At 36.0% G+C, this 144,179-nt stretch overlaps 4 protein-coding genes across 6 annotated transcripts in view; 2 read left to right on the forward strand and 2 right to left on the reverse strand.

The window, feature by feature from the left end:
• Positions 1–24,346: 24,346 nt before the first annotated feature.
• Positions 24,347–70,864, forward strand: SPHKAP (SPHK1 interactor, AKAP domain containing; the record flags this gene model as incomplete). Its single annotated transcript, XM_083364942.1, has 11 exons — positions 24,347–24,415; positions 31,491–31,601; positions 49,686–49,745; positions 52,571–52,705; positions 54,084–54,333; positions 54,871–58,594; positions 63,837–64,010; positions 65,439–65,525; positions 69,216–69,265; positions 69,353–69,537; positions 70,721–70,864. The coding sequence occupies 11 exons, from the start codon at positions 24,347–24,349 to the stop codon at positions 70,862–70,864; spliced, it is 4,989 nt and encodes a 1,662-aa protein (XP_083221068.1).
• Positions 70,865–73,964: 3,100 nt separating this feature from the next.
• Positions 73,965–94,341, reverse strand: DAW1 (dynein assembly factor with WD repeats 1; the record flags this gene model as incomplete). The annotated part of the gene is made up of 13 exons (XM_083365078.1): positions 73,965–74,369; positions 75,904–76,066; positions 77,251–77,327; positions 78,207–78,321; positions 79,119–79,221; positions 79,841–79,947; positions 80,704–80,811; positions 82,988–83,087; positions 83,348–83,470; positions 86,061–86,119; positions 89,800–89,944; positions 92,138–92,210; positions 94,302–94,341. The coding sequence occupies 13 exons, from the start codon at positions 94,339–94,341 to the stop codon at positions 74,335–74,337; spliced, it is 1,248 nt and encodes a 415-aa protein (XP_083221204.1). The 3' UTR covers positions 73,965–74,334.
• A 19,449-nt stretch (positions 94,342–113,790) lies between these two features.
• On the forward strand, positions 113,791–122,363 carry SLC19A3 (solute carrier family 19 member 3). The gene is made up of 5 exons (XM_083364477.1): positions 113,791–113,949; positions 116,601–117,420; positions 119,167–119,359; positions 120,098–120,239; positions 121,763–122,363. The coding sequence occupies exons 1-5, from the start codon at positions 113,800–113,802 to the stop codon at positions 121,922–121,924; spliced, it is 1,467 nt and encodes a 488-aa protein (XP_083220603.1). The 5' UTR covers positions 113,791–113,799; the 3' UTR covers positions 121,925–122,363.
• Positions 122,364–125,910: 3,547 nt separating this feature from the next.
• AGFG1 (ArfGAP with FG repeats 1) overlaps positions 125,911–144,179 on the reverse strand; it is a 36,957-nt gene continuing 18,688 nt past the window's right edge. For 2 of the 3 annotated variants that reach the window (XM_083363704.1, XM_083363703.1), the window contains 6 exons: positions 137,465–137,645; positions 135,988–136,067; positions 132,329–132,421; positions 130,113–130,268; positions 129,040–129,131; positions 125,911–128,456 (listed from right to left, as the gene is read on the reverse strand). In XM_083363704.1, coding sequence (XP_083219830.1) covers positions 128,397–128,456; positions 129,040–129,131; positions 130,113–130,268; positions 132,329–132,421; positions 135,988–136,067; positions 137,465–137,645 — 662 coding nt within the window. In that variant the 3' untranslated portion in view covers positions 125,911–128,396. Of the gene's footprint in view, positions 128,457–129,039; positions 129,132–130,112; positions 130,269–132,328; positions 132,422–135,987; positions 136,068–137,464; positions 137,646–143,252; positions 143,454–144,179 lie in introns of all 3 variants that reach the window. The other variant, XM_083363702.1, reaches the window with a different exon arrangement.

Here is a 144,179-nt window from a genome sequence, read left to right on the forward strand (position 1 = left end):
TTGCCTGCTCTTCTCCTACGTTTGTTTTTTTTAATAAGGAAAGTAAAGGAATTACAACCTTTTAACCTGTATGGTTAGGAAACCAAACTGTTTTTTCAAGTCAATAATTAAAATTAAATGGTTTGCTGGATGAAAACAAAAGTCCCTCTATAGTCTTGTTTTATTAGTGTTTAAAATCAGATTCCTCTCAGAAACTACAATTTGTTTTTGAACAAAGCATTTCTTCACAGAACATCTAGATAAATTTTGGAATTCTCAACCACAAAATATAAAGATGGCTTAAATCCCCCAGAGGGCTTAAGAAAATTTAAAAACGTGTGAATATTATTGATGCCATTAGCCATGAAGGATATAAATTATCAGAGAAATACTCTTATTAATAACTATATGGGCAGGTTATCAGAAGGGCCCTGTTGTCTTTATGTTCTGCTTGGAAGCTTCTCATAGACTGTGACTCCAACCTTTTAAACCAAGAGCCATATTTGGAATGCTGACAGAATTATAAGTGTGCTCCCATACAACATTAATTTGCAAAACCATTGATGCCCTCTACAGCCTTGATTTGCCTGTCTTTTTCTTCTCTAGTGGACTGTAAATGCCTCTCACTTTGTTAGGCAATCAGTGGATCTATGTGGAAATCTTGCTGATGCTTGTGACTGGCACTTTACTTTGTAGCATGTCAATATCCCATTTTCTGAAAGATTAACAGGAATTTTTAATAAACAGTCTTAAAAAGCACTATATTAGAAAGTGTTTTGAGAAATACTGGAATCTGCAAATAGTTAGGATTCTAAGTTATAAAATTCTGGAATAGATCAATTTTTGGTATGTTTTGGTATGTTTTCAAATCTTCCTGTTTTCTTATATGCAGGTATTGCTGCCCAATCACACTGGAGGACTACTTCTAAACCTAGAGTGATTATAACCAATAGCTAGAGATACAGCTATTTTGTAGCTAGTGACTTACAGAGTCTAAATGTAATCATGAATATTGAGTCACATTTAATAATTAATGCTGGAGTTGGAAAATAGGTCTACAAGAGTTACTAATCACTGTATATCAGTATATAACAACTTAGCAAGGGAAGCCCTTTCTCAAGGTATAATGTTTATTGATGTAGAAAACAGGATGCTGAAACGCAGAGACCTTGACAAGAATTCATCTTATCTTGGCAAGATACATTTACTATTGTAGCTATGTTTAATGACCCAGAATTCCCAGCCAGTAAGAAAAAAAGTTTGGGAGAGCTACATTGGTACTAAGTCCTTCACAGTTTAAAAGAGGGCACCCCTTTTTTTTATAAACTATGACTGCCTGATCATCAACTTATTGTGCTTTGTACAGGAAGTAAAATATTTGCCTTACTTCTCTCCCCCATAATGTAGATTTCTGCAATGTATGGGGAAGAAAAATGCCAACTATTATACACTGTTTATGGGAGACTTATTGATTCTGAGATATTTTTTTGAGAAATAATTCAGAATAAAAAAGGAAACAGTGGACATATATTTGTGCTTCCTGTGGATTTGTCTCCCAAAATATGAGCAATCCATAACACTGTTAGATGGAATCATGTGAAGCAGGCTAAAAATGCAGAACTCTGGTAGTGTATCAGCAGTATTACAGATGGTGATAACAGGTTTCATGACAGCAGGAGGTAAAGAAATACTCTGTGAACTAAAGAAAAGACAGAGAAATGAGATGAAAACATGATCCACCAAAAAAATGTAAGCTGTCAAGAAACCTGTGTTATGTGGTGTCTATACAAAGTAATTAAATAGAATTAAGGGCAAGTTTAATAATCATACTAATATCAGTATATATAATATCAGTATATAATATATATAATATCAGTATATAATAAAGTATCAGTATATATAGTAATAATCCTATTACTATAGAGCTTAGTGTTCTTCATATGGCACTTAATATGGTTATAATAAAGAATAAAACATAGTTCGTGCATGTGAAAAAATCATCAATTAATAGATGTGATATTCCAACACCTACAGTATTATATACATAAACCTAGAGTAGTACAAAATTAGGACCAATCTCTATGAATGTATTATTTGGTCACTCAGAAGGATTAGGAATCACTTTGCAATGCTTTCTCCTAGTGGTATTTCTCCAATATTCTGTTTTGTCTCGTTGGCATGACTGTATCTTCCAACTGAAGTCACATATGCTTAAATCTAGTGACATAATTGGTGGGAATAATTTTAAAGCCTGATTGCACGAGTGGGAAAACCACCTTCTTCCTAAAGGAAGCCACACATCTTTTAAATGCCACTAAAGCACAGGTTGCTACAGAAAGGAGAACAATAAAAATAGAAGGGAGAAAAACATTCACTACCCCTGGAACCTGGAAAGGTGAATGTTTTTTAAAATGCAAGTGAACATGTTACATGCTGTTCCCCAAAGTTTCCTAAGGGAAAAATATTTGTAGGAAGGAGTTTGGCTTTTTAAAATCTATTTCCAAAATGTATATGTATATGCGTATAGAATTTTCAGGCAATTACATAACTATTTACAGATTTTGTTCCTTAGCAAATGCATGTTCACATTCAGTCAACATACTGAAAACAAACACAAGAGCAATTGGAGCCACAAACCAATTTACTATCACTGGAAAATATGATATTTCTTGTACTTCATCCACACTTATAAATCTATGCATAGAAGTGCCATGTGCTTAATTTTAAATATAGCAATTTTTGGATTGTATTTATTAGCTTCATGCATTAAGCTCACACTATGTCATTAGTGCCTCATACATAAAAGGCTCCAAAGCAGATTCATTTTATAGTCTTGATTTCCAAGGGTCTGGCTTTTAAGGCCACATACTTTATTAAAGGTTGTATCCATGCATGACGTCTTTTGATGTTGGAGGTAGAACATGTATCATGTTGCCAAGAAGGAAATGTTATTATATGATCTAGGAAGAAGTGCTGGCTCAGTGGGTTAGGACACTGAGTGTCAGAATCCATTTATATCACATTTCATAAATGTATAGGTAGAACAATGTGCTTATTCTGGGGATTTTGCCATCTCTCCGAAGGTGGGGGGGAGAGGATGGTTACTTAAGGCGATCTTCAAACAACAGGCAACATTTGAACTGAGGGAGGGAGGGGGAGAGACAGATCTGGATTGCATCTTCATTTACAACTAAAAAGGAAGGCAATAACCATAAAACCAAGGAGAGCTCCCTTTCCCATGGAGGGGCCTGACACCTAAGCAAATGATGAGAGCCTGACCAAATGGATGAGGGGAGGGGCTGAAATGGGAATGCTTTATATAGGATTTAAATGTAACTTTGTTAGATTCCGTCTTGTATTGCAACAATCGATTCCATCCTAGTAAACATTTTCCTTTTGGACTAATCTTAAATCCAAGAGTTCTTATTTCCTAAGATGTGGATTGAGGTGGGTCCTGACACTGAGCTTGTCGATCAGAAGGTCGGCAGTTTGGCGGGTTGAATCCTGAGTGCCACGTAGTAGAGTGAGCGCCTGTTACTCGTCCCAGCTTCTGCCAACCTAGCAGTTCGAAAGCACGTAAAAATGCAAGTAGAAAAATAGGGACCACTACGGTCCCTCTGGCGTCTAGTCATGCCGGCCACATGACCACGGAGACGTCCTCGGACAAACGCTGGCTCTTCGGCTGTGAAACGGAGATGAGCACCGGCCCCTAGAGTTGGAAACAACTAGCACGCATGTGCGGGGGAAACTTTACTTTACTTTACCTTATGTCATTAGTGCCTCATACATAAAAGGCTCCAAAGCAGATTCATTTTATAGTCTTGATTTCCAAGGGTCTGGCTTTTAAGGCCACATACTTTATTAAAGGTTGTATCCATGCATGACGTCTTTTGATGTTGGAGGTAGAACATGTATCATGTTGCCAAGAAGGAAATGTTATTATATGATCTAGCTCACGGTTATTACTGGAAATGCTGCTTTATAAAACACACGGCAGGTCTTCATTCCTAAAAGTAGAAAAGCTATTGTAGATTCATCCATGAAAGTACCACAGGGTCTTAGATGTGTCATTACAATCTTACATCTGTTCTATGTGTTGTTGGTTTCAGTCACAGTGAACTGATTATGGATTTGAGACTAAAACTGCTTTTCGTAATAGTTCTGTCACGATCTGAATTTTCAAGCTTTCAGAAACATCCACTGCTGTTGAGAAACTAGTAATTAAGTGCCAAGAATGGGAATCCAGCTGCAGCATAGCTTTTGGAAGAAAACAAGTTTCAAAATATTGGCAGTTTTCCACAGGGTATTAAAAAAACAACCCCTACACTTTCATATGACAATATAATAAATACACCCAGTTTTAGAAGATGCAATCATGTCTTGATCCCAACAGAAATTATAGAAAAAATGTCCCATTGACTTTGTGAAGTTGAGGGGCATCTGCAGCAAGGTAATTTTGCACAAATGATGAAATTTGTTATGTGATGTCATGATACATGTGACATCTCAATGCAAGTAGAAAAGAAATTTGCATCAGGACTGTAATTATTGACATTTGTCCTCCCCCCCCCCCAGACACTATAAAGGGTTTCTTGCAGCTACTATGTGTCTTTTTGCACTATGGTTAGGCAGCATTCATATTGCACAAGAAATAGCATATATTGTATTTAATAGATTTATAAAGGAACACTGAAGAATTATACATTCAAACAATTCTATTATAGTACCGGTAAATAAACATATTTTATGTAAATATGAACAACTATTTGGCCTTTTGCTTGATTTTTGTGTTTCTCATCTTGAAGCCATAATGGTTTGCCATTGCCAGCTTCCTAGGGCTGAGAGGAATGACCTGTCCAAGGTCACCCAGTTGATTTCATGCCTAAGGCAGAACTAGAGCTCAGAGTCTCCTGATTTCTAGCCTGGTGTCTTAACCACTAGACCAAACTGGCTGTCTCCTTTATAAAACACAAATTTTGCCTACTGTACATGAAAACACCTTATAGTAGCTTGGCCTTATTCATATTTATTTGGAAATAAAACGTGTAAGCATGGTTTCAGTTTCCCAACCCTACATAGGCACACTTATTAGGACAGAAAATCTAATGTCAGTTTATGTTTATAATATTTTTGGAAGGAATCCCCACCAAAGGACCGCTGTAAAACCAACTGAATTCAGTGAAATCAAATACACTTAACGGTATTTGGAGAAACTACAACATTGCCAGAAATCTATTGCAAAGAGACCATGTTTTGGGAGAATGTTTTCCGGAGAAAGGTCCAAAATGAAAAGTTTTGCTATTGCACCCTCATCTGTATTTGTTGATCACATTTATGTACCAATTTTCTCCAAGAAGGTAATAGTAGTGTTCTTTCCCCCTTTCATTTCATCAACACCACAACCTCCTGAAGATCAGGATCAGGAGAAATCACGATTGGCGCTCTGAGAACCCAACTAGCTTTCCCGAACCTTTTTAAACTTTGCGATCCCAAACGGGTTCGCGGTTCTTGTCCTCGCCAATAGTAGAGTCAGTGCCAACACACAAACACAGGGCGAGAGGAGGAGTGGGAGAGGAAGGGAGAGAGAGAGAGAGGCTTATGGGGCCAGCAACGAAAGGCGCTTGAAAGGTTCCTCCTCCAGGTTGGGTCGGAGGAGGAGGAGGAAGAGGAGGAGGAGGAGGAGCAGCAGCGAAGGGCAGGGCTGGAAGAAAGAGGCGTACTAAAGCTGGCGAAGGTGCGATGCCAGGAGACTTCGTGGCGCCCCGGCTTGCCTCTCTTTTCCATTTTTTTCTCCCGTCCTCCCTCCCAGCTCTCATCCGCCGCAGAAAATGACGACGGCCGCGGATTCGAGCCTCAAGGTCTCTCCGAGGTAAGGTCTGGGGCTTCGCTCGTCTTTCCCCCGTCCTTCTCTTTGCAGCGTTTTCCTTCGCGGGATTCTCCTTTATCCCCACCGCAGGACTGGGCGCCGCGAAGGCTTCCGTGGACGGGACGCCGGGCTCCAAGGCAGGTGACCGTTCCTCCCGCGAGAAGCTTGGCCGAGGGGAGCGAGGAAGCGGGGATTGTTTTCATTTCATATTATTATTATTATTATTATTATTATTATTATTATTATTATTATTATTATTATTATTATTATTATTATTATTATTATTATTATTATTATTATTATTATTATTATTATTATTATTATTATTATTTAAAAAGCTCCCTAGCCGAAGGGCTGAGGAGCCTCGCTTGCCCCGTCCTTTGAACCAAAGGAGCGGTTTGTCCCGATGTGCCTGAATACTAGCAAAGAAGGCGGCGACTTCTCGCGGGACAGCCCCACGAGCTGTGAGTGTTCTTGTCCACATCGCTGTAGTCAGCTTAAGTTGGATGGTGGTGGTGGTGGTGGTGGTGTGTGTGTGTGGGGGGGGAGGCGGATCCTATTATCTACTTGATTTAAAACGACCGCTTATAGATACCAACCTTTTTTTTTCTTCGTCCCTCGTCCCAGCAAATCGAGGACGGCCCTACAACGAGGCTAAACTATAGAATGGAATTCTTAAGAATCTTTTCCCCTCTAGACTGAGAAAGCATCGCTTTCGGGTTGGCCCGAACGCGCCTCCTCCCGCGACACCAAATGAACTGCCTCCCATCATAAGCAGGGTCCATTAATAACCGATCACGTTGGCTTAAATGAAAGGGCAGGTGGAAAGAAAGGAAGTGGTGGGGGAGGTTTGGCTTTTCACGGGACTGGTGTAAACGTGACTCTTAGCTGCAGGGCAGGTGGAAATTGAGACGTGCGGATCGGCTAAAGTGAAGCAAAGCTACAGGATGATGGTACATGTCGTGCATGGTGCGGGCATGTAGCAGCCCCGACCCCCTTAAAAGAGCAGTTTGAAAAATGATTCTTGCTTTGCCCAAATGCCATCAGAGGATTCTGTTAATGGCTTTGTGGCAAAAAAAAAAAATCTTCCAGCAAGGTTGTATTTGGGAATGGGGGTTGTCTTCCCCCCCCCATCATATAATTTCAGAATATTCTAATGAGAGAAAATGCTGTGTTACAAAAACATATATGTAAATATGTATCCACTGTAAATTTAAGCAGGCAGGACGGAGAATGTGTTTCTTTTTTCTTTAGCATGGCTTATCAGATTTTTCTTATGGGTTGCAAGTCTAAAATACAAGCTAGTGAAAATTGAAGATTTGGAATTTCCAGAATGGACTTGCTTTATCATGACCATCATTTCATTACACATATGTGTACGAGAGATATACATAGTGTCTGTTTTAATATAAAGCACTGTGTTTGTTTAAATTCAGTTGTGTTAAGTTTGCAGTAACAGAAGCCACAGCAGAAAATGTTTTCCCCAGTGCCTAAAGATTACTTGGAGTTTCATATGGCTCATGAAAAATGAAGGAAGTAGATTAAATGCTTAATGTCAAGATTACAGAATGTGTTATTAAAAAAAATCATGAACCATGACATTCTTTGTGTTTAATGTTATCATGCTTTTGTTGCATGCTACAAACGTGTATATTTTATGGCTGCCCTACATCCATTGCTCCCTGACCTAAATAACATGGATTGCTTCAAAAAGCAATAATAACTTTATGATCAGATCCTTTAGCTAATGAGTTTTCACTTTATTCCCTTGAGCAGATGCAGTTCATCAAGTAAATATAAAAAAATAATTATAGATCATTAATGGTGTCTTAGTGGAATAGTTAAAAATAAATATCCAGACATCTTCAAGCTAGTTCAGTCTTAATGGACAGCATCTGTCTCATTCATACATAAGCCAGAAAACAGAGTGCAAGCATAGATGTCTTTAACCATCTATGTGCTAGAAAACAATCATCATGTTTGAACAGCAGAGGGTGCAAAATTGAGCCCTGTTGTCTTATTAGAAAAAACTAATTAGGGAACACATTAAATATGTTTATTATATACTTTTCAATGTGATTTCCTTTTTAGATTTGGTAAAATAATAAAGCACAACAAAGCAATTAACAGATTATAGTAATGAATAATCATTCAGATTTCCTTTAATAAATATAGCTCATTAAAGAAGATTAAAATTAGCTTTAGCATCAATGTTCATAAAGACATAAAACTGATAAATCATGAAATGCCCAGAAGAATCATGCAAAGGCTGTGCTTCATGATTTGAGAGATGCTATTAATTTTTTTATGGTTATAATATAAATCCTTATTCTAGTCTGAAATATTTTGCAGTGGCAGACAAACTGGTGCCCTCTAGATATTTTGAACTTCAGCTACAATCAATTACCCACTGTAGATGTTTGCCTGTTTTATGCCTATACTTATTTTAATGTATATATCTATCTTGTTCCTCATAGTTTTAGCATGTGCACTGTGCATAAAAATAAAATGACATGTAACATATTAATATTTCTCAATAACAATGCTTAAGATTATCTTCTAAACTAAAGATCAAGTGCCCAAGAATATAACCTTCCTTTATACTTTCAGTAACTGCAAACATGAAAAGAAGCTGAGGACATCTGGTTTTTCTTTCCACTTCACTTCATCTCCACAGAGATGAAGACAACATAATTGTTCTTATTTAACTGTTGCTACAATAATTCATTCTATTAGAAAACTTGATTGTCTGTGGTTTCCAATAGAAATATAATCATATTTGAACAAAGTTCAGTTCTTCTTCATTTTTTTATCAACCCACGAAGGTCAAGGATGGAACAAGCAAAGCTGATCCTGTCCATTCTTAGAATTATTGAATGCCCAAATTGTACTTTAGAAGATATACTACTAAGATCTTTAGGACTGTCTGCAAGATATGCATTTTGAAAATAAGAAAATTTTACATGGCTATGTGTCTCAATTTCTAGGAAATAATTGGAGATTGTCCATTTCAAAATACTGATGGCCTGAGTAGTGGATTTTAATAAGCAATGACATAATAAAATTGAGACGGATCAGGCTTCTAATATTTTTCAGTTGCTTAGATGTAGCTTCTGATTAAAGTATTTTCATTCCCCTGCTTGTTCCAAATTCAAGTGAACCATACTTACCGGTACATTTATTTATGTTATGAAAGAAAGGCTAGCTACTTCCTCCTTGTCCTCCTCTCTTGGCAAATATGTCCAAACAACATAACCATAGAAAAGGAAAAAATGCATTTTGCTTAAATGCATTTGTGAAAATCTGTGCCCTTCTAATGAGCTGCCAAGAAATCTTTATTACGGTATGACTATTAAAAATAAATAGAATTAAGTGCAAAATAATCTATTAATATCAATGAGACTTTAACCTTGCTTTTGCTTGGATCTTATATAATGAAGAGTAAAACTCTTGCATGTGAAAAAAAATCATTAATTTTATGTACATAAACCTATAACACAAAATTGATTCCTGACACCAATCTGTATGAGCATTTTAACTGATCATACAGAAAGATCCTGAAAATCATCAAGTAAATCCTAAAAGTAAATTTAATGCAATTAAACTCCCCTAAAGATTGTCCACTTCAGCATGAATGCATCCCTTTTTTTAAAAAAAAAGTAGAAAGTTGTTAGCATCTTTTCATTAAAAGTGCCACAATTGCATTGGTGCAGTGAAATTAGTGGTGTTTTTCATATGTGTAAATTCAGGGTAACATATTACAGATGAAACAATGCAATTTATATGATATTGCTGAATTATGTGCAAACATTGCTAGAATTAGATGTGGGCCAGGATTGGTAAATGTAGAAATATAATCATATTCATTCTTAGTGTAAGCAAAATCAAATATTAAAACACTGATTGCTAACTTCTTTGCACAAGGGAAATCCACAGAGCCAATGGGTTTTTTTATTCACAGTATACACATGTTGTTTTTAAGTGCCTCTTGAGTGACACTTAACTAGAGTACATGAAGTTAATCAACAGATTTATAACTGCCCAGCATGATACAGAGAACTAACATTTCCCTATGAGGTTGAAAAAAAATTCAATTGTTAAAGTATTATTACTTAAGTCATTTAATCACAACCTCATGTTACTAGTTTGGGTAAATGGCTACTTTTGCAGGACATCTAATAGATCAGATATAATTATTTTGTACTGTTAAATCCCTTTGCCATAATGTGAACTATGAGAACAAATTTTGATAAAATTTATGAATTTGAGGAGATTACAAGGGACTAGAAGAGGTAAATCAAAGCACTGTATTATTTTATAGACAATAGAGGTTAAACATGAGCTGTTTCCTTGTCTGCTTATATCTGAAACATAGGCAAGTAACTATTAGATGCAAGACTGAGACTATAAGAAGAGCTCTTCTGAATAAATTATTGGTCAAGCATAGATCTATGGAAATGCATAATCTAGATCTGAATACAAGATAAGATTTAATAAATGAGTCTCAAGGCAGCTACTCCAAAAGTTAGTTGAAATGAAGTTTGCAACAGTTGCTTTATATTTTTTATTATTATTATTTTAATTCCATTTATATCCCGCCCTTCTCCGAAGACTCAGGGCGTCTTACAAGCTTAGCAGTAGCCTTCATTCTATGTATATGCCTGCTTATTAGGGCTTTCACACACACCCCAAGCGGCATTATTACAAAGTCAGCTTAATTGCCCCCAACAATCTGGGTCCTCATTTTACCTACCTCGGAAGGATGGAAGACTGAGTCAACCTTGAGCCTGGTGAGATGCGAACCTGCACTAATTGCAGGCAGCAGGTGTTACTTAAGGAGGCATTAGCCCACTGCTCCACCAAGGCTCTTATAGGGCAAGGAAGTATAAAATATAATAGAACTTTGAGCATCCCAATTATTATTTTTTATGGTTGACATGACTCCAAAATCCAAGAACATTCTGAGCATATTCACTGCAGCTAAAGGATCAAGGCACTGGATAGAAACATCAGTACCCATCTGGAGATGTTAGAGAATTGGAGAATCTTGCCCACTTCACTGAGCTTAGCCTTAGCATTGTACCCCTTTCTAAAAGTTCAACAACCTATACTACTGGGACTTTGGTCTCGGGTCTGATTTGGGCATGTTGCTGACTTGGGACTGAACTTGGTAATTCAATAGCAATTAATACTTCAGCACTCTTGAATGTAATACTGTGATAATAAGGTGAGTCGAGAGGATGGGAAAGTAGTTCTGGTCCTAGCATTTTGTGTAGAATATGACAAGCTGAATTACATTTTTGCTTAATTTTTCTTGCATGTGTATATTTTTCTTATGAATAGTGTCTTCAGTGGTGGGATTCAAATATGTGAACAACCGGTGGATGCCGCTTCTGGAAGTCCATTCTGGGCCTGGGCAGCAAAAAATTAGCTACCGGCTGCAACTCTTCCACTGAATTTAGTCTCTATGAACTTTTCCTATCTCCTCCTCCCCTCAGTTTTCTTAGTTTTCAAAGATTCAGACATCTTCCCAAACTTACTAGGCTTATAGTACTGCCTTTCTATTTGACTAAGTCTAGAAGTGACCAGATGTAGCATACAGAATTTGAGAGAATATCTATAGAAATATGGTGGGCAACCTAGGAAGAATCATTAATGGTTTTATCTAATCTATGCCATAACATTTGGAGAAACCCCTCCAGAACCCACAGATTGGAAGAGGGCAGTCTACATTCCAACACCAAAGAAAAGACACTTAATAGAATATAATGCAAACTATTACACAATATCCTTAATTTCACATGCTGGCAAATCATGGGTGGGATCATCCAAGGCATATTAGAACCTACTTGAAGATTCCAGATCTCAAGATGTTCTTGAGAAAGAAGAGACAGAGTACTAAACATAAGTTAGTATCTGCATCATTAATTAAAGAAAGGCTTTTAACTGAGTCAACCATGTCAAACTGTGGAATGTTCTTAGGAAAATAAGAAAATAAGAATCCCAGAACATGTCATTGTTTTATTCCAAATCTGTATAGAAAACCAGAGTCTGGATGAAACATGGCAAAACAGACTGGCTCCAGATTGGCAAAAAAGCAGTGCAAGATTGTATACTTTATTTATTCAACCCATATGCTTAATATATAGTCACAGTAGCTGAATTGGAAGAAGAGGAGCATGGTTTTAAAGTTTGAGGAAGAAATATAAATAAGCTGCACCAAGGTAATAATGATAATGTCATAGGTGAAATGTATTTTCATTCTTCTAATGAAAGTCAAAGAGCACATTGAAAAACTGAATCTAAAATGAAATATAAAGAAGACCAAATTCATGACAATATGTACAGCAACAAGCTATAGAATTGACAATGAAGATATTGCATAGTGGATAGGCTGAAGCACAGTTCCCCATGTTCCACTTGAAGCATAATCCTTTAAAAGAATTAACATGTAGATATCTTTTACCTACTGCTTTTTTCTCTTTTGAGTCTATAAGTCTTACATTAATATTTAAATCTCCTCATTTTAAGATATTATAAGTCATTTATTCTTAAGATTTTCTGCAAGAGCTCAATTTTTTTATCACAGAACAAAATGATACAAATGTGTACATTTCTCACTTTTAAACTTCATGCATAAATGTATTGTCTCTCTCTCTTTCTTGTTCTTTTTTACAATTTAAATAGAGGAACATATAGAAATTAAATATTCTATATTATATATCTTTTCTCTGTAACTCTTCATCTTCAAATATTTAAAGATGTTATTCTAAAAATGATCATAACAATCTTAATATATTTTGCTTTCAGAAGTCTAAGCAGTCACATTTATCCCATAGCTCAACTTTTCAGTGGAACTGCTTAGGCCAATCCACTCCTTATTTCTCCTCCCCATTGTCATTACCCAGTCCATCATCATCATAATTAAAAAGGCTCAACAAAAAATGTTCTTCCTGCATCCACTCAGGAAGTTCAGTCTGAGCTGTTGACACAGTTTTACAGAGGAATTATTGACTCTGTTATTTGCACTTCCATAACTGTCTGGTTTGGTACAGTTATCAAATAGGACAGGTACAGATTTAATGATGCAACCAGCCTGCCTTCTATAGAAGATCTGTATATTGCATAGGTCAGAACAAGGGTTGAGAAATATCTACAGACTCATCACAGCCTGGACATAAACTGTTTCAACTTCTCTCCTCTGAACAATGCTATAGGGTATTGCATGCCCAAACAACTATACACAGGGATAGTTTTCCCTTCATATATATCTCCAAGTTGTATGGCGATAGTATTAGTATTTTCTTCTTATCTTCTTTACTATCCCCTGTCATTGTATAATGACGATTATGATGATTACTCTGTTGCTTTACATATGCACTGAGAGCTTCTGCACCAGAGACAAATTCCTTGAGTGTCTAATCACACTTGGCCAAATAAAGTATTCTATTCTATTCTATTCTATTCTATTCTATTCTATTCTATTCTATTCTATTCTATTCTATTCTATTCTATTCTATTCTATTCTATTCTCTTTAATTTTTCCCATTGTCATTTAAACCAGGGCACTAAAATCACCCATATAGGTTATGTCAATCTAATATCTAAAACAAATTTGTTCTGTATCCCACTGAGTTGATTAAATTATATACAAGAAAAAATGATATATCATACAATTTAGTGCACTGCTTTTAAAAATAATTATTAAATAAATGTAAATGTTTCCTACCAGAAGATTGGAAGTGCTTTGAACAAACCAGTTTTGTTCATTTATTTAATTAAATGTCCTTTTTAACAACATCTTCTCAAAGTTGAAGTTGTTTATAAATTAAGTCATATCATTATAGGAAAAGTTCTTGCTGATGTAGAAGGCAGTTTATGTGGTTGCACTGAAGTAAGTTTGCTCTTCTGCTTTGCTTCTGTTCTTGCAACACAGTTGCATTTTCATCTACAATTTTTTATTTTTGAAATAATGATTAAAAAGTTGCTACTTCCTTGGCATTGCTGTTTTTGTTATGTATCAGTAGAATAATCACTTAATTTGCTAGGAGACTCATTTCTATTTTATTGCATCTTCTTGAAAAAGCTCTGTAAAAGGGCTGGATGGTTTCTAGTGCTAAAAAAGCCATTTATTTCCTCTATAATTCTAATGTGATGCTAGTTACCTAAATCTATTCGGCAAAAAATATGCAAGTATCAGCAATTCAAGAAAGCTGTAAAGTTCAACAATTGTTTGTGTGTGAGAGAAAAAGAGAGCTGGAAGAGAAACAAATCCCTTTTCATGAAAACATAAAGTTTCCTAGCCAGGGCTTTATCTGGACTGGCTCATTTGTTATGGCTCATTTGTTATGGTTCAAATCAAACAGTTTTTAGGGTTTCAGGATTTGTCATGGCACCTGTGATGCAATGCACTACTGTAGTTTGTCCAAACATAACTGCAGTTCTAGAGGAGTTCTTTAGGTCAAAATAGTGTTTCTCAACCTTAGCAACCTTAAGATATATGGATTTGATGGCTGGCTGGGGAATTCTGGGAATTGAAGTCCACATATGTGATAGTGGGTGATGAATAATACTCAGTAGAAACCATAAGCTTTGCATTCAGGAAGGTCCACGTTCCCCTCCAGCTAAATCCTGTCAGACATCAGGGCATGGAAAGCATCAGTGACAGGTTGAAGAGTCACTGCCGCTCAGAGTAGATAATAATGAAGAAGTTGACAGACACACAGAGCAGCTTTTGCTGGCATATGGGAGATAATGGATTCAACAAAATTATTGCTTTATATCTGTAGAATCTGACAATAATGTTCTGCCCATGCGTTTGAGCTATAGCATTCATCAGTTTTATCCCTCAGCATTTATATTCTATCTTATTATAACGGATGAAGTAGTGAGATATGCCAGAGTCTAGTTTTTATAGATTACTTGCATACTGCACCAAACCAATAATAAAACTTTATACATTAATTTGTTTCTGGAGAAGAATATTAAATCCCAGATGTGAAAACAACAGCTGTGGCTTTCAACTAAGCCAATAATGATAATGCAGCAATGTTTATTCGCAGGGACTGTCTGTTTCTTTCAACTCTTCCCAAATTTGAACCCCCAAATTTAAAAATCTTAACTAATTAACCCTAGCACTTTATAGCCCAGGCAGGGAAGATAAAAAATTTAAATACTAGGAGCTTTATGTATTGTGCTGCTGCTGTCTGCACTCCCAACCCTGTTGTCATTTCTATGCAATAAAATTTAACAATAATTTGGAACAAACTGCAGCTAGTCCAAGGAACAAAGGCTTATAGACTAGGAACACTTGATTCATCATAATGCAATTAAGGCAAGTGGTTCTATTGCTGTCGGTCTTAGTGTCAGTTACATTTTGAAATAACCTCCAGCCACTATAATAGAGTGATTGCAGAGAGCTTAAATATATTATTTGCTTCTGTATTATGAAATATGTTAGCCAGATACCCACACTTGAAACCTATGGGTTGGGTTTTTTTGTCTAAATGGGGGTAGAGGAACTATGTCAACAGAAATAATAGCATATATATTTTAGTGCTTATAAACATTAACCAAATCAAAATGGAATCCATCCAAAAGTTAATCCATACTAAAAGGTACAATGGTTGAACATATGTGAAAGATGTATGCAGACCAGTGTTTTTAACTTTAGACATTTTAAGATGTGTGGATGTCACCATGCTGGCAGGTAAAATCTGGGAATTGAAGTCTACAAATTTAAAATGCCAAGATTGAGAAATACTGATGTAAAGTTCACAGTTACAGATTGGGAAAGTAAGTGATATAATCGCTGTTTTGATAAAGGACTAAAATGTGGGTCCAGAACATGACAGGTGCATTAGTGGAAAATTGATGGAAAGCAGCACTAAAAGAAAGAATGTATTTAGAAAAGTCAATTTTGTTCGAGAAAAATTAGCATGGTTTTTGTGAAAGAAATTCTGATTTGTGATGTTCTTATATAACTTCAACATACTATACATACATCAAAAACAATTTGTTAGCGAATATCTGAAAGTATTCTTTCAATAATGAAATAAACCTTCCTCTATACAGGTGAAACTTGAAAAATTAGAATATCGTGCAAAAGTTCATTTATTTCAGTAATGCAACTTAAAAGGGGAAACTAATATATGAGATAGACTCATTACATGCAAAGCAAGATAGTTCAAGCTGTGATTTGTCATAATTGTGATGATTATGGCTTACAGCTCATGAAAACCCCAAATCCACAATCTCAGAAAATTAGAATAATGTGAAAAGGTGCAATATTCTAGGCTCAAAGTGTCCCACTCTAATCAGCTAATTAAGCCATAACACCTGCAAAGGGTTCCTGACCCTTTAAATGGTCTCTCAGTCTGGTTCAGTAAGAATACAATCATGGGAAAGACTGCTGACCTGACAGTTGTGCAGAAAACCATCATTGACACCCTCCATAAGGAGGGAAAGCCTTAAAGGGTAATGGAAAAGTGTGGAAGAAAAAGGTGCACAAGCAGCAGGGATGACTGCAGCCTGGAGAGGATTGTCAGGAAAAGGCCATTCAAAAGTGTTGGGGACTTTCACAAGGAGTGGACTGAGGCTGGAGTCAATGCATCAAGAGCCACCACACACAGACGGATCCTGGACATGGGGTTCAAATGTCGTATTCCTCTTGTCAAGCCACTCCTGAACAACAAAAAACATCAGAAGTGTCTTACCTGGGCTAAAGAAAAACAGACTGGGTCTGTTGCTCAGTGGTCCAAAGTCCTCTTTTCTGATGAGAACAACTTTTGCATCTCATTTGGAAACCAATGACCCAGAGTCTGGAGGAAGAATGGAGAGGCACACACTGCAAGATGCTTGAAGTCCAGTGTGAAGTTTCCACAGTCTGTGTTGATTTGGGGAGCCATGTCATCTGCTGGTGTTGGTCCACTGTGCTTCATTAAGTCCAGGGTCAACGCAGCCGTCTACCAGGAGATTTTGGAGCACTTCATGCTTCCTTCTGCAGACGAGCTTTATGGGATGCTGACTTCATTTTCCAGCAGGACTTGGCACCTGCCCACACTGCCAAAAGCACCAAAACCTGGTTCAGTGACCATGGGATTACTGTGCTTGATTGGCCAGCAAACTCACCTCACCTGAACCCCATAGAGAATCTATGGGGCATTGACAAGAGAAAGATGAGAGACATGAGACCGAACAATGCAGAAGAGCTGAAGGCCGCTATTGAAGCATCCTGATCTTCCATAACACCTCAGCAGTGCCACAGGCTGATAGCTTCCATGCCACACCGCATTGAGGCAGTAATTGCTGCAAAAGGGGCCCAAACCAAGTACTGAGTACATATGCATACTTATACTTTTCAGAGATTCGATATTGTTCTATGTACACTCCTTGTTTTATTGATTGCATGTAATATTCTAATTTTCTGAGATTGCGGATTTGGGGTTTTCATGAGCTGTACGCCATAATCATCACAATTACGACAAATCACAGCTTTAACTATCTTGCTTTGCATGTAATGAGTCTATCTCATATATTAGTTTCCCCTTTTAAGTTGCATTACTGAAATAAATGAACTTTTGCACAATATTCTAATTTTTCGAGTTTCACCTGTATATTATCCCAGAGAAATTAATGTGAGTTACCACAATCTGTGACTAACATGTCCATTGTCAATATTATTTGGATATGATTGCAAATTATAGTCCAATATTTGACTTTGGGAAATCATCTAAACATATTTGATGGGGAGGGGTCTTATTTATGGAATAAATGGGCATTAATTTTAAAATCATATTTGTTAATTTTTCTGTGGTGTTGTTCAGCTTTCCTACAAATCTGGGGATCAAGCATAACTAAAAGCAGAAGGCTTTTCATAAGCCACAACTTCATAAGCCACACTACAACTTACTCTATGATAAGCAGACAGACATATGTAGATAGGGAATAGTTGCCATGATAATCCAGGTGCTTCCCTTATAGCATTTTTGAATATCATACTATTGCTTATAAAGTGAAATCTCTTATATTCTAAAGAAATGAAATTAGAGATAAGTACCCTGTTTTCTATTTTTTATACTTTGCAGTGCTAACTGAATTATAATAACAAAAGAGATCTGATACAATGCTTATAATACTAATCTGAAGGAGGTACCTTCTCTTCATTGTTCTTGGCAGATCCAACATTGTTTTTGGAGATTCTAATATTCCAAAGAGAAATATTGGTTTTATTTTTTTTCCTCTCTCCCCTATCATTGCTGTTAACAAATATTAACTTTGAGTTCACACTGGATAAAGTCAACATTCCATAATGCTAGATCTGATTCACATATGCAGGTCATTACTTGAGAGGTATCCCTGACAGACTTGCAGAGAAATATCCAGATTCAAATGCAAGCTGTGCCATGAAAGAATGTATTTCAAGGAATATTTTGGAAATATAGTGTAGAAACCATAAAATGAAATTGTATATTGGGTGAAGCTGAAGCAAAGGTGAAACCAGAGCCCAGAGTTGGATGAGTTATTTGTTCTCTTACTGGGGTGAGGGGAGAATGTTTTCTGACTTTTATTTTTATATTTTTACCTCAAGCAGTAGTTGTGGGGACAGAGAAAAATCTCTTTGTGCCCTGGTCTTTTGCATAAAGCCATATGAAATGACTGATGGCTGCTTACATGAATCCAGGTCTACAGCATAGTTACTAATAAGGTGCAAAAGACATACAATGGATGTGAGAAATAGCCCAACGTGCTATTAAATGTGTAGCAGTTTTGACTATGCTTTTCCTGTAAAATGATTGTTCTCTTTTAAAATAGGCAACATGTTATGATGCCAAAGGTTTTGTAAATTTTGTTTTGGATTTTATTCCTGAATAACAGCAAGAGTCTCTTGTTTGAGATAGGTGGCCACACTAATTGAATGAATGAATGAAAACTCTCCTAAAATAAATGGTTTTATATTAAAGACAAAGTCAAGGATGAAGTGCTAGAATTTCTGTTTCTTTAGAAAGGAGACATATTTTAATGTGCAGTTATGATTATTATGCTTAGTAAGTTACTTGGCCACAACAACATTCCAGGTTGATAAACCTCACCTTATGGCAAAGTAGGTCATTTGGATGAGTTCCTACATTTAATAGAATAAGATTTTTCAGAAAGTGTAAAGCAAGGAAAGAAAACATCTGTATAAAGTTATAGAATTATGGTTCTTTTTTCCATTCAATGTTCTCCATTTGATATTTATTCCAAGATGATATCTAGTTTAATATTGGGATTCCTACAACTATTCAGTTGTGGTACATATGAAATCCCTGTTCAAAATAACATAATGTGCATTGAGTACAGGCAATGGGATACTATATTTTTTAAACCCAAAGCTGATGTTTATTTAAAATTTGGCTGATAAAGTGACAACGTGTAGTACTAGAAACAGATTCTTCTTCATTAAGTATATCCTTTATAGCCATAATCCTGAGACATAGATTATCCTAATGTGTGATCTATATAGCATGTGGAATTAGGTCACAGAGAGCATTTACAGTTTGCCTGAGGTTTTCAACTATAACAAATCCCAAAGACATTTGCTAGAGGTATTTTTAGCTGTCACTTTGACTAACCATCTGTGCTTTTGCTGAAGAATACACATGGTTAGAAGTGAACAAATAATGCTAAACAATTCTAACTTTAAAATTACAAATGCAATTACTGGGGTATATATGTCACCCAAACATATTTTGTTTATGTTTGTTGCTGAGTCAATACTCTATATTTGAAAGAATGCATGTAAAATGAGAAGATCTGGATTAAAATTTCAGTAATTTCGCTCTTTTAAATAGTTGTAAGGAGGGAGGAAAGCCATGGCAAATCTAGACAGCACACTAAAAAGCAGAGACATCACCCTGTCAACAAAAGTGCGTATAGTCAAGGCTATGGTCTTCCCAGTTGCAATGTATGGCAGTGAAAGTTGGACCATAAGAAAGGCTGAGCGCCAAAGAATTGAGGCCTTTGAACTATGGTGCTGGAGAAGACTCCTGCGAGTCCCTTGGACTGCAAGGCGATCAAACCGGTCAGTCCTAGAGGAGATCAACCCTGACTGCTCTTTAGAAGGCCAGATCCTGAAGTTGAAACTCAAATACTTTGGCCACCTAATGAGAAGGAAGGACTCACTGGAGAAGAGCCTAATGCTGGGAAAGATTGAGGGCAATAGAAGAAGGGGACGACAGAGAATGAGGTGGCTGGGTGGAATCACTGAAGCAGTAGGCGTGAGCTTAGATGGACTCCAGAAGATGGTAGAGGACAGGAAGGCCTGGAGGAATGTTGTCCATAGGGTCGCGATGGGTCGGACACGACTTCGCAGCTAACAACAACAAGGTTAAGTAATATACAGGGAATGATTCTGCTTTTACGAACCTATTTAGGGTTTCATTGCTTGCCATACAACTCATTAGTAAATAATCTGGAGTTTAGCACTATTTATCTAACTTAAACACATGGCGTTATGGTTTTATTAATGCATTATCTTGGAAAATGAATTTGGTTTTCTAAGCTGGTTTTTCCAGTCCAAACGTCATAAACACTATATTTTTGAGAACAGAGACAAGTTCTTATTTTCAAATATGCTTTATATGAGCAGAGGTGGATGGCCTGCAAACGGTGTGCCATCTTCAGTCCACTTTGAAAGCTTGCAGAATCCCTTACAATAGTGCTGAAAGTCAGAAACAAACTTGCCAAACACAGTGGTATAATTTAATATCTGAAAAAATATATAATATATAAATTAAGCCTTTAATAAGTTTTAATACTCCTGTTTTATTTTTTAATACCTTCCCACTTCCACTTTTTTAAAAAAACAACAACAGACTTAAATATTTCACTCCTACATGTCACATTTCTCAAAGGGCAAACAACTGAAAAAAGCTCCATAAAGTTGAAGGTTGCTTCCTATACTTTAGAAGGAGCTGTATCTCATCAGCATTTTGCTTGAACTGTATTAGAGCTCTAAGCTAAAATATTAGCTTTTTAAATACTGGTATTTCCATTTGCAATCTACTCTAAGTAAATGTTTTGTTTTGTGCTTACTTAATATTTCTTGAGTCTTATTATGTACAACTTATTGCAATTTAAAAATAGTTTGCTTATAAGACAATATGGAGAGATGCTTAGTATAGCCAGCCAGACATTTTCAATTTCACAATGTTCCAGCCTGCTCTTACTTCAAACGTAGGATGGGAATTCTATTGTTTGTCCATCTTAATATTATTATAATGATGGTTCTTTGCACAGTCAACCACATGTTTAGACTGGATTTGGCATTTTTGTTATTATTATTAAATTTATTTACTGCTTATCTCACCCTGTGGCTACTCTAGGCGGCTATCATATCCTTTTTTATTTTTTTTCAACTTGTTCCTAAAAGTTACATAATATCAGGGACAAAAGACTTTACAATGGGAGGTTATTGTAGAAAAGCAGACCAATCAAAGAAAACACTGCCTTCCTGAAATGGGGGGAAAAATAATGCTTCTTCTAGCAAAATGTTCAGACCAATTCCAGGGGCAGGTGAGGTTCTGCAGGTAACCTGGAGACAAGTAATATAGAGCTTTATAGGTTAAAACCAATACTTTAAACTGTGCCAGAATCCAATTGACAACCTGTGTACAGCCTGTGAAGCAGATATAATGTGTGTCCACTGGCAAATATCCATGAGGACCTGGGCCACTGGTTTTGAACCAATTGAAACTTTCAAATGGTCCTTAAAAAGAGCCCCATATAAAGTGTGCTGCAGTAGTCTAGATTTATGTCATAGTATATATAGTTATAAAGGGACGCGGTGGCTCAGTGGGTTAGGACGCTGAGCTTGTCGATCAGAAGGTCGGCAGTTTGGCGGGTCGAATCCCGAGTGCCGCGTAGCAGAGTGAGCGCCTGTTACTTGTCCCAGCTTCTGCCAACCTAGCAGTTCGAAAGCACGTAAAAATGCAAGTAGAAAAATAGGGACGACTATGGTGGGAAGGTAACAGCATTCCGTGCGCCTTTGGCGTCTAGTCATGCCGGCCACATGACCACGGAGACGTCCTCGGACAAGCGCTGGCTCTTTGGCTTTGAAACGGAGATGAGCACGGGCCCCTAGAGTCGGAAACGACTAGCACGCACGTGCGGGGGAACCTTTACCTTTACCTATATATAGTTATAAATAGCATCCAGAATATTACTAAAGTGGTGATGGCTCTTGTGAGCCATGTGATAACACAGAGTTTCCATATTTAAGGCTATCTGACAAATTTCTTATCAGAATGCCCTATTTCTGGAAAATAGCTTTAACCTAATATTTTACTATCATGAGTTTGTAATGATTGTATCAAACAGCATGCTAACTCCATATTTCGTACGTAAGCATTGACTGTGCAGATGTTCTTATCCCAGAAATGTACTTCAAGCTTCAAAAAAAGTGTGGAAGCATTACTAGCTTCAAAAAGGTCAGTCTTTATGAAGCTGGCTTTATACATTAAAGGGTTACAGCATTGGACTCTGTCCAGTGGGTCCATTTCCACTCCAGATTGCTATGCTGAATGCTTTTCTGCTTCAGTATCAGATTGCCAGCATCAGTATCAGATTACCAGCAGAATTATCTTATTTGTAATAATGCCAAGAAAGGAAATCCAGTCTTTGCATGATCCCAACTAACTTGGCATGAGAAATGTCAGTTAAAAAAATCAGTCAAGGATCTGACTACCATAAAGGCCAACTAGCCAAATTGATGAGAATATTTTCAAAACACAATAGCACAGGGTTTTGTTGTGAGGCAGCACTGCTGTTCAATCATCTGGATTTAATACACACATTACTGGCCTTGAAAGAACTGTCAGATCAGGTCTAATCAACTGATGTGAACTAACAGTGCTACAACAAAGTCCACATAAATCATCAGGACATATCCAGATTGAGATCAAATAGCCATCAGAGGGAGATCACTGCCTGGAGACTGGACAGGAGCAATTAAAAAAAAAGAGACACTAGTGAACTTTTTTAGCTTCTGTTAACTCTTTCTCTGATGATGGAGAATGAGTTAGCCTTTCCACTGTGATAATTAGAAAATGGCCTTGACAGTTACCACCATCTAAGTGTGGGAGTTCCTTAAGAAAGAGTTTAAGCAGCCAACCCAGGGTTTAAGATATGAATTACTTCACTGTGTTATGCTATCATATTCTGTTCTGGTTCCATGTTTTGTTTGAAAATTTGGTCTGTTACAAGTGTTATTACAACAAAATATGGAGGAAAGTTATTTTATATGCTCATAGTCATATGACCCAATGGAAGATATTTCCTTCTCAAAAGAGTAGGAAGGCTAAAGTCCTGCCTACTGACTAGAAGAAAACATTAAATTCTTTCTCTTTTGGGAATCAGGATGGCAATTTTTGGTACATACATTTATACAGCCTTAAGAGTCAGTCCTTGTGTCAAAGCTGAATTTATGTAAAGGTCTTTGCCTCATGACTTCCCATTACATTAATTGAGTAACAGTAGTATTTAAGACTGGTATGAGTTTTGTCTGATGATGGATTGACTGATAAAATTCTCAGATAATTTCTATGAGTCCCATTCTTCAAACCGATTAACTGTTCCATGTCTGTGCTTATAGATATGGCAGCCTGCTTTGCTTCCTAAATTTAATCAACCCCATTGTATCCTTTGCTTTGAATAGCTATAATTCACCTCTTTCCTTGGATATGAAGCAGATTACTTAGTATAAGATTTAGTGTGCAATTTCTTGCCTGCTGGCATAATGAATGGATGTAACTGCTATATAATTTGGAAGCCTCAAATTGCTTCCTTGATAGAGAAGAGAATATTTTATTGTATTGTTGAAGGTGGACAGATGCTATATCCAATGTAGTTCTGTATTCTGATTTTTATAAAAGGCAGTCAGGTCATTATTTCAGAACAGGGCTCCAATCCTGAAAAAAATATATGTCATGGTTCCGATAAATGAGACAATTCAAACAAATTGCAGGCATATTATTTATCTAAAAAGTCTTAGTAATGAAATGAAATATCAGCACTCATGGAGGGATGCCAGAATCTGACCTCTCCTCCCCTTGATACATTATACCCTGCACAATCTCCCTCCCCCAACTACACGTCACAAATCATGTTAACCAACTAGGTTTACATATGCAATTACACTTCCCCATCTGTGGCTAATCTTATCTTCTCAAGATAGTCGCTTTGAAAATTTCCCTCTCTTCAAGATTCAAAGCGAAGCAGTTTAAACAAAAGGCTGTCTCGTATATTGTCAGTGCAAAAACATGTCAACGTTTGTAGCATTGACAATACAGTATATACTTAACTAATCCCATAACTAACAGTATGATGTTTTGAGCCAGGAAAATTGCAAGAACTAGAGGGGGAAGAGGTATGAAGGATTATGACATCATGTTTGATTCATTTGTGCCAAGTCACTGAATTTTTTTCCTTTCTTCTCTCTTCAGCAACTTTGAATGTCCCTTGATGTATGAAATTTTGCACCATGGTGACACAGATAATAGTGTCAGAAGTTCGGTCACAGCATGTAAGAAGGTAATTCCTTTTTGAAGTTGTTTTAGTCAGCAATTTAGCTGTGCTGTTTACCTATTATTTCAATAGTATTTGAAATGCACATAAGCTAAACAACTAAATGAGGAAAATATTAATATCTGGATGCAATCAACTGACTATTTGCTGAAAATAGTTACATAATCTAAAAATGTATTTGTTCAGTTTTTATGGACAAACCTGATTATATAGTATGATGCTTCTTAGCCTATAAAAACAGTGGCTTATAACAATGATTGACTCAGACCAGTGATGGGATTCAGACGGTTCGCAACAGTTCAGCAGAACCAGTAGTTAATTTTTTGTTGCCCAGGGCCAGAATGGACTTCCAGAAGCAGCATCCACACAGAGAACCAGTTGTTCACATATTTGAATCCCACCCCTGACTCAGATGGGTACAAATGGGTACAGTGGGTAAAAATCTCACACAACCAGAATTATGGACTGAAAATAAGGAAGGACAGAAAGAGTTGGATCTAAATATAGTATTAAGAAATGAATTTTGAATGTTATCTGATTCAGGAACTATTAAACTAAAACTCTCCAAAATGAAATCAGGACCCTAATTTATCCCAGAAAGACTTAGGTGAGAGCACAGGGTTCATCCATCCAGGAATCACTGCCAAACATTAAAAGAAGAAAAATGTATTATTATTTTAAAATTTTAAAATGATAGGATGGAATATTCCAGTCCAGACCTAAATATATCAAGTACTGAAATTACCTGCAAAGATTATGTGATAATGGATTCCTTTTACACAATGACTGATATGGCAATTAGTTTTAAAAGTGTCTGCAAAATCTCTCAGGAAGGAATCCAACTTGGGTTTTCCAAGTTCCAGGTTCTAGATCTACTTATGTCTAAAAGGCAATTGTTACATATATATATAATTTTCCTTAATATTAATCTGAGGAGTACTAAATACTGAATACCCAAGTTCAGATTTTCTTATCACTTTGATTTATCAAGGATCATGTTTGGGTGTATTTTGCCCACAATATCTCATATATCTTCTTATGCTAACAAGAAAAGCTAATCAACTTGACATGCACCTTTGACCATAATGGTTAACTATTTTATCAAAGCAAGATCCCTGGCTTGCTTGTGTTTTGAGGGGATCCTAATTTGAATAAAATAATAAGAAAATCATAAATAAAGAAAGCTTAGTTTCTTCTGTTGCTAATAGGAGAAACCAATTAAAAACAATTTAAAGGTGAACACTAGTACATCTGCTTGTTAATGATTATACCAGGATTCTGATGAAATTTTTAAGCTTTCCAAAATAGACCTTTGACTATCCCTGAAAAATGGGTGTATTATTTTTTAACGATCCATAGATATCTTGCAAAGAGAAAAATAGCTAAGATTCTTGTTTATGCAGTATGTTACATATAACTCCTGTTTCACTATGGAAACCTTATAAGTAAGCAAAATTTTGCCCGATGAAGATCCTTGGTTTTAGAATATTGCAAATGCTTCCAAATTCCTATCAAATATATTGATACCTAGATTTGTGGTCAACAGAATTACAAAACTGATTCCCAGTTTTGTAGATTCATCAGAATGCAGTACTGCTGAAAATGAAGACTCATAGGGAGGAGCATTTCTGCACATCTTTTTTTATCTGAATTTCTCCCATTGACTGGTAGTTGAGTGCATGGCACATGATTTGAGTGCATGGGGAGTATAAAGAGGATAATAAATGAGAGAGAAGGGTGGGAGAGACAGAAAGAAGATTGTGTATGTATACTTATAGAGAGGGAGGTTGTCTATACCACACTGTCATAGTTATGTAAACCTGGCCCGATCTGCCCTCATATTTGGCTGTCAGGGCAAAAGATTTCCAACTCCTGGCCTAGGTTTTTACTGCAGATTATTTTTTTACTGACTGTGCAATCTGTAAGGCATATTTTACTCCACCAAACTATGATTCACTTCCATATTGACAATAATCTCAAATAATTCAAGACACTTATTATAAGATGAGTTAATATGGAAAACATCATTGAGCTCTGTTCATAAGCCATCAGAGACATATTATGCTAACTTAATTGATTTTTTTAAATGAAATTTTATTGTTTCCGGTGGCTGGCATAAGAAAAAAATAACGTAAGCATTCCCTTCAATTTGTTTTATGTTTGTTCAGTTATTCCTAAGATGAACAAAAACTCATAGCATATGAGATGCTAAATATTATTTCACTGACTCCATTTTAGAAAATGCATGAGCCCCCAAAGTCTCATCTTGTTTTGCATGTTCTTTGCCATCTCTTTTTGATGAGCTGTAATTAAGCACTGCAGTTATGATGATAAGGCAAGAATAAGCTGTTATCTCATGTGTAAAGAGAAACTCTGTAGGGATGTATCCAATTATACATTAGTCATTTAAGTATCTTAATGTATGAAGTGGTTGATCTGAATTTATAGTCTGTGCACTATTAGACACTGTTTCAATTCTCTGATTTACAATTGGAAATACAGGCCATAATAGGGTTAGATTAGACTATTTAAAAATTTCTGTTCAAAGTATGTCAATTAGAATTAAGACATTTTTTTATTTTATTGTCGCTGAACAATCATGAAGTTTCAGCTTTGTATATGTGGAATATGACTTATAGGTTTGTAGGTTTGCTGAGAAGATGAAGAAAATGGTATTTTAATCACAGAATTTTTTTAGTTCAAGATGTCCTTGGGTGTTGTGGGGATCATATATTAGTCACCAAATATAATATATCATATATTAGATTGGGGATCAAGGGTTACATTGTAGAATAGCCAGAGCTAAAACAGTGAAGAAGATGGAGCCAGTAAAATAATAAACATGATATAACTTTATTTGACATGTAAAATAAATTAAAATATAATCAACCAATCAAGAGGAGTTTTAAAAATCACATTGTGAGAGCAAGAAAACTGAAAGCCAATGCTTCTTAAATGATAAGCTAGTTTGAGTCAAAACAGCTCAGGTTTTGATAATTTAATTCAAATGTTGCAATGATTGAAGTTAGAATAGGGAAGAATTAAATTGTTTGGTCTGAAAAAATACTTCATCTGGATTTTTGTATTCCAAAATAATTGGTCTACCACAATGGGTTCTTTTGAAAAATACTTCATTATCTGAGACCTTTCAGAACAGGATGTAACTGTGTAGTCATGTTATCAAGAACAAATCTATGGTACATATTCAAGATATAGTCCTTCTGTATAAAATCTAAACAATTAATTCATTAATAATTTGCACAGAGATTATAATGTACATAGCACCCCACAAGAAGAACAATGTTTCCTGCTGTTATGTCCTATTCTGTTCTTTCTTAGATTTATACTCTACTTTTCCTCAAAAGTTCAAGACATGGGATTTAATTTATGCATACAGCAGGGGGTTGGACTAGAAGACCTCTATTCTATTCTATTCTATTCTATTCAATATTATAGAAGTTTTTAAAAAGTTAAGAAAAAAATGGATTGACCCACTTTTGATTTTTTTTCTTAATACATATTTTAAAGCTTATAACTTTAGGCCACATCAGTGAACTGCTTTCATTTTTACAGCATAACATTGAACATGTGAGATATGTGGTCCAAATTATTAGTATATTATGATCAACCAGGCTTTTACCATTACATATGTATTATGAAGATATGCATCACTGAAAATTTCATACAAAGGGAAGGAAAATCTACCTAGCCTTCAGTTTTGTACCTGCAGATTTAAAATAAATCCATAAGAACTTACTTCCATTTTTCTATTCATCTGTGTGCTATTTTCTTTTTCTTTTTTAATTCTGTATGATAATTTGTATGACAATAATTAGCATATTTTAATAACATGAAATGTTACCTTAGGATCTTTGGAAATAAATCCTGTTATTCTCACCAGAAACTATTGCATTACAATGAAGCTTAATTTTTTTTTCTCTCCTACTATAGCCTCAGATAGCTGATAGCAAAATTTCATTTCCACATATGAATAACTAACTACTTTTATTTTCCTCATTTCTTCTATGTGAGTGCTTGTTTTACAGAAATTTCATTTACCTGAATTAAGACAAATAGACTTATGGAGAGTCCAACTTCCCTAAAATTCAACTGATAGTCCTTTTAGTACCTTACCATACAGAGTGGTCATGCATAACATTATCTGCTATTCCTTAACTGATAACCATTTCCATAGGCTGTTTCTAAATATTGGAGGCTGTTTCCCTCTGATATTTATATTCAATTCTCAAAGTTTCCAGCCAACACTGGAAAAGAAACTGCCAATAGGTCATCGACATGGAAATAGTGTTTTACACCATAAAAATAAATGCTGACAAGTTATGATCGTATTTAAGTTACTAGATTGAACAAGCATCTTCAGAAGCATTCTATTAGCAGCAATTCCTGCTCTTTACAAACCAAGAAACCATGCTTACAGTGCTGCAACAAGCTAGGTTTTTAAAACATAGTTAAATGTAATAGTTAATTCTGAAGCAGTTAAATTATTAGTTTGAATAAAACTGGAAACTAACATTTATTTTAAAATTTCCTGATGTACTGTATATGTTTCCACTGGAACACAGGGCAATGAAAGTACTACTTGTACAGCCAAAAGGCTTGATTATATCTCGTTACTGAAACAGATATAATTATCTGAATTCTCACAAAGTTATTTAAGAAGGAGAAATTGTTTTCAGGTTTAAAAAAGGTAGGCTCTTAGGTAAAGTTCTACAATAGATAAAATTAGAAAATATATTTCAGAAAATACTTTGCTTTTCACTGTATACATGTGTCTCTAAATATAGATTTACATTTAATTTCTTTTTGAACAACTGTTCTAAATCAATTTTAGATTTTGCATTGGCACTGATTACTTGATTTCATTAGTTAATAAACTTGGTATTTTCAGAAGGCCTTTCTAGTCAATTTATCTCATGCTATTCAATTTCTGATTAAAAATATGAGTCGCTCTTCTATATTATAGATACCTTGTCTCAAAGATGATACTATTTATGCCCCAGCAGTAGAAATATTAGAAATATTCTAGTGTCATCAAGAATTTTACAGAGTTTTATTCTTGGAGTACCCCCAAAAGCAGCCGATAGATTTTGCTTACGTATTTGGCGTAGGCCTCAGATTGATATTTGGGAAGAAAAAAACCCAAATAAAATGAGGAATGGAATGCAGTGGAAGTAACATAGCTCTCTGGAATCCAGTGAATATCCACTAACTTTTTGTGAGATCAATAACTTTTTGTTATTGATCCAATTTTTTTTTATTTATGTCCAATTATCCTACATCTTTTTGGCAGACAGTATAATGACACATTTACTAATTCAGTTTCTCAATAAACTAGACCTACCATAGAATGGAACTTTAAATATCTCTTTCCTGCCATCTAGTGCTCATCCAGATTTCTGCATGTCAGACCTGGCACCTCTGCCTCATGCCTTATAGTTGTTGTTTTTTCCCCCCAAAAGGTCCTATTCCTGCAAACCCAGTGGCCATAATAGTCGATGGAAATCTGAAACAGTAATCACTGTCTTTTCTGCAAAAGAATTAGTATTTCAGGTCTTTTTATTGCTATCTAGTAATAATCTGAAGTTTTGCAACCCAGTTATATATAAGCTTAATCATGATAATAGTAAAATAATAATAGTACTGTATTATGAGGCTGCTATATTTCACATATTACTTGGAATTTATGCAAGGGCTGTAAATGTGATTTTAAAAGTTCTGGCCCATTAACTAGCATGGCCCCTAAAGGGAGAAAAAAAGTATCATAATGTGGTTTAGTCTGCATGCCTTACACAAATATTCATTTTTCATCAGTTTATAGTTATTATTATAAAACAGTTGTAGTTTATTTTTCATCATAATTTTTCTCTTTCTTTCTAGTATCTTTAATGTACTACTATGATGCATAGTTTTGATCACGACAATTTGCATCCTGTTGAAATGGGGGGATGCTGGGCACTTCCCTTCTCATCATTTGGAATCATAAACACATTTTCCTACAAGAGTTTATTTGCAAACAAATGTAATGTGGCTACTTATAATTTCAAACTAGCATTAGCATTTGAAAAATAAGGCCTCTCAATGAAAGGAGGCAAAATCATTTTTATGTAAAATGATAATGTCTCTTTCGTAAGAAAGTAAGTAATATACCAGGCTGCATTTTTAAAAGATTATTTAGTGGCATTCCAATAATTGGAAAAGGTTTTGCTTTAAGGCATTGTTCATCAACCACTAGCCCCTTCAGAGACTACAATACTAAGAATGTCAAGGCAGGAAAAGAGTTTGGAGTTTAAGAATAGAAAAATTTCTTCATTGGCTATGATTAAAGATGAGTTGGAGCATCCTCCAAGATTGGGATAAAGAAGTTGGAAAAAAGATTTTATTTCTAGTCCAATCCAGATAATTGACAATGATTTAATTAAGCCATAAATTAATTATTAGTTTTGTAGTTCATATACTTGGATTACTTTAATCTAGAGCTTTCCATTGCATTTACATTGAAATGAGTAAGTAAATTTTAACTCCAGATTACAGTATGAAATTAGAATGATTGTGATATTCTCCATTCTAGCATACTAGAATAAACCTTAATTAGTTTTCCTTGAATAGATGTAAATTGTGGATAAAGTAACCACAACACATGCACATACTATCTATTGATCTCTCCTGTACAAAATCATAATTTGTTTAATTGATTTTTTAAAATTTACTGCAGTTGATTTGTTGTAGCACCTTTAAATGGCATGGGTGAAAATAAAATTATTTTGAAAACCTTCTTTAACCAGTGCAACCTAGAACTAAGGAGAAATTTCCTGACACTGAAAACAATTTATCAGTGGAACGGCTTGCCTCTAGAAGTTGTGGGTCTCCATTACTGGAGGTTTTAAAGAAAAAATGGAATAGCTATTTGTCCAGAATGACATAGGGTCTCCTGTTTGAGCAAAGGGTTGAACTAGAAGACCTCCAAGGTCCCTTGCAACTCTCTTATTCTGCATTGTATATAATGCTGTATTCAGGCTCGTGATTTCATTTTGAGAAGGACTATGATTTTTTTCCCCAACAGGTTCTTTGCAGTAACAGCCTGCTAGAATCAACAGACTATTGGCTCCAAAATCAGAAGACACCATGTCAAATTGGCATCATGGAGGATAAGATGGATAAGAATTGCACTTCTGTAAGTCCTTTGTAGAGGAGGATATGTAGAGTCATAGCTGTGAAAGAGCATTTGTCACAATAAAATTGCATATAAATTAGTTAAAGGAAAGTAATGCCTAATGGAATTACTGATTATTACTGAACTGAATTGAAATGAAAGTTATTCAATGATATAATTATGAGTGTGTTTTTTTTGTTGGAAGTGGCGCCTATGATCTGGCAGTTGTTTTTCCCTGTAGGGAGAGTGAGAACATGGGATTCAGGATGAAAGAACTATGCATGCCAAAGAAGATAGGACAAACAATTACTGTCATTTCATTTAATATTTTAATTTATGTTCTTAGAAATGAGGCATGGATTTTATTGGGGTGGGGACAGGAGAATAAAGAAACAGAAAGGTATACACTTAACCAAAGCAACCAAGAAAAGGTCTTACTTGACATGGTGTAGATAAGTATGGTGTGACTAAGAGGGATATTTAATAATACCGTAGAATCTACAGGATAGATGGACCTGCTTGCTAAGATAAACAAAGGGAGCCCTTAAAATACAAAGTATAGAAACAAAAAAAGATCATTGGTTTAGGAGATTGCTAAGCAAATTTATAAATGCTTTTCGAAGTCTTTTCTAATTAAGGAACAGAGTATGCATCTAAACTGAAATATTACATTTATTAATTCTGTTCTTAAAATAACTCTGAATTGCCATCAGTATCAGTTTTAAATATTTTAGAACAGTCATCTCCAATCTGAACTCTTTCACATGCATGGGATCACAGTACCCGTAATTTCAAGCCGTATTGGTCAAGATTTAGACTTTTTAAAATTAGCTTTGCATCTTTTGGCTGTGTCCTCTCCCTCTGTTTGAAACCTAAGTTATTATTAGTAATTATATATATATTTAGTGCTCATCTGTTGCTTAGTGCTTAATTTTAAAACACCTTAATTACATATCACCAAGGAAAAAGAAAAAAATAGTTTCAGGAGGTTAGAGCTATAGCAATAAAATAGCCATGGCTATTTCCTGAGGATAGTTTCTCAGAACTTCACAGTTTTGCAAATAGAAAGCTAATGCTTTGCTTTAAATGATTAGATTCATAGGGTCCTAATGATAGCTAATAATATGGATTACTTCCAAGATAAATGTTCTCTGCTTCAGCTTTGCACATGTCCATTGCTGCGATTTGATCACAGTACTAGTCCATCTGCTTTATGCCTGTCTGTTAATTATTTGCTGCCTAAAAGGGGGAGTCAGGATAATTAACTTATGTAAAACCTCCCTATCTGATTTTCCCAACCTGATGCTATAGTACATAGCATAAATTATGGAATTAGTATATAATTTCCTTATTTTATATATTCATTACATTTTTCTTCTGGGAGCTCAAAATAACACACTAGGGTTTCCTCCTTATTTTGTTATCGCAATAACCCTGTGAGCTAAGTTGGCATGAAAGATGATGATTGGTCTAAACCAGTCATGTCAAACTGCCGGCCTGCGGGCCGGATGTGTCATGCTGAAACTGCGCATAAAATAAGTCAGTTGAGCATTCTATAGCATTAAAAATAAATCCCAAGTTTACTTATACAAGAAATATAAATACATTGTTCTTTCACATCATGTTTTTATCCCAATCATTTTGCAGCTGAAAGTCTATTTGTTCTCTCTATTTTAGACATTGTAGAATGGATGGAACCAATGTAGGTGGATCCCTATTCTTACTCTCTTTTGAGTATGGCTCCTACTTGATCATTACTCAGTTTTAATAAAATTATGAAGACAAACAGTTGACCTCTGTTACCCATATGCACAGCGTCATTTTGCATGTAAAAAGACATGCAACTGCAGCAGCTAAAATAGCATCTTTAGAAAGAGGTAGTCAGATACAGTTACACAGAGCATTCTGAATAATTTCATTTAATCTATATAATGGAATTGTTTCTGGAAACTGTAAAAATTCCAACTGATATATAAATTTATCCTCAGAAAATATTTTGACACTTTAAAGAAATATCCATATAAATAAAAATCTCAAACCTCTCTAAGTATCATTAAAAATGAAAATAATTTTAGTGATTGTCCACCTTTGAGTGATACTATAATAACTGGGTATTTAGAAAAGCTATAAGTAGTGGTATCCAGCAGGCCATTTGGTTGCTGGGTGCTTCGGTGAGGATCATCATTTTACAAACATGATATGTCTGTGATTTTTTTGAAATGGATTGCCAGGGAGAATTTAATACACTTTTGCCTGTGTAGTGTTATGATTTGGTGCTATCTTGGATCAAAAATCTCAGTGTGGCCAGAATTATTTCAGGTATAAACAAGAAGTGCCCTGCTAATTCTTAACATATGGTACCAAAGGAAGCAGATGGCAAGTATAACATAAATATTTATTGGCATATTTTTGTTAAGGATTTATCAGAAGTGACAATTAATTACATTAGAACCAAAAAGTAGTCAGCTTTCATTACAACAAAAGATTCATAATTATTTCTAAATGCTATAAAATATGCAGAAAAGGTTCTGTATGACCATGCCAAGTATTTATATGGAGAACAACTTGTAATATATTTATAAATTTACTGGAACATTTTTAAGATTGCATGATGGTGTAGAAACAAAAAGATAAAGTTAAGATGAAAGATAAATTTAATCTGTTTTGATTTATATTTAAGTTAAAGGAATTTAAGTCAATGCAATTAATATCACAATTTCCTATGTATTCAATGATTCCCCTTTTCTGTGACATTTTAATTTGCAATTTTGTGCCATACATTCTAGTGATTATATCCAGTAATTTTGGAAGTAACTATGTATCAACCAATGCATTATGGCATGTTTAGTAAGCCATGCTTCAAATAATTTTGGGTTAGGGTGAAGCAGAAAACTGAGGTCTGAATGAGACAGCTCTGCTTAGCAGAACTACCTTCACTTCTCTTGAAGGAGTAATGTAATTTGTGGGAGCATTTTGACTTGAAAAAGTCATCAATCTCGATGCTTATAATTAACTCATTGAAGCATGCAGCTCCATCATTCCTGGCTGCTTTGCTTCAGCTGAAGTCCTTTAGCACAGCTTGCCGGTGCCCAGCCTTTGGAACACCAACTGAGCTGAAGGTACAATCAGTTGAAAGGCACCTCAACTGAGCCTTCAGCTGAAGAGAAGCATTTTTTGCTACTTCAGCTGGTTCCTCAAGGCCTAAAGAGAAGCGATGCTTCTCTTCATAAGAGGATGTAGGTTTTAGAATGGACAAGTGTTGGGCAACTGAGTGAGTATGACAATTTCAGAATCATTACTGGAAATAGAAGAGCTACTTAAAGTGACTAATTCTCTGCCTTCTGCTGAACAATAGGTTATTTTGTACAGTATTTTTGTCAGCTAGCATCTGAATGTTAAGTGTTTCAAAGAGAAAGTTATATTGCTGCAGGTAGAAATGTTTTTATTTTTCTAGGTTCTGCATTTTAATGAGCCTAACCCAAAGGGAGAAATATAACAATCTAGAAATAGAGGTGAGGGAGAATTCCTTCATTTATGCTGCCCAAGTTATTTTCTAAGTAATGTTGAAAATCAGTTTTTTTAAAAAAACACCTTCTTGAATTGACGAATAAGACCTGTAAAATTCATTGCTAGAGGTTTTTCTATGTTTTATGCCTCACTTTAGATTAATGTTTTTTTCCTGATTGTTTTTGCCTTCTTGAATCTAAACTTGAATTAATTATGGAAAACACCTGAAGTATAGTTAATTGCCTTCAAGTATAGATAATTTTGCTTTTAAAACTTTAATTTACTGTGGGTTTTTTTCCTTTACTCCAAGAGTAAATAATCTTTATAACTCTGAAGGCTATTAGTAGTCCTGAATGGTGCATCAAAGCTACATGTGTTTGGGTATGCATGTCCCTATACCGGGGTAGGCAACCTTGGCTCTTTTATGGCTGGCTCAGGAATTCTGGGAACTGAAGTCCACGAATCATAAAAGAGCCAAGGTTGCCTACCCCTGCCCTATACAATTTTATACCTAGTGAGCAGTAAAATTTCACAATACTGTACATAGCCACAGTTCCTGATAAATAGTCAAATTCCAAATATGATACTAATTCAAAATTACAGTAACATCTTTAACATTTAAAGATTTTTCCACAAATATGCTAATATACATTAATATACTATACTAATTGGAAAAGTGGTATTATTCTAGAGGTCAGGGAATGGTTGTCAGAAATGTCTATCTGTTCTGGAAGAGGCAATACTTTCTATCAAAGGATGCAGCAATATGTGTTATTATGGCAGAGATTCTGTGATGCCATAATAATTTCATGCATTGTTCATATTATAGTAGTGAATTAATTGGTAAACCAATGACTGTTGATAAGTATAAAATATAAGGTTTTATTTCAGTTCCTTCTTAGTTTGTATCTTTCATTTGCATTTTTACTTTAAAGGTTTAAGCTTCAAGATTGTTTTTTGGGGGGGAAACAATAATTTTAAAATATATTTTCATTTTCTTTACTAATCTGTGCTGCAGAAATTCTGATCACTATTAGATGGCACCAAAGAAATACAGAACATTCTTTTTTTTCTGTCACAGTATGATTATGTGCATTTTTACAGCACAGATTTGGAAGGCCAACTTTGAAACAAAAAGGAATTAAATAGAAAACTGGCATGCTGCCAAGCAAGACATGGCTTTAGCATAGTTATTTACGGAAATGCCTTGGGACCCCTTAAAGGTCCCATTAATATAAGTGAGAGTATCTAGAGTGCCTTATGTTAAATGAGTAGTTTGTGATTGGCCTTGCCACTGAGCATTCATTCTGTTAATAGTAAATTCTCCCCCTGGCAGCTTTCTTTTAAGAGCATCCAGCAGATGTTCTTAAAATTCCTAATTGTTCCTGACCTAAATGCATGAAGATGACCAGTGTTTCTGAAATTTCATATTGCAGTTATCATTTTTTTTTATTTCTTAAAGTTCCAGATTTCTCTCTCCCTCCTTTTTGTAACTACTTCTTATTAAGTGAATTAATTTTCAGCAAAACTATATGCTATTTTTAAAATCTTGCTAACCAAGTTTCACCCAAGTTAAGACTGTGACAGGTGTCTACCTTGCCTCAAATCCAAATACTGATGATCAACGCCTCTGGTGATTCAGCTATTGTCTATTAAGGAATCTCAGTGTAGTTTGCTTCAACGTTTGGGCATTATGTTTCATGGCAGCTGTGTGGAATAAGAAGTATAATGGTGATATAACTCATCCCCAACATATACTGTAGCTGGGAAGATGGGCTAATGACATTCTTACCATGTTATTTAGGTAGGAAAGTGAATAAAAATAAGGGCGTTCTCAACTTATTTAGAAGGGCATCTGGCTCAGTTCCATCCAACAGCCCCAACTCTATCCTGAAGTAAGGGATTGCTTTTATCTGTTGTGAATATCCAAAATTGTTTAAATGAGATAGGTGGCCATACATCAGGAATCCTCAAACTTGGCAACTTTAAGACTGTGGACTTTAACTCCCAGAATTCCTCAGGCAGCTTTGAAGTCTACAAGTCTTAGAGTTGCCAAGGTTGAGGACCCCTGCCATATATATGTTGAAATAATAATAATCACTGCTACTTGTTATTGCACTGATTCCTCTGTCAGCAATATTGAGTATGTTAGCCCATGACTATCAAATATCAAAAACATCTGCCAGGTTATCCCACTTCCTTTACATGAATGATCTAAACTGATTGGGGGGAAAAATCTGAAATAGAATTGCTACTCAACACTGTCTGTACACACAGTCAAGATACTGCAGGGGAGTTTGGACTAAACAAATGTGCCATTTTCATCATTGACAGAGGAAAAATAATGAAAATTGAAGGAATCAATATGCCTTATGGAAATAACATCAATAATCTGAATGAATATGATCATTACAAATACCTGGGCATTCTTCAAACTGACAACATCAAGCACACTGAAGTCAAGAAGAAAGTTAGAAATGAATACATCATAAGGGTGAAGAAGATCTTAAAATCCAAACTCAATTTGGAAGTACCATCAAGGCAGAATTGAGAAGACAGCAGTATTGCTAAGCACGTTGATTTGTGCTTAGATTGTAAGCCACCCTGAGTCTTCGGAGAAGGGCAGGATATAAATGGGATTAAAATAAAATAAAAAAAAAATAGCAAATGTTGCCTCTGCAAAGAAGCTGAAGAAACAATGGACCACCCAATTAGCTACTGCAAGAAGATTGCACAGACTTACCAAAACTAATGACAAAGTAGTAGTAATGGTACACTGAAATATCTTGGAAGATCTACCATTTGCTTGCAAACAAGAATTGGTGGAACCACAAAATAGTCAAAGTCAACCAATGCCCTTCAAATGAATAGAATACTAGCACTACTGTAGCACTCCAACTAGCAGGCTTATGTCCGACACCTGTGGCGAATTGATGAAGACTTCACTAGATTGCTCAATAAATGATGGGCATCAATTTGCAATGAAATGATTATTATTGCTGTCTTACATTTGGTATATTATAGCTGTGTTTCACAGTAGCTGAAGAACTACAGGAAAATGTTCTAATTTAGCAGGTACTTCAGTCTAACATTTCTGACATATTGACATTTTGCACTTTTTAAAATGTAGGTGTTTAGAAAGGAATACTGTAAAAACAAAACCATGTCTAACAAAACAGTATTCAGAAAACAAATTATTTTAACCTTAATCCAGTAGAAAACGTAATTTGTACAGCCATGTCAAGAATACTGTGTGAAATGTTCACATATGGTATTCATACAAGGCAATAATATTTCATATCTTGTTTTGCACCTCACTGTTCCTATAAATAAATTCAGGTCTACCGATTGCAAAACAGTTTTCTCTAGCCTGACGCTGTACAGAATTCCCAGCAGGTATAAAATTATTCCTCACTGATTGAACATCTGCTGACAGAACTGAGTTAATGGGACCGTTTGTCAAAGGTATTTTTTCATAACAAGAAAAAAAATTCTAGTTCTCCCCCTCCTTCACAGACTTATGATCCATACTGAACCCTCAAAGTAGACGTTAAGATAAATTTATTTATTTATTTTTATTTATTTAGATTTATATACCGCCCTTTCCCGAAGGACTCAGGGCGGTTTACAGGGTATTTAAAAGAAAATCAATACAAAAGTTAAAACAAATTTAAAAAGATTAAATGAAACCCTGAGAAAAAATAAAAACCCAGTTAAAATTAAAAATTAAAAAATTCTCAGCCTGGGCCAGAGAGCTCGAAGAGCCAGGTCTTCAGGTCCCGGCGGAATGAATGGAGGTCGGGGGCAGTCCTAAGCTCCGCGGGCAGCTGGTTCCAAAGGGCAGGCGCACCCACTGAGAAGGCCCTCCCCCTGGGTGTTACCCGCCGGCAATCTTTAATCGGCGGCACCCTGAGAAGGCCCTCCCTGTGGGAGCGCACTGGACGAAGGGAGCTTGATGCTGGCAGCAGGTGTTCCCTCAAATATCCCGGACCCTCGCCATTTAATAAACAATAGTAATAAATGTCAAATTTATGCTGTGTAAATTAAAGTCAAGGCTTAGGCTAATAACAAGTATGTATTAATGTTCAGCTAAACCTCTCTTCCCTAGAATTATACAGTGGCATTTAGGATTTCATGAGGGTATATTTAAATTGTCACATTAATTGAATTGATGACTCCAGTTGAAGTGAACAAGTTGACAAGTGCTGATGATTCACAGTTCACATAAGATGGCCACAGAAGTCTCAAAGAAAATAGTGCTATTTTTACAGATTTTTAATATCATATGTGTTAAAAATAGGCAGGAAGTAACAAAATAAGAATTATTGTCACAACAGTGTCTACTTTAACTAACAAGGGCAGACAATTCTACAGGCAGATGCTGTAAGCATAGGTATTTCAGCACTTTTTAACCTTTTCTCCCTTCTTTTCTTTAGTTTAATGGCACAATCCATATATATTTGTTCTTCCATGTTCTAGGATAATAAATTGCAGGAGTGAGAGTACCAGGGTTTGTACTATATGATTTCAGAATGCAAATAGAATACAATTTTTAAAATTCCTATGGACAGGAATAAAACTGTAGCAACAATCTTCAAAGTAAACTTAATAACTGCAAAGAGAAAAATTCTTCTCCAGCCTTCAGTTTATTGTCCTAGTTTACAAGATACAAGAGTTTTGTGTTGATCTGATAAAATGGAAGGTAATGGTCTTCCATTTGGAGTCCAAAGCAGTATGATCCATTCTATCCTTTAGATACATTTTTCTGATGCATCGCACGAATAATAGGCTTGATTTCATTCTGTAGGCTTCTGTTCCTGAACAGTCCTCATTATTTAGAAGTAAAAACAAACAGATTTTAGCTGCCTAAAAAAAGGAGAGCAAACATCAAAAGAAAAAATATTTTTTAAAATATTGAAAGAAACACTGTATTGGCAAAGCACTGAAATTAAAGTCAGTATAATAGAGAACAAAAAAGAGCCAGTTTGGTATAGTGGTTAAGGCATCAGCCTAGAAACTAGGAGACTGTGAGTTCCAGTCTCGTCTTAGGCATGATCCTAGCTGGGTAAGGAAGGAGCAATGGCAAACCACTTCTGAAAAACCTTGCCAAGAAAATGCTAGGGAATTGTCCAGGCAATGAAGATTCAAGACTGACTCAAAGGCAGCTGCCTTCCCACCCCAAAATAAATGGAGAACAACAAAAAAAAGGCACACTAGAAGAAGTGGTTTAGGAAAAATATTTCAGGAATGTATGGCAATATATTTGTGGTAAAATTTTATATATTAATCTTCAATACTTCAGTGCAAAAAGTATAAAATTAGCATGAATTATTGGAGGAGAAACATTTTGATTTATGATAGTCAAAAATCAAGAGCTCAGTAGCATTTTTTCAACTTGGTTTTTTAAAAACAAAAGCTTTTGAGAGCTGCAACTCAGTTGATCAGATTAATAAGGTAAAGGTAAAGGTTCCCCTGCACATGCGTCATTTTCAACTCTATGGGCCAGTGCTCATCTCCGTTTCAAAGGCAAAGAGCCAGCGCTTGTCCGAGGACGTCTCCGTGGTCATGTGGCCGGCATGACTAGATGCCAAAGGTGCACGGAATGCTGTTACCTTCCCACCGTAGTGGTCCCTATTTTTCTACTTGCATTTTTACATGCTTTCGAATTGCTAGGTTGGCAGAAGCTGGAACGAGTAACAGGCGCTCACTCTGTTATGCGGCACTCGGGATTCGACCCGCCAAACTACCGACCTTCTGATCAACAAGCTCAGCGTCCTAACCCACTGAGCCACCGCGTCCCATGATCAGATTAATAGAGAAGCTAGATTGATGCAGGATATAATTTGGGATGACAGTGGGAAAAGATGGGGGGGTGTTAAGTAAATACAGGGTACAGATGAGACAGTTTTTGAATATCTTATTAAATAGCAATTGTACTGTGTTAAAACATTGTATTAAGGTTTTCTGAGTTTGGCTAAATCCTTTTAATGTATGTAAGTTCAACACTTTCTTGTTTAAATGAGCTAGATAGTTTGCTACTGTGAGATCTGTAAAACAGCATCCAAAGAGGTTAAAATGCTCTGCTATTACTTTATCCTTATTCTGAGTCTTAATGTTGAAATTATGTCCATTTATTCTTTTGCACAAAATCCAGCTTCTCTGTTCTATGTAGAATCCAGAGGAGCAGTGCTGGCAAATGATGACATTTGTCACATTGGAAGGAGAGCATATGAAAGTACTACTAATGTTACAAAATTATAGGGCCTGTGATGGTGATGTTGGGGTAAATGTGGGCAAAGAAGACATCCTGATTTGTTGCCAGGTCTAGTTCCCCTATCAGCATCACTGTCCTACTTTTGTTGCTTCTGAGAAACTGCTTCAGGTTGGATGCTTATTTACATGTAATATGTGTCTGCCACCCAGTCCTGAGAAAATGTAGTGTCATTGTCTGGTATGGCAGGTAGCTTATTAAGGTTTATTAAAGGTTAAGGTTTATTAAATTTATATGCCGCCCTTCTCCCTGAGGACTCAGGGCGGCTCACAACAATAAAAAAGTTAAAAGATATAAATACAAAAATTAAAATTAGTTATGTGTTTGGGTGAACTAAGCTGTATTTTTTTTTTCCATAGCATTTTCCCACAAGTGCAGGATCCATTTTTTTTCCAGAGCAGCTGAGTGTTGATCCATGGTTGTGACTGACCAGCTAGTATGAATAAGGCTGCTTTTATGTAACCTGATACCTTAGCCACTAGATCAAGTTGGCTCTCTAGCTTGACCTGTAAATATGAGCTTTAAATGACAATTTAAAAAATAGTCTGAAAGGTGCTACCCAGTTAAAGTAACCTGGGATTCTTCAGTAGTATTATTTTTTTGATAGTGGGTATATTTGTCAGTCATACTATCTTATGATAACACTAGTACCAAGAAATCTAACTTTCAGATGGCTTCTTATCAAAAATTTAGTAGCTAACAACAATAGAAAAACCTTACATTCTTTTTATGTGTTGAGGAAAACGGAGAATAGACACTAGATGAGGATTAAAAGTCTATTTAAGGAAAAAAAAATCCAGTTTCAAAGACAATGACAGCAATTGTTGACTCCTTTTTCAGATTTTTAAATAACTAGTGACAACATTGTGTATGTTTGCAAGACCCTGTAGGGGTATGCAAATATTACTAAGCTGAATAGTATAAGAAAATTGAAGGTGATGAAACTAAATACAGATGAGCTTATAAAAAAATCCATAATTTTATTTAGCCATCTTGTGATATTTACTCACTGCTTCAGTAGCTGAAACAAAAGAAAAGCTTTGGAATTGGGGCTCTAAATACATACACACAAACATACACGCACTTCATATTACAAAGAGGGGAAAACATTTAGTTTTTCCCCCCAAATACTACGTAAATACTCCTTCCATCCATCCAACTATGAATATCGGTTTGTATGTGCGTGCGCTGGCATGTGTTTATTGTTACAGTGACTCATTACATTTAATTGTCACAGCTGGAAGTATCATAAAATTGTGCATAGTAAACAGCAGGATAGTATTTTAAGTCACAGGAAATCCAAGGGTAAATCTTTAGAATTTTAAATAATTAAACCAGTCAATACAGTCATACACAAATGCTTACAATAATGTTCTTTTAAAAAAGACATGATTTTGGCAATAAGAAATATAATTCTATTACTTATTTAAACTGACCAATAACTCTCAAATATCTAACAGAATAAAATTCTGTCAAATACTATCATAAGAAACATGCATACTCTTTGGGAATTATTATTGGGACTGTCCATATAGTGCTATTTATTTGTATTTGTTCATAATTTAGAGTTTAAAGGCTGCACAATTCAATAGTGACTCATATAATGTTATTAATTCACTATAGTCTAATAATTCATAATAGCAAACAGGTCAGATAACCACAGAGGTCATTCTGATAAAATTGTTCCGAAATAGATAAATAAATGAGAAGCCATTACATTTTCACATACAGTCTTATATGTAATCATATAATTTTATTTATTTTTTTGCTTATTTATTTAGAAAATGTATATAGCTGTCACTGTCACAAAAAGTGATTCCAGGCAATTTATAAGCAGAATAAAAGGCCTTCTTGACCATATCTGACATCTGCTGTTCAAGCAAGAGCTGCAATATAGGAAGACCCCCAGACTGTATACCAGTCTCGAAAGGAGAAGTGCTATGCATCCATGCTCAAAAATGCAGTATCCTAGATCTGGCTGGCCAAATACCCACAGTTACTCATCCTTGGTAGGATTGAGTTGGAGACAGTTCCTCCCCATCCAAACAGGACAACTTTCGGATACTATGACAGAACTATGACAGTTTCACTTAGATGCTCTGTAGTTGGAAGATATAATTATTATCATCAGCCTCTTGTTGATACCGAACTCCAAACTAGGAGATGACCTCAGCCAGCAGTTTCAATTAGATGTTGAAAAGGAGTGGACAAAGAGTAGAGTCCTGCGGTACCCCCCACATGCTGGACCACTGCAATTCCTCATTGAATGTTCTTGCCAATAGTAGAGAATCTATATCAACAGGATTGAACTGTTAGGTTCTGCTGTTGTCAGAACTTGTTTGTTTTCTTTGTGATGTCAAAATCCACTGTCCTGGGCACTGATTATATTATCTAGCCCGGTAATGAAATATCTTGTCAGAAAACAGCCAAATGATGTGTTCTTTATTAAGCTAGACTGGAGGGTCATCATCTTTACGAGGTGGAATGGAATCTGAATTCATCTCCAGGGTAACATAAAAAGACTTTTTTCTGAATTTACTAAGAAATGAAGAAGAGATATTTGAAAGTTCAGCTGGAAATCTGCCAGAAAATTGTTTTGTCTGACAAACAGAAGTTTGGTATCAATCATCAGTGACTGACATAGCCAAGTGGTGTCAAAGGGCGGTAAGGCAGCAGACTGGTGCTTTTGCTTTTCTTAGTAATTTTGACAAAGCATAAATGCAATTTATTTTATATGACAGGTGCCTGCTCAGCATTTTGATGCCCCTCAGAAGAATTGGAGCTGGTCAATAGACTGGGAGAGCAGATAACTACTTTGCTGAGGATATCATTTTTTTTTTGCATTAGGATGCCTCTTACAGTATTAAAAACAAGGCATAGAGTTTCATTTCAGAAATGAAAAGCTGAAGCTAAATTTGAGAAAAGTTGGCCTTTTGCCCTTAACTTTATGAATTCTAGAGCTGTGTTTTGCTTCTCACCAAAGAAATATAATATAGAACAATATTTTCATTCCTATCCTTTAGCTGACTCTAGTGTTTGCAAAAGATGTTCATCCAAATGCTAAAAGCACTCAAGGGAGCCAAGATTTTGAGCTCCTCATGACCCATCATAATACTGTGGGGAAAAAATTATATGAAATTATGAAGGCATAACAATCTCCTCCATAATGCATCTTAATTTATTTCCAATCTGACCAAAAAACCTGAAATGTGAATATGATTTGATAAATAGAGCATGTAAACTGGGCTGGTGCAATGGAAAGCAATGTGGCATAGACCAATACAAGACCATAGACCAATACCAAACTTGTAGTTTGACTTTGCAAATAGATTGACTATTAAAAAGAAGTTGTGGTAGATTAATGTGTTAGATTCAGATTAGACCAGTTGAGTAGAAAAGTTATGGTTGGAACAAAATCCTCCTAATTTTCTATTATGTGTCCCACCTCCTCCAAAAAATCACTTTCCTTCAGTCAAAAATGATTTTTTTTAATCTAGAAGAAACATGCTTATAGTGGGGAAAACTGTATAAGGAAAAAAAAGCACATGATTGATATTGAAATACAGAAAAGGTAGACTGATGTCTTATATGCAGTGGTTCTCAACTTTTTCTTCACCATGTACTCCCTTTAAATACCTTTTTGGCTACAGACAATGACAAAGGCCACCAAGACTTAAGGCTTAATTAATAACATTTCTTCCAGCCTTCACAGACCCCTTGTGATAACATTGCAGCTCCTCAGGGGTCCATGGACCACAGGTTGAGAACCACTGTCTTACTGTATATGAATATACTCTTCATTCAAAGAGTCATTCTACTTCTACTGTAACTATGGAACCAGTCTAGACAGTTGAACAAAATATATTCTTTCTATATCCTCCAAAATACGGGGTGAAAAAAATCCATATGAACAGGACAAGTAATTTACAAGGTTACGTCTGTATAACCTACCCTTAACATGTGGGTCTAATGCTTTATACTGATCTTGACACCCAGAGCAGACAGTTATATTTGCAATCATGAAAGAAAAATTATTAACATGTGTGAAAAATCTGAGTATCCATCAGACTAGGAAAGTAATATACAAATGATATGATATTGGAAATAACAAAACTGAACTATAATAAACTCAACTACCTTTACTAAATCATCCTTGCCTAATGTCATGTCTGCTTTAAGCCTGTCTCATTATTAATGCTTTTTGTAAAGTATATAATTTTCACTTGGAAGATATTTATGATAGTGGTCATAAATGTGAGAATACTGGATGATTTCAATTTCAAATGATTTTTCACTGTCAGTTTCAGTTTCACTGATAGTAAAGAGAAATGGTGGATGCCATCAGATGTATGCTCCAAAGAGGAACTTGTAACACACAACCATATGGACTATTTTTCAGATTTTGGCAAAACAGATTTTATTAATGCTGATAGTACAAGAGGTTTACATACAAGAGAACATTCCTAGCAAAATCCAAGAAGGAAACAGCAAATGATGGGGTAAGGAAGGTGGCTCCTTATAGGCTAAGGCAGCCTTAAGATTGTTCTGCAGCTTTATTCTCTTAATGCCAACTCTTCAATAATCTTTATCACTGTAGAATAGATAATTTGCAAGCTGAATCACTTCAGCTGCTCCAGCTGCTCCAGTCAAGGTTCCCTATAAGATAGACTGTGCTTTCCACATCTATGAGTAGAATTGTACTGGAGGCTCTAAATAGGAGTTGGGGGATGTTTGTTTGTTTGTTTGTTTGTTTGTTTGTTTGTTTATTTATTTATTTATTTTATTAAATTTGTATACCGCCCTTCTCTCGAAGGACTCAGGGCGGTGAACAGGGCATATATAAATAGAAAATACAAAAATTAAAAGAGAATTAAACAATTGCCCAATAAAAAACAGTAACAATATAAAAACCCATTAAAAACCCTAACGTCCCCTATCAGGCCAGGCCAGCTTGTTCAAATAAATGGGTCTTCAGACCGTGCCGGAAGGAGCGAAGGTCCGGTGCCGTCCAGAGCTCAACTGGCAGTTGGTTCCATAAAGCCGGAGCGCCCACAGAGAAGGCCTTCCCCCTGGGGGCCACCAGCCGACATTCTCTGACCGGAGGCACCCTGAGGAGGCCCTCTCTGTGGGAACGCACAGGGCGGAGGGAAGTTGACGCCGGCAGCAGGTGGTCCCTGAGGTACTCCGGACCCATGCCATGTAAGGACTTAAAGACCATAACCAAAACCTTGTTTTTCTTTTTGAGCTGACTATTCTGCTAGGAAGCCTTCAATTCAATGCATCTCAATATTTTCATGTTGTTATTCAATGGCAATTGTATTAATAAGCCATTCTTTGTGGCAGAATTTTCTTGACTATTATTACATATATGTAATACATATATGAATACATATATGAAGCAATGGATGAAATCTAATCAAAGAGAGAAGCAACATAGAACTAAGGAGAAATTTCCTGACAGAACAATTAACCAGTGGAACAGCCTGTGAATGCTCCAACACGGAAAGTGGTGAATGCTCCAACACGGAAAGTTTTTAAGAAGAGACTGGACAGCCATTTGTCTGCCTGAGCAGGGGTTGGACTAGAAGACCTCCAAGGTCCTTTCCAACTCTATTATTATTGTTATTGTTATTGTTATTACTATTATTATGTATTTTCCAGGAAAAACAGTAATAAGCTGAGTATTTTAAAAAACTCACAAAAGACATCGTTATGCACAAGTTATTACCAAACTTAAAATATTCTGTACATAGGATTGCTTTATAGTGTATCTTTATGGCAAATATTTTCTGTAATGTAGCCAAGCATAAATTTACATGGTTGAAGTGACAATCACCATCCAAATGACTTATTTTAAGATTCATTTTTTTAAATATATGTCTAGAACAATGCAAAGACAACATTTTAAAGTAAAATAATATATTATCTTTTCTTGAGTTTTCCTTTCTGGGTTCAATTTGTCAATATATTGTGTATCTGGTTGCCACAGCCACTGTATTTTTTTTTACATGGAATCAATGCATATTAATGTACATAGGCATAAATGAAAACCAGATAAATATAAAACCTTAAACTGAATTGTGCTATGACACATTGCTGATATTTGTTCTACAGCCAGCAAGCTTTCTTTCTGACTTTAATTTCAGTCCCAAATCAACAACAAAAAAGTTGTGATTTGTTTAAAAGAGATATAATCAGGGCTTTTTTTCTCATAGAACGCCCAGAATGGAGTTCCGGCACCTTTTTTGGATGGAACCTTGTAGGGTAGGCAAGGCAGGTTGTATGACCTGTGTGAGTTCCAGCACCTTTTTCTTTTACAAAAAAAGCACTGGATATAATTGTCTGTTTTTTTTATAAATATCAGAGAACATTATCATCATGTTATAGAACAGCATTTGCTGAAATTGTTTTCAGATTCCTCATGGTCCTATACTGCTAATCTGGCTTCATTACTTGTATTTGATCAGTTTCTATATTATGATTAACACAAGTTTTTTTGTCATGTACATCTGATTGCAATACTGTTTTTTTCTTTAGTTTCATCTGACAAATTGACTTGGAACATAGTTCAAATGAATATATTTAGAATACAGTCCCCAGTGCTAGCATATCCAGAAACCAGATTGTGGGCAATCTCAACAGAACTGATTGATATCATAAAGAATGGAGTCTTTTTTTGTGATGATTTCAAGAAAGTGCAAGTTGCCCCAAAAATTATAAGATTGTTTGATCTATCTGTGCTCACCTATGTATAGTACAGGGTAGTGATGGCCAAGAAAGGATAAAATCTCTTTGACCTCTATAAAGTACCATTTAGAGTCTTTGCTTTAATTCTCTTTATATTCACGCATAGGCTATATATGCTAAGACAGTCACGCTCTACTAATATTTATTTTTCTCCTTGTCCTTGTAATGTTTTCCTTACCTCATCCTCAGCCAATGAGTTTGACAGGCTTAAGCTCCTAGCTCTACCAATAATATAATATGTTTTTCCTTGTAGGGGAAGGAAGCTAGGTCAGACTGAGAATATATGTATCTTGTCTATATATCCAGGATTTAAAGATTGAAACTGATCGCATTTCCAGAGAGTGATTAGGACTTTATAATTGGGATTGCTGAGAATAAGTTGGATGGTGCATCCCATTCCAGTCTTGGAGCTTATAGGGAAACATATATAAGAATCAAATCAAATCAAATCAATTGAAAACCATCTAAAGAAAACACCAAGAAATAGCACAAGTCATGGAAATTAGTCTTTAATCCAAATAATTTCTCACTATCTGTGTCAATCCTGGAATTGATAAATTGATAAAGTGTCATGGACAGAATATTGGACAAAGTTTGGTTGTGTTAAGATCCAGTTTTATTTCTCTTTTTAATTTTAGAAAAAAATGTAAGGCTACAGTTCTCAGCCTGCTTTACTATTGGCTGTATTGTCTGGGATTGCTGAAAGTTTTTATACTCTAATCTGCCTCTGCTAGCTAATTCCCACTGACTCCTTACTGTGTACCTAGTATTCTTCTACATTTGGCATTCATTGAAATTTCAAACAGAGCTTCTTATGCTTGTATGTGTGTATAATAGTACTGCTGATAAGAGAGAATATTTGTAGCTCAATGAACTTTGGGGAATTTGGTACTCTGAAAGTATTGCTCCTTGATTATACTATATACAGAGGAACATTTATAAGTGTCTTGTAATTTTTTACTTGCATCAAAGAAATAACTAGGTATGGCAAAATTTCAGTTCTCAGCTAGTTTGTGTAGTACATAATCCAAATAAGAAACTTATTATTGATAGACAGTCCCATTGTTTCAACTGCACAATAGTTTGTGTCTTTGGAAAGGAAGATTTCTACTAAGAAATTCTCAAGAAAACCTTCTCATACCCCACCTCCAAATATATAAATATACAGATACTTGTCTTCCTTGTGTATGAATGGCTTCTTGGGTGCCAGGGGAAAGTCATCATTTATCTTTTACTGTTCAAAATCAAGCATCTTTGTGGAAAACATTGAATAATACTGTATGCAGTATAAAAAAAATTCACCCTGGGTCACTGAAGAATCCTAGCTAGTCTGATTAGGAAGGACAAAACATAAATCAATTTCTTATGTTCCAGATTAATTTAATAAAGTCCTTCTAAGTAACAGGCTACTTACTTTTGGACATTTTTTTGTGGTAACAGCTGTAATTCTGCAAAAGGACTTTAAGTAAAATGAGTTTATTTTTTGTCTCCAAATCGGTTTATAGATATTTTTCCCTGGGATCTGTTATAATCTATTCCCCCTCTCTTTTTTTCATTTGTCTTTCATACTCTCATTACAGGTGTGCTTTGTGAATCTGGATGCAGGCAAGGCTGATTACAACAGTGAATTCATGAAACAGGCAAGTGTTCTTCTAGTATACATGCAGTAGGATTCATGTAGGAATAGATCCAACAATATTTCCATGCAGCCTTGCAGCTCATGGTGTGATTTCGGTCAGTCACTCTTCTGCATCCAATTTATCTCACAGGATGTTTGTGGTGGAGAAAAGACTTAAGAAACCTGCTTAGGTATGTTGCTTTGAGCTTCTTAGATGGAAAATTGAACATGAATCCAATTAATTGTGAAATTCAATGCTTAAACACTATGACTGTTTCTCACATCTGGATTATAGAAATTTCAGCAGTTAGATATATATCTAGTCTCCACACAGAAACACACATTTCTAGAAATATCCTATCCACAGAGGCATTTGCACAGCCATAAGGCAACTGGCATTCAGTGATAAACTAATTAATAAAATTGTTGACAAAGAAGAAAATAGTTTCAACCCCCTTGTCCAGATTAGACACTATTCTTGCAAATGTGGGTTATGCTACTATTGTTCCATGGATTCCCTTCTGGTATTATTTTATATTATTATAATTATGTTGCTTGCACAGTCAACCCAATATTTAGACTGGATTTGTCACTTTTATTCACCTACCAAGTTCTTCCCAAAGACCCGGGATAGGCAGATGTTATTATTTAATAATATTAAAGGCATTGTCACAGGGTGTAATCTATTCAATTGCCTTATGCAATTGCCTAATGGGGATTTTCTTCAGTGCTCAAGTGGTGCTCCAGATGTTTACTGCTGATTACTATTGGTACTATCTTTCTTTTCTTTTACCACAGATGTTCTGCTTTTATTTGTAGACCTTTGTATCTTGTGATTTTTCTCCAGTTCTTTCTCTTCTGTTCTGCTCTTTACACACATTGCAACATCTATTATCCAGACATTTTGTCGTCTTATGATTGTTAAGTCTCTTATGATAAATATTTTTCTGAAATGTCTCAATTCATTTCTAGACATTGGAGCAGAGAATTGCCAGTAATCTCTATTTTGAAGATCTTATTCCACTGCTTTGCCAGTTTCTCATTGGACTATTTAAATAAGTTCTTTTTTAGATCAGCAGTCATCTCATTCCATTCCCAATAATTTCAGAATTAAATTAGTCTTGTAAGGATCTTTGAATTTAGAGTGTGGAAACTTCAATTCAAAAAATCATTTCTCAGTCTGGGTAAAGCACATGCACAAAAAGGCTCACGGCAACATCATTCTCACATTTAGAAAAGAGGTTTTATCCAAACTGTTCTTGTAGAGATAATGCATACTGGATAATTGCTCAGAAATTCCTTGGCAAACATCAAGTAAAATGATTCTATCAATACCTTCTGTGCTGAAGTTTTTCCTAATAAATTTATGACAATTAATTTTAAGCTGCCTTTTTTGTCTGCATACTTTTAAAAACCTGAAAAATATTTTTCCCTTCTAATTTTTTAATCTAAACTGATTAACTGATTTTTAATCTAAACTTATTGAGCCTTGGTGGAGCAGTGGGCTAATGCCTCCTTAAGTAACACCAGCTGTCTGCAATTAGTGCAGGTTCGCATCCCACCAGGCTCAAGGTTGACTCAGCCTTCCATCCTTCCGAGGTAGGTAAAATGAGGACCCAGAATGTTGGGGGCAATAAGCTGACTTTGTAATAATGCCGCTTGGGGTGTGTGTGAAAGCCCTAATAAGCAGGCATATACATAGAATGAAGGCTACTGCTAAGCTTGTAAGCCGCCCTGAGTCTTCGGAGAAGGGCGGGATATAGATGGAATTTAAATAAAAATAAAAATAATAAATATTCTAGTTGTTTTGTCACTTGTTCTTCCCTAATCTAACCATTTTAATTACTAAACACCCTAGGTTCCCTTCTAGACGCTTGTGTAGAAAACATTTTCATTATCTTGGTAAAGTCTATTTGACTGAAATGATTTTTTATTTTTTTTGTCTACACTTAATATTTAGTACGTTGGATTTAAGCACATTTTCAAAGTCATGGAAGAAGTTAGATCTTGATCTCCAGTGCAAATGTAGAACAGCAAAGGTTTCTGGTTCCAAACTGTATAACAAGGGAATGAAAATTTTTTCTATGATCACATTCCAGTTCAACAGCTGATTTTTTTTTTTAAAAAGCTTGGACTAATCTGTGATAATCGTGTGGAAAGTTTCTCAGTATCATTCAGGCCTGGTGCTCAAAACAAATACTTCAAAATTCTTTCATGTTGAGTCCTTTTGTGCTGATCTCTGATGGTTTGGGCATTTTATTACATTCTATCTACAAGTCTGAAGTTGGCTGAGCTCAAAATTATCAGTTTTTCTTATGCTTAAAATAGACTGAAGGAAGCAAATTAAGCTCCCCTCCTTGAACCAGCACCAGTCCACAGTATGCCAAAAACTGTTTCGGACAAATAATGAAGCCCCATCTGTGGGATGCAGGCAGCACATGAAACCACACCCCCTCCAGTCCGTGGAAAGACATCTCTCCACGAAATCAGTCCCTGGAGCCCAAAAGGTTGGGGGAGGGGCACTGGTCTAGTTAACATAGTTAACTAGAGGAATTTCTAAAAGTTGTACCTGATTCTAATCCAACAATTCTCAATCTTTTTCTAACACTAGAAATCATATAGCCCTTATTAGGCATGTAAATAAAAAACGTTAAAATGGATGGCTGAAATTGTGTGATCTCATAACATCTCCATTTTAAAATTCACCTCCGTTTACTATCAATGAGAAGTTCATTCTCAGATCATTTTTGAGGATGTCAGCAATCAGAACTATTTTATATTTGATAGCAAGGCTATGTTCACAAACACAATACAATCTGCCTCAAGATCCTGATTCTTGTATTTCAGAAATTGGTCAATATCTCTCCAAATCTTCCAAAGTTTATTGCCTCAATGAATGTACAGCCACCAAACGACAATGAAATTATTTTCCTGAGAGGATTAACTTCAGAAAATCTTCAGGCTGATTTTGAAGTGCCCCAGGTATGAACTTCAAATTAACCTTTAGAAATGCCTTCATACCCCGATCAATATTTCAGAAATAATTGCAGAAACATACAGAGGTGTACACTAGCAAGCTAGTAGCCAGATGAATGTTGTATACAAATGAATAAAATAAGGATGCTATAGTCCTATATCCATCTACATGGGAGTATGTCTCATTTATCTCAAGGGAACATAGTACTGAACAAATATATATAGAATTATACATGGTACCAAATGTGTAGGTTGGGTAGTTAGCATATATGTATGAGCAATAGCTGATCGAGTTTATTCAAACCATTGTCTTAGGATTTAAATTATATGCAATTCCCTTGAATGCAACACAGAAAATCAATTTGTATATGACTCAACTACAATATTGTGATCCTAATACTAAAATACATCTGGAGGCACTGGATTACATGAAGCCACTATGCATATTTTTAAAATTATGGTTAAACACAATGGGAGTTGCCCTGAATGAACATTACTCTAAACCTGATTGTTGCTACTATATATATGAATCTATATATTTCAAGAATTCTTATCTAGGCAATTTTTAATAAAACAGATTTTTTATCATATTAAAAATTTTAATTATATAAACAGAAGATTACATTCATGGAATGAGATTTGTTCTCACATAAAAGATTTTTTCATGAGCAGAAGGGATTCCATTGTGAGTGCAAGTTTCTTTTTGTGAACTAAAGCATTAGACTCAATCTAATTATAACTATTTATAAGAACAAATACCTGGTACCACCACTCATGTACAGAAAATAGCCAATTTGTAGCCATGGTTGGCAATGTCTCCAGACCATTCACTTCTTTAAGTGTTCAAACTAATCCACTGTAAACATTTTCAAAATATTTATAATCACAGGTACTCATCCATTGGCATCTATATATATACTATCAAAAGAGAGGTTTAACTGCATGAGAACAAAATGGCTCTGTTATTATTCTGGGACTGTATCAGAGCTAACTATACTTAGAATCAGGCTCCTATTCTGGGCAGATGTATTTGAGCTGTCCCCTTTCAAATTACATATCTTTTGACCCTGAAACAGGAAATGAATCTGAGAATACAGTAAAGAACAGAATCTGATATCAAGTTTAACAAAGTCATGCAAGCATATATAACTTGAACATACTGGCTCTTTATGTGATGCATATGTTCAGTGGAGCATACCCCTGAGTTTAGGATTGTAGCCCTTCAAGCAGAATATACATCATATCTTGTAAATGTTATGAATGCGATATTTTTACACAAGAAATAACTTGGGAATCTGAAAAAATGTATAAAATATTCCTTATTTTTATCTCATATTTGCATAATTTCCATGTGTTGTTTCCTTCTTCCCCCTCTGTCCCCTAGTGTTCTTGGCTGGCAGATGTATGTCTTCTTCAGTGTGCAAGAGGAAACAGAAGGAAGAACACAAGCTGCATCATCTTTGAAATAAACAAGTTTCTGATCGGCCTGGAGCTCATGCAGGAAAAGCAGCTGCATGTAGAGGCTGGCAGCTTGAAGCCAGAAGATGATACTAACTGCTCTGTGTCTTCAATAGAAGAAGATTTTCTCACAGCATCAGAACACTTTGAAGATGAGGATGATGAATATAAACAGGGTAAAATCTGGGGGCCTGAATGCGGATTCATAACCGTCTGTCTTACTTAGGAGCAGATGATTGATTAATCATGTGCAATCCAGTTGATAGGCACTTTTAGCATGCATAGACCTTCTTCAGGATTATCTATCCCCCCCAAGTCTTTCACACCGTTCAACAGTGCAGCTATGAGTGCAATAGTTGAGTGTCCTCCTAGCTCCTGATCATTCTCTTCTTCCTATCACCTTTCTCAAAATGAGAGAAAAGAAAGACAAAATTAGAGTCTTCGCATAAAGGGCCCAGGATATGACAATTTGAATCTGGTAATTTGTGCCTTGAGTGAGAATTATGGAATGATTTGTTCTATGATTTTATGAAACATGGAAAGAGATTTTTAATAACCTGCATGTCATTAAATATCATTCAAAATATCATCCATGAGAGAGATATTTGATCATTCTGAGTGTGATTTTCTTTCCTTTTCATCATACTTGGAAATGCCCACTAGTCAAGGGACTGACTGCTTTTGCAAGTTAATGTATTGTTTTTCTTTTCCAGGTGATGAAAATCTGAATCTTACAGCTGAATTCAAAAAGTATAGAGAAGAAGATTGTGAAGACTTGCATTGCAAAAAGGCCCAAGTGCCCTTTTTTCTGAAAGGTAGTTGCCTTAGCCATGATAGCACGGCTTCTACTAGAACTTCAGAGTCATCTGAAGAAGAATATAATAGTGAAGCTGAAGACAGTGTTTTACAAACTGTAGATGAAGCCATTAAGCAGCTTAATTGGAAAGTTGGAAAGTTTAATACAACTGGAAAATGTAAGCCACTCTCTAGTGTTGTTCAGAAAGACCTTTGCAAAAGTGATAACAATCTATCAGAAAATGTATGTTTGACCCTAACAACTAAGGAGGATGTGATTTTATTGGATGATCTAGCTGCAGGACAAAATAGTCATTTGGACATGTTAAATTGTAGAGTTGAAAAAACACCTCATCCTCTCATTCAAAATGATCAAGCTCCTACAGGTCAGTTCGCTACAAATTTGGCAGAGTCTGTCCTGCAAGATGCATTCATTAGATTGTCTCAGTCAACTTTTACCAAAGAAACTGCCCTCAGCATCTCTGTCAGCAACCCCTTAACTTCAACAGCATGTGCAACACAGAATGAAATGGTTTGCCGGTCATGGAATGTACTTCCAAAAATTGTTATTGTTCAGAGTCCAGATGGTTCTGATAAGTCTGAGTGGCCTGGGTCTAACTTTCCAAGCTTACATCCTTGTTCTGAAGTTGAACGTTCTTCTGGTACAGATTTTTTCCAAGACAATAGTCTCAGTAAAAGTACTCAGAGTACTTTGGAAGTAGCTTTGGCTTGTGCAGCTACTGTCATTGGTACCATTTCAAGTCCACATGCTGCAGAAAAGCTCAGCGAACAGGAATGCATGAGCTCTGCAATGACTGTGGATAATCATGAAGTCAAGGGAAAAACTTCCCAAAGTACCAACAGTAATTGTAACTTTATGGATTACTCATTTCCACCTGCCCTTTCACACATGGCTCAAATGACAAATGTAGTTGCTGCTCATGGACTTGGTGGAAAAAAAGATATCTATCCTGTAACTTCAAGTGGACTCTTATCTGCAGCTGAGACATCAGCAGCTGTTACACTCCATTGTAGCATAGCCATTGGAAGCACTATGGAGAATCTGAACAATAGTATTGCACAAGTCTTGTTCAAAGAGGCATCTCTAGTATTAACCAGACCTCATGCATACAGAACTATAGGAGACTTTATGGAGTCTGTAAATGGAAAAATTGTTCAGGCTGCAACAAAGCCCTCAACTGCCTTTCTGGATGAAGTCATTGTTGATGAACTTGCTCAGAATTTGTCCAATATTATTCTGAGGCATTCTGTGGAGGAAGTTAGAAAGAAACAACGTTCAGAAAAGAACATAGGTGCATATTTAGAAAGCACACAAGATGTTTTCACTGCAACTGCAAATCAGCTTCTATTTAATGTATTTTACTTCACTTGCAAGAAAATGAATGATATTACACAGCTTAATGAGTGTTCAAGTACTTTCATTCCAGATACGTTTAACAAACAGGTAATGGAGTGCCAACCAAAAGAGACAAAAAATGTTGTATTGCCTCAGTCCTCAAGCTGCTACAATAATAAGCTCACCAGTAATTTCCATGACAAGGATGATCTACTCATGACAAATTTGGTGAACAATATCAAAGAGGAAATTGTGCCAAATTCCTTGGAATCTCTATCTACTGTCAATGCTCAGAGTTCACCCTCCAGGAAAACATCTTCCAAGAAAAGGTATTTGAAAAAAATTACAAAAGAATGCTGCAGACCCATAACTCCAAATAGCAATCACCTGAAGGCAGAACTCTATCCGTTTAGTGGCAGAGAAAAACTGACATCAGGCAGTGAAGGCAAACATGGCCTTCAAGAATTTCTAACTTCCAGTGTCTCCATAATAACAGAAAAACATGAAGAGCCCACACATGGTGCAGTGTGGCACAATGAAAGACAGCTTAGTGTACCTTTTTTGGGTAATCAAGGTATGCTGTCTACCCGACCTCTGGTATATTTAATGCATCCAGCAGATAAATACTGCATAACAGATTTTGCAGAAGAATTGGCAGAAACAGTGGTTTCCATGGCAACAGAAATTGCTGCCATTTGCCTTGATAATTCAAATGGCAAGCAGCCTTGGTTCTGTGCATGGAAAAGAGGAAGTGATTATTTGATGCCCCAGGCTTTGCCATGTCGACCTATGAAAAGGAAAAAGGAAACCCAATCCAGTGGCTCAACTGTGAGAAAACATAGACCACCTAGACTTAGCGAGATCAAAAGAAAAACTGATGAACACCCTGAATTAAAAGAATGGCTTATGAATAGAGTAGTGGATGACTCAATTAACCTTGATGACACCCTTGATTTGAGCAATAACATTGCAAATGAAGCAGCTGCTAAAATTATGAATTTAGCTGAGTTTTCTGTGGCTGATAATATATGGCAGAATCCAAACCATCCTCAAAATAGGCTCCATTGTGACCGATGGAATAGAGTCAATGCATCCAGCTGTGAAAGCATTCCTGAGGAGAACTTGGATTCTAAAGGGTCTGTAAATACTTTGGCTCTCATAAATTCTTTAGGACAGCCAATAAGCAGGACTAGTTCAGTCTCCAAGCAGTCTAGTTGTGAAAGCATTACAGATGAGTTTTCAAGGTTTATGGTCAACCAGATGGAAACTGAAGGGCGAGAGTTTGATTTATTACTTGACTACTATGCTGGGAAAAATGCAAATAATATTATAACATCTGCACTGCAACAAGTCACCAAAAAGAATGGCCACCTCAATGTAAAGCCAAGTTGCCCATCCAAACAGTCAAGCACCGAAAGTATAACTGAAGAGTTTTACAGGTATATGTTAAAGGAAATTGAAAAAGAACATAAAGAAAAAGTATATTCTACTAAGAATGCCAAGGAATGGAGCAGCAGTTTATTACTTCCTTCTCAACGATCATCTTTTTGTTTCAGACAATCTTCAGTCCCTGACAACAGATCCTCAACATCTAGGCTAACAGTAAATATGCCCATTAAGGCAAATTCATTAGATGGCTTTTCTCGTAGTGGCCATCGAGATTCCTTAAATGTCTATCCAGTCAACACAGCATCTTCTTCAGGACTCTGTAAATCAGATTCTTACCTGTACCAAAGATGTAGGACTGATCAGGTAACTGACATGCTCATTCATGAGACCTGGGCAAACTCCATTAAAGCTCTGATGTGCAAGAACAAAATAATTCAAGATAGTGGAGAGGTTGCACAGCCTGACCAGCATCCTTATGACTCTCCCCCACATGTTCAACAATATGCACATAGACTTGCTGCAAATATTGTTGAAAGTGGGAAAACTTTAATAGCCATCCACCAAGATTCCACAAAGAAAGATCATGTCACAGAAAGCAATTATATCCCATCAGGGATGCAAAATGATTCTAAACCATTTGGAGACAGAAGGTATTTAGATGAGAAAGAACAGCAGGCCTCATTCCCTGGATTGTTTTCTATAAAACACAGGAGCTCTTCTTGTCTCAGGGAAGTGCCTTTAATCCAGATTGAAACAGATCAAAGACAAGACTTTGATAATGCCTCAGAGCCTTTACATGGAGTTAATGTTACCTCTGGGAAAAAAAGAGATCTACTCAAAAGAAAACCCATAGATGCTGATTCAGGACAACAGCTAATTTCCTCAAAAAGCCATGGGTAAGTTTTGTTCCCCAAAAGAATGTAAGACTTTATGGCAGGCAAACATGCTGCTGCATACTCAGGTCTTGTTACAGATAGTCCTTGACTTACCATGATTCAGTGATTTTTTTGAACTTAAAATGAAACTGAAAAAAGTGAGTTATGATTGGTTTTCACACTTACAACCATTGCAGCAGCATCATGGTCATGTGATAAAAATTTGGGCACCTGGCAATTGGCTTGTATTTCTGACAATTGCAGTGTCCTGGTGTCATATGAGCTAGAATTGAAGGCTCGAATTGTTTCAATCATGAAGAAATTTATCATCCCACAGAAAACCTGGACACTTTACCAGTCTTCCCCAATTATTGTAATTGGTCAATTTCCACAATAGGGCCCTTAATTGATCCTGAAAACATCTTTTTTTTTTTAATGGAAGAAGGACAGATTATGAGAATTGCCATGCCTGCACATGAGATTATTCCTTTTAAAGAAATGTTTTTAAATTAAGTAAAATATTTATATATAACTTTCCTTTATATTTTTATGAACAACAGTAAAAACCAAGAACAGCAAACAAAATAAACAGGAGTTACTAATGTATCTAAAATTCATATAAAATACAGATTTAACCTAAAAGAGATGAACAGCTTTATTAATGCCTTAACAAATAAGGTCTTGCATGGTACTTAAAATTAATCCAAATAAACAGCCAGGAAAGCAGCCATAAAGAGAATTTTCAGAAGCTGTCACATTGCCACTGAATAGTTCCATTGTCTGATCACCACTCACCTCATATCAGATAGTGGATAAGGAGATGAATTGATCTAGCAAGAAAGATCACATTGCTTAAAACTCTTAATTACATTCTTTTCCTAATCTGTTCTTTCTCCCATTTTTCCATTCTTTTTTAATACAATTTTTTTAATTTAAAATATTTAAAAACTTTGGACATGGTGTAATTGGTCTAACATACCTTCTTGTCTTACATCATTTTTGTATGTTATATACATTATATAATTTATATACAATTATACAATATTGAACTTATCATCCACCTTATTCTAATATTATTTAAGTTCAACCTCTTGTATATCTCTATTAAGTCCTTCCTTTCTGTTCCCACCATAGGTAAAACTTGTTCCAAATTTTATAATACTCTGACTGATCTTTATTTTTTATTTCCAAAGTTAACTTGTCTATTTCTGTGCAAGCTCATATTTTGTTTATCACCTCACTCTCGTCAGGGGTTTCACTATCTTTTCATTTCTGGGCGAACGTCATTCTCGCTGCTGTGATGATATGTATTATTAAATATAACTCTTCTTTGCTAGGTTTCTCTTTTGTTATGCCAAGCAGGAAAAATTCTGATCTACATTCTACTCTCCGTCCTAATATTTCCTCTAGCCATGTCCGTATCTTTTGCCAATACCTTTGCGATTTATTACAGGTCCACCATACATGAAAATAGGTGCCTAATTCTTGGGAACATTTCCAGCAATTGGGGGATATTTATACATTTTAGCTAGCTGTGTTGGAGGAAAATGCCACCGGTAAAACATCTTATAAAGATTTTCTTTGTAAGCTGTGGCCAGCGTTATTTTTTTATTTCTATCCCCTGTCCAACATTCTTAGCCCATATCAACATCATTTCTTTGACTTGTTCTTCAATCATTTTATACCCCAATAACAATTTATACAATTTTCTTATTTGTTTCTCATCTGCCCCCAATAAGATTTTATCCAATGCAGTTTCTTGAATATTTATTCCCCATATCGTGTTTGTATCTGTAAGCCCTCCATTCCAATTTTATCCCTTGTTGCTCTAGTTCCTGTCTCAATTTCAATTCTCCCACATCATTCATAATATCTTTTTATGTAGTGCTATTCTCCAAATTGAACAAATTTGGGTAAACTATCGCTTCCAGGGTGGACAACCAGACTAGTACTTTTAATATAATTTTGTTTTCTAATTTTATTCCAAATTTTGAGTAGCACTTGTCTAATTCGATGGCTTTGGAAATGTTGATATAGCCCTTATCATTCCATAGGAATGTGTGCCAGCCTAATTGCAAATCATGGCCTTCTAAAATTAATAGTCTTTTATTCCTTAAGATTATCTACTCTCTAATCCAGGTTAACTCCGCTGCATGATAATATGTTTCCCAGTCTGGTAGTCCAAACCCCCCATTTTCTTTAGCATCCTGCAAGAGTTTCTTTTTAATCCTTGGTTTTTTCCCTTGTCATACAAAATTTAGTGTCAGTTTGTTCAGGTTCTCAAAAAATTTTTGATCTAGTTTTATAGGAATATTTTGGAACAGAAATAGAATTTTAGGTAGTACATTCATTTTTATGACAGCAATTCTCCCTAGCAATGAAAGGCTCAAGTTTCCCCATCTTTCCAGGTCATCTTTTATTTGTTTCACTATTTTGTTGTAACTGTCTTCTTTGATTGAGGTGCATCTGGCCGTAATAGTGATTCCCAGGTATTTTATCTTCTTAACTATTTGTATGTTCATAATCCTAGCCAAGTTTTCTTTCTGTTTATTCGTCATATTTTTAACAATCATTTTAGTTTTATCCTTATTTATTTTCAGCCCAGCAGCTTCTCCATGTTTATCTAGTTCTTCCAATAATTTCAGTCCCGATTGTTGTGCTTCCTCCATAATAAAGACCATATCAGCCGTGAATGCTTGGAGTTTAAATATTTCTTTTTTAATTTCCAATCCTTTTATATGCGGTTCATTTCTAATTATCCTCGTTAGAACCTCTAACGTCAGAATAAATAGTAATGGGAATAAAGGGCATCCTTGTTGTGTTCCTTTTTGTATTTGAAATTTCCTGGTTGCTTCCCCATTTATTATTATTTTAGCTTCCTGATTAGTGTATATTGCCCTTATTATAAATTTTTTACCCATATCCATATACCTGAGTTGTTGTCATATAAATGACCACTTAACATTATCAAAAGCCTTCTGAGCATCTAAAAATAGTAACACCATTTGTTGTCCACTATGTATTTTGTAGTATTCTAAAGTATCCAATATTATCCTAATGTTGTGTTTAGTTTGTCTTTTGGCTAGAAATCCATTCTGATCCACATGTATAAAGTCATTTAAAAACCTTTTTAATTGCTCAGGTATAATTGTTGTAAATATCTTATAATCAGAGTTAAGTAAAGATATTGGTCTATAGTTTTGGATTGATGTATGATCCATATTGTCTTTTGGGATCAGAATAATATTTGCCTCTGACCATGACTTTGGGATTTTTGCTTCATCTAGGACCGCATTAAACACCTCCAGTAAAGGTTGTCCTAAAATATTTTGTTGTTCCTTATAGATTTCTATCGGAAGGCCATCAGGACCCGATGCTTTATTATTATTTTTGTTTGTTAATGGCCGTAATCACCTCTGTCATCCTAATTTCTTCATTCAACATATTTTTAATTTCATCTGTAACTTTTGGTAGTGTTGCTTTTTTGAAACATTCCTCCACTTTCTCCTCCATTTCCTGGTTATCTTCCTTGTATAATTTCTCATAGAATTCCTGGGCTATATTTTTTTTCTCCTCTTCTTTATAATGTATTCTCCCTTTGTCGTCTCGTAATCTACTAATCCAACTTTTCTCCTTTTGTTTTTTCAATTTATGTGCAAGCCATTGACCAGGTTTATTTGTATTTTCTAAGAAATTCTGTTTTATACATCTTATCTGTTGTGCTAAATTTACTTTTTCTAAGATGTTACATTTGTGTTTAATTAAGTCCATTTGTTGTTTTACATTCTTTTTTTGTGGTTCTTGTTGGAGTATTGTTTCTAATCTTTTGTATTCCCCTTCTAGCATTTTCTGTTGTTGTTTTTTCTCCTCATTCTTTTTTGCCATATATGCTATAGCTACTCCTCTCATAACTGCCTTAGCTGTGTCCCAAAGATTTTGGACAGAGGTGTCTTCTTTTTTATTTTCTTTGAAGAAGAAGTCCAGTTCACTCTCCATCTTTAGTCTGAAGTCATCTTCTTTTAATATTGACCTTTGTATAGTCCATCTAGATGATTTTTTGGACCCTTTCCAGCTAAATTTTACGGGATTGTGGTCTGCCCAGGTGCTTGTCTCTATACACACATCTTCAACTTCAAAGTTAATTTCCCTTGACATCCACACCATGTCAATCCTAGACCATGAGCTGTGCCTATTTGAGTAATATGTGAATTGTCTTGCGTCACAGTTCCTTCTCTCCATATGTCCTGAATGTTTAGGTCCTTGGCCAATTTAAAGAAGGATGTTGGTAGTATTCTTCTTTTCCTTTTCCTGGTCTTGTTACCCTTGTAATCCAAATTATTACCAATAATAGCATTGAAGTCTCCTAACACAGAGATCTCGTCATAATCTATATCACGTATCTTTTTATGTAACGTTTTAAAAAACTGTTCTTGGTTTCCATTCATGGCATATATTTCTACTATCACAACTTTCCTATGATTTATTTCTACCTCTACCATCAAAATTCTACCTTCTCTATCTTTATAGATTTGTTTAGCTACGTTTCTCATTCACGTATAATACCACCCCCCTCTTTTTTTGTTGGTCTAGTGATACAAATATATTTCCTAATTTTGGCTGGTCTAACAGGTATTTTTGTTGTTCTTTTATATGAACTTCCTGAAATGCTATTATATCTTATTTTTGATGAATAAGTTTATTGAAGATTTTCCGTCTTTTCATTGGCAAGTTTAAACCATTAATGTTCAATGACAAAATCCTACATTCTTCTTCCTTTATTTTACTTATATCTGGGTCTTGTGCTTCTCATTGTGCGGATCTCTTTTGTTTCTTTGTCTCTGCCTTCATACTTATCTGTAGTCTCTCCAGAATTATTTCCTCTATCCTCCGTTCCTAATACCTTCCCTTCTATAGCCATCTGTCTTGCATCCCTTTCTCTTATGACCCCTCCATCTTTTTATGACCCCTCCATTCTTGAAGCAAACTGTACTTTAATTTTGCTCAACAACAATGGAAAAGATTATTGATTTCTCAAGGAGCAGAAGGAAATGGAAGAATAGGGGGTAAAGTAGTACCAACTCTAGTCTGCAATCCTTACAAGAGAGAATACCATTTTAGTTCTTCTAGTAAAATATCTGCCCTTCAGAAAGGGCAGTATAATTAGGGTCTAATGTTACTACAAGAGTGTTGAGAGTTGGAATTATTTCAGTTGTAAGAATTACAGGATAGTCTTATTTCATCAAGAACATTTTTTGTCAATCAGTTTGACAGTGTGTAGTTGCCCTGAATCTGAAGCCTCTGTGGACAATACAGCAGTGGAAGAGTTTCTAGTCCCTCTTAGCAGCAGTGAAGAAAGCACATGTAGCAGCTGGTGCCAGCTGGCAAACAATCCTGATGATACAAGCAGCTATTTGCAACTCAGCGAGAGATCTATGAGGTAACCTTGTCCTCTTCAAGCTATAAACTGCATAAATGTTTGGCTTGTGGTTTTCTCAAAATGAATTCTGCAAAAAGAGGTTTAATTTTCATACTGAGTTCCAGGAGACCTCATTACAGCTTTGGAAATCATGCAAATAAATTGTAATCTCATCCAAGGCAATTGTTTTCCATTCCCATAAGAAAAATACTAAGGGACAAGCTAATTAGTCAATCAAGCTCATTTTTTTCATTCCATATTTCTGACACATATATTGCATTAATACTTGAGTGACTTGCACATTGCTCTGCTGCACCAATTTCTCATTTACCATTAGGGTAGACATCTGAGTAGAAAATCTGGAGGAAAATATCGATTGTAAGGTGCCTTTTTCGGTGAAGCACTTCAGTCTTGTTACATGACTGTACCTATCAACAGCAAAGTTTCAGAATATGTGTAGACCTACATAGCTGTATTAGGCTTGAATGCCCAGTCTATAGAAATAATTTGAACGGTCTATTCTTTTTACAGATATTTTATTCTACTGCTCACTCACATTTTCTAAGTGTTTACATCTAAGCCTATGCTGACACAGATAGCATAGCAAAGTAAATAAATTCACAACTGTTTTAACACTTTCCTCTTCATAAAAATAATTTACCATTGCACTATTAGATCATTTGTCCAACAAAATTGAGAATTTGTATGAAGGGACTATTATTGTTTTCAGTTTTCACATTATGTGGCTCAGTAGTGCCAAAACAATCAAGTATTTGGAGCTGCAGATTGATATATCTGGCTGCCAAGTAGTGCTTCTTATTTTATAAGAGGTTTATGAGTTTCTGGAAGGATACTCAAAAGAATTATAATGTGAGCAGACTTAAAGTAGATTTGGTATAAACCTGCTAATTACTTGGTCGTTGCAACACGAAATAATTGGAACATGTATAAACCAATCATCATTAATCCAATATTATCAAGTGTTCATATCTCCTGTCAGCACCTTCAAAGCATTTTAAATGGTGCATCTCACACAATTTGCTACTAATATCACTTGACTCATATGCAAGCATTAATCTCCTTTTATAAAGGATGATTTGCTATCCTGGGCTGAAAAGTTCATCTTCAGTGGGTATATAGCTAGTGATATTAAGTACTACTAAAGAAAGAACTAAATTTATAGTATGTGTTTTGAAACACATACTATAAATTTAGTTCTTTCTTTAGTAGTACTTAATATCACTAGCTATATACACACTGTAACAGTTCACTTGCTTTCTCCACTTATTTTTGTTCTGTTAATAATGGTTTGCTGAGCAAACAAGAACTGCATGCCCTCATTCTAACAAATAGAAAAGTAGCAGTTCTGCCAGTCACTTTGGGTTAACATTGTGTTCAAATACATATTGGAGCAGACTAGCATTAATATTAACATTTTTGCATTCTCAGCAATGGCAACAGCAGTACCTCTAGCAGTCTTGGCATTATGGATCTGGAAATTTATCAGGAAAACATACCATCTTCTCCTGCATTTAAGTAAGTAGTATTTTGGGAGGGGGGGGTGTCATCCTACAGAAACACCATTTCATTTCAACCAAAATTCTTTCAGTGTGTACAATGTGACAAACTTTTCCAAAGCTTCATAGTTTATCTTGATGCTTTCCAGTTGCTGTTTCTTGCAAGTGACAATGTAACCTATAGTTGCTTATTATAAGTTTGATAATTACTGTTTAATAAAAATATCCAGCTCTTTCACATAAATATTACAATGCATTAAAATGCAAATTAACTTTCTGACCTATATATTAAATACATTGGCATATACAAATTCATGTCTACAATCCATGTATATTTTCCCTCCCAAGCATTATCATAGTATTTAAGGGTACATAGCTACTTTTGTTTCCGCTGGAGCTGTCTATAGTAATTAATATACATATACTTGAGTATAAGCCGAATTTTTCAGCCCACTTTTTGGGCTGAAAAATTCCACTTCGGCTTATACTCCAGTCAACAAAAAAACTTACCGAGGACTTGTGCGCGGCCGAGGCTTTGATGCTTCCGGGATCGCGCGCACCTCTCCCAAGCCACCGCCGTCCGGAGACCTGCCGAAGTTTGGGGAGGTTTGGGGAGGTGCGCGCGCACCTCCCCAAACCTCCCCAAACGTCGGCAGGTCTCCGGACCTCCGTGCCCTGCCTGCCTGCTTCTTTCCGCTGCGGAAAGAAGCAGGCAGGCAGGGCGCGGAGGTCGGGAGACCTGCTGACGTTTGGGGAGGTTTGGGAACCTCCCCAAACCTCCCCAAACGTCGGCAGGTCTCCGGATCTCCGTGCCCTGCCTGCCTGCTTCTTTCCGCTGCGGAAAGAAGCAGGCAGGCAGGGCGCGGAGATCCGGAGACCTGCCGACATTTGGGGAGGTTTGGGGAGGTGCGCGCGCACCTCCCCAAACCTCCCCAAACTTCGGCAGGTCTCCGGACGGCGGCGGCTTGGGAGAGGTGCGCGCGATCCTGGAAGCACCGAAGCCTCGGCCGCGCGCAAGTCCTCGGTAAGCTCCGGCCGGTCACTTGCTTCGCATCTCCTGAGGGAAGGGGGGCGACTGGAGCGGGCGTGTTTCCTCGCCTGCTGGGCACCACAATTTGCCCAGGGAACGCGCGGGCCCCGAATGGCAGCATGGAGCGAGGAAGCGTACAGCTTCCGAGAGCCGCGGCCACACAGGGTATTCCTGTGTATTCAGGCTTGCAAAATGGCGGATCGAGCCTCTGCTGGCGGCAGAGGCTTGCAGAGCGCGGATCGAGCCTCCGCCGGCGGCGGAGACTTGCAGAGCGTGGATCCAGCCTCCGCCGGCGGCGGAGGTTTGCAGAACGGCGGATCGGCTTATACTCGAGTCAATAACTTTTTCCAGTTTTGGGGGGTGAAATTGGGGGTCTCGGCTTATACTCGAGTCGGCTTATACTCAAGTATATACGGTAAATGCTTTTATCTAGCAACACATTTTTGTTTATTTTGAAGAGTGATACCAGATCAGCCCCAAATCCTGCACTAGGCAGATGGCAAAGAAGCAGGAAGCATTAGCACTTTTCCACTAGTTTTATTAGCTTAAACTTAAATCAGTTAGCAAGCAATATTAGAAATGAGATGTAAATAGCAAAAGATATGCAGAGAAAAAAATATCACACATGAAACTCTTACCGCAGCTGAGGTTTAAGTAATTTCAAAAAGAGCATGTCCACTGTAGTCCTAGAGACAAACTGATCTATAATATCCAAACCGGGGGCTATAAGTTGAAGTTCCATTTGCAAGGGAAAAAGTCAAAAGAAATCAGGAAAAGGAACCAGAGGAACGCAGGTCCAATAATGGAGAGTTCTTTCTAACAAAACAAGCAGTTTTGAAGCATGCTCTGTAACAGCCAGAGTTTCAGGTTTTTCCTAATGGTTAATTAACCCTGCGAAAGGCTTCTTCTTGAAGAGTCATGCCTATTCCACTGCTCACCTTTCTTTACCTGACTTTGACTGTTTGCTATCTGAACCAGCAGTCACCTGTACTGAGTGACTCAGGTGGCTGACTACCTATTGTCTTCCAAAGTGTAGGCTGAAAGTCTGCTGTGTCTCCTATTCAGCCTTATAATCATGAATTCATAACTGCCCCTATGGATTATTTTGTGCATGAAAAAGTGGAGGTAAGCTTATCTAATTTGTAGATGACACAAAACTGAGTGAATAGTTGAGCTTAGACTTGGAGAAATTTGAATTAACTTTAACTTACTAGAAAAAAAATAGCTGAAAATAACAATGAAAATTAGCAGAGAGAATTGCCAGTTCCTCATTTAGGAAAATCAAATGCCTTGGAATAGGGTGGTGGATATCTGACTTGACAAACTCAGCACAAGTGTGAAACTTGACTGCAAATTGAATATAAATTGGACTATGGTCTGGTTGGAAGAAAAGCCACCACCACTTTGTTCATTGCATTAACAAGTGTGATTTCCAAATATTGGGAAGTAATTCCACTTTATATTGCTTGGTCAAGACTGTCCATTCTGAGAGTAGCTATTAGCCCTCCTCTGCATTTCAAACACTATGAATATTAACATAATGCATTGCACTCATCTTATTGAGGATATCTCTTAGCAACAAATTAGGCTTGTTCAGAACAGAGTCAATTAATTTAAGATGAAGAGAAGCTGTTATTTTCAAAATGAAAAGATAATTAACATGGTGCACACATTTTTAACACATTTTCTTGTTTGGGTTCATTTCTATTACATTTCTCTAAAAGTATTAAAGCTCTGAACAGGTATATGAAATATGCTTATATAATCTATACCTGGAAAACGGAACCATTTATCAAAGAATGCCTACCACAATGATTATTAAATTCTTTTGCCTAATTACCCTTTTCCTGGTCGTTCAATAAGTTATTATCCTCACAGAAAAAATAAAAAATAAAACTAGGCTCTGTTGTTTTATACAAGGGTTCATCTAGTATCTCAATCCTGGAAACTCTTCATTCCAATAACCATATCCTATATATATTTAGTGTGTAATTCTAAAGGACAGACATGTTCAAGTCCAATATCATTCAATGGAATTAAAATCCAAACCTGCAAATGAATGAAGACAAATCAGAAACATTCTATACATCTTTCTGAATGCAAAAGTGGGACATTTATATTTATTTTTTGTATTCAGTTAATAAAGTTTAATACAATGAACATTTTTGAGTAGAATTGCAAAAATTAATTATCTTAAAAATCCAGCGTGCCTTAGCAATCAGCATTCAAATCCATAATACCCATTTCTTATACAAAGGCATGGAAAGGAATTCATCACCGAGGTTCAAAAACCAGGTAAGCCTTGACCATGTGCTATCCCCCTGAAATTTGAGGCTACATTGAGTTTTGCTCTAGATTTGCTGGGCATTTCTTTAAATATTTAAAATCCCTACCTAAGATTAATCTGAATCAGCATGCCTCTATTTGGTAGAAAAAAAGTAACTGAAGGGAGTCTAGATATGCCTCGCTTGGCAAGGAATTATCAAGGCTAGGTGCAAAACAAAAAAAAGCATCTCTCATTCCTATCACTGCTCTACCAATAGGCTTCTGTTAGTGTAGTTCAAGAAAAGTAACGGTTTTATTATGATGTATCTGAAGTAATCAGATTCTTGAAAGAATGAATGTGTAGTATTTGAGCCAAAGTTCCTTGTAAACATTTTTGTTTATTTGTTTCTTAAGTGATTTAACAGAAGGTGTTTTCTGTGAGAAACTACCAGAAAAGATAGAGGGTAAGTCATACATTATAAAATAAGACAGGGGAATTTACTTCATAAGCATCTGTCTCATGAAATAAAAATCATACTTTCACTCTTTAGAATGCACATCGGGGTTGACTGTTGAAACTACTAATAAACAGAAAGATCTCTTGGTGATAAACATGGACCTGGAACCAGAATATCCTGATGCAGAATTGCGTGCTACACTTCAATGGATTGCTGCATCTGAGCTTGGGATACCCATAATCTATTTTAAGAAATCTCAGGAACACAGAATTGAAAAGGTATTTGTGAATGGTTGGATAGATTCCATTGTTTAATATGCCACCACCCCTTTCTATGGTAGCCAACACAATATATAAGCAAGAAAATATATTAAATAAAATATGCAAACACACATCTAGCTAATAATGTACCCAAAAGGATATCCTATGTACCATTCAATGGAACAGCTTAGTCTTTAACAATCTGGGAAAGGCAAGGGGGACTAAGAGCAGTCTGTGTCTGAGAAATTCAGCATGTTCAGCATGGGGGCAATTACAAAGAGGGTATATTGTTCAGTTCCTACTCCATAGGCTTCACATCAGGTGGCAGCTCTCATTAATCCTTTCCAGAAGAATTCATGGGACAAACAAGATCTTGACATGAGTCATAGCTCTATAAATATTCAAGAGCTAAGTCATGATGGGTTATAAGTTTTACATATATCCTGCCTTACAAAGATAATGCTGCTGATGCTTAAGTGAGTTGCTCCAAGCTGCCAAAGGGCATTAGGTAAGAGGGAGCAGGATATATGTCCTCGGACAAGTGCTGACTCTTCGGCTTTGAAACAGAGATGAGCACCGGCCCCTAGAGTCGGAAACGACTAGCACGAATGTGCGGGGGAACCTTTACCTTAGTGTAGTATAGCAATGTGGCTAGTAGATTTTGCTCGTCTGAAGTGTAAAGAAAACAAATGTCAGAATGCATATTGATGCATATTAGAATAAAACATACTTCTCTAGGATTTTGTGCTGCTCTGTGATTGAAATAGAGATCCAGTATTGGATGTTTTAATTTCCACTGACAAAGACATTTTAGCTATTTTAGAAACCTACAACCCAGTTGATACCTTTTTATCAGAGTCAGCTCTACAGAAAATAGTACATAGCTTTTATTTTTACAATTTGTTTTTAAATAGTGTCCTCATTTCTACCAAGGGTCTCTTAATTCTTTAGTAAATGTATGTGGATTATTTGATTTGTCATTAATCATTAGCTGACTGATCAGTAGCAAAATATGAATCAACAGAGTGGATGTAAATGGTGATTATCAATCAATGACCATCAACTTAGGCCAGTTCAAACATGCACATTTGTCACAGCTGTTTTCACTAATTAAACTGTGAATAAACGTGTACTAGTTTAGATCTCTTAGCTTAAAAGAAAAAAAGAAAAAAAACCTTGTCTAATTTTTTTCTTCTTCCAGTTTTTAGATGTTGTGCAGTTCGTGCACCAGAAGTGCTGGAAAGTGGGTGATATCTTTCATGCTGTGGTACAATTTTGCAAGCTCCATGAAGAAAGTAAAGAGCCAACTCTGAGCCTCTTTGACTGGCTTCTTGAGCTAGGATAAAAACCTTCTTAAAGATTCTATTTGCATTTTTAATCTATTTTAAGCGGCAGTGATCTGTGAGTGGCTCTGTTTTATTCAAAATCTCAACATAAATAGAGCTGAAAATTATAAATTCTGCTGATTCATCATGACCCTGTTCCAAAGCAGTGCAAAGAAGGGAAGTGAGGAAGGAGGGCAGGGCAGAAAGAGAGAAGTGAAGAGCCAGTGTAAAATATTGCTACATGAAGGACTTTGTAGTTTTGAATGCATTCCTCTTGAAAAGAATAGGATATGCATTTAAATGACTGACGTTTTACAAAATCTAAATGAAAAAGACATTTTCCATAATTTGCCAGCTACGTACAGTATTAACTGGTATCACAGTAACAAAAAATACAAAAAACTTTGTTTTTATAGTTCAAATGCCTAAATGATTATACAGTGACAAATGAGTACATATCAGATGTCCTTAAATGAATTCTGTATTGTTTTGCTTTCAATCTTATCCCCAAATTAGGGTCTATGTTCACACTGCACTGAAAAGCCTGAAAGTCATTCCACAAGGGTGTCCGTTCTGCTGAAAGAATTAAGCCCAGCAAGTTTTTAAATGAGTTCTTAAAACTCATGTTCAGTGAGTATAATCCTGCACTGTGTCCTTTAGTAGCATTGAGTCTCACAGGGAGTTCTAGAAAACTGCCTGAAATATTAGCATTTTCCAGTTCCCTTCAACGTTTTTAACAATGATGCATATGCTTTATAAATCTATTTACAATCGATGAATAAATAATAGAAGCATGTACTCTGAGTAAGCTAGCAGTGGGTTCAGTCAGGAATTTAATACAGTCATTTAACTCTAAAAGTAAAATAAGTTCAATTAGGTCAACTGGAAAATAATGGCTTTTCATTATGCCTTAATAGGAAGATTGTACTGATGAAATATATTTCATACTACTAACAACAGTTTATTTCTAACATCTTTAAGCTAATGTATTGTTTTACTGTAAATATTTGAAGTATAGTACATAAGATTTTTCTTACAGAAAAATGTACTTGTCAAAAGCTGGTACCTTGCTACTCAGAAAAATAGTTCTCATCCTACTCAAACATTCTTTGTAAGAGCTAAAGAATCTGATTTTAATATATATTCAAGAAAGTAAATTAGATTGCAGTAAAAAAAATCTTCAGCTTGCTACCTGGTAAATAGCTCCAGTGCAAATTGCCAATATCCATTGCTACGTAGTTGTTTTCATTGTGGCGCTACTATATTGAACATTTCTTTCACAAAAAGGAGGACTTTTCTCTACAGAATTACATGATTTTAGAATGTATCCAAAAATAACATTATTTTGCACTATTTTAGAAGCAATTTTTAATACATTATATAGAGCCATAAGTACCATCATTTCCCAATCATGCCTGCCCTTTCTTACATATACAGTAAAGATATTGCCAGCATTTTTATCAATTTAAGTGGCTTTATGGAAAATAATCATTCTACAGTACCTGTAGAAAAGTAAAGAATACCATTGTTCATAGAAGAACTTTGGACTAGCACCTTGGTCTGCTTTGGAAAAGTGCCATTTCCTAAAAAGTTTATCAATAAGTGTTTGCACTCAGAAATCAATAAAATAATAGATCATTAGAGATCAATATATTGTTGAAATATATTTATTTTTGACCAATGGCAAATTAGTTGTGAATTACACAAATTTTGCAGTGGTAGAATGTTTACAAGCACAAATAATATAACAATGTAACAATGTGATGACATTTCTCTGTATATTACATTTTAGTACTGAAGCCTGACTTGACATAAATTTGTGTTAACAATCTGCCTTTATCTTTCTTAAATCTGATTCTGAATATCCCTTGTATGTGATACAGATGAAATAAAGCATTGTTGTACAACTATTTAGTGGGGGAGATATGTTTTGTATGCATCATTACCATCAAGAAACCTAATAGCCTATTAGGTAATTGATCCTTAGCCCTAATATAAGATATATAAGATAAAATTAATATAACCATACATTCTGAGCTTATATCTATGCAGATATTTCCCTCACTTCTGATATGTGGAGTTTTTGCTTGCAAATAGATACATTTTAGTAGCAGCTTGCTAGTTTCATTTAATTTTTGGTTTTATAAACCTTTGTACTTTCTGAAGGTATGTATTACAGAAACAAATGAGGTTTCACCTTCCACATCTGGAAAGGTGCTATGTTTTAAAAGATAGAAAATAGTGGTCCTTTGCTGTATTGGAGATTTCATCTGACTTTTTTTACCTTTCTTCATTAAAAAAGGGAACTATACATGGTGTAGATGTAGAAGGAAGTTCAGGTAAGCCAATAACCTGATATTTTCAGAGCAATATGATAAATAAAAAGCAAAGATTCACACACATTTACAACTAAGCTTCATGCCAGTATCTGGATATTTTGGAACACAATGATGCTTAGCTGACAGCAGCAGTTCTTTAACACTATTAAAAACAGAAATGACTAGGAAATGATGGATCATAAATAATAACATCAACAAATTCTGGTTTATACAAGAATTATACCAGAGCCAGCATAAACAACATTGCATGAACTTTGGGGCAGGCATTTTTTGTATAGAAACCCAAATTAGTAGGAAATCATGTTAAAAGGCTCTGTAAAACCAACAACAAGTTCTTAAGAAGAAAGGCAGTTCACATTAAATGAAAAGACATAAGGGCTATGCTATTTCAACACTACGACTCTCACAACTGAATGCCAAAATCAATGTTAATCGTTTTTATTTCAGAACATGGACCTCCAATAAACATATGAATAATTAACAGAAAATTATTATCATAATGCAAAATAAAAAACCTTTAATACTAAAGGATTACTTAGTTAACCATATGTGAAATACGTAGTTTATTCATTAACTAAATTATGCAGTTGTTAGTATCATTATTTTCTCTCTCATTGGCATGGAATAAACATTAATAATTGTTAGACTGTATTTATTTAATGTTAGAAACTTCTAATGTTTAAATACCTGTTTAAATCTTTCAGAATGGGGCAAACCACAAATATAAACTACACTTTTTTAAAAAATCAAGAGTGTTATACAATATAAATTAACTCCCAAATATAAAATACGAATAGAATATACCAATCAATACTACAATATTTACATTATGCATATTGAAATGTTTTATTAAATAAAAATTAAACCTTGTTAGGTAAGGTATGTAAATGAATGCAAGAGTAACAACTAATAGTATGATGAAGCCTTCTCACTCCAACTAGCCATCTTTAGAGGAAAAAATATACTTATCATTCTCTCAATAACACATTTTACATAGCTAGGCAGCTTAGTTATTACAATAAGTCCAAGAAATAATTCTGTTACATAAAGAATAAAAAAGACAGATGCAAAAAGCAGATTTTTAAAGGTTATTGTCTATATAAAAACACTGAATTGACATTCTTAGAGAAGTGGGTCAGGCTTTGTCCCAATTAGCGCCATATCCTACATGTATTATCTTTGCTTCCTAAAAAATAGAGAAGAATATAATATTAAGTGTTAAATCTTTTGATTAAATCCATAATATCTAAACAATAGTCTAAGGATTCATTTATTTGCTGGATCACTAAAGAATTATGTTTATTTTATCACAATCATTATCTCTTCTTGTTTTGCTTGTAATTAGTAATTGTTTTGCTCTTAGTCTCAAGTAATTCACCACAGTAATTACCCTTTTTTGAAAATTAATCTTGCTGGCTTTATACCTTGAAAGCCATTGTGTTATTCTTTAATTATAGAAGAAATCATTATTTTCAGCCCAAATATCTTCAGTAAAAGCTCTCTGAAATGATAAAAAAATCTGTACTTGAAATCTTCGCAACTCTGTTTTAGTCTGAGAATATGTTATAGTGCTACACAAACTAATGGTCTAGAGCAGGGGTGTCAAACTCAATTTCATTGAGGGCTGCATCAGCATTGCAATTGCCTTTCAGGGGGCCGGGTGGGTGTGGCCTGGGTGGGATTGGCCTACTGGGTGGGCATGGCTAAAGTGTGTATGGCCTACTGAGTGGGCATGGCCAGCTCTACATCATTTGCATCAAGGGTGCCTATGGGGGCCTGGGCAGGAGTGGGACAGATCTGAGGGTCTCTGGCAGGAGGAGGGTCTCTGGGCCAGGGCCAAGGCAGTGGGGGCCATTCCCTCACTGTTTCCAGGATGGCTTTGCGGGCCGCATGAAACCACTTCGTGGGCTGGATCTGGCCCCCGGGCCTTGTGTTTGACATGTCTGGTCTAGAGCAATATAAAGCAGCTTTATATACTATGGCTTTTTAACTGTAAGCCAAAAGGCAGACATTCATAAGATACAACTTCCCACAATTATAATTTCAACCGTATATCTTATTTTATATGTAATATAACTGTTAAACCATAAAATGAGATAATTACAAATCCTCATATATGGATTACAGAAGTGGTGGGATTCAAATATGTGAACAACCGCTTCTCTGTGTGGATGCTGCTTCTGGAAGTCCATTCTGGGCCTGGGCAACAAAAAATTAGTTACCGGTTCTGCCAAAGTGGTACGAAGTGGCTGAATCCCACCACTGGATTACAGTGCTGAATAGGCCAGCACTCAACATTGTAATCCATATATGATTATATGATGCATCAACTAAACTATGGCTTAATGTCTGTTCTAATTCAGATCACGGGGGGAAAGGCAAATGTGACTGGAAAAATATTGCCTTCCCTAGTCTTCTCTTCTTGCAATGTTTATCAATGTACAGTAGTAACATTTCAGCTACTTCTACTTAACCTTTTTAGGACGGAAGCATAAGCAAATATTGAAGTTTGAAAGTTGTTTTATTCCATCATCACATAGATAAGAAATGTAAATAGATCAATCCCCTCCAAACCCCAACTAATTTAATCCAATATGTTTCTGAAGGTAAGAAAAACTGGGAAACTCTTTATTTCACATTGCTTTATTTTTATTCAACACTACCTGATAAAAAATTCAGTTGAACTATAACAATTCCATTTCAGTCAATGGATTAGTTACCTGTAATAATTATATTCCCTTTGTAATTGAAAGCACAGGAAAATATCTCATCAGTGTGGCCTTCCAATATTTGAATGCACTGTCCCACCTTAGGGTCCCAGAGACGAGCTGTCTTATCTGAACTGGCTGTAAGAATACGACTTCCTTGGGGATTGAAACAGATCTTTAAAAAAATGATAAAATGATATTTTTTAAAAAAATAGGAAAGTAGAACACTTTATTATAGTTTGTCATCATTTCTACTCCTATTTTATGTATGCAGCCAGGTGGGGTGGCTTTAGTCTAGTAATCCTCTTTAAGCAAAAAGTTGATTTAGGGCACTGAAACAGAATGAAGTTTTCCATGGCAATTTCACCAGAAATACTGTCTTTCTTCTCAGAATGGTACTTATATTTATTTTGCAAAATTAGAAAAGTAAAAAATGTAGAAATAATTATGAACTAATTTAAGATTAATTAAATTGTAGACTTAATTAAGAATTAATGGATTAAAATGTATGTTAGAAAACATCAGTTAGTGTTACCTAGATTGTTATGGTTGCATATCAAAGTAGCAATTCATAGGTTGAAGATAGTTACATATCAGACCCAGTAAGTGGTAAAAATGAAAGAAGCAGATATTAGTTTTAGAAAAAAATGTGCAACATTCTGAATTAATATGATCTATAGTAACAGCTATACAATAAATAGTTAATAGTAAACAGTCTGTAGGTGACATGGATGAATGAAAACAGGATGAGGCAGTACAAAAAAATGTGATTGGGTTAGCCAAATACTAGAGATGACTGATAATGGTGACATTATGAGTAACACTGCTTTAGACAATGTCTCTTTGTTTTGAATATATAGCTTAAGCATATCTATTAATGTATATCCAAGAAGGAAGGAATTTAAAAGCATGATTAGTTTGATAGCATACACTGGAAGACTCAAGAATAATTAAAAATTCTAAAGGTTGGTAGAAAGGCAGTTAACTGTAACTGCAAGCTGCTGCATTACTTTCTAAATGGAGGATGATGATGGTGATGATGATGACAACTTATATATTACCTTTTACCTCATAGGATGCTCTATCTCAATGAAATGTGCAAATTAATTTCTATTGTATTATACCCACCTGACCTGATATTTTAATAACTAGACAATTTGAGTGCATGAGAGCCATTGCCTCCTACTACAGTTAAGAGACACAAAGAAATAAAACTATATTTAGAATACAAATACAAAGAAAAAAACATTTCTTGGTCACATTCAAACAGAAAAATATTTTTATGAAAAATAAGCAGAACTGACAAAGTTTGAGTTAGAACAGCAGTATTGAAGAATTTGAACCAGGGAAACATTTTACCTTTGAAATTTCTCCTGAATGGCCTTCAAGTTTTGCAATACATTTTTTTGTTTCTGAATCATATACTCTTGCTGATCCTTTAGTAAAAAAGAAGAATCTAAATAGCTTAATTACATTTTGTTAAATATAAATCAATTCAAATAAAATTCTGATAAAAATATAAATTATATACTGGATATGACTACTTTCCTAAACATGTTTATTTGCAAATAATATCATTCAGTCTAGGGCAGACATGTCAAACTTGCGACGTCATGTGACATTGCGCAATGTATCAGAGTTCTTTCTCCGTTGCCGGCAATGGGATGGGCGCGGTTTTGGGATAACATGTCTGGCCCACGGGTCGGCAGTTTGACACCCCTGGTCTAGGGGAACTTACTTCATCTAAGTAACAGGCATAGTCTAGACTCAAGAGAGTCACTTGGTGCTGTCTAATCACTGAAAGAAACAAGTGGCAATGCAAACAAATAAAAAGTCTATGATTGCTTTAAAGTGTGATTATAAGTGACTTGAAAGTTTCTAAACTTTTGCAGATGATAACATATGTATGATAACATATGTATTTAAATGTTATATTTATGAGAAATACATTCCTTTGGAGTTATTAGATAATATAATAATTCAAAATGACATGACCATATGAATACCCCAACACTAAACTAAACCTAACAGTTAATGTGGTATTATTATAGAGGGTTTTTTATATGATTGAGCCTACATAAAAATCAAGCTACCTTCAACAAAATACCTTACCAAAATACCTCTAATGAAAATTTTTTAGTGTTCTCTACTTGCAGGCCAAAAATTTTAATCATTAAGATGCAAAAGAATTTTTTTAGAGTTTTTGCTACTTCTAGGAATATCTTCTGACAGAATGTATAACAGGAGTGAAAAATCATTTTATTTAGAAATCCTCTTCCAGCTCTCTGACCAGACCATTAAGTAATTTCACCTACCATCAGCTGAGGCACTTGCAATACGCTGGCCAGTATAATCAAAACAAACATCTAATACTTCATCATCATGGCCTGTTAAAGTTGCTACCCGCTTGCCTGTCAAAGCATTCCAAAGCTGCAATGTGGAGAGAAAGCATTAAACAACCCATACAAATAATTTCAGGCAATCAAAACATCTTTTTATATTAAACTGGACTTTCATTGCAAGTATAGCTAGCCTTTAATCTTTTTCTTTAAAAGGATATACAGCTAGTATAAAGCAGAGTAAAAGATAGTTTTTATGACAAAACAGCAATGTAAATTAGACAGTTACTGAAATCATTTTTAATGCAAGGTGCTCTTTTACAGAATTGTTAGGGATAGATTTAGTTCACCAGATTTCAATATATTGTTATGTTTCTTTTCAAGCCAGGTTGATATGTAGTGTATTAGTCTTGTTGCTGTTCTTACGCAGTTGACATGTGCTCAGAAATCACGGTGTGGTATTTTTAAAGTTTAATCTTTGATCCAAAAGTGTGACAATCACGTTACTAAATGGCTGAACAAAAAGGTGACTGTCTAGTCTGCCAGTACTGTATAGATACTGTATCTTTAATATCTATATCCCGTATCTTTGGCTGAAATGTACTATTCTCCAAAGTTCTAGGGCACCTGGCTCATATTTCCGATTGTCTTATTAGTGTCTAACAGCTTATATGCTGCTTCTGAACTATGATTTCTATAAAATTCTATACAGGAAGCAATATTTGCTTGGATCTACATTTCAGAACCCCTGAAAAGAAACTAAAAAGGGTCAATCAAATCCAAAGAAGACATGACTAACTAAATCTTTTTGCTGGATCAAATATTTTAGTTGAATAATAAAACCTTTCCATATAAAAACTTATCATAATCGGCAATACACTATTGTACCATGCATGTTTTGTCCATAGATCCAGTGATGATCAGAGTACAATCCCAGTTGAACTGTGCGCTGCTTATTTCTGCACGATGGCCTATTAAAGTATGCATTCTCCTGATGGGAAAGAAAATAAATTTCAAGTTATATTTAATGGTAGTTAAATATATTAATCACAGACATCCTTGGGAAAAAAGTTAGAAAAATGCTACAGATAGTGCTGCCCTTGATATGTTTATTTAATAATTATCACAAAGTTTCAAAGATTCAAAAAGTTTTATTTGCTTCAAATACAGAAAACATGTAACCAAAGCACAACAGTGTTATAGATACAAAAGATTTTGCAGTTTATGGAAGCATTTGGACATCAATTTATGCTTGTTAAAACTGACTGCCTTAAAAATTACCAGATAATCCTAGATTATTTGGGCAATCTTTGGTTTGTTTTTGCTCTTTTCAGTTATTTTTATCATGCATCTATATACACTGGAAAAATGGGAAACCAAATCAAAGCATGGATCACTGTTTTTACATCATACTATGCTGCAATGCAGTCAGTCAACTGCAAACAGTAATCTGGAAGTGTGGAAATCTGCCTTAAAAGAAAAAATAGCTCATTCATTGACTCTACTGCATTAAGTAAAAATGTATAGAGGCCACATTATGAACTACATAATCCTAGCCTATACAAAACAGGATTTCTGTAAAGCATAACATAAAAAATATAAAATAGTACCTGCCCGTGCTAACATCCCATACTGCAACTGTATGGTCGAAAGAACCTGTGATGATTTTGTCTCCTGTGGTGTTAAACGATAATGCAATTATCTCTGCAGAATGTCCCTACATTTTTTTAATAAAAAAGAGGATTTCATAGAATTATTTATATGTACAGTAGTACAAACAAATATTTTTTCAGACATGAAATGAGGTAAAAGTAAATCAATGTAAAGGAAATTGGTAGTATTGGAACCTGAGTGAAAAAATAAGTCACTGGCTTGTTATGACAAATTAGGTTATAGTTCATGAAGTTTGACTGAAGTGTATGCATGGGACAAACAATACAAAAAACATGGTAAGCAGACAAAATATGAAGTGGAAGTGGCCTGGGCAATTTTGTTTTAAGATAGGTTGTGGATCTCATTTGGTGAATTGGATTATCTCCAATTAAAATGAATAATTCTAAAAAAGGAGTGGGCAGGTGCTACAAAATACAAGCAGATGGGGGTTATGTACTGGGCTCCTCAGAAGCAAAAGTGGTGGAAATGACTTGGAGTCTCCCTGCCTGCTTCCCCATTGACTTTGCCCAGAAAGATGGCAGGGAAGGTTGTAAATGGCGATCATGTGACCACAGTTCTCTGAGATATTGTAATCACAAGCTGGGTGCCTGAGTACCCAGATTGTGATCACATAACTGCAGGGAGCTAAAATGGCCAAAACGTCATGGACCAGTTTTTCAGTGCTGCTTTAACTTTGAATATTTACTGAACAAATGGATATAAGGCAACAGCTACCTGTATTCTTTCAATAAGTTTTATTTCATTTAAAACATAAGAAAGCATCATATGCCTGCTAGAACTATAAGTAATTGCAACTCACTGTTAATCTGACTACTTCTTCTCCATTCTGTATGTCCCATAGTCTAGCTGTAGTGTCCATGCTTCCAGTTGCAACTAGTGTGCTTTGAAGATTAAATGACAAGCAAACCTGTAAGATAAAAAAGGGAAAGCACATCTTTTTAGAAATCCTTAGCTTTCCTAACTTCCTTGCTGTCAGGCAGGTGATAGCATGACAGAATGCAATTCCTGCTGATCTATGCCTTATTGATTGCACAGGATTATAAATGGCAACAAGAAGATGGATCTGAGCCTAAAAATTCTCAGTCATCCAATTTTGGAAGGCTTGAGGCTGAGCTTGTTTCTCTCCATCCAGACCTGCCCAGCATCCAGACATTGGACATTGATGGCATCATTTGGATAGCCCAGAATCAAGATGTACAACTGGATAAAATCAGCATATTGATGATAATGGGTTCTGAATTAATGGATGATCTCTTCCAGCTGTTTCATGTACATATTAAACAGGAGGGGGGAATGTGTCATGCTCAGAGGCACTCCACAGACAAAGGGCTGACGGTATAACTTCCTGCTCTTGCCAACACAAACTAGAACTGGCCCGGAGAAAGGAGAACCATTATAACACAATGTCCCCAACTTCCAAATCCTGCAGTCAGTCCAAAGCAGTACCATGCTCAACAGTATCAAAACCATTGAAAGATGAACACAAGGATGGATACATCAGCTAACCCCAGCTCCACCAAAGGTCATCATCAAGTAATGCAGTCTCTGAAACTCAGCATGAAACCAGACTAAAATGGATGGAGATAATCAGCTTCATTAAGTATTTTCAGGAACTGCAGTCCAACCACCTTTTTGTCATTGTAGATATTAGAAACCTATAATGCCTATAATGATTGAACACTGCTGTGCCTAAATTAGCTTCTTGAGGAGGCGATGCACTACCATTTCCTTTAAGCCAAAGGAATTAATATCAGAGAATGGATCCTCCACTTCCTAGGCAGCTATAATAACCCAGGAGAAGCCCAGATCTAATAAGGAAGTGACTGAATTCAATCTGAAGTATGCTGGAAATCTCATCAGGAGTCAGATTCAACTAGTTCTAATTAATATAATTAAACCCACAGTTTAATAGTTAGTAACTATCTATATCTTAATTGGGATCTCTGTGCAATGGTACCAAACATATGTCAAAATCAATGTACTGATGTAAAAGTATAAACCAGTTAATATCATCAAGTACACTTTTGAAGAAGTACTATTTAAGAAAGGAAGTAACCACTGAATGAGTTTGGTTTTTCTTAACAAATGAAGAACATAAAGAACATATACATTTACAACCCAAAAGAATGTATCTAATGAAATTGGCTTTGGTCCATAAAAGCTTATGTGACAGTCCATTCCACAAGACCCTTAATTATTTTTGTTACTTTCCTGAAATTAGGAAGAGTTTTACTAGTTGGCATAAGACTGCAACTAAGACAAAAATACAAAGATATTCCTTAAATTATCCCTAATTAACAAATAAATGTATAAATTCTATTTCAATTTATTTGTGAGAAAACAACATGTGTTAATATTACTAATCTAATTTTGGTAAGATGTAGTGAATATAGTCACTCCTCATATTATGATTACTCAGTTAGTGACCATTCACAAATATAAGTGGTAATAAAAGATTCATTTTCTGACCAATGCCTGCAACCAAATTCTAGTTACCTGTCAACAAAAGCCTTCAGTATGCAACTGATTAAATTCTGGTCAGTTTCAAGAAGCAGCACTAACCAATGCAGGGTTCTAATCAAGAAATTAAAGTCCTGAGCTTCTTAACTTATGGCACTTGGGGACATGCTGTTCTGCAGAGAAAAGCAGCTCAAGAGGAGACAGCTTGTTTAAGCAAGCTCTCCACTTTACAAAGGAGCAAAAATGGGGGGAAAATGGCTCAGGCACAGGACACTGTATGAGAGAACTTCCATTTGAATGAGATGGCAGCAAACAATGATCTTTGCAGTCTCTCTCTCTCTCTTCCCCTCTCTGTCAGTCATATGTTAATTGAACAACCATTTTGCTTAAAAACAATTGCTGGAATGAATTGCGGTCACTAAATGAGAAGAGAGTGTATACAACACTGATTGAAGAGGTTTGTAGGAAATGAAATAACTCCCTATTAGAAAATGAAATGTTCAAGTCTAAAATGTGTTGCATTCTAACTTACAAATAACTGTTCTCAGCTGAAGCAAGTCATGTCACATTTGGAACACATCCAATGGGATTAGAACAAGTGCAGCCTAAACTCCTGTACTTACAATTTCTGCAGTATGTCCTCTAAAAGTATAATAGCATTTTCCTGTGTCTACACTCCATAATTTGCAGGTTTTATCAAATGATCCAGTAGCAATCTTGTCACTAAATAAATAGAAAAATATTATTGTTTTAATTACTAACTCCATATGTTTGTTGATTTAACTTATATGGTGCCAAATCCTGTAAGACTCCTATCAATTAACAGCATTGCATCAAATAGAGGAGGAAACCAAAATAAAATTCAGTGCAAATAATTAAGACTGGGGTATAAAAATAACCCTTTCAAATTAATTTTGCAACATACTTTAGATTTGAAGACATTAATGACCATGGTGTATTAAGGATATTGAAAAATTACATACCCATAAGGATTATTGAAAGCAATTGCATATACCACATTTCTATGGCCTTCCAGAGAGCGTAATTCTTCTCCTGTTGCTGTATCCCAAAGTTTGCATGTTCGGTCATAACTTCCAGTGATAAAGCTACAACAAACAAGTTCATCGTATGGTTTCAGACCCAGTTGTTCTCATCCACAAATTAACCCACTTCTGACTGAATTCAGTGGCTATCTTTCCTCTCATTCTCATATTTTTCTTTAAGGAATATTGTACTGGCCAAGATTACAACAAATCTAAACATTATAAAATTCCAGGTTTGTTGAGAAGATGGCATGACATCTATTTGTCTTTTAACAATAAGACTGAGCCCAGAAGGTCTAAGTATGGATGTCTCAAAACTCCTTTCCCAGAAGTCCTCTGAGTTTACATATCCTGGCCCATCTTCCTGCCTTAGTGTAAAAAGTTTGCTGTTACTTCTGCCTATCTTCCAGAGAGATGCTGTTACCTGTAACATCAACCCAGTGATGCCCTCACTGTGATGTCCCGTTGCCTGGAGGCGGTGAGGCTCTGGATGGGGAGGAACAGGCTTCGTCTTAATCCCGACAAGACCGAGTGGCTGTACATACCGGCATCTCGGGTTACCCAGTTTATTCCATCTTTAACTATGGGGGGGGTAAGGTGTTATCCCCCGTAGATAGGGCTCGCAATTTGGGCGTCCTCCTTGATTCACAGCTCAGTTTAGAAGGTCAGATAGGAGCTATGACCAGGGGGGCTTTTGCCCAGGTTCACCTGGTGCAGCCCTATTTGGACCGAGATGCCCTACGTACAGTCACTCATGCGCTCGTGACTTCTCAGATAGACTACTGCAATGCTCTCTACATGGGGCTGCCCTTGAGGACCACTCGGAGGCTCCAACTGGTGCAGAATGCGGCCGCGCGAGTTGTGATGGGGGTCTCCCGATACTCCCATATAACACCTCTGCTCCACGAGCTGCATTGGCTTCCAGTTGCCCTCCGGGTGAGATTCAAGGTGCTGGTGATGACCTATAAAGCCCTAAATGGCATGGGTCCGGATTACTTACAGGAGCACCTTCTGCCGGCGTCAACTTCCTATCATCCTGTGCGCTCCCACAGAGAGGGCCTCCTCAGGGTGCCATCGGCCAGGGAATGTCAACTGGCGGCCCCCAGGGGGAGAGCATTCTCTGTGGGCACGCCTGCCCTCTGGAAGCAGCTCCCTGTTGAGCTCCGGATGGCTCCCGACCTTCGCTCCTTTTGCCGTGACCTGAAAACTTGGTTATTTGAGCTTGCCGGCCTGGACTGAGGGTTTGGGATTTTAAAATTTTTAGAATGTGATTTACTTGTTGGGGCTAATTTAATTTAATTTATTTTTAACCTTGTATATTGTGTTTTAATTGCCCTGTACACCGTCCCGAGTCCTTCGGGAGAAGGGTGGTATATAAATCCAATAAAATAAATAAATACATAGACATCTTAAAGCCTAGGCATCCAACTGGCAAATAGAGAGGAGAAAATAATGATAAAAATAAATGCAATCTATAACTCTATCTCCTAGAATGGTAGCAAGAGGTATGTGTCTAGAGAAATCTAGAGAAAGATCAATTTCTTAATTCTACTGTAGAGAAAGATCAACCTCTTAAGTGTTAAATAAAATTTATTAAAAAATGGGAAAAAATAATATAAAAATTCCTTTTATTTCTTTTTAGGAATCACGTGTAAAATAATAGTACTGAAGAAATGAATATATAATGCTTCCCAAAATCACCTACATTTTCCACATAAAATTTAGGAATGGAAGGAAAATTAGGATTATGGACAGATACAACACAATCCTAAATTTAGAGGAATTTTGCTCTGTCAATTTCTAAGCCACATTAATAGCACCCAATTTATTGAGCATGTACAGAGAACACAAATAACAAAGTTATCTGGGCCCAACACATCTGCTTCCTTCTTTTTTCGGGAGTTTTGACTTGGGTTTTTTTTCCTCTCAAAACCGACACATTTTTCTTCATAAGGAGAGGTTAGGAAGAATTTCCTACCATGATACATTCAGTACTAGTTATGAAGTATTATTAGTAAGAAAGTGAAAAATGTCAAGGGCTTTTGTGTCCTTTACATTTTTGAATTGTTGAATAATGATAGTTTTATATATGTCTAGTAGGACTTGTCCTGAATAAATAATTATTTGCAGCCTCAATAGCTTTGCAATCTAAAATCTGGATTTTGGTGGCAATTTTCTATTACATAAATATTAATAAAATGTTCACCATAGCATAAGTGAACTAAAAGAATAAAAAATAATAAATTCAGCATTGGGACATGCTTTTCAAATGTTAACATTAATAGTTTTAAATATTATCTCAGTGAATGACATTTTTAAAATGGTAGATTTGTGTTAGATTATTAACTAGCAGCATTTCAAGGAATGGGTAGAAAAAGCATAACATTGGCTAAGGAAAAGAAAAAAGTATCATATTTATTCAATGTCATTTTGCTATCTATTTTTTACTGAAATATTTTAATTGACGGTTTTTTCTACTGTTGTTGCTACTGCTGTAGTTTTGGCCTTTCATACCATATTAATAAGCTTTCTTTAGTTAAAACAATAGCATGGAAAAACATGTATTATTAAATATACCAAATACAATTTTAGTTTAGGCATACCATTCCATTTAAATTACTTACTTTTAATTTAACTACATATCCAAACTTACCAAGAACCGGATTTGTTAAAGGCAACATTGGTGAGTGGTAATATATGTGCTCGAAGTACCTGAAATTACAGAAAATAGCAGTGCAGTTTTCATATTTCTGTAGATTTTTGCGTTTGTAAATCCAGTTTCATAAATGTATATTTGAAATATGGCTTGTTTCAAACAAAATTAAGCGTTTTACTGATTTGAGTGCTTATTGATTTCAATGGCAGTCATTTAAGTATGCAATTCACTTGAACATCGGTGAGGATTTAGCTAGATTAAATTAAATTACCATGCCATAGCAGCATGCTTTATGTATGAAGCACTCAAATGCCAATCAAGTATGCTACAGCAGCTTGCTACTATGCTGAGCACACACATACACATGCACACAAACACATGGAGATCACCCAGGAAACAGCTAAGTTAGACACAGCCATTTCATATGTCTCCATTAAGAAGTGTTATTGACAGTTACAAGGTGATATGAAGTGAAAATAGAAAACTAGTCTTATTTGCACTTCTCTGTTCTTGACAAATAAGTATCCAAGGAATATATTTGCATGTCATTCCTTATTGAACCATGGGAAGGGGGAGCCCCTATTTTTATCAATATGAAGGACATCTTTTAAGCAGAACTTTTTTTCATATTAACTACATTCTGTATCTTGCTCTCATGGAACAAGATGCATATAAGTAACCTAGAGGTTGGGGATTTTTTTAATAAAGAAATAAAACTTAAATTTGCATAATTGCTTTTCTGCTGCCAGATAGACTGATGAAAGGTTATGTCACTTATAACAATTTTATCTTCACTGCCTGATTTTGAATTAACTTATCAAAAGAAGAAAGGCCCAGAAAGAAGAAAGGCAATGTTCAAAGCTTTCTGAAAAATGCTTAAAAATTGTTTAAAAATTAAATTAAGTTAAAAGATTGAAAAAGTTAGGATATGATAATTATTAATAGAAGAACTTCTGAAAAATACAGCATAAATAATAACAGAACACAGAGGAGTCAAGCATTTTTACCTGTCATTCAACAAAATCTAAGGAAAGTTTTTGAAAAACTTTGTATCCAACTTATTACATCTCTTGATTTTTTTAACCCATGGGAAAACCATGGTTCCTCAAACAGTTACTAATGCTTTTCTACAAACACCCTGAGTATTCTATATTAGTGCCAATTCATACAATTTAGCAGAGTTCATACTTCATACTAGGCCAGGGTATATATCTGTGAGAGAATCAGCAAGGGAAAAAAACCTTTTAAGCCACAGCATCCTGGTTTTCTGTTACTATTTCATTGTAAAATTAAGACTTAAAAAATATTATATTTTTGCAGCCTATGTAAGAAAAGCCAAGATCATCAGCTAAGATTTTAGATGGAACAAAAATCTTCCTGAATGAAAAATAATAGTCCTGCTTTATATAAATATTCATATTCTTTGGCAATAAATTCCCTTGTAGAACAGGCCTAAGCCCAACTCTTAATTGATTATCTATAGATTTTTTTCTATTGCATTGGTGATACTAGTGAAGGTTCCCCCCCTTGCATCTTTAATTTAGATGAATATTACAATAGTCAATTTTTCTATTCAACTGCCTAAAATATCTTACTCTAGTACAAATAATATACAGTAATTGTTTTTATGCACCTTTCCTTTGCATAAACTCTGTATTCACACTTAGCACAAATGTACTTTTATATACTGCAGTAATTTTTAACTCACTTTTCTTCTTGTTTTACCTACATTTCTGGCTGACAAGAGATGCCAACAATTTGCATTGATTGGCGGCATACATCTCATGGCATGGCATAATCCAGTCACCGCAGTTTAAGCAAATTCATAGCATTTTAGGATAAAAGAAATCTATGGACATTTATATCTCTAGTTCACATTAGACGTTAATGCTTTATGGATCATAGTACATCACTTAACCACTTAGCTTAACATAGCAAACACATGAATAGCAAGTACTACAACTTATTTTCAAATTACATTGTCTCCCACTAAAAATCTTCCTTTCGGTTGAGGTATCTTGGAACTGCATACCCTTCAGAGACTATTGTAGCTGGAATCCAATATTAGTCCATTTAAAATAGCTCAACACTGCCATCTAGCTTTATCAATGAGATATTGCAATTTCAGAAAAGGATAAAAATAAACCATTTATAAAACAGAAATTCCCTGAAATCTTTGATATATGTATTATTATTATTCCACCCTTTTAAAATATTTGGTCAACAAAAGGTAGAGAACATATTTAATACTCCTGCCTCCTATTTTCCTCACAATAATAACCTTGTGAGGTGTGTTTGTGGTGAGAGACTGACCCAATGCCATCCAACTGGCTTTGGGAGCCTAGAAATCAGTCTCCTAGTTTTTAGGCTGGTACATTAACCTTAGCATCATAATGGCTCTCTATATAGTTTGCTTTAGTTTTTCAAAAAACAGAAATAGTTCGCCATTGTCTTTTTTTCATGATTTTCAATGAAATTTAATCTTGGGATTTCATAATTTGGGATTTTAGGGTGATTTCCTATTGAAATATTAAGCAGGAGTTTTTTAAAGATTGCCTAGATGTTGCCATCTAACCCAATAATTTAGCCATCTAAAGTGTTTCATTAAAAGTTTAATCAATCTTTTCCTGCTAGCTGCCTGAAAAAACCAAGAGTCTATATTCTAAAAAAGCCCAATATATTGTAATCATTCTTCACCTTAATGCAGGGACACACATTTTTTTCCTGTCAAGAGTCATATAGTGTTTGAATGATATAACAGAGAAACATTCAGTGTGAGAACAGGACAATAGCTAAATTTCTTTTCATTTTATTTACATTTAATGAAAATGAAAAACAACTGATAAATTTATTCTCAAATCATTTATTTCCTTTTATTACATCCAAAATGACATAGTAACAAAAGGCATGCTGCAGGCATCATTGGCCAGGGCGAGGGATCTAGATTTGGTGGATCCCAGGAAACATGCTTTCTCTGTTATGGTGCCCACCTTATGTAACTTCCCTCCCACAAAATTACACTGATCCCATCCTCATCTTGACATTCCATAAAGTGATCAGTACATGGTTATATGACCAGGCCTGGAGCTCCCATGGAACCGGAGACTTGGCTAGATGGTTCCAGTGTTGAAGGGAGCATTTCTTATTCTCCCTCCATTTTGATTGTATTTTGGGTTCTTAAAGATATTTATTACTAGGATTTTTCAAATTTGTACTCATTGTTTTATGTTTTTCATCTATTGCTGTACACCACTCAAAGTCGCCTCAGTGAGATGGGTGGCTATGTAAATTTCAGAGAAAGAGAGAGAGAGAGAGAGACAGAGAGAGAGAGAGAGAGACAGACAGACAGAGCGGGGAGGAAAGAGGGAGAGAGACAATCTTTGGGAAGCATCTACTGGCCATAGCCAAGACTTTCCAGCCTCAGACTATTTACCTGTGCCTTAGTGGATCACAGTATTGTAGCTGAAATTTTGATTTTTTTTCAGAATGAAAAATGAAAGAATCAAAGATTACATATCTATATTTCTCACCCGCAAAAAAGTAGGAATTAAAGTATCAAGTAAGATTTGCAACAAAGTGTTGCAATGCAGCTTCACTTTTTAAGTAGAGTGCAGATGTTTGCCTCTCCTTTTTATTTTGTTTTCTTATATTAGCACTCAAAGAAAGATAGGAAACAATATTTCAAAATACAAAGATTCTTTACTGCATGACTAAAAAAATACCTCATGACTCTTACCTTAAAAAGATAGAACTTGTGGTCCAGTTGTTGTCCAAGCTTCTCTTGCAATCGTAGAATTAAATGTACAACCTGATTTTTCTGTGACTGTGTGATGAGAGGTTCTGCTTTTCTAATATCTTCTACTAAGGCTTGTACATCAGTTCTAAAGTACATTTTAAAACACATTTTTCACCTTCTGACAAACATTCAAAAATGTTATTCAGTTATCTTAATTAGATAATTGTTCCTATTCTCAACATCCATCATGCCAGTGTTGGTTTCTCTGGGAATGATGGAAGCTGCAGTAAATAATGTTAAATTAAAGTAAACTCAAATTTCAAGTTGAGTAAAACATACTTCTTTAACATACAGAATATTTCAGCAGCAGTTTACAAAAATAAATATAAAAATGAATTATGCATAATTGCAATATTTTATAGTGTTCACTCAACTATTTAGCAATCTGATCAGTGAAACTTATTTCTAAATTTAAATATTCCACATATGATGATATGGTGGTAGTGATGGAAGAATTCTATAGCACATTCTTAAAAACTTATTTTTAGGGTTTTTTAAAAAAAATATTGTGGAAGTCTCCCTTACCACCATCTACTATTCTTTTATGTAAAACAAAATCCTTCTTGCTGGTTTATACATCTCAGCAATTTTATTAAAGCTAATAAGGTTTTTAAATCTTTCTTAGGACCATAGATAATGATAACATTTTATATGTATGAAGCTTAGGTGTATGAATTACTAAATTATATCAATCAGGTTTTCAATAATTGCTCTAACCTTTTAAACCTAATTGTTTGGAACAGTCTTCTCTAACACGGTAATTGTCTGTACACTAACAAAGGAGCAAGACTCGTTTAGTTCAAATAAGACTTTTCTAGAAGCTTTACTGAATTAAATCCAAGATTTCTCAGTGAGGTTGCTGAAAACAAATACTGCTTTACTCCTGCAGATTGATAAAGTTTTAAATCTCAAAGAGAAGATGTTTCTTGTAGTGGGGTTCCTAGTACAGGAATTCATTGACAAAGGTGGCCATTTAGTTCCTTTTGACAATCTACCTCTAGGACATTTTTTTCATACATGTTTTTGGCTTCATAAATAAGCTGCTTTGGTCCCACGAGATGGTTGTTTGAGCAAATACCTGCTTTCATCTATCTTTAGTTAATTATTTCATTACTGTAGGTTTTATTTCTATTATTTTGTATCTTTTCTATTATTTTGTATCTTTTCTGTATTATACTGTATATTGTAAGTCACCTTCCAAGTCATATGGTAGAAAGGCAACATACAAATTTAAGAAGTGAAATATTGAACTTGGTGGAACTTACTTCTAAGTAAACATGCATAGGATTGGCATATAACAGCTTTTCTCACAATAAATACAAAATTTGAGTTTTCTCATTAGGTAACTTTTCTATTTCTGATCAATTCATTTGAAATTATACTAATCGTAAAACTGTCTTCTTAAACATAGAACTTTGAAATCAGTTTTTCAAATAAGGATTTAATTACTTCAATGGCATAATGTTTTTGTCAGTTGACAGTTTTAATTTATACTAAATGTATAAATTACATTTATACTAAAATATATTTAATCTTCTTTTAATCTTCTTTTAATTTCCTCCACCATGTTTATTTGTCTCCTCCCTATCCCCATCCTCACAATAAAATATACTTTTTGGTGTAGAGCTTCTCAGAATGTATCATAAGGAGTTATAAGGAGATATAAATGGGATTAAAAAAATTTTTTTTTAGATTCCATCTATTTTTTTTAATTCAACCACTGTGAAAATAGCTTCAAGTCTTTTGAAATGTTAAATGTACAATACCACTAAATATCAATATACAGTTTATGAAGGAGGTGTATACAGAGTCTCACATATGATGGATAAGTTTCTCACTTGGAAATAAAGTATGTAAACAAAGAGGATTTGCCAGGTATCATCTGAATCATGGTAAACCATAAAAAAAACCCTGATGACAGGAAGTAGGGTATTTTCCACTGTGCTGGATGTTTCAAGCAAAGACTGGACAGTCATTTTCTAGAGATGGTTAATTGGAATTTCTGCAGAATTGTTGGACTCGGTGTCCTAAATAGCCCTTTCCAATTCTATAATATTATGAGTTTTAAGCCCACAAAAAATTCATAAAGAAACTAATAGATACAGTATATGTCAGGTATGCCAAAGACGACAGGATTAGGCATTCATATCTTTGTCTTAAATAAACAAACCTAGATTAACATCACAAACATTACAATTAAAAAGTAGTATTTTTCTGCTCAGCATATCTGTGTGCATTACTTAATAGCCCTAGTGTTATAATAAAACATAATACTCACGCAGTATTGAGATCTAGTAAGTCTATGGATTTGGTTTTCAGTTCCCCACTTTGAATATATTCTAAAATAATGCCTTTGAAGAAGCAAAACAGTACAATTATGAATTCCATGTTGAGATAGTTTCTAATCATAAGCACTATAGAAATGGGCCTTTCTTTTGATAAAACTTACTGTTTTCAAGTAGCATTTCTATTGCTGTTTCTGTCATAGTGCAGGGCATAAACCAGGGCACCAAAACTTTCAACTAGTTGAATATACATAAACTTGGTTTCCTCAAGGTATAATCCCCTTTCCCATTACCACTTATACTCCATTTCTGAATCATAGGTGAGAAGGATTTTATAGATTTTATAGATTATGGAGAATTGCTAAAAAAAATTCCACTGTTTTGAGCACATACTGTAATAAATAGGCTGGACAGCACTTCGGATTCAATCTTGAAACAATTTTTTGAAGCATGCAGAAGCACAGATATAATACCTACCTAAAATACTGTAAAGCAGTGCTTCTCAAACTTTTCTTCACCATGGACCCCCTTTAAATACCTTTTGTGATCACAGAACCTCAGACCCAAGACCTAACTCAAGATTTAAATCATAATATTTCTTCAAGCCTTAGTGGACCCCCTGTAATGATATCGGGCACTTCCCCAGCAGTCTATGGACAACAGGTTGAGAAGTACTGCTGCAAAGCAATCATAAGCAATCTCAGGAAAGACATAACTGCTTTAAGGTGTTGTAGAAAAGTGCTACATCCATGCTTCTTCCTACATGGAAGTATGTTTTGTAAATAAATATATCTGGTGCACTATATCAGAGGTCTCCAACCTTTTTGGTTTGGTGACCCGGAAAGGGAGGCAGGCATTGCTACATCCATGTGCAAGTGTATGCGCATGTGCAAGAGTGCAACAAATGGGGCGGCGCTAGCGCTGGCGGGACGCTATGGGCGGCACTAGTGCCAGAGGGACGCTTTGGGGCAGGGCGGCGCTAACACCAGTGGGATGCTTGAGGAGGCACTAGTGCTAGTGGGATGCTAGGGGCAGGCTGGTGCTAGTGCCAGCAGGATGCTTGGAACGATGCTAGTGCAAGTATAGGGGTGGGTGAGTGTACGCATGTGTGCGCATGCACTGGCCATCTCTTCACGTGGCCCTATAGTGGGCCAAACAGCCACAGCCCACAGGTTGGGGACCCCTGCACTATACATTCTTACTAGCTGTATTCCTTGCAGATAATATTTAAAATCTTAGACTTTATTACAATTGACATAGTATAACAGAGACTGCCCTTTATCAGAACAAACCCACAACAAAGTTCTAAAGTTTGAATACTAGAAAAATGGACATTCCCTTCAACATACAGCAAATACTGTCTTTATGATTATGAGTTTGATTTCTGAAACTATATTACAGTACTTGCATGAAACTACATTCATGGCAAAAGCATTTGACCTGTGGACTTCCCAACATAAAAATTATATTCTGAGCCAATTAAATTGGCACTGTTTGAATCATTTGTTAGTACATCTGAAGTAATTAACTGGCTATAAATTAACTATCATCTAATGCATCAGAAAACTTTTAAACTGCTTTAAAGTGAGAAAGTGATATATACTATTGGGCACAGAGTGAACAGCAGCCAACATAATTATTTTAGTACTTTGCTCCAACAATTGCTTTAAAATATTAACAATTTTAATGCATGTAACATTCAAATGAGTTTTTAAAACACTTAAATATTTCCAGCCATAGGAAACTGAGTTTTAGGAGACAAAGCAGCCTAATTTTTAAAAAACTAAAACAGTACCGTACTTCCATACCAATTCTGTTTACCATTTTGGATAATCACATCTATCTATCTATCTGTCTTTCTATGGTTAGGAATTATGCAAATCAATCTATCTATCTATCTATCTATCTATCTATCTATCTATCTATCTATCTATCTACCTACCTACCTACCAACCTACCTATCTATGGTTAGGAATTATGCAAGTTTCCCCGTTATCCTTTCCCATACTGCCGGTCTCCCCACAGCCTCCGTTTGCCCGCACCCAAGGCTTTCCCTCTTTCCCCATCGTCACGGTCCTTCCCCGCCGAGCCCTCTTCCCACAGGAGTTCGCATCCGCAACTGCCTCCCTCCCAGCTCTGCCGTGAACCTTTCCGCACCCGGCGGGTAATATCGCAGCAAGAACCGCTTCAGCCTCATCTTGTCTCCGGCCGCCGAAAACTTAGAACTGGAGTCGTTGTCATAGAAACCAGACAAACCGACGCTCAAGTGCAGTGCGCAGGCGTAGCTGGGTACCAACCGAAAAGGAGGGATTTGGTTTTCTGCCTCGGGCCTCGACCTTGTTACTATGACAGCGGGAGGCGTGGCATAAAAATCGTCAGTTTTTCCGCGGCGTCGTAGTGAGCTTTCGGATTTTAAGAGGGAAGTTCAGAAAGAGAGAAAAGGGGAGGTGCAATGTTTGAAAGTGAAATGTTTGGAAATGCAAACGCGGACTTAAAATGCCAAATCGAGCCTTCTACCTGCCCTTCAGACGCGCCAGGCTGCTGCTTCTCCCATCTCCGGAAAAGGTGATGAAGACTGGTTATAATTCCTGACAGTAATTGAATGCTGTGTGATTTTACGCATGTTTTCTCGGCAATTATCCGATCAAATTCAATGGGGCTTCCTCACAACTAAACGTGTCTAGCAGTGGGACTGCCTCGCACAAACGTGATTTGATTGGATGGTGTTGAATTAGCCCATTTTTCAAGTCGCAGACAACTCACAAAGCAAATGGACATTGACTAGGCCAGGGGTAGGCAACCTCGGCTCTTTTATGACTCATGGACTTCAACTCCCAGAATTCCTGAGTCAGCTGTGCTGACTCAGGAATTCTGGGAGTTGAAGTCCATGAGTCATAAAAGAGCCGAGGTTGCCTACCCCTGGACTAGGCTGAAAAGCTCGGATTTCCTACATGGTATTCTTTACTCCCTTTTCTCATTTTATCATCGATCTTGTCCTCTGTGGAAGTCAAGCATTTACAATAATGCCTGGCCCCAAAATCACCCAATATTCAATACCAGAACAAAGACATATTTGGAGAGGAAGAGACTTTAGAACAGGTACACTTCCATTGTGATAAATAGCAACCCAAATCCATATTGGAAAGGCTACAAGACATGCTGTCCCCCCCCTTTTTTTCATGTGTATGTGCCTTCAAGTCAGTGTTAACTCATGACTACCTAGTGTCTAATCCCTGCAATGTTCTAGTCTGCTTCTCAGGGCTTGAATGGGTCACCCAGCTTGCACCATACCTAAAATGGAATGAAGGCTCACCATCTCCTGGTGCTTAACCACTATACCAAGCTGGCTCTGTTCCCATAGTACCCAGATTTAAAAATATCCCACCTTTGCTTGTAGAAGTAACATACATTCAAAACAACTGAAAGCTTGTTTCTCTGCTGCCCACCCCACAATTGTATTTTTTTAAAAGTAATCTATGTTGATAGGCATATTTTGTGGCAGCCATTTTTTTTAGCTAAACTGATGTTATATAAAGAAGTATTTCCATTTGCTAATTCTAAATCTCCCTTTGTTTGTCCTCTTTGGATAGCCCAAGGTTCAATTTAATAAAAGGGGGGAAAGAATCTTTCTTATTTTCTACTCATTGTGTTTTACATTACTCATTACTTGTTATATTGACAGGTGACTCACCCAATTATTTACTTCTCCTTGTAATTCTCTTTAAAGACCCCTTCAGTTTTCTCCAGCGTCAGTCCTATACTCAGAGGACAGAAGAAAATCCTAGAAAGAATAAGCGTTAGCCAGAGCATAATACATTTGTTTTAGTAGTCTTTGTTTAACAATAGTCTCTTGTAATTTATCTTTTCCTTAGAATATCCTTAGAATATCTTCACATAGTGTCATTTCAGAGTCGTTATACACTAGTGGTCCCCAACCTTTCTGGCTTTGTGTACCGGTGGCAGCACAGTGATGGCAACAGTGGGAGGAGAGAGGGAATTATTCCATTTAAGCAGCAGGTGGCTGTGCTTACGTGCGCAGTGTCAGAAGAGTAAAAAAACTATCAGAGGGAATGGATCGTGGTTCATTTTTGATGCATGATAAACAAAGAAAACCCGAAGCATATATTCTACTGTTAACCTTTTTAATTACAAACAAACATATAAAAACACAGAAAAGATTCCTGGCTACATGTCTATCTTCCCAGAGAACACAAAGAAGAGGAAAAAGAAAGTAACTTTTGCTTTGGGCATGCGCACACAGTAGAAAACTGGCTGAACATGAGTCACTCACCATGGTTACAATGATAAGAACAAGACTGCTTGCAAAAATACAAACTATACCTTGCTTTACTGAGAAAACAGAAAAAATGCAGTGACATCCCCTTCTTTTGTCAGTAAAGCAAAACTCAGATAAGACACATCTTCTTGCGCAGATACTCGTGCTGGGCTGCAGGAAGTGGCTTGTTCAGCATAGCAGCAATCTGATCATGTGTAGGCACATACTGTAATTTTACAAAACCTTGTTTAACTACTTGTCTTATATTTTGATAACGGATGTCAATGTGTCTAGACCTAGAACCTGTAAAACGATTCTCAGATATATAAACCACAGATTCATTGTCTTCCATCACAGCGATCGGTCGAATCGGCTGTGTCCAGATATCTGTGACTAAAGCATCAAACCACGTTAGAGAATTACATGCATCTGAAACACAAGCATATTCAGCTTCAGTAGATGAACAAGAAACAAAATTCTGTTTACGCACATGCCAGTAAACAGGACATCCATTTAAAAACAACATATAACCTGAAGTACTTTTACGTGATTTCTTATCACTCGCCCAATCAGAATCTGCATAACAACATAACTCTGCATAGTCAGTATGTGTTGGTTCTAACAATGTTTTTAGTGTGCTTTAAGTATCTCAATAATTTTTAACACATGTCCAATGAAACTGTTTTGCCTTGCCTACGTGTCGTGATAGAAGATTAACACTAAGTGCAATGTCGGGTCTAGTCCAACTACTAATATACAGCAGTGACCCAATGACTGAGCGATAAAGTGTTTGATCTTCGAACTCAGGACTTGGTTCATGTGCCAAGTTGTGAAAATCAGTTTGCATAGGTATACTCACTGGTTTAGCATCCTCCATGTTGCAGTGATGCAATAGTTGTTCAATCTTATCTTCTTGTGTGAGACTGAACCCCTTCTGAGTTTTGATAACTTGAACACCCAAATAAGTGTTAATATATCCTAAAGACTTCAATGTGAAAAACTTGTAAAGCTTTTGCAAAAAACTCATCTGCTTATTTGGACCAATATAAACAATATCATCAACATAAAGAAGAACTATCTCATACCTATTATCAGATCTTTTAGTAAACACGCATTCATCTGTTTCGGACTTAATAAAGCCCATTGAATTTAGTTTGTCAGAAAGACTAAGTACCACATTAAACCAGACTGTTTCAGACCATAAAGACTTTTGTGTAGAAACCAAGTATCCCCTTCCTGTTGTCGGAAACCTGGAGGACCTTTCACATAGATTTCTTCATCTAGATCAGCATGTAGATAAGCTGTTTCAACATCAAACTGGAAAACTTCTAGACCAAGGATAGTTGCAGTGGCTAAGGCGATTTTCACACTCTCAGTCTGCACGGTGGGTGAATAAGTATTTGTATAGTCCTCAGGATAACGTTGAGAAAAACCCTGGGCTACAAGTCTGGCCTTATACAACGACTCACCATTTGGCTTCTTTTTAATTCTGTAGACCCATCGAGTGCCAATAACTTTCTAGTTTGCTGGAGGGCTTGCACGCGTAAACACTTTTAGACTGTCCATTTCAGCCTGCATTGCCTTAAACCATTTATCTTGCTCTGATTCAGGAAGATGTTTGATTTGTGTGAACTTCTCAGGAGGAAGTGTAACATTACAAATCAAAGGTAAAGGTGCTTTTGTTACTTGCCACAAATACCGTTTTGGAATTCCCTTTGTGATCCTCTTGGAACGTCTCGGAACAACCGTCCATTCTTCTTCCGTTTTGTCCTCGTCTTCATCATCGTCGCCAGCAGCAGCATCGGCAGCTTGCGAAGACAACAGTAGGTTGAGAAGAACTCATGGAAGGAACATTCGCCTGTGAATCTTGATCATCAGGCTGTGTGGCATTAGCAGCAGCATCTCTAGGAAAATAACAAATGATTTTCTATAGCTGGTGATTATAATGAAAAAAGTGAATTTCACATAGCTGAAAAAGAAAGCATCAGTAAAAAGCCAATAATTTAAAATAAATCTTTCTAAATATTTAAAAAATCTGCAAGGCTTCAATTAAGCAACTGAGTGTCATGGTTCCGACAGATGAAATTCTTTAAAAGAACTTTGAGGCATTGTTTACCTTAAAGAATCTTTTATTTGAGAAACAAAGTATTGGTACTACATAGTTAAAGCCAAAAACTGAATTCCCCTCCCCTGGGCACAAAGTAGCATAGCACAATTCCCTTCTCCAATTAACAGTCACAAATCACATTCCCCAATTAGCTTGAAGTGGGGGCTTTCTCCCCAGCTTTCCAGCCCATCAAATCTTTATCAGTTCTGGGCGCAATAGTCATATTGTTATGACTAACTGGACTCTCATCCACATCGCCCCTCCCAGCATCGTTTAACTCTAAAAGCAAAAGAGAAAAGATTTCCATTTGTTGTCAAAGCAAGAACATCTGATGTTAGCAGCCACTGAGATTAAATATTAACAATGTGAATCCACACAATAGTCCAAATTTAATATTTTTTCAAAGTCTTCTAAAGGTGCCCCACTGTTTACCCTTTGAAGTGAAACCCTTTATGTTTCAAAGGCAGGAAATATGATTGAATAGCAGAGTTATTCTAAAAGATTTCGGTTGAAAAAGATTTCTTGACTGTGTGAATTAGTTTGTTTTTTGCTCCATTTGTATTTAAGATTTTTTCTTTCTTGTGGGCAATGACCATGTCTAAAACTGGGCTCCCCAACATGATGCCAGTGCTTGTAGGCTGTTCCTTTGGTGCTTACCGAGTTCCATCCCTTACCTAGCATTTTCGTTTTATGACTGGCTATTCTATTATGACAGCATTTTTTAAACAAGCAGGCCTTGTGAATAGGCAAGCCATAATGTTCTCATCATGGCCCTAAAATTCCACATGTGGCAAAAAGGTTGATGAGCCCTGCTCTAGATCATTCCAAGAAGTGGTTTGATTAAAATTGCTTTGCTGATTCAAATACAGTTTATTCATATGAACTAGCTAGATTTTATTATTGATTTCCTTGAGTTCTTTTTGAATTTCTATCTTTTCCTAGTATATAATCATACATTTAAAAGCAACAGATTTGAGTCATTAAAATAAAGAAGAAAATGGCTTTAATTTCAACCTAGTACCTAGTTAAAATGAACTCAGATTTTTGCCACTTTGGGAATTGCAGATAGTAGCATATTATATCTGGCTAAGATGAAAGCTCTTTTATGTAATGGGCAAAGATAGATGTCTGCCAGAAGGGGTTTAATGATGAAGTAAGGCTATGTACATTAAAGCTGGAACAAAACAAAGTCTTTTGGGAAATCTACATAAACAATTAGATGTTTCACCTCTGATTAAAGTCAAATGTTGGGTCCACAATTATTCCTTAACCAATGTTTTCAAAGATTTTGGTTCCAAGACCCCTTTGCATTCTTAAAAATTATGGAGGATCTCCAAAGAGCTTTGATTCATGCAGATTATATTTGTTTATTGTGTTATAAATTAAAGTAGAATTTTTAGTGTGTCATGTAATAATTTATTTGAATTTGCAGAGCCCTGAAAGGATCTGGGGCGGGGGTCACTAAGTATACTTAGAGAACCACTGCCTTACACCATGTGGATAAGAGGACAAGAAGCTGTCTCAGAAGGTCAGGGAAGCAAAAGACCTCTAAAAGCAAATTAAGCCATTCATTTAAATGGTTATACCATGTATAGGGCTTTGCATTGATAAAGGTTTGGGTACACATAGGGACACACCAAATAAAACCCTTAGAAACTTAAAATTCAATGGTTACAAAAGGCATGTCAGAACAGTATTTATAGACTTGAGCTTGATAGGTTAGATGACTCATAAATTTTGCATTGTATATCTTTACTGCTGCCAAGATGCAATTGTCTGTGTTTTATCACACAAAATGAAGGGGGGGGGGGGAAGATGTTTGCAGGGCTTTGGTCTTTCATGCATGCCACTTTTGTCTGATAATTCCAGGATGTTGATTTCAAAAGCAGATTTCTTATACAGCATTTTTATAGGGATCTTCATAAAATTTATATTTTGCCACCACTGTCTAAGTAGAACAGATATGTTTTATGTCAAATTGCATCTTTCTGATATGAAATATATTAATATGCACTAGTGGACAATTTTTACAGTGAAAACATGGAATCAGATTATACAAACATGATTAAACTCTGTTTCCTTGATGTACTTGTAAGTTTGTTGATCATTGATTTCGACACTAAAAAGGAAGCCTCAAGATCTGTTTTATGATGACACCATACATTTTCAAGTGTAGTAGTGGACATATCACTTGTAGAGAATATAAATAATTTTGTCTTAAGAGTAGATGATGTCAAGACCATTATCTTACAGTGGGGAGAAAGGACTTTTAAGGATCTTATACCGTAAGTACTTCTTATATGTGGAATTCAGGGTTTGACAAACTTTGTATAGAAGTTTAAAAGCTTAGGGGCTAGAGTACAGTGATTGAACATTAAGGATAAGGAATTTTTATAGTATTATCTAATGGTGCTTCATGATTAAAGCAAAACATGTCAAAAGAGGCAAAAAGTATTATTTTTATTACTATTAGTCTCGTGAAAATAATTCAAGTCATAACCAAGGACCTAAGATTATGAAAGTACTGCCTTAAGAATATAAGCAGTTCCAAGCAAGACAACTTTTTATAAAATCAGAGTATTCAGATCCAATAAATTCAAAATTTCTAAAAATTCAGGGAGTCCTGTAGGTATTGCTCTAAGGACTCCAATCACAAATGATATAACTTTGGATTTCTTTTCCATAAGAAGTCAACCTCAATCTGCATGTCCCACTATTTTATTTTTTCAATCTTTTAAATAATTATAGAGAAATGGGAATTTTTTAGTTCTTTTTTATCCAGTTCATACCCACAGTTTGTCTTCTTCAAAATTATTAATAGGACCACTGACAATATAAAAAGGTGCTAGATCCTTATTTAAACTTTTCCTAACTCTTCTCCATTAGCTATCAGTTTTATTCACCAATTGCCAAATGTTTCTTTTAATTCCCCCCAAAATTGATATCTGATTTTTATCAATCTATTTATGTGGTCCAGAACTGAATGCCTTTTTATAGTATCTCCATAATATAAACACATTTTCTTTTTTTTAAATTTTTCAAAAACAAGTTGTCAATCAATAACTGATCACTCATTCTCCTCAAATTTTTGTAGCACTTTTTTTTGCTCTACAGGGAGTAAATCATTCTTTTTCAAATTGGTATAAATTTGATTCACCATTATGTTTGATTTAGTGGTTAAGACACAAGACGAGAATCCACTCTGAATTAGAGACGTCCCATCTCCCTCATAGAGTGACCATAAACCATAAAGTTTGCTTCTGGAGCAGGAACTATATTTGTTGGTCAGATACAAGAGGCCTAGAAAATGATCTAGGGTTTGGATCAATTGAGTTATACATTTAAATAACAAAAAGAGGAAATCCTTGCCATAGTCATATCCATATCACATGCAACATTCCCTGCTAATGATAAGGTTTATTTTGCGATCCCTCAGAGTGATGGATAGAGTACATAGTATTGCAGCTGTTACTGTGGAAGGTGCAGATAATAGAGAGAAGGAATAGTAGTAACTGTATAAGACTTTGGCTCACCTCAATTAGCAGGTTCTCCTGCCTAGGCATCAGATCAAGTAAGAGAGGCTGAATTTACAGAACAGACCAATATTAATCTGGTTGGCTAATTTCTTATTCAAAATATTGTGCAAACCTTATTGTATGCTTACTGTAAGGTTTAGTATGTTGTGGGTACCCAGGAAACTGGGTTAATTCAGCAACTTGTGACTTAGATATCAGAGTTTTTCTATCGATTTACAGCTGTTTTTACCATCTGGGTTCACCATCATCAGACCATCTCTGAGAATTTACCCTGACAGCATACGGGCTGGGGTAGAAAAGTAATGTCTTGGCCTATAACTCTCTTGGAGAGAGTTTTGATCTGCTGGTGCATCTATTAAACAACATGGAAATTTCAGCTAGTCTGTATACCTGTGGAAAACCTGCCTTACATAATCAGAGAGACAACATACTTTTCTCCAGGTGTGTCATTGACCTATCCAGTCATTTTGGGGCCTGCCTGATCATACAAAGACAGACTAAAGAGGAAATATTTAATCTTATTTCCAAGAGCCTCAGCAGATATTGGTTCTCTGAAGCTGCTACTTGTACTTTAAGAGACATCCCTAATGGCACTAATGGAACTTGTATTTTAAATGAAAGTAGCAGCTGGTTAAAATATCCATATTTTTTTCTTCCTCACATACAGATACAGACTGATAAGGCTTCCTGAAGGTTATTTATATTTCCTCTTAAATCAAGGACATTAATTTAATTCATGCTATTAATGTCACATCTAATTTCGTACAGAGAAGCACTTAGAGCATTTATCAAACATGAACATGATTTGTTCCAGACATCATTCATTTTCAAAATATATTCAGTGAAATTACTCATATCCTAGTACTGCTCTACAGAATGTTTTTGGGAGATCAAGGAAGGAAAAAAACTAAAGTATTTTTTAATTGTATGTCTGTGATGTTTATTATTATTCTTTCTGATGTTTAATTTAGGCTCATTCACAAAACTATGAAGGCATTTAGGATATGCATCATTATGGGTATCATAATAAGAATATCTTTTTGAAAAATTATTTGGCAGTCACATAAATGATTTCAATAGATGTGAAATAGATTGGATACAATTTACACAAATCTGGCCTTAAACACTCCATTTCCCTCTTCCCAGCAAAAAAAGGGGGGTGAGAAGTGTTCTTTTTCTGAAAAATGGGTAGGAAGAGAGAGATGGCTCATTCCAATAAACTATGCATTTTGCCAATTTTTTTGTAATTAACACTTTGTCAGTTTCTATCACAGCTGCAGAAGAGGGGGTGGGAAGGAAAAGAAGAAGTTCGTTGTTTAGCTGAGCAAATACAAGGAAGAAAGGACTGACAGGAAAAGTCTCTGCCTTGACGACTTCCATTTGCGAGAACACATCTCATAAAGAACAGTGGAAAAGAAAATAGAGTGAAAACTGTGAACAAACTGTTGCGTGATTCTGGTTGTTGATGTATTCTGGAACAGAACCAATTTTCTCCAACCCTTCTGTGTCTTTCTGTAAGTCAAGCTGGAAAGATTAATTCTAGCCCTGAAATACGTTAGTTGATACAGAATATGCCTCAGCTCACTCTGGATTTCTTCACAGTACAGTATTAAGGATTTGGCCAGTGCCAATGCTCTTAGTTTAGAATACCAATAGGAGCATTTTACTGAATGCTAATCTGGGAAGCTTCATGAAGTAGAATTAGAATGACTCCAGCTAAATGCTCCCATTGAGCATAAAATTTACCCCTTTTTCCCTCCACCATCCCAGAGTTTGATAATGAAAAGCATATACCCCCACCTGGCAACCCACCGATGAGTTGTAACTTTTCAGCAAATGAGCAGTAGTGCTAACACATCTGGAACATATGATTTAGAGAAAATCTGATCTAAAACAAGCATAATGGATGTTTATGCTATCTTAATTACTCAGAATCTTCTTAAGTTACCATTCTCTTTTAAACAGGTTTAAAGAAGATGCTTTAATTCTCTCATTGTCAGCCACTTTGAAGACTTGCGATAAGGCTGTTACTAATATCGTAAATAAATAATTGAAGAATTGACAATCAAATTGTTAAGAAAAATGGTCGTTGTCACTTCATTGCCTACCTTGAAGCATATCCCTTATATACAAATGCAACTTCTCTAATCTGGCTCACTCCAGGAGCAGTGAATTATAACTCCTATTCCTTACAACCAGTATAGCCAAACTGATGCTTCTTATGAACTATGGGAAATGTCCACTATAATTAGAGGGACATCTGGATCAACACTAGGTTGGAAATGGTCTTACACAATGTTTATAATCTTATACACAATTAGCTGAATTTAAAATCTGGGTTCAGAAGAGTCTTTAAATGTAGAATTGCAGTGCCTTCTCCATTCACTTTTTCAGGGGATTGTTTTTTATCCAAGCATTGCAGTTATTCTATACCTTTTCTAATTTTAAAACAGGGAGAGTAACAAAACACAGGTGTTGATATTCCTTACTGTTATTTACCCATCTAAAGGAAGTAACCTAAACAATAACTTCTAGAATATTGAATATTGTAGCTCTTCTTGGTGCACATTTATCATTGCATTTTCTTGCACTTCTGCTTATATCTAGTAAAATAAATAAAATAATTACAAATATACAATAATACACTCAGTGTTTTGTTCTTGTTAATTCGTACTAGTTCTCCTTCCCAACTCTAAAATATATTACTATAGAAAAGACTAATGCATAAAGTGGGATTTTCTCTTCCTGTTTTTTTCCACTACAAAATTAGTATACCCACATCCCACAACTTACATTTAACAGAAATTTATGTGACACAAATTAATTTTAAAGAAAAATATTGATGGAAAGAGAGCTCAGTATCTGTCTCTTACACAAGAGATTTCATACTGTATTTTGCTCACTTGTTCCTGCAGTAAGAATAAATTTTCAGCTGCCTCTATTCTTGCGACTTTACTTCCTTTATGCAGCTCCCTTGCCTTCAAAAACTCCCTAAGCAGTGAAGGCAGGACTTCCAGGCAATAAAGAAATTACCTTGTTTAATTGCATGCTTCATTTTCTTGGCTTCAAGCCAAGAAAAACATGCTGTTATTCTGCCTTTTGACTGTTGTTCCTGTTTGCAGAAGGAACATGGAATCCAATTCCTTCAACCCAGTGGAATTCATTTAGTAAGCACTTACTGTTACATAAATAAATCAAGTACTATATGTAATGCAAATAAATAATTGGATATTTTAAAATGATGAAAAAAATCAATGTGATTGTGTTGCTTAAATAAATTCTCTGTTGTCTGTCCATCCATCATCATTACCATCATCCAAACATCAGGATGCTAGTTAAAATAAGATTTAACTTTAATACAGAAAGAAGTATAAAATTGGAAATTTAGAATAAATGTGCCTAGCAGTTGCCAATTTTATTTTACTTTCAACTGAACTGTTTTGCAAAACAATATGAGAAATATTATGGAATGCTAGAATATCTATAAAACTTCAGAAAATTTAAGGAAAAAAAGTTTTGGAAAGTTGTAAGTTTTGAAGTTTCTTTTACTTATTCATGAGGCTGCTGAGGAACAGATCCAGGTAAATTGATACGGCACTGTGAATCAAACATTGCACATATGGTTGGCAAATGTGAAACTTTAGAAATGAAAGATAATATCCTTTAAAATTCAGGAACTAAGTAGGAGATTACATGAGAGATATAACAGAATCTCACAGATACATAAACTATAAATATAGTTTTGAGGCTTTTTTAAAATGCTATTTTATAAATAAATAAAAAGCAATGTTGTGCAAAAAAAATTCACTCTGTAGTGGTGCTGCCTTTTCCTAAATGGATTTTTTTGAGAAAGAAAAGTATTGCCATCAGGACCTTATGAACTTCTCTGAGTAGAGCTTAGCAGTTGTCCAAAACTTGACTGGGAAATATCCCAAGGGCAGATCCATTTTTTTTTTGCTTCGTCAATGCCAGTATGGATCTGTTCCCACTCCCCACTGAGTGTAGAAACAGATGATGTCTTCCATCTATTTCCAGCCCCGAGGGAAGCATAAGGAAAGAGTAACTAAAGTCAGGAAAAAAAGTAAATATCCTTCCTTCCTTCCTTCCTTCCTTCCTTCCTTCCTTCCTTCCTTCCTTCCTTCCTTCCTTCCTTCCTTCCTTCCAAACTCTGGGTGGCCCCCATCAACTTCCTATCTTCCAGGTCTTTCTACCAGAAATCTTATTGGATTATTTTGTTCTTCCCCTGCTCTTGCTTATCCTTTTCTGTCTGATCTTCCTCCTTCATCTTTGTATACTATTCCAGTTCAGGGAGTTTTACTAACCCTGAAAAGTATGCACCAACCTGGAAGAAAAGTGCAACATTTCTTTCTCAATTCCTGCCTCAGTGTCCACAGTTTTCAGTGCTAAGATGACTTCTTTTTAAATCTTGAATTGGGAGACAATCTTATGGCAACAGAAGAAAATGGAAAGACTCTATGGTCTAAATAGAGCCTTGGTGGAGCAGTGGGCTAATGCCTCCTTAAGTAACATCAGCTGCCTGCAATTAGTGCAGGTTCGAATCCCACCAGGCTCAAGGTTGACTCAGCCTTCCATCCTTCCGAGGTAGGTAAAATGAGGACCCAGATTGTTGGGGGCAATTAAGCTGACTTTGTAATAATGCCGCTTAGGGGGTGTGTGAAAGCCCTAATAAGCAGGCATATACATAGAATGAAGGCTACTGCTAAGCTTGTAAGCCGCCCTGAGTCTTCGGAGAAGGGCGGGATATAAATGGAATTAAAATAAAAATAAATAAATAAAGTAGCCTGTGGATACGTTTTTACTCATCTTGATAGCTTGAAGCCTGTTTTCAGGGAGAATGCAAAGGAAAACAGAAATTAAAAACAAAACAAAAATGCTTTGTTTAAAATGATTGCAAGAAAGACTTCAATTAACCTGGTCTAGTTCTTAACTTTATCCCTGCTGAAAGTAATCACTTTGGGCATTCCATCCTTGTCAACTTGCCACTAGACATGGGCAGTTTTTGTTCTCTTTCCAGAAACCACTTGTCCTTTTGTTTGGACACAGCACAGGTTACAGTGGTTGATTTCCTTTGTTACCAAGTGTGTGCCTTCTGGTCCTGTTAGACTTTTCAGCAGCCCTCAGAACCACTGACTCTGATATCCTTTTGAATTGGATGAAAGGTTGGGAATTGGGGAAAGAGTTTTACAGAATTTCCACTCCTCCGACAGGCCTTTGATGGGTGTAGTTGTTTACTTGTAGAAAATTGCAAAGTTTAGTCCTCTCCCCAATACTTCCCACAGTGTTTGTGATATACAACATAGTTTTGTAGTAAATGCTGCTTACAGCCTATTGGCTTCGGATTGCTAGGTCATTCCTTGGCCTATGCTACTAATTCCAAGGCAATTTCATCAGCTCAAATGGTGTGCCATTTTCTTACAATAGCAAGAGAGAACAAAGACAACAAACAATCTTCTTTCTATTTCAATTAACTGTAAACCTTGCTTTTAATGTTTCCTTTTGTTTGGTCCCCAAAATCCTTTCATAGCTTTGCATTCTACTCTTCAATGCCATAGCATCTCCTTCTCACCATCCCTCAATGAGACAGTGCCATAGCAACTAAAGTTCTGTAGACACTGACAATAAATTAACAGGTGGTCAGCAAAGCTCCAGAAATTCCTGAAAAGTTTCAGCATTGCTTCTATTTTGATTTAGTTAGAATAGAATATAATTGTTGCGGTTATAGACCAGCAATAGACATCACTTTTTACAATATATTAAAAAATAGTACTGACATTAAAATAATAACATCCCTGTTAAGAAAATATGTGTTCTCAAAATGTTAGGGTCACTCCCTAGTTTACGTGAGTGAAAAGCCGATAAATATGTGAGTAAATATAATGTTCCAAAAATTATTAGAGATATCTCAAAAAAAATTGGCACAAGTTGACAGCTATAATTCTGTAACCAATTTTTTTCTTGTGGACATTGCAGCAACACAGAATTTTGCCACTGCATGCGTGGTAGAAGGGTTTGAGTCCTGGAGGAGAAAGCCTAAATAAAAATTGTCTGCTCTCCCTGGCAATCTCTCTAACAAGGGGGGAATATATGCTGACCTATAAACTCAGTATAACTCACAGTACAATAAAACTTGTGAAATATCTTCGACTTCTCCTTCACCACATATACATACCTGTTCTACTATTGGTGTTCTCTTATACCTGTCCTGGAGGAATGCTGAGGGGAGAATGTTAAATCTGGCTCTGAAGAAAGCTATTCTTTTTTTGGGAAGGTCAGATCATTTAGATATCTTGCCAATTCCCACACACCCTTTTTGATTAGTTAAAATAGTTACCAGAAATGTTCTTCCACATGATGCTCCACTTCTATATTTTTCTCATACGAGTAGTGAAATATGATTTCGCACGATTTGTTGGTGGTTTGAATAAATCAAGTAAATAATTTCCAGAAGATAGCTTAGCCATAAAAAGAGCTGCTGTAGCATTTCCACTAACATTTAGTTAATATTACATTCAGCTGGTTTATCACATGGACTTTGAAGCCTAAAATATAGCAACTGTGGATATCTCTGAACATGATTATAAACATAACTTTGTCCTTTGTAATGAAAACAATTAACTGTTCTTTGATCAGAGATCAAGGCATCTGTCACTCCCTCCTCCACTTCCCTAACGTAGATTTTACTAAGTAAAAGTTAATGTGCCAACTACAAGTCTTCCTTGATGCTTACTAATTTAATTTTCTTGTCTTTTACAAAGGCCATTTTAAAAATCCACCTGGAGCTTCATGGACTGCACATGTGGTTGGTGACCTGAATGAATCATTTCACAATGGTGTAAAATGAATTGTCATCAGCAACATGAAGGTGGGTGAAACAGAGAGACATTGGGAGAGAAGTAAAGTTGGGAAGCAAGAGTTTCTGCAGGTACAACTTGCCACTAATTTTTCTCTATCATCATTATCTTCCCTTACTTCGTATATCAGAAAAACTATGGTTAATCTGGGATATTATAATTTGCATTTTAATTACATATTACATAAAGCATTTAAAATCCTTAAACTTAAAATAATTTGAAGAGTTAAAATAATATGAATATTTTGTTTGTATATTATATTCTAATTTAAAAATATATATTTATTTGGAAAGAACTGAAAATGCAAATTAAATTACATCGATTTATTTATTTATTTATTTATTTGACTTGTTTGCTACCCATTTCATCAAATTGTAAGCCACAAGAGTCCAAGAGAACTATACAGATTCAATTGAAGCATGGCCAATTAGGGATCATTGGAGAGAAATGATGTTCATACACACACCTTGGTTCCCTTTAGGTTAATAAATGTAATACCATAATTCACTTTTTAAAATTCCTCCATAATTAATTCTTAGCATTTAATATAGCTAGCAAAAGCTGCCTCTATACGATCAACAAGAATAACATGAAGTATAATTAAATGTACACCATTCTCCATTCTCTTTCTAAAACCCAATGGTTCTTTCATTTAACATTAGATTTTGGATCTAGATACAAGAAACTCCAATGGTACTATGTGACTTCTTTTGGTGTCATATACAGGTAAGTGAATTTAAGCTTACTATTGAGTTGAATGTTTCATGAGTGTTTTTAATTGCTCTGCAAACATTCTGCATGTTTTGGACAGAATTAGTTTGTAGCCCAACATTGTGTTTGCTAAATTAGTTACTCTTTCTAAAGCTCAAACGTGACCTCCTTCAAAGAATTATTTCACCAAATCTGTAACTTGTCTGATACTTTGAGTAAAGTAATGTTGCCAGTATGGCATAATTTGATTTCTTATTTCACTGTTCATTTTCACCTTTGATGATTTCAGGAATGAAGAAATACATTCAATAATCTTTCCTATCTTTGCTTGCAATTTGTCTCCTGATGGCATAAATATTTTGCAATACTCTAAATGATCTATTTTTATTAAATAGATGAATAAAAACTAGTAAAACATTCCCCATGTTTTTGTTTTTACAAGAACTTTAAAACAGCTTAAATGTTACTTGTACAATAGTTTTTCTTATCTTGAAAATTAGAGGCCAATGTCTCTGAAGGCAGAAAGTGCAATAAAGAAGATTGCTTATTTGCCTGCATTAATTTTTAACAAATAATTACAATTATTGGAGTGTAAGGGCTAGTTTTGCCTTTCCTTTGGCAGGTATAATGCAGTGCAGGTATAATGTAATGACAGGTATAAGTTATTTACATGCAATTTCATGAAAAAATAAGCCCATGAGAGTAATGTGCTAAAAATCTCCTTTGTATGGATTTGACCTCGTAGATGGGGTAGTTTTTTTTTTTTTTTTTAGTTTTATTCGATTTTTATACCGCCCTTCTCCCGAAGGACTCAGGGCGGTGTACAGGGCAATAAATGTAAAAGCGAAATACAAGTTAAAAGACAATTAAATATTATGCCCGAATATAAACAATAATTAAAAGCCATATTAAAACCCCAACCCTAACCCATCAAACCAGGTCAGATTGATCGAATAAATAAGTTTTTAGATCGTGCCGGAAGGAGCGAAGGTCGGGGGCCATCTGGAGCTCGACCGGCAAGCGGTTCCACAGGTCTCGCGCGCCCACAGAGAACGCCCTCCTCCTGGGGGCCACCAATCGACATTCTTTGATCGGGGGCACCCTGAGGAGGCCCTCTCTGTGGGAGCGCACTGGACGGAGGGAAGTTGACGCCGGCCGCAGGTGTTGCCATAGGTAATCTGGACCCATGCTATGTAGGGCTTTGTAGGTCATTACCAACACCTTGAATCTCACCCGGAGGACAACCGGCAGCCAATGCAGCTCGCGGAGCAAAGGTGTAACATGGGAGTATCAGGAAACTCCCAGCACAACTCGCGCGGCTGCATTCTGCACCAGTTGGAGCCTCCAAGTGGTCTTCAAGGGCAGCCCCATGTAGAGAGCATTACAGTAGTCCAGACGAGAGGTCACGAGCGCATGAGTGACTGTACGCAAGGCATCCCGGTCCAGATAGGGCCGCAACTGGCACACCAGGCGGACCTGGGCAAAGGCCCCCCTAGTCACAGCTCCAATATGCTCTTCTAAAGAGGGTAGGGAATAAGACGGAGGAATTTTTGAAAAATGTCCTAAAATGATATGTTCTGTCTCTTTGCTTCTGAAAACGCTTTATAGTAGCTCCATTCTGGGTCACAGGACAACTGGTGGCGTTGTTCAACTGCCTCTCTCATATGGATGCACTGGTGGGGAATTTATTCTGTATTTTTTTTCTCCACTGCCTCCCAGTGAGATTAGCCCATTTTTTTTTATTTTGATCTTCCATTTGTTGACTTCTCCTACCACACTAAATTTGACATCATTTCATATCCTACTGACCAATGAGACAGATAGAGTTCCAATACCATTTACATAGTTTCTTTGTAGGATTTTTGGAATGGAGAGTATAAAAATAATTGCCAGCTGGAAATGACAAAAAAAGTCCAGTCTTTCCCTTCAAATTATGCTTCAAATTTCTGCATTGTACAGCAAAATGAAACAAAACATATAACAAAAATGACATTAATGTTATTTGGAAGATTAAATAATTCAGCTGCCTTTTCCTACAATGAAACCTCATGCCTCATGCCTCTGATACTTTCTGACAAGACAAATAGCAAATCCATTTTTACTGTGAATCTATTCAAATTCAGTTGCCTTTTCTATGGGTTGCTCCATAATGGTGGATTTGAGGCCTGTTTCACAAAGGACAGTACTCTGACTGCATTGTTTCCTTAAAAGGATGGAAGTCCTTAACTAATTAGCTTAAATAACTTAATCTAATTAAGTTGTGAACTTAAATTAGAAAACCATTGGCAGTGTTTCTGTTTTATTTAAGGGGAGGATACATAAACAGGACCATATTTTCAAGGAGGTGGCAGCTTTAAAACGTGAAAAACCTGAATAACCACCATGATGCAAGGACGAACTTGAAGGGAAGTGCAGCAATGTAAAGCAAACTTTAAATTTGTTAAATAAAAAAGACAAATAATCAACAATTGGAAATGTCAGGAAGACAACTACAGAAAGTCTTGCCTCAAGCTGGATATTGAAACTTGAAAACCTAAGAAATTTATTGATCAGAAGGGTAAATTATTTAAAGAGAAAACCCAAAGGCTTTTTCATTTGAGGAAAGCAGAGAACATGCTTACCATTTTGCAGCAACCTAAGGAAATGGAACACATAGCATGGTAAATATTTTTTTTAAAAAATATTTTACTTATATCCTGCTTATGATTTGAAGCTAAACCAATGTACCCAGCACTCCTATTTCTCTGCAACAACAGTTCTGAGGATACTTGGGCTAAGAGAATGATTGGCTCCTCGTGAACTTCTTTTGCTGATGCTGGTTTTTAAACTAAATTTCCCTAACCTCCATGCTATACATTAACTCTAATGCTTCTGGGTATCTTTTCTTTCTCTTGTGCTTAAATATTGGAATATAATCCCATTGAGCTATGTACATCAAATATTTTCCTCATCTAGAATCCCTGCTCCCCAGAAAAGTGTACAGTCTATCTTTTAAAATGTTTAACAAAGAATTTAAGTAATATTTATTTTTATTACCTATTTACTACTAAAACTCTCCTGCTTGTCTCTGTGAAACTTTTAAGATGAAACAGTGTACCATAGGGCAACCATTTCTGAATCAAGGCACTTCAAATGTTTTTTGCTCACCTCTGTCATTCTGTTTATCTGTTTAGGTAAGTAAATGTTGACTTATTACTGAAGTTTGTTTTCCACTACAGTACTTTTCTATTTCTGATATAAACTCTTGTTAGATGATCCTGGAACCATCCAGCACTATGGTAAGAAAAATATAGTCAGCCAAAGCTTTAATGTTGTTGTGGAGAAGAAAGAGTATTAGATATGTTTGCTGCCTTGAGTTATTTGTAAAAAATAATAATAAAGCAGGATACAAATAAATAAAATGAAAATACCGGTAATATTTTTCTTAAAATATGACCCAACGGGTCCCAGCGTTATCTAGTCTGAGATAACTATTTATTTGTACCCCACATTATTTTAATAAGTAACTCAAGACAGTGAATATATCCAACACACCTTCCTTCTCCATTTTCCCCACAACCACCCTGTGAAGTGAGTTGGATTGAGTGACTTACCCAAATTGATCCAGCTGATTAAGTAACTTCCTGTGCCTGAACTTAAGTTTGACTGTAACATATTTTCTTTTTTAAAAAAATGTTTATTTTGTAAACAATAAGCTCAGAAGAAATGTTTTCAAGTGTGAATTAACAAATAGAAGCTCCCTAAACTTTTGGCATACTATAATTTTGTAAACAATCTTTACTATCTTGCCCTGCATTGGGGACAGCAATTTTGATTGGGGAAATAAGGAAACATTAATCAAAGAAATGTGTAATTGTTCATTAGTTGTGATGTTACCCTGTGGGACATACCACTGAAATGTTTTTTCCCCTTTCTGAGCCTTGATAATAGTCTAACAAGCAGGTCAAATGAGTGCTAAAATGGGTTCTACTATGGAGCTATGTCTTTGTTTCCATGACTTTTATTATACTGTAGTTCCTCTATAATTTCCATTCTTCATCCTCTAAGAAAAATATCTCATTGTATATATTAGCAAAAGGCTTTTTTTAAAAATAAAAATAAAATCAATATCTATTCTGTTTTTGTGCACTTTAATATTTTAGCTGAAAGAGCCATGGACTGTTGGCAGAAAGTACATCAGAGTGGGTGGATTTTTCCAACTCTGGTCCTTTGTATTTATGGCTTCTTTACCATGATGAGGCCATCTGAACCTTTCCTCACACCTTACCTCACTGGACCTGAAAAGAATCTGACTATTGATGAGGTAGAGAATATACTTTATCTGTGAGGGAATTTATTGGGCAGAAATAAGCTGCAGTTGGTGGAGGCCTTTCTGATTTTTTTTCTCCCCTAGATACTGGTTGAATTGCATGCATGTTAAATCCATGATTCAGCAGCACAAATACCGTATATACTTGAGTATAAGCCGAATTTTTCAGCCCACTTTTTGGGCTGAAAAATTCCACTTCGGCTTATACTCCAGTCAACAAAAAAAACTTACCGAGGACTTGTGCGCGGCCGAGGCTTTGGTGCTTCCGGGATTGCGCGCACCTCTCCCAAGCCACCGCCGTCCGGAGACCTGCCGAAGTTTGGGGAGGTTTGGGGAGGTGCCCAAACCTCCCCAAACGTCAGCAGGTCTCTGGATCTCCGTGACCTGCCTGCCTGCTTCTTTCCGCAGCGGAAAGAAGCAGGCAGGCAAGGCACGGAGATCCGGAGACCTGCCGACGTTTGGGGAGGAGATCCGGAGACCTGCTGACGTTTGGGGAGGTTTGGGGAGGTGCGCGCGCACCTCCCCAAATCTCCCCAAACTTCGGCAGGTCTCCGGACGGCGGCGGCTTGGGAGAGGTGCGCGCGATCCTGGAAGCACCGAAGCCTCGGCCGCGCGCAAGTCCTCGGTAAGCTCCGGGCGGTCACTTGCTTCGCGTCTCCTGAGGGAAGGGGGGGCGACTGGAGCGGGCGTGTTTCCTCGCCTGCTGGGCGCCGCGATTTGCCCGGGGAATGCGCGGGCCCGAATGGCAGCGTGGAGCGAGGAAGCGGACAGCCAGGGCTTCCCCGAGAGCCGCGGCCACACAGGGTATTCCTGTGTATTCAGGCTTGCAAAATGGCGGAAAGAAGCAGGCAGGCAAGGCATGGAGATCCGGAGACCTGCTGACGTTTGGGGAGGTTTGGGGAGGAGATCCGGAGACCTGCTGACGTTTGGGCACCTCCCCAAACCTCCCCAAACATCGGCAGGTCTCCGGATCTCCGTGCCTTGCCTGCCTGCTTCTTTCCGCTGCGGAAAGAAGCAGGCAGGCAAGGCACGGAGATCCGGAGACCTGCCGACGTTTGGGGAGGTTTGGGGAGGTGCCCAAACCTCCCCAAACGTCAGCAGGTCTCCGGATCTCCGTGACCTGCCTGCCTGCTTCTTTCCGCAGCGGAAAGAAGCAGGCAGGCAAGGCACGGAGATCCGGAGACCTGCCGACGTTTGGGGAGGTTTGGGGAGGAGATCCGGAGACCTGCTGACGTTTGGGGAGGTTTGGGGAGGTGCGCGCGCACCTCCCCAAATCTCCCCAAACTTCGGCAGGTCTCCGGACGGCGGCGGCTTGGGAGAGGTGCGCGCGATCCTGGAAGCACCGAAGCCTCGGCCGCGCGCAAGTCCTCGGTAAGCTCCGGGCGGTCACTTGCTTCGCGTCTCCTGAGGGAAGGGGGGGCGACTGGAGCGGGCGTGTTTCCTCGCCTGCTGGGCGCCGCAATTTGCCCGGGGAATGCGCGGGCCCGAATGGCAGCGTGGAGCGAGGAAGCGGACAGCCAGGGCTTCCCCGAGAGCCGCGGCCACACAGGGTATTCCTGTGTATTCAGGCTTGCAAAATGGCGGATCGAGCCTCTGCTGGCGGCGGAGGCTTGCAGAACGGCGGATCGGCTTATACTCGAGTCACGAACTTTTTCCAGTTTTTGGGGGTGAAAATGGGGGTCTCGGCTTATACTCGAGTCGGCTTATACTCATGTATATACGGTAGCTACGGATATTTTACATTTCATCAATTTTACCACTTCTCCACAAACTGCACTGGTTATTGGTATTCTTCCAGGTTTAACTCAGAGTATTGATTTTCCTCTACCTTCATGTACTTCATATATTTCATGGCTGAAGGCCTCACTAGGACCACATTTCTTTTGTTGTTTCTGCCTGATCATCTGACTTCTGGATGACTTGGCTTACTCTAGTTTCCAAGCAATGTTATCTTATGGAATTACAATAATGCTTAAACGTTTTGTGAACCTTTTTGAATTTTCAATATTGCCACGTAAATATTACCTAAAATATAAGTCCTAAATAAATCGTAGATAAAAAGAACCCAATTAAACAAATGAATCAAAAACTTATGCTAGTTTGTTTAGTTATTGAAGAACATGATCCAAAGCTATGTATTATTGTGTAGAAAAATCTCTAGGATTATCAATTCATTTGAAGGGGAAATTAGACTCTAACTAGAGAAATTAGGTGTTTCACACTTTTAAGCACCACTGTAAAAGATTTTCCAAGGTAGTAGCTAAACCTGCCCTGTGGAACAATGTTCCTCCAGAGGACTTCATGACCCAACTCTATTGGGCTTTTATGAAGCCATAAAAAAAATTGCTTTTCTGATAGATCTAGGTACTGAGCCTTGGTGATGCCGTGGTTAGAATGAAGGTTACTTCTGCTTATTGCCGGCTGCCAGCAGTTTGGCAGTTCGAATCTCACCAGCTCAAGGTTGACTCAGCCTTCCATCCTTCCAAGGTCTGTAAAATGAGGACTCAGATTGTTGGAGGCAATGTACTGACTCTGTAAACTTCTTAGAGAGGGCTGTTAAGCACTATGAAGCGGTGTATAAGTCTAAGTGTGATTGCTACAATTGTATGTTCTGCTTAATAGAATTTCTCCTCTTTGTCTTCTAGGTAACTCAGCATATTTTTCCAGTTTGGACATACTCCTACCTGGCCCTGCTCTTCCCTGTATTTCTGATTACAGATTATGCACGTTATAAACCTATAATTATTGTACAGGGGATTAGCTTAATTGTTACTTGGCTATTACTTTTATTTGCATCTGGCATATCAGCCATGCAGCTGGCAGAGTTTATGTATGGACTTGCAACAGCCACAGAGGTTGCCTATTATGCTTACATATATAGTGTTGTCAGTGCTGGTTATTACCAGAAAGTGACAGGTTACTGCAGAAGTATCACTCTGGTGGCATCCACCATGGGATCTCTGCTTGGACAGCTTTTAGTTTCTTTAGGCCAGGTACGTTATTTTTATCTCAATGTCATAACTTTAGCTTCTGTGTCTATGGCATTTATATCTTCATTTTTTCTGCCCATGCCACAAAAAAGCATGTTCTTCCATAGAAAGTCTTCCCCAGAACATTTCATTGGATCAGTAGAGAAAGTTACAACACAAATTTCCAACCAACAAACCAATCAACAGGACAAAGAGATGACAATATCAGCAGTCAGCCCCCAGAATTTACCTGAACATGACTCATCCAAAATTAAAACCCAGAGTCATTTTCTCTCAATCCTAATACAGTTGTGTGTGGATCTGAAAGAATGTTATGCCACCAAAAAACTTCTTTACTGGTCAATGTGGTGGGCTTTAGCTACTGCAGGATTTAACCAAGTTTTGAATTATGTGCAAGTACTGTGGGATGATAAAGCACCTTCTCATAGTTCTGAAGTTTATAATGGAGCTGTTGAAGCCATAGCTACATTTCTGAGTAAGTAAGCTTAAAAATTATCTTATGTATTATCCAATAATAAATGTTAAGTACAAGCAATTTAAACAATAAATTAATTGCAAAATCCCATGTATTCAAATATGTATACATATTTTGATTTATTTGTTTTCTGAGGTTTTCGCGGGGGCCTGTATGTGGATCCTTGGTTTTTCGGGTTTTTCCCCGCGTAGAACTAAAGGTGTAGGCGCAACGTTTTGATTTTGATTTATATAAATTGTTATTTCAGTGGAGCTTATTGTAGAATATTACAATACAAGTAGTTCTCAGGTTATGACCATAATCGGAACATAACTTCTGTTGCTGAGCAGAGTGGTTGTTAAGTCAGTCGCTTCCAACTTTATTACGTTTTTTCACTGTGATCATTAAGTGAGTCACTCTGATATTAAGCAATTTCAGCTTCCCCCATTTACTTTCCTTGTGGGAAGCCCCCTGGGAAGGTCACAAACGCCAGTCATATGACCCTGGGATGCTGCTAACATCATTTTTATGGGAAAAAATGATTTTTAAAAAATGTTTACTTTTTGTTATATGAACAATTTTCTCATGTGATCAAAATGTGATATCATGCACCCCAAATTTTGACCAAATTACAAAATTGTTCATATAACAAAAACTACATAACCTCATGTTGAAAAACATTAAAGTTAAGCACAAATTAGAATGAAAATTCTTAAAAATCCTGAATGGATGGTTAAGAAATATGAAATATATAAAATAAATGATTATTTTCTATCTGGAATTTGTATTCTACAACCTCAAAAACCGATTCAACTTTAAAGCAGATATTACAATCAAATATAAGACAAGATGGAAAAAAATAATAAGGAATCTCTTAGAATCTCTGGGTAGAATTATACACTAACAGAAAATGGTGTGGTCTGAAATGGATATTGCTGAATATCCATTTCTGTTGAAATGGATATTGAAATTCTTAGTTGCATCAGCAAAAGCAGAAATACCTCTTTTTGGTTTAGTTTACATATTGTAGGCTGAACCACAGTGTCCTATTCTGATTACTACATAAAATGATTTCAAGTAAATTGTATTTCAGAGAAAGGGTGAGGTTTGGAGACTTCGTATCTTATAAGGAATGATTGACAAAATTTGGGCATATTTAATCTGGGATTGTAATTAATAAACAGGTAATCAGATAACCATCATAATATACCTGAATAATTATCACATAGCTGTACTCCCATTTGTACTGTTTGTCTGGGGAATAATAACAATAATACATCTCCCAGCAATTCTAGGAATTGCTAACTTAAATTAACTTAAATTAAATAAACTAGCAGGCTCAAATTTCAACCAGAGAGATTTAGACTAAAGTTCAGTTTGTGGAGCAAGTCATCCAGTGATAGATTTTTTGCTAACTGTATAAATGATATTAATATAATAATATACTGATTTTATTACTGGTTGTTGTATTGTTGATATTTTAAGTTTTGCAAGAAATGACAAAGAAGTAAATAATACTTTAATGAGAGAATCATTATATTGAAGTTAAATGGGTGAATGATTAGGCCATCAAACTTTTATTAGCCCTTCAGCCTTATTGAACTATTACTTTGGAATTCCTCAAAAAATAGAATGTTCCTGTTGTCTGATTAAAGAAGCAATCAGGGTATCTTTACATGTTTAAATAAATAGGGAGTTGTTTATAAACAGTTTTCAGTACATGCTACAGTCCTTCAAAATGTGACAGATGAGTCCCTCTACTCCTAGGTTCAATAACATCACTAGCTGTGGGATATATGAAACTGAACTGGGATCTAACTGGAGAACTGGCACTGGGAATCTTCTCAGCTCTGGATGCTACTTCACTTATTGTGATGTATTTTATCAAGAACATCTGGGTCTGCTATGCTAGCTATTTAGTGTTCAAAGCATGTTATATGTTCCTTATAACCATAGCCACGTAAGTAACTTTCAGTTACCAATGTTAATTTGCTACCATTTATAGTACATCTAGTTGGAGTTGGGAATAGAATATTATTGGTGGCTTATTTTATGTAATAGCACAAGCTACAGAAGAAATGGAGAATTTATTTCCCTAGCATAGTGTTTTTCAACCTTGGCAACTTTAAGATGTGCAGACTTCAATGCCTAGAATTCCCCAGCCAGCATACTGCACTAGGTATGGAGGAGTTTCCCTTAAATGACCCTTAAAATGACACCTAAGAGGACTGAATTTGCTAGATTTTTATTACTTTTTAAATAATAAGTCAGGAAGCCAGGTATTATGCCAAAAATAGTTTTATCATCCTTTATTTTTAAGTGTATAGTTCTACTTTATAATAAAAAGGGATTGTCCAAAGTAGTGTTTCTCAATCTCAGCAATTTATCCTTAGCAATCTTAGTACACCTCCACTATTGCATCTTAATGCGCCAGGATAGGTTAGGCAATTACTCCTAATTGCATTGTGCTGTGTGGGTGTGTGGGTATAATTTTACACTGCATTTGAAAAAATTAACTTATATTCTCCAAATTTTGCCACAGCTTAACAGTCTTTTGCAGTATTTCAATAAGTTAATAATATTATCTTGCAGAAATGATGTAGTTATACTCTTCCAAATTCTCATATGCAGGCAAATTATACTGAAACTTCATCTCTCAAAACCATGTTCAACATTCTAATCAAAGTTTGTATTTTAGATTCCAGATTGCTGTCAATCTCACCATGGAGCGCTATGCCTTGATGTTTGGCTTCAACAACTTTGTTGCACTGCTAATTCAAACTATACTGACTGTTATTGTAGTTGATTCAAAAGGTCTGGGGCTGGATATTGGGACTCAGGTAAGTTGGACAGGTAATATGGGCACTGTTACCGAATTAGTATTTCTGAAGACTTTCACATCATTTCAGAGACTACTTTCTGAAATGAATGGACTTGAAAATTTAAAACTAAATAGGGACAGATAGTCTTATGCAGCCAGGAACTGTACTTGTGTTTTGGAATGTTGATATTACTACAAAAACCAAGCCTATCAGTCAACATATTAATTTTTAATTTCTTACTAAAACAAGTGCATTATTACTCAGTTGTAAATCCTCACAAAGATTGAATAATCATAACAAAAACTAAATATGAGAAGGCAGAATAAAATTAATTATTCTGATGGAACTACAGGCCATCCCTGGGTTAAAAATGAGATCCATTCCTAAGTCTGCCTTTAAGTCAAATTTGTATGTAAGTCAGAACTCATACTTACGGACAGACTGCCTATTAAACCCCTGAAAATTGGCTGTATATTAAAAATGCACAGCTTCATGGGTTCATGAACACAGTGCGGCTTCAGTGGTTCTTCAGCTTGAGGAAAGAGAATGCTATCCACCATTTTCAGTAGTAGACAGCCCATTCACAAATATGAGTTGTTTGTAAGTGGCATGTTCTTAACATGGGGACTACCTATAATTGGAACCAGGAACTCTGTTGCTAACTGATAGTTATAAAGCACAACATATGAATATCATTTGCGACCTCTTTGCTACCTTCCTCATTGATTTTGCTTGTCAGAAGCCTCAGTGAAGTTGCAAATGACATCACGATTGTGGGATGCTGTGATATCATAATTGTAAACCAGTTGCCAAGCACCCAGATTGCTATTATGAAACCAGAGATGTTACAATCAACACAATAAGGGCCTGTCTTAAGTCTCCCTCATACAGTTGCTGAATGAGTGGACTTTAATTAAGAACTGCCTGTAAATGTAAGGAGTTGCTTAAATATTGCAAGATGATGTCTTGTAGAGTTCTGGAAAAGGAATAAATATGGAATCCTAGACCTGGGGTTGGTCACTGTTTCTTAGGTAACAATTTCTATTTTAAGGAATGCATTGCTTATAATTTGAAGAAGGCACTGTAACAGAAGGCATGTTTGTTGTATGCTTGGATAGTAAATTAGTTTTGTCCAAACACAAACCTGTGTATAAGACATTTCTGTAGCCTTTGGATTATGCTATGCTCTTTTCATACCATTTTTAAATGATTTTGACCCATTAAAATGTAGATCTGAACTTTCATTTCTTGCTAATGCATATCACTTGATGTTCATTTTATAAATATTTAATGAAGAAACCTTTAGGTTTGTACTTATACCAGTTTAGCTAATCACATCAATGTACATTCAGGAATCACATGGTTTGCAAAGACATTTGCTTAAGGTTATTACTATAGCCAAGGTTCCTGGGCTTCATCTTTTAACATTTAAAAAATGCTAGACATAATACTAATAGGCAAAATGGTTGAAAAATATTAAAATATAATAGTTGGGGTTTTTCTGGGGAGAATAGCTTGATTCTTACTCTGCTTTATTGCAGTTCTTAATATATGGAAGCTACTTTGCAGTGATAGCTGGGATTTTTCTAAGCAGAAGCATTTACATTATAATCTCAACAAAATGTGAAAAGGAAAACCCTGCAGAAAATCTTCAAATGAAAGCCCAATGGCAGAATACAGAGACTCATAGCACAAGAATGTAGCACCTTAAAAGTTGCCTTGAAGCCAAATTGAACGATTTTTTATTTGAACAAATCAGTTCCTCAGTGACTTAAGTCACATTTGCACATAAAATTAACTTGTATATTCTCATGTGATTTTAAATTCCTTGGTTATGACATAACTGTATTAAAAGATCAGAATTCTCAAAGTGCCCAACCAGTTATATTTGAAACGAAAAGGAAAAGTTGGTTACATATAATTGATTGGTGAGTCATTTGTAATTGCCATTAAAATAGTTCTTTATACCACCATTTAATGAAAATTGAAAGTATTTTCCCTACATTTGGAGATCCATGCTGCTGCTAATTGTTTCTGGCTTCAGTTTAAGTTCTTGGTGTAACTTTTATAGTCCTCCAGTTATAGAAGAACTATAACTCCCACCATTGACAATTTTGGCTCAAGCTGTTCAGATCTGTTATTCAGTGAGAATTGGAGAGCTACGGATTTAGCCGTAGCTAAATCTGAATGGATCTTGAATGGACAAAAACTTGACTATCTGAAATGTTGCCTCATTACACACCTGACTGAGGCAAGGGATTTTGAAGATACCTCCAGCTGTGGACATTTTATGGAGCATGAAGTATAGCTTGGTGTTGTGTCCTCAACTATGGGCTACATTTCCTCGGGGATTTTTATTGGTTCTCACTCTTGTGAGGATTCATGTCCAGTCTAGGTTTCTGATAAATCTATGTTTTCATTGTTTTATATTGTTTCAAGTAAATTTTTCATTTTAAGTTTTGCAGAGAACTTTGTTCAGTAGGGATGTGCAGCTACTTTGAATGGTTCGTATCTGAACAGAAAAAAATCATTTTGGAGTTTTTGGTCTATAGAATGAAAGAAGCTATTTTGATCTGGATAAAACTAAAACATGATTGCCCTAAAAATGAAGTGCTTAGAGAAGAGTAAAGGAAAGTTCAAGATGCAGGGTAGAAAGGATTGCTTGATAGTTGAAAGGGAAGATGCCAGCTCCTCACATGGCAGGGGAGGTCAGCACAACGCCAGTGCCATAGACAACCCATTCTCATCTCTTTTTCAGAAGGCAGACACCAAGAAGCACTGAGGAGAGGGAAGGCAACAAAAATCAGAAGCGCACAGCTAGGGCGATTTGCTGCACTAGGAATTGCAGCAATATCCTTGTAAGGAATAGGCACACAGACAATGGCTGAGGAAAGAAAGGAAGGCCTGGTGGGTAATGCTATGTTGGGAACTTCAGGGATAATACTGCAGAACCTTTACAGCAGGGGTGTCAAACTGCCAGCTGGTTGCATCATGCTCCAGCAATGCAAAAAAAGTTGCGATACATCTCATCACGAGTTTGACACCCCTGTTCTAGAGTGTGATGGTGTTTAGATTTTGTTCCGTGTTCAGTCCTACCATTAGCTTTAGCCTTAAAACTTTTAAATAAAGATGGTAGTAAAAAAAGTCATTTCAGTGGAATAAATTGTTTCCTTGGAGAGACATGTGCATGTGTCTTTTAAAGTCAGGATTATTTTGTATGCATGTACTATGCTAAGAAAAAAACGGAAATGTATTTATTTGTATCCCGCCTTTATTATTTTTGCTCAGTTAAGTGTTTTACAATAGCATTGTAATTCTGTTAAATTCTTAGTGATGGATAAGTGGCACTGTGCTTATGGGGTCACCCCTGAGAATAATCTGAACATGCGGTTGGCCCTGGATAAAGCAGCTTGTATGGCAAGCAGTGCCTCCCAGGGCCCACAGAACCCTCATGTTGAAACTGACAAAAACCAATGTTTATATACATTGTCTCACTGAGCCTTCTCAACCTATTGGTGCTAGGAAAAATAATTAGAATTAAAGTTTATGTAGGGATTCACTTTTGGACTACTTTGTGTTTCATCTTTGGCATCACCCTGAAGGTTTGCTATTGATCAAACTGATATTCTCAAGAGCTGTCATCATTTTCGGACCATTTTTTGTTCCCATTATTCTTTTCATATTCTTCTTTAGTAATAAATAGGCCACTTTAACAGATTACACAGCCATTCATTGGCCATGTAGTTTTCTTATATATTTTTTAAAAGCACCAAACTGTAGAATATTTTCTATGAATTGCAGGATATGCATGCATAGAAAAAACTAAAGATACCCTCACAGAAACAATTTTATTAGCTGTTGGTTATTTCTAAGCCTACTTCAAGATGCTTTTAAATGTATATAAAGCCTTAAGAGAGCTTAGGACGAAGTTTGCAGAATATCTTATTTAGTCTAATTTCCTGTCAAGTCTCAAGATCACTGAGCATTTTTTGTTCCTCCATGGATATAGTAAATTCATCCATAGTAAATTCTGCTTTTATAATTTCCTTGTTCTGGAATAAACTGCCACCAGAAATGAAACAATTCCCTCTCATTTAAAGTGGCAGGGAGGGGGGAGCTCAAAACATGCTTGTTTATACATGGTTTTTCATTATTTTGTTTCAAACATTTTAAATAGTTTAGATTTTTAATAATGTAAAGTTTGTTTTACTACTATGTAGTTTTAATTGTATTTACTAATTGCTTTGAGCACACAAATACTCAAAATAAATTAAAATAAAATAAAATGATGGCATTATTTTATTATGAGCATCAGGAAGAAAAAATCTTTGAAGTGCTGGGAAAAAGTCATCCATTATAAAAGATGGTGAGAAAATTAAAGTTTATAGATTATTGTATTGTTTGTTGTCCTGGGACATGATGCAATGAACACTATTAAATAGTAAATATTGTATAATGAATTTTCTATTTGTAATCTGCTTTCTTATTAAACATCAGTATTTTTAATTTTATGATAATAAAAACATTTAAAACACGGTATGTTCTCTTATGGACTGATTCAAATACAAACCTAATACATAATGATCTGATAAAATAGATGGAATCCTAAATAAGGGCTGCACTTTCACTTTCCTTTTTCAAATTACTTTGCAAGAATTATTTATTTACTTGATTTATTTTATATAACTACCAGCTTATATAACTGACTCTAGGTGGCATAAAAAAAAGATTTTAAAATGATATAAAATAGAAGATGATGTTGGCAATATAGAAAGCAAGGGCCAAAATAGATACTTAATCCTTGCAGATCTTTATATCTGGAAAGAGTATTTCAAAACTGGGGAATTAACCTCAACCTAAAATAAGTAATCCCCACTGAACTCAACAGAATTTATAATACATTGCATAATATTTCATAAAGGTTATATAAAACCTAAAGCTAATAATAAAATGTATGCATTTGGAGAAAACGTAGGATCTGAAAGTATGTTTAAAACAACAGAATCCACTAAGGGATTTAAAATAACACATGGGGAATAGTGAGCGCATGCCACTATTTCGGAGATGAATTCCAAATTATATAGAAAAAAGATTCTTCCACTATGTTGAAAATGAGTTTTCACCATAGTGTAGATCATTTTCTAAGTATGAAAAAAGATACTCTCACTAAATCACTTCAACCATGGATAATAAGGTTTTTTCAGCTAAATTTCTGGATTATTTTTTTTTGCAACAACCCCAAATTTCTCACATTGAAATGTATTTAATGTAGCTATTCAGGTAAAATCTTCAATAAGACACAGTTGATTTTTTAAAAATAGGCACACAGTACTGGAAATGCAAGGTTTCCAGTAGCAAAGTAAAGCCCAATTAAAACTTAATACAATTGCCCAGTCACCAATTTGAATATCAGAACATATTGCCTCCAATATTTAAATATTATCTAAATATAGCAGCACAGAGTATAGGATTTCCGAAAAACTCATCTGATCCAACAGCCAAAATTATATTAGTAATTTTTTTGCAAAAATTCTTTGTGCCCATTAAGATGTGCATCCATTAGATTCCAATTGGTTGGACATGTTTTACTAGGGAGCTCAATGAGGATGAGTATTGTACTGTTATCTCCATTTATTCATCTGCCACTGTGAATTCCAGGATTCTCTCTATCGAACAGTACTATGCCAACTGGTGCTTGCAGTTACATGCTGCAAGGCTGCTTTATTCATAATACACACATATTGAATTTCAATTTTAAAAAAAACAGTTGTTCAATGTAAATATTACTCAGAAAATGAAAATAATTTCTAGAAAAAGCATAGAAAAGTCTTGTTATCTGAAACAAAAATTCAACATGAGGATTATACTAAGTTCAACAGTAAAAATTCCACCTTATCCTTAAGCATTGATACAATGATTTTTTAAAACTTTGAAATGAAAAGCAGCAAAGAAGGAAAATTCTTGCTCTTAAAAATTCAAGGCATCTAAGTGAATGCATTATATTCCCATTCTCCACCCCAACAGAGCAAACAGCAGTCAAGAGGGTAGAAACACAGTACCAAGAATGAGTTAAAAACATTTTCCTACAGAATTATTGTTCCATTAAAAAGCTGATGCTCTTCAGTTTTTTAAAAAAACAACTGTGACTCTTTGCTGACTCTTATGCCACATTCTGTATACAGGTGTAGTTTAAATTGCAATTTCAAGGATTTTCTCACCCAAATTCCTGCAATTAATGTATGTATGCATGCATGAAGATGACATATTTTTTCATGATTTAAAATGACTAGAAAGCTCTTAACTTGACTCCATTCATCTTTTCATCAAGATGCACTCACTGAAACTAAGACAAATTTGTATACACTGGAACACACAAAATGGCCTTTTGGGGCCGTAACCCGATTCAGCATCACCACAGTGTAGCAAATTTCTAAACAAAATATTGTGTTTGTTTTTAAGCTATCTCGCTCAAAAAGGCTACAGAAAATCCAGAAATCTACTAACCTGGTAATTCCAGACAGAAACTAGTAATTTACCAAACATTCTCTTTATCCCAATTTCCATTTTCCTATTAAATATCTTAGAGGAAACTTTTTGATAAATCCTTTACTTTACAGTACTTTACATTCTACCCAAAGTATATTATATGTAGGGATGTACTATTTCAATATCCCAAATAGTCTTGTCCACTAGCAAGGATATCAAGTACTATTTTTATATTCCAAATTAATGCCAATAACAATCTGAAGCAATGTGTTTAAATTCCACAAAGAGAACACCTTCCCCTCCCCATTAATCAACCTACTTGAGAGAAATTCAGATCTTTTCTGTATTCATTCACCCTGGTACATGAATCATCTTTGTTCAAATTTTCAGGTCACTCAACTTTATGAAGTAATGGCATGCCGCAGTATTACACTGTGTGTGGATTTATATTTGTCACCATAACATAATTGCATATAAAATTTGTATTTCTATTGACAAACATCAAATATTTGAGTTACAAATTATCTAAAATGTATAGAAACATTGCTCTCTCAGCTTTCATCAATAAATGCTAAATACACTGCCATGGCATTTACCTTGCAAATAACTACTGTACAATAATTCTACTGGTAAGGAGCACAATATTCATTCAAAATCCATAGTATGCATATCCATACCGAAGCTAAAGTTTGGTTTTATTAAGTATTTGCTGGCTGTTTGGTTTCAATAAAGCTGCAAAATCAATCTTACCAACTTGTTTTAACTAATAAGAATCAGCAATTACTGCAAGTTGAAATGAAGAAACATTTAAACAACAATGAAATGAAAATATTCTCTACTAATTTTAAATTAGATTTGTTAGACAGTTTTCAAAATAAAGGCAATTTCATATTTTACTGACTGATCAGTAGTTATATTCCTATTGTTAACAGGATGTACTGTTAACAGTTTGCAACCTTACTGATACAGCCAAGGATATAATGCAATTTCAAAATTTTGTCAATGATTTTGAAAATTAATAAAATTGGTTAGTGCAAATGCTGACAAACAACAAACTTTTTTAATATTTATTTTTTCCACCTGCAATCTGTAGCAAAACATGATCAGCTTTATTATGCAGACAAGTATCCCTCCACATTATATAGAATTTAGGCATGTATAAATAGAAGAGTTCTTCAGGGAAGGGAAAAAAAACACTTCAAGAAATGAATAAAACTTCAGTTCTGAATTCATAAATCTCAACAAGCAATGTTAAATGATATAGGCCATTCATTCCAAGATATATGACAGCACCTTAAACTGGCTGATCTATTTCTCCCAGTAACATTTTTCACATAACAGTGTGTTAAAAGTTACAAATACTGATATGCACAAATAACTAATTCCTAAGAGAAAAATATGTACAATACTGCAGCATAATGAATGATATCTGCAATAACTTAATATTAGCCAATTTTAATATACATGATACTATTAACATTCTCCTGCCATTGCACAAGAAAGGATGTTACCACAGTCCCATGTTTTGTACATCACCTGGTGTTCCTTGGTTTTAATACACAATGCAGACTTTTTTTTCCTGAAAGACTTATTTTGTGTTTAAAGCTAAGGTCAGTGAAACAAGACAACAGTGCAAGAGGCATAGAGATGTTATGTGATCACATAGAGTTCTTTTAAGTGTCTGTAAGGCTATAAGAAAGGATTAGTTGATGAGCTTCCTGTTGGAAAAGGCCCCGTTACTGCTCCTGCCTAAAAGAAGAAAAGAGAGAGAAATCTCACAAAAAATAATTACACATGTATCGTGACAAAAAGTTCAAATGTAAATTATATGAATAGTTGTAAGAGTTTGAGCAATTCAGCAAACAAATAATGTCTTAATGGTAGTGCTTTTATTCCTGCTGTGCGTGTGTGTATGTATGTGTGTGTGTATAATTTCAAAATATGAACTATATTTCTGTACAGCTATCAAAATCATTTTTTCTCAATATATGACTTTTTACAGTGCTTATTCTCTCTACTCTCAAGATTGATGAAAACCAAAACATTGTCTCTTTAAATTATTACATTAACAATTTAAAATCATATTTATATAATTTAACATTCAGTTTTTAGATGATCCAATTTTTCAATTTCAATCAAATGAGGACCATATTACACACAATAAAATTAAATAAAAGATTAAATATAAGTAATCTAAAATATCCCACAGAAAGTTGTATGTTTAGGATTTGAGGTTTTTTTTTTTGGTAATTTTGTTTTTGGTATCCTTTTAAGGGCAAGATATGTATATGAATTAAAAGACCCATAAATCTAACCCATAGTATTCACTTACCATAAAAGGATTACTGGAGACTCCAACAGCTGTAACTTGCCCAAATGGGGTTACTACTGATTTTCCTTGTCCAAACGCAGCAAAACCAGTACCTTTGCAATAAAATTCCAAGTTACCTCTAGACCAGATGTCAAGTATCACATTATGCATATACTCCATTCCCAAAAATCAGTCCCTTAATCACTGAATCAAATATTTTATTCCAATCAAAATGTTATCCCATATATTAATATATATTAAAAGTAAATTGAAAATGGAATTACATAGTCGACTTGCACCATTCATTTCGTTACAACATTGAAAAAAGTGACTGATGTTTGTTTTTCACATGACTGAAAATTTAATAAAAATTACATATGGACCAAATATGATTCTGGCCATCTGTTCTAACTCTCCTAAATTCAATCAAGTTGTCAGGTCTTTTTTGTGATAGCCCTCCCCCCCTTTGAATACATTTTCCCTACTTGCATTTTGGTAAACTTTTAAGACCAAAGTACGGTTTTGTTATTATAGTTTTTATTTAATTATACTTTAGTGCTGATGTTTTTAAGCTTTGCTGTATAAGCCCAAAGCTGGTATGACTGTGTGGCTCACAAGTGCTTAAATAAATAAAAATAAATATTATGCATATAGTTTGATCAGGTGTCTCCATATACAGGTAGTTCTTGTTTTATGACAATTGAGCTTAAACCTTCTGTTGCTAAGTGAGACAGTTGTGAAGTGAGTTTTGCCCCATTTTACAACTTTTCCTGCCATAGTTGTTAAGTGAATCACCGCTGTTGTTAGTAACACTTTGCTTGTCAGAAATTGGGAAAAGGTGATCACATGACCCCGGGACACTGCAACCATCATAAATATGAGTCAGTTGCCAAGCATCTAAATTTTGATCACATTACCATGGGGAAGCTGCAATGGTTGCAAGTATGAAAAAACAGTCGTAAGTCACTTTTTTAGTGCTGTTGTAACTTCAAACAATCACTAAATAAACTGATATAAATTATAAACCTGGAAAATGAATTGTTTTAAAATAACCACAGTATTCTTCAAACGAAATGTAGTATGCAAGCATTTACCGTTAGGTTGCTGAGTGAAAGCAGCCTGAGGAAAAGCTGCCTGAGCTGGGAATGCAGGCTGCTGGAAGTTACCACTAAAACTAGTAGGAAGACTGTATGAGGCAGTTGTTCCAAATCCTGCAGGCATACTCATGGAGGCTGTGCCAAATGTTGTTGCTGATGGAAGAAACAATAGCAGTCAATTATTTGTGTTCAACTTTTATTAATATGTCATACTAAAAAGCGTTTGAACAGAATTCTTTGTGCAGCAGCCAGCCACATGGCTAGCCTTAAAACCATTAAACTTCTAGATTTTATTGACATATAACCAAAACTTGTCTGGACTGCTCCTTTAACTTAATATATCATTTGCCACTACGTCATTGAAGGTATTTTCATTTTTGGGAAATAGGAAGGCTACATAACACTAGTTTTTGATGTTTTTAATAGAGAATAATTAAAGAACAGAGAAAATTTCTAGAGCATCATGAAATCATGTAACTCATTAAAGAAAAAGCAATTTGACAATAATTAACCTTATAAAAGTTAGAACTCTGTAGAAATTCTAACAAACTGCTTCAGCTGCAAACTAAATTCTCTTTGGATCACAGCATTGACCAAGAACCATGTTCCACTTTAACAGACTATATCAATAAATATTCATTCTTAAAACTGCAACTAACACTATTTTTCTTTTTCTTGAAAGGTAGAAATGAAAGAAAATTGTTCATGAATCACTTTCTTGAATTTTGGATTGAGTATGTAAAGGATATTATCTAATTATTGCATATGAACAATTTTAAATTTTGCAGTTCTGTGTTTCCATATAAAAATTATGTTGTAGAGATCTGGCATAACTTTATCAATACATCCATCAATCAATAGTTATGGCTAGCCAAGAAAGACATGATGAAAGCGCTTATTGTGGAATAAATAGGCACACAAATATAAAATAGACAAGATACAGATAGAAGACCAACAAAGCTTACACAAGCCATTATTAGCAGGGAAGATAACTAAGTGTACTTGCTAATACAGCAAAACCAAACACATTGTGACAAGCCACAATGGTTTGACATCATTAGTATCACTAAAGGTATTAGGAGTACAAGCTTCAAAACTTATTTTAAACTTTCTACATATGTGACCATGGAGGTAAAATGTAGCAACTTTAGCACAATTAATTGAGAGCAAGTCCCAATGAAATTAATGGCACATATTTCTGAAAACACGTGCTTAGGACAGAGGTGTTAAATTTACAGTAAGTAATGTGTTAATGCATATCTAAAGTCAATCACCATCCATGCCCACTCCATTTCATGATATGGAAGGAAGGTTGAAAAAGTTGTACATGCAAAGGAACTTGTAACTGCAGTAAGCTTTCACAAGCAAATAAAAAATTAGCCACCTGAAATTTGTATAAAATGTGGCCACCTACCAAAGTGAGCCTGAGGAAATATATGAGAGTGAAATGCTCCTGAAAGGCCTTATGAGAAGTCACAGAAAGACCAGATATTGTCAATTTATTTATAAACAATTTATGCAGTTGATAACACGTAATCACTTTATCAAAACTTCATGAATTTGTTTTGAAGTTATTTCCCAAAACATTGAAACAGATGTTTTAACAGCACAAGTTAATTCCTTCAGTGTAGAGATTATATTAGCTTTACAACACATAAGTGCCCCCCCCAAATCAAAGAATATCAGTTAAATATGTAAAAAAATTCAAACAAAGTATTTTACAAGAGTATTTTTTTTTAATCCCATTTATATCCTGCCCTTCTCCGAAGACTCAGGGCGGCTTACAATCTAAGCACAATCAATGTGCTTAGCAATAGCCTTCATTCTATGTATATGCCTGCTTATTAGGGCTTTTGGGTGGGCCCCAAGCGGCATTATTACAAAGTCAGCTTATTGCGCCCAACAATCTGGGTCCTCATTTAGTAGCATAAGTACCTGATTTACAAACATCTTATTAAATAGGTTTAACCTTCAAAAAGCAATTAAAGGGATTTAGTTAATCTATGCATATTGCTTAATTCATAACTGGTCAACCCAAAATAACACTCATGAGATTTCATAACTAATTTCACATGTACATCTTTAGTACAAAGTTATATTTACCACATGTATATATAAGCATCTTCAACAAATACCACAAAGCTATAAATGTGTACCTGTTAAAAACAACAAAAATTGCTATCAAACATAACTATAGATATATTTTTCCTAACCTGCTGCTCCTCGGCTGGTGGTTTGGAATGGATTTGTTGGTGCTGCTACTGCAGCTACAGGTGCAGCCACAAATGGATTTGTGGATGGTGTTGCTGAAAAATGAAGCACTGGCATTGAGAAAAGGATATGGTTTTTACAGAATTGCTTATATAAACAACATGGCAAATCAGTTATAAGTTATCTTTTAATCAATGAGGTAATATATTCGTATTCTGCTTAATACACCAACTTAGACCCAAGACTGTTACCTGTGCAACAAAGAAATTGGAATTAACTATAGTTTTGTATTTTATCTGAATTAGGATCTCATAGTTATCAGTTGTGAAAGAAATCAAATCATTACTTGCAGGAGCTGCAGAATACAAAAGTTCATCTCTTAGTCTACAAAGATTAAATCATCATTACAAATTGCCCATTTTCTTTTTTTTTAATTTTTATTAAATTTTAAAAACATGAATAAAAGTAAACAAGGAGGAATAACAAAATAAAAAAGAATCAGAAAGCAAAATAAAAGTTCAAAACAAAGGAAAAAAGAATGAATCTGGCTTCTGGCTTTCTTTCGTACAGATATAGATAAAAAAAACATCTGACTCTTAGTTTAAAATTAGCAATAGTCTCATTATTTCTAAAAATCAAAATTAGATTTCTCTTAGTTTCTCTCACAAAGTCCAAAAGTAGCTTCATTAATCATCCCTGTCTTTTAAAATACAACCAAATTCCTCTTCATCCATTTTCTATACACTTATTTTTAAATCTATAACTTCCTTATTAATGAGTAAAGATCCAATAAAAATTGACAAAAATACCTAATAACATATAGCCCCCTTTTCATTTAGTTTACGTTCTTCCATTGCCCACTTATCAATTAAACATTACCAAAAAAAACCCCTTTATTAGGTATCAAAAACTAATCCATTACTCCATTAGATATTTCCAAAAAACCCACTATCCAATCCAGATAACCATTTCAACATCACCAGATATAAGGACTCATCATTTAACCATTTTTTTGTTAGTTGCGAAGTCGTGTCCGACCCATCGCGACCCTATGGACGATGTTCCTCCAGGCCTTCCTGTCCTCTACCATCTTCTGGAGTCCATTTAAGCTCACGCCTGCTGCTTCAGTGACTCCATCCAGCCACCTCATTCTCTGTCGTCCCCTTCTTCTATTGCCCTCAATCTTTCCCAGCATTAGGCTCTTCTCCAGTGAGTCCTTCCTTCTCATTAGGTGGCCAAAGTATTTGAGTTTTAGCTTCAGGATCTGGCCTTCATTTAACCATAACCATATATAAAACCAAGTTTATATATTTTTCCTTCTTTTTCTCAAACATGCTTAAATTCCATAAATAAAATCCTAACTCCTGATTTCTTCTGGTATCTTTTCTTCTTCTCCCTGAAATTATTTCAAATTCCATTTCTAGCTTCCATGAAGTAACTCCAATAAATCTTATATTTCAAATTGAAAGCATAACCCCAAATATCTTTTTCACTGTTTGAATGATCTTCCAGTTGCATTTGTATGTGCAATGAATCCATCTTAGTTGCCTTCAGAGTCATGTGTTCATCATTAGTAATAACTTCTGGTTCAGTACAGAGTTAAAAAGTTCAGGCATTTCACAGGTCAATAAATAAAATATTTCCTTTAAAGTAGCCATCTTGTTCTCTGGTAATCAACTTTCAAGGTTTTATTTTACAATTGATATGTAAACAAGGCAGCTTTCCCAAACAAGTTCTTTCTATTCACTCTTTCCAAAAAGGAAATCCTTTGTTTATAAATCCAACCAATCAGTGGCAAGGTAGAGAAAATTAAAAAAACAAAAACCAATGCCATTCAGAAGCTTCAGACTGTAATCCCACAATGCAGATTTATTTAAAAGGAAGTTTTCAATTGTCAGACACAGAAAACTGATGGCACAAAAAGATCATGTGGTCCATCGAGACTGCCCTTTGAGTTTTTAACAATAGCACTTACTTATATATTCCCCCATAGTGCTTTACAGCACTCTATGGGTGGTTCACAATCCCAGCATATTGCCCCCAACAATTTGGTTCCTCATTTTATGAAAGGCTGCATTAATATTGAGCTGGTCAGGATAGAACTCCACACTGTGGGTAGATTTAGTGCACTACTGCACCACCACAGCACAGTGTTTTTGGTTTTTTTTTTAAAAAAATTATTATTTCTAATTATTATTTTTTATTTTTTTTATTTTTGCCAGATGATTGACATGTGTTTATCCCAAGCATGTTTAAAGTTACTGATAATTAACTTACTATCTCTGCTGCAACTTGGTTCCAAGCTCTCACTACTCTTTCTGCAAACTAATACTTTCTAACATTACTTTTGAACTTCCCTCCTGTCAGTTTGAGGTTATGTCCCCATGTTCTTGATTTCTACTTAATAATGAAAACAATGCCTACTAGTATTTAATTCACACCCTTATTTAACTGTTTCAATATATTGAACTGTTCCCCCTTTCCCTTTTGTCCTCCAGAGTGTACATATTCAGTTTCTCTAATCTCTCCTGATATGTTTTATCCTTCAGACCTTGAATAATTTCTGTTGCCAGTCTCTGGACTTGCTCAGTCTTATCAATATCTTTTTTAAAGAGAAGTGCTCAGAATTGGACATGGTATTCTAAATGGGGTCTGACTAAAGCACTATATAGCAGGAATAGGGGTGATCCCTCTAGTGATGCATCCCAGAAGTTTGTTTGCCTTCACTACTAACTGGCCACACTATTTACTTATTTTGCAGTCATCTACTCTTTGGTCCTTCCGCCGTGACCTGAAGACATGGATGTTCCAAAAATTGGGCCTGGACTGACTGTAGTTTTAAATTTGGTTTTACTGGGCCTATTGTTATGTATTTACTTCATTGTTTAATTCTTTTTTAAATTGTGTATTTTATGTTTTTAACTTTTTATTGTTGTGAGCCGCCCTGAGTCCTTAGGGAGAAGGGCGGCATATAAATTTAATAAATTCAAATTCAAATTCTGTTGTTCTGTTTTCAGTCTTTCAAAAATAAAGTTCTTTCTATTTGAGTATTTTAAGCTCTTTAATTTCCAATTTTTTGTAAGCCCGAAAAGTATAAATTTCCAATGTTTCAATCTAACTGTAGCGCCAGTAATACAGTCACCAAAATGAAGTACTAAATCTATTCCAAAAATTAAGTCTCTCCGTAACTGCAAAAATTAATAAATCCCAAAAGTGATTTAGAAATTAGCTTGATTTAGTGATTCAGCTTCACAGCAGCGTGAACTTGATGAAGATCCTATCTCCTATTATTCAACTCACAAGTCAATCAAAGAAACAATTCACTCTCAAGGAGTGACAATCCAGAGGACAAATGGGCCAACTTCTGGTGGTTTTCTCCTTCAATCTGGAAAAGAAGAAGGCCCTCCTGCTGTGCAGTAAATAAATCTATGACCTTGTCTCCCAAGAGTGTTGGAAACAATAAACTGCCATTCTCCCACCAGAAGTCTCTCCATTTTGTTTCTTATATAAAGCACACTGGTTTAGATCATGAAGAGATACAAATTGTCTCAGAGGTAGTCTTAGCTTAAATGCATTTCTATACCTATTGATGGATACTAACTAAAATATAATCATGCAATCTTCAGACATTGTTTAGAAAGATTATATAATAATATAATACCTCCAAATTGAGTAGGAACACTGGATGATGCAGGCTGCGTCTGTGTATTAGCACCAACTGGAACTGTTCCAAAAGCATTACTGGAAATAATTCATATTCATCAGTTGTACATTTGTACATTTTCAGCTAATCATTGTACATGAAACATAAAATTCAGCTTAACTGAGCTTTAGAGAGAATCTGATTTGATTTGATTTGCAATCATTTTCAAAATGATGTTAAATAAAATTAAAAATTGTGACCTCCAGGTAGCTAGTAAGATGCATAGAAAATGAAACCGGTAAGAAATTAAATTCAGAACAAAAGTTTTGTTTTATTTGACAGGAATGTCAATAAAGATGACATGTATTTTCCTATTAAGAGAGCATAAGATTAAAATTAAAAGAGGATTACAAATATAAACATTCATAAAACTTAAGATACTAGAAATGTTAATGATTAATCTTGAAAAAGTCTAGTTTCTAGTTTGTTCCAACTTGACAGTATTTTTGGCAGGTTTTTGAGCTACTACAGGTAGTCCTCAACTTATGCCTGTTTAATCAGCAACCATTCAAAATTACAACAGTACTCAATAAAGGGATTAATGACCTGTACTCAAAGTTATGGCCCCTGCAGTACCCTGTGAAAATGGGAACAAAATTAGAATGTTTGGCAATCTGCCTGCCCTTACAATTATCTGCAGACACAACAGCGGCCCCACCCACCTATCTTCCTCCTCATCCTGGCCTGTATCCCATCCCTTGGGCCTATTTCCCAGCTGGCTGGGTCCCAACACACCCTGGGGCCTCCTCTCTGTTTGCTTACCTTTTCTGAAGATCACATTTGAGATCACTTTGCTTACCTTTTCTGAAGATCACATTTGAGAAAGAGAAGGGGATAATCCACCGTGCCCTCCCTACAGTACACAGAGGCATGTGGTGCCATACCAGAAGTAGGCACTATTCTGAGAGCAGCCACAATTCTTAGACCACAGGACAGAAAGGGAAGAACAAGTGCCTCAGGAGGTCCTGGGAGGCCCTGGGCAAGCCATATGAGGGTTGAGAAGGTGCTACAATGCTGTCTCTGAAGGCCTCCCCCAACCTGTACTCCACTTAATCACTGCAATGTGGAGAGCATGGATTGTGATTGGTAAGCAAAGTGTATGGATACCTTGCTTAATGAACACCATGACTTACGACCATAATTATAGGCTCAATTGTAGTTGTAAGTTGAGGACTACCTGTATTTTCGCAGGCAACAGTATATTTCTCATTTCAGGATAAGATATGGGAGCAAAGACAATATAATTCTTGAGATGGAAATGAGCTATGGATCTATTCTAATAATGGTTTGTTCTTGTTGACACTCATGGAATCAAAAGTATCTGATTTTTCAGGTTTTTTAAAAAACCAACATTGCACATTAAAATGATGCCATTTCATGTTTGGTTTGTTTAAACACAAATGATTTACATTAAATTTTTATCAGGAAAGACTACCTGCTAACATTACTGGTGGAAGTATATGCGTTACTAGTGGTTGCCGTGGAGCTGAACACACTGTCCAATTCTGCTAGAGCTGCATACTTGTCTGAAGATGTACTTGTATGACTTGGAGCTGACACAGCAGGAGCTGCTGGTCCTGTACTGGCAGCAAAACCATTTCCTTGCTCGTTACCACCTAAGAAAAGAAGTACCGCATTAAACATTCACACAATATTTCACAATGCAAGTTAGCCAATTCTCTAGAAGTATTAGAGAATAAGATTTTTTTAAAAAAAACAAAACAAACACAAGATCATATTTTCAATAAAAGACTTTTTGGGAAGGAAAGAGATTTATTTTTCAAATATTTTATATACATAGCCACTTATTCATCTTTTTTGAGAAGGAAAAAAGCTGTACAAGAGTTCCCAATCAGGAAAATTCTAAATTAATGCCACACAACTACAAATAACATATACTTAAGATTAAATAGATGAGACAATATTGTAGGCTCTGCACACATTTTATGGCTTTCATGTAGATAACTAGTTTTAATTCTCATTGATGCAGTTAAACTGAACATATAAAACATAGCTATAATTTCTATAATCCAGCAACGGATAAAAAAAATTCCATGTAACTGTGTGAAAAAATGGCCTGAGCCAAACAAATAGCTGCTACACGTGAATGGTTCGTCACAATGTGAAAACCATGTGGATAACCATTTGTGTGCTGATTTTGACTTGATGGTACAAAAAATGAAAAGAATATCACTGCACATTGGAAACAGGAAACTTCAAAGAAAAACATTTCATCTCCACTGATATGATTCTAGAAGAAATAAAACTGTTTTCTTTCAATGCATAGATCAGCATTATATTTAAGGTTATTATATCATACACACACACACTCCCCTTCATGGATTACTGCCTTGTGCTGGCAAAGGGGCTGGCGTAATTCAATGAAGCTATGAGTATGCCGTGCAGGGCCACCCAAGACCGACAGGTCATAGCAGAGAGTTCTGACAAAATATGATCCACTGGAGAAGGAAATGGCAACCCACTCCAGTATCTTTGCCACGGAAAACCTATGGACAGTACCAAAAGGCAAAGCGATATGACACTGGAAGATGAGCCCCTCAGGTCGGAAGGCGTCCAATATGCTACTGGGGGAGAGCAGAGAGCGAGTACTACTAGCGCCAGAAAGAATGAAGCGACTGGGCCAAAGCTGAAAGGACGCGAACTAAAATGGACAGGAGTGGGTGAATTTAATTCAGATGACCATCAGGTATACTACTGCGGGCAAGAATCCCTCGGAAGAAATGGAGTAGCCTTCATAGTCAATAAAAGAGCAAGAAAAGCAATACTGGGATACAATCCCAAAAATGACAGAATGATCTCAGTTCAAATCCAAGGCAAACCATTCAATATCACAGTAGTCCAAGTCTATGCCCCAACCACCAGTGCTGAAGAGGATGAAATTGACCAGTTCTATGAAGCCCTACAGCATCTTATAGAACTAACACCAAAAAATGATGTCCTTATCATTATGGGGGACTGGAATGCTAAAGTAGGAAGCCAAAAGATAACCGGAATAACAGGCAAGTTTGGCCTTGGAGTATAAAATGTAGCAGGGCACAGGCTGACAGAATTTTGTCAAGAGAATACGATGGTCATCGCAAACACTCTTTTCCAACAACCCAAGAGACGGCTCTACACATGGACATCACCAGACGGTCAACACAGAAATCAGATTGACTATGTGCTCTGCAGCCAAAGATGGAAACGCTCTATACCAGGGGTGTTAAACTCAATTTCATTGAGGGCCACATCAGCACTGCAGTTGCCCTCAAGGGGCCGGGTGGGTATGGCCTACTGGGTGGGCGTGTCCTACTGGGTGGGCGTGGCTAAAGTACGTATGGCCTACTGGGTGGGCATGGCCAGCTCTACATCGTTGGCATCAAGGGTGCCTATGGGGGCCTGGGCAGGAGTGGGACAGATCTGAGGGTCTCTGGTAGAAGGAGGGTATCTGGGCCAGGGCCAAGGCAGTGGGGGCCGTTCCCTCACTGTTTCCAGGATGGCTTTGTGGGCCACATGAAACCACTTTGCGGGCCGAATCCGGCCCCCGGGCCTTGTGTTTGACATGTCTGCTCTATACAGTCAGTAAAAACAAGACCAGGAGCTGACTGTGGCTCAAGCCATGAGCTTCTCGTTGCAAAATTTAGGCTTAAACTGAAGAAAGTAGGGAAAAGCACTAGGCCACTCAGATATGAACTAAATCATATCCCTGATAAATACACAGTAGAGGTGACAAATAGATTTAAGGAATTAGATCTGATAGACAGAGTGCCTGAAGAACTATGGACAGAGGTTCGCAACATTGTACAAGTAGCAACTAAAACCATCCCAAAGAAAAAGAAATGCAAGGAAGCAAAATGGCTGTGTGAGGAAGTTTTGCAAATAGCTGAGGAAAGGAGGAAAGCGAAAGGCAAAGGAGAAAAAGAAAGATACACCCAACTGAATGCAGAATTCCAGAGAATAGCTAGAAGAGATAAGAATGCCTTCTTAAATGAACAGTGCAAAGAAATAGAAAGAAACAATAGAACAAGGAGGACCAGAGATCTCTTCAAAAAAATTGGAGAGATGAAGGGAACGTTTAACGCAAAAATAGGCATGATAAAGGACCAAAATGGCAGGGACCTAACAGAGGCAGAAGAGATTAAGAAGAGGTGGCAAAATTACACAGAAGAACTATACAAGAGTGAGCTTAACGTCCCTGATAACCACGATGAGGTGGTCACTGACCTCGAGCCAGACATCCTAGAATGTGAGGTGAAGTGGGCCTTAGAAAAACTGAGCAACAACAAAGCTAGTGGAGGTGACAGTATTCCAGCTGAGCTATTCAAAATCTTAAAAGACGATGCAGTAAAAGTGCTACACTCAATTTGCCAGCAAATTTGTAAAACTCAACAGTGGCCACAGGATTGGAAAAGATCAGTTTAAATTCCAATTCCAAAGAAAGGCAGTGCCAAAGAATGTTCAAACTATCGCACTACTGCACTCATTTCACACGCTAGTAAAGTTATGCTTAAAATCCTACAAGCAAGACTCCAGCAGTATGTGGATCGAGAACTACCAGAAGTACAGGCAGGATTTCGAAGAGGCAGAGGAACTAGAGATCAAATTGCCAACACACACTGGATCATGGAGAAAACTAGGGAGTTCCAGAAAAACATCTACTTCTACTTCATTGACTATGCTAAAGCCTTTGTGTGGATCACAACAAACTGTGGCAAGTTCTTAAAGAGATGGGAGTACCAGACCATCTTATTTGTCTCTTGAGAAACCTATATGCGGGTCAAGAAGCAACACTGAGAACTGGACACGGAACCACTGATTGGTTCAAAATTGGGAATGAGTCCGGCAAGGCTGTATACTGTCGCCCTGCCTATTTAACTTATATGCAGAGCACATCATGAGAAAGGCAGGGCTACATGAATCAAAAGTTGGAATTAAGATTGCTGGGAGAAATATAAACAACCTAGGATATGCAGATAATAACACACTAATGGCAGAAAGTGAAGAAGAACTAAAGAGCCTCTTGTTGCGGGTGAAGAAGGAGAGTGCAAAACTTGGGTTGAAACTTAACATTAAGAAAACCAAGATCATGGCATCCGGCCCTCTCAATTCCTGGCAAATAGATGGGGAAGAAATGGAGGTAGTGACAGATTTTATTTTCTTGGGCTCCAAGATCACTGCAGATGGGGACTGTAGCCAAGAAATTAAAAGACGCTTGGTCCTGGGGAGGAAAGCAATGGCAAATTTAGACAGCACACTAAAAAGCAGAGACATCACCCTGTCCACAAAAGTGCGTATAGTCAAGGCTATGGTCTTCCCAGTTGCAATGTATGGCAGTGAAAGTTGGACCATAAGAAAGGCTGAGCACCAAAGAATTGAGGCCTTTGAACTATGGTGCTGGAGAAGACTCCTGTGAGTCCCCTGGACTGCAAGGCGATCAAACTGGTCAGTCCTATAGGAGATCAACCCTGACTGCTTTTTAGAAGGCCAGATCCTAAAGTTGAAACTCAAATACTTTGGCCACCTAATGAGAAGGAAGGACTCACTGGAGAAGAGCCTAATGCTGGGAAAGATTGAGGGCAAGAGAAGAAAGGGGCGACAGAGAATGAGGTGGCTGGATGGAGTCACTGCAGCAGTAGGCGTGTGCTTAAATGGACTCCAGAAGATGGTAGAGGACAGGAAGGCCTGGAGGAACATTGTCCATGGGGTTGCGATGGGTCAGACACGACTTCACAGCTAACAACAACAACACATATACACACACACGACTGGTAGGTGCTTTAAGATTCTTTAGTTCCATAAAGTGAATTTTGTGTACCATATATTTATAGAGTTTTCTTCCAGCAATTAAAAAACTATGGTTTTTCTTGATTATCCAGAATATTTTAAACATGCTTGATTTGACAAATACACTTGCTTGGCTTAAGTTAAGATAAAATTCCAGAAGAAGGAACTACTGTAAGTTTCAAATAAGGACTATTTAGGTATATAAAAATCAAAACCAATTTGGTTAGATAATAGATAATCTTGCTTATAGATTTACAGCTACATAGGGCAACAACAAAACTAATTAAACAATCAAACTTGAAAGATTGCAGTTGGTGGCTGCAAATAAGAAAACCTGTGAACTGCCCTGAGAAACTTATTATAGCGATGTGTCCATCTATATACATGTATACACTCACCTTCACATATAGGTAGTCCTTGATATACGTTTCCATTGTTAAGCAAGACAGTTGTTAAGTGACTCATTTTATGACTTTTTGGCCATGGTTAAGTGACTCACTGAAATTATTAAGTGAATCATGCGGTCTTTAAGCAAATCTGGCTTCCCCCATTGACTCTGCTTGTCAGAAGCTCCCTAAGAAGGTTTCAAATGACAATCCAAAGACCCTGGGATGCTGCAACCATTGTAAATACATGCCGGTTGCCAAACACCTAATTTGACCACATGGCTGTGTGGATGCTGCAGTAGTCATAAGTGTGAAAACTGATTGTAACTGACTTTTTACCTTTCACAATTTCACTGCTGGCTTCTCCATTGGTCAAAAGTTGGAAGAGAACTACTCATATGTGAAATCATGCAACCGCAGGATGATGTAACAGTCATAAATGCCACTGGTTGTGAAGTGCCTAAATCTCAAACACATGACTGCAGGGATGCTGCAACACTCATAAATTTACTTTTTCAGCATCATTGTAACTTTGAATGGTTACTAAATGGGGCAGTCATTAAGTGAGAAGTACCTGTATAACGAGGTGTATTTTTTTTAGCAATTTCATCGAGAACAAATGGTAAAATGATTTAAAAACAAACAGAATAAAGATTTTTCTGAATTTATGCACAAAACCCTATGATTGCTACAATTACCATGTGCTGAAATTCTTGATAACTATACTGTAAAAAATCTAGTGCCTCAGACACAGAACTTGTTCAATAGCTGGTAGAACAGAAATAGACTCTGATGCATTATATCAAAGAAAAAACAGTACATATCAATATTTTTATTATATTACCCTTATTGTCACCAGAATAACTAAGTTTGCATAAATTCCAGTGCCTCAAACTTGCAAGTAACATGGTTCAGGTTTTATAGGCAACATTGGTATTGATTGTTCATAATAGGAATTACTAAAAATCTCATGGAATTTAATGTACATCACAGAACAAACTATAGCCATGATAAATAGTGTAAGAGAACAGGTCAAAGAATAAGAATTAGTACCTTGCCCTGTGAAGATATTATCTAAATTAGCAAGAGCTGCATATTTATCTGCTGACTGGAGACATGGTTTATTCACTACAGCTTTACTGGCTGCAGTTATGTTGCTCTGAGAACCACCGAAGGCTCCAAAATCAGCACTGGAGGATTTGGGGAAGTTATCAAAGTGTGCAAAGTTAGCATTCACTGATCCAGCGCTCCCACCTGCAACAAAATAAGTTAAAAAGTTTTCAAGCTCATTGAAAGTCTCTTCAAATGTATCTGGTGACCATGTGTTCTAATGTACTTATAGGTCACACTTTTTATAAAGTTTCTCTATTTCAAAATCTTGATTGGTTAAAACAGGTATTTTAAATTCCAAATCTGGAAGCCCTAGCCTTATCAGCCTCAGATCAGAGTGATGGAAATGCATGTTGCAGCAAAACTAGCCTCAACAATTCACACAAACATGGTTTTGTTTTAGGCTCTTATCTCTTTCTGCAACTAAATTAAATTGAAATTCCTTTAATAAAAGAATATTTGATAAGTTCCGATAAACAGCACGTCTTTAATTTATTAAAAAAAACTATTAAATTAAGAAGTAAATATATCACTTCATATCAATTTAGCATGGTCTAATTTCTTTATAATTTTTAATACTATATTACTATGAAGAACTAAAAGCAGGAGAGCTAAAGAGGAGTGAATTATATTATTAGGGAACAAAATCCTCATGACTACTTCTGGCAATCAAATATTCAATGTTTTAAACTTTAAACTGCAAAAGTGAATGCTAATGTTTGGTGCTTGATTACACAGCTCTCTTTCCCTTTGAAGAGATTAGTACACGCAGTCTTCTTCCACAAAAATAAGAGATGAAAAACTGTGACATTCAGATGCTACTAAATTATAACTCCTAACATCTTCACTACTAGTCACAATGGTTTGAGC

Source organism: Vipera ursinii (assembly GCF_947247035.1).
Source record: "Vipera ursinii genome assembly, chromosome: 5".
Classification (NCBI taxonomy): domain Eukaryota; kingdom Metazoa; phylum Chordata; class Lepidosauria; order Squamata; family Viperidae; genus Vipera; species Vipera ursinii.

Excerpts from the sequence above, each read along its gene's own strand:
- SLC19A3 (XM_083364477.1), top strand. The coding sequence starts at position 113,800 with ATGGACTGTTGGCAGAAAGTACATCAGAGTGGGTGGATTTTTCCAACT. Across the intron at positions 113,950-116,600 it reads AGAATCTGACTATTGATGAG|GTAACTCAGCATATTTTTCC; the intron begins GTAGAGAATATA and ends TTTGTCTTCTAG. Across the intron at positions 120,240-121,762 it reads GGCTGGATATTGGGACTCAG|TTCTTAATATATGGAAGCTA; the intron begins GTAAGTTGGACA and ends GCTTTATTGCAG.